The following is a 133,481-nucleotide window of genomic DNA, read 5'->3' on the forward strand; positions in this document are numbered from 1 at the left end:
GCGCCTAAACTAATAAAGTGGCCTGGAGCGTACGTTGGGCCGTCCTTTCAGCATGACACTGCGCTGTGGCGATTGCTTCGAGTTGCCTCTTATTTCAGTTTTACAGCTGTCCAGCGCCCTTGCTTGCTCCTCATGAAATGCTTTCCTTGGTTGCTTGCCGGACTTTCCTCTTCATCTGGGCTCATACATTCTATCTCCAGCTTGTCAAGCACATTGGTTTAGCCAGGTGGTGCGAAAACAGCGTTTGAATGTTACTGCTAATCCAAGCTTCTATTTCAGTTTACTAGCCAATTCGCATTTGCAACGACCCAAAATTTGTCTTTCTTTCAGTTTTTATTTTTGGTTGTGTGCTGTACTTTTGACAGCAGGCCCTTTCTTGCTAGAGAGCGCGAAAAACAAAATACACTCCGCGCTCAGTTCCTTACCCGCTATGCGGCTGCGTCTTCAAATCAGCGTTCGTATAGCGCTGCGTTGTTGTTGTGGCTGTAGGAAGAAGGGAAAAAGGAAATGCACGGGCCTGCTACTGGCTCTGTAGCTGAGCCACCTCTGCTACCTAGTGCAGACAGAAGAGAAAATAGAGAAGGAAAAAGAAGAGGGAGAGAAAGACGCGCGCCGCAACAACAGCCGTCGTCCACCACCGAAGCAGTGGCGGGTGCAATGGTTTGCACAACGTTGGTTTGCACCCCATCGCGAAAAAAAAAAAAAAAAATTTTTTCAACTGCGTAGGTGGCCACTAAACTTGGCGAGAAGTTTCTTCTTGTCAGCTCCATCAGCGGAGGAATGGGACAAGCTGTTGGCCAGCCCAAAGAAAAACTACTCAACTGGCCCTCGTCACGCGAGCTCAAGAGGTCGCCCCCGACTGGAGGTCACCCTAGACTCGCCCCAGCCCGAAAATATTCCTTTCATTTTGTGGCAATAAAAGTTGTTACTACCCCCTACTACGTGCACAATCCAGAACATCAAAAATTTAAAGACACGTACTTTTTAGTGAAAATTATGATTTTCACCACGAAAATGATAAAAACTACGATCTTAGCCCCGCATCTCTTAAGGCAGACTTAGTAGAATTAAATGAATATTTTGGTTTATTAAGGGTGGATGGCGTTTGGAATTGTTGGATTGCGGAGCAAGGTGGAGTAAGTTGAATTGCGATGGAATGTGCTAGGTCATTTTGGAATTTTTTAGGCTAGGCTGAATAAATTCTTGTCGCGCTGAATTGAATCAGATTAGGGTGGATAAGAGTCTAACAGTGGAACTGTGGGCAGATTAAAATGTAGTTAATAACTTTTCTCTCGCAGCGTGTAAGATAGTTAAGTACCCTCCACAAGATTCGCCCGCCTCTCTATCTTACTCCTAGCTTTGTGTCTTAATTGCAGACCGGAAGCGAAAGTACTTCGCAAGACGGAGTTCAGCCAAAATTTGCTCTGCCGGCAGACGAGGCCACAAAATCGTTAGCCGAAAATCCATCGTACGGGGATGCTGTGTGTCACCCGTTAATAATTAGGGGGCATTATTAACGATGCGCCCTTAACGGTGCGCACACTCCCATACACCATTAGAGTGAGTGGGGGTAGCTGTTCCGGTCGCAAAGGAGATGCCCTCGACCTGCGTGGCAAGCTCAGCCGGAATTCAACTACCTTGTGGTGACAGAAGGGGGTGGTCGTTTGGTGCCCAGCGGTCGCCGGTTCAAACCAGAGAAAGGATCGGAGTCAGAAGTAACAAACAAAACACAATTTATGCACAGCAAGAGACGATACAAAGGAATACACAAGATCACTTGAAATACATAGACGAGAGGTTCACAGAATACAAACGCTAAGCATGCAATTACACAGGTATCCAATAACGTAGAGGCTTTACAACAGATGAAACACGAGAGAGTACATAAACAAACACCAAATTGTTCACCGGGCACTGTTGCAGTCCGACGCCTCAAGAGTCACGATGTGGCCGCCATACGAGACGAGCGCCGCTCCCTTGAAAGTCCGTGGGCTTGCCAGCAGCGGGTGATCCCCGGGAGTCCAGCCGAAGCACAGGCGAACACGTCGAAAAACCACGGCCGCTCAATGGAGGCGCACTTGGGTGCGGCCCGTCGCGTCGCCCAGAAGAGCCGTATTGCGCCTAGTTCTCATCGCCACCGCTGCGGCGCCACCGCTCCGGGACGAGTCTGGGCGGAGAGCTGCGCGCAGCGGCCGTGGCTGTGCTTTCGTTTCGGCGTCCGCGTGGTCGGCGCTTGCTCAATTTAGGATTAAGAGCGGCGTTTCACACAGTATGTTATGCTATGTGCAAGTTTGCTATTGATAAGGTGATAGCGGAGCGGAAAAGTCATCATCACTAGGCTTTTTCAAGTCATTCGTGGTCTTCCGTTTACAACGAGAACGATGCAGTCGTGTGCTTCGCTGAGTGCGCACCCATTTATTTGCATTTCGACCACTGTAATAACGTATAGGGAACCAAAGCTGGAGTTTGCTCCGCGACACCAGCGCTCGGTTTCCAGCGGAGCGGAGAGGAACTACAAAACCTACGCGCATCCGCGCCCGCGCTGCGCGTGGCTGTCTGCGGAGTCTGCGCAGCCCGCTCGCTCGGGAGCGCGTGCTACGTTCAGCCGCGCGTGCACGCGGAGCGAGAGAAGGAGAGTGAGCACGAGGGGGGTTGGTGGCGCGTTCTCGCGCGCAAAGCCGGCGCTCTTTGCCAGTGGGATTTCTTAATTTTGCTTTTTTCTGTGCCCCGGCTGACATAGAGGCTGGCTGGAGGCATGTTTTTTATCGGTGCTTTTGAAAGCAAGAAATTATGATTAATTGATCGCCGGACATTGTTTTCAAAGAGCGCTTGTTGGCAGGCTCAGACATACATAAAAAAAAAATGAACGCGAATTCGCTGCTTGAAGGTGGGAGGCAAACGACAGGTATCTTGAAGGACTTGAGGCGGCACGGCACCTCTTGATGCCTCTGTCCATGTTCACAGAATGAAGGGTCCAGCCTTCGAGTGCTCCTTCCTTTCCCTTTGTGACTGGTCACTTGAAAGGGGCCTATTCAGCTCTTTGGGGACAAACGTTTTAGGCAGTGCTGCCGGCGCCGTGGGGCCTGTTTTCGGCGCGTTTAGGATGCGTTCCCTACAAAGGCACAAAGCATGCCGCCTTACCCTTTGGTTCCTGCCGACACCGGCCAGGGGAAGTTCACTGCTGCGGCGCTGCCATCCGAAATCAATGACCTAGCTACCGTTAATGATGAGGGGTTTCTTAACTACCTGGGTCATTCCCCAGAAGCCGAGGCATGCCATTCTTTCGGCAGTTTCCTCTCTACGAGACGAACAGCGAGGAAATGTCTGACGACTTTCCATGCAGACGGGGACATCTCTCCACGGAAATCTTTGTCTTCTTAATTCCACTGTTACGCGGCACGATTCCTAGTTCAGTTATCTCCTATAGCGAACGCGCTTGTTTTGAGCTCCCGAAGCAGGATCGCGTATGAGGATAGGATGATTGACGTAAAGTGATCGCATTAATGACGAATATCTGTTTCTTGAGGCCGACCCGGTTCCACGATGGCTGCTTCAGCACCGCCAGTTACAGAAGTACGACACACGAACGGTACGAGATATCCCCCCCCCCCAAAAAAAAAAAAAAGAAAAAAAGAAAGGCCCACAACCATCCCGTAGAAAGGCCCACAACCATCCCGTTACCGTTTCCACACAAGCTTCGCGAAAAAAGTGCGCCGTCATTATTTTCCTTCTAGTTCTTTTCTTTCTTATTCCCCCCTCATTGTTAGAGCTCGACGGTGGCCACAATGCGGCCGGAGGAGGAGAGAAACAACCGAGCGCGCGCGCGCAAACACGTGCTAGAAAGCAGCGCGGAGCAGACGACAACATGCTTTTCTATGCGGCGGCTAGCAGACGACGCGGCCGGGCTGCGCGTAGATTTTGACAGGGTCTCCATGGAGGGCGCTGACGCACAGAGCGGCGCAGCACCCCTGGCCCAGGTTTTCTCCCCTATTAGATATTGCAATCTTGAAATCGGGACATGGTTTGGGGCCATTGATTCAGCGTGCACTTTTCTGGAAACTTACAATTCAGGACGTAGCGTTCAACATTATTGTTCAGCCTGTTCCTCCGTTTTCACTGGAAATAATATTCAAGTGGGTACCACCACCAAAACATACTAAAGCTAACACAAACTGTTGCAAAAGAAACAACACAAGACAGCCAGTTCAATGACACGCCCGCAGGCTCAGGCAATTTTTTTCTCGTTTGATTATGAAGCCGCGTGATGCACAGAAGACACGCAAGCTTATTTTACAAGCGAAGAACTTTTCTCGAAAAAGGTTTATGTGCAAGTGTGATTTTTTCCACTGTCTGATTGATGTTGCCTGTCCAGTTGGTCAGCAGTGGTCGCATTAGTTTGGTTAGGTCCTTAGTGCGACTGCGGTCTTCTCTCTCGCAAATCAACTCCGGAAATTGCACAAAATAGGGAAGAAGGGATGAAACCAACATGTTGCATAGCTTGCTGCTTCTTCTGACCTCCGGGCACTTCATCACCTTGCTAACAAAGGTGCACGGTGATTTTCAGATACTTTATGCGTCCATCATCAAGCATTTTGATAAGTCCAGGGTTTTGCAGGAATCACAAGGCACGAAGTTAATGGATGGGGACTAATAAAATAAAATTATTGACACTTTAAAGTAAGCACTAGAAGTTATTTAAACTTTGGTAATATATAAATAATGAAAACACGGGCAGGCACTGAAAACAGAATAAATACAAATGTTTCATGAGATTCTGTAAAACTATTCATACTTTCTCTTCAAATGGACATGCAAAGTAACCAGCCAAGAATGCAATCGGTGCTAACTTTATGTCAGCTGCTGGTTCACACCACACATGAATGAATCCAAGCTGACTCGAAAACTCTCTCGCAGCAGACGTATATGGCAGTTGGCAAGGTACGACTTTCATAATCACGAATGCCAAGTTTTATAGCTGTCTATTGTTGATAGGTGCATTTGCAGACTGATGCTTGCAAGATGCCAACCTACACAAAGCATGGCAAAATGTGTATAATCTCAGTCGATATACTTTTTTTTTCGCTAGTGGTACCTTTAGTATTTTCTCCAAGGTGAAAACTGCAGCCCTTGCGTCAACTTTGTCGTTCCCGCCTTTGAATTGCCTTAGGCTGCTAAAAGTCGATACTATAACCCGCTTTCAGAGCCTGTTTTAGGGCATATCGGAAGCTGAAAATAAGATTCGGTTAAATGCAATGCACTAGTAAGGCACACAGAAGACATTGATGTAAGATACTTGATGTGATCAAGAAGGTACTTAATTTGCGCCTCTGTGGATCTGGTTGTCATGATTGTTGCTTCGTACGTTTGTTTGGTTAGCCTTTGCGTCGACGTGCCTCCTTGGACCTGAATGTCTTCAATATGGCAAAGTCCAACTCTAACCAAGAGAGTCGCTCGTCATCTGACAAATAGAGCGGCTCCTCTTGGTGTCTCCATGGCTTCACTTATGCGATGTTGGGCAAGGCATACCATTTTGATATCATCGTCATAAAAGTGATCGTGGCGCAGCTATCTTGAAACACATGCTTCAGGATGATACGGGGGGTTGTCCAGGAGGAAATGAAGTGTAGCTATAACAAGTGGGGAAAATAAAGCTATTGACTTGCGCACATTAATTTTTTCAAGGTTGTTTGGCTCAACATGAGCCCGCGTGAGTAACTTGTAATGTGGGCAGTTCGGGAACACGGAGAGGACAGCTGAAGGAAGCAGGATCTCCAGTTTTATGTAATTGTTCCTGTAATCGTCATCTGTGAAGTGCAGTGAGTATACCAGTGACTTGTCACTCGGCTCCCACCGGCTTCCTTTTGCATCCTAGCCCTCCCGAGATATGTTCTTCAGTCATGCTGCTCGACGCTGTGAATCGCACGAGAACTCATGCCGATCTTTTCTTGCTTTCGTGGTGCACAGCGACACACAGCAGTTGCCTGGCATGGTGCTGCATACGCTTAGGACGCTGTTGACACAGGCACCGATGACACGCATGCAGAACAATCAGAACCATGCGGTTATGCTGAGTAGTCAAAACGATAACACGCGCCAACCCAGCCAGCGCGCTCCTTCCGCGTCGTCTGCTCGTCCGTGCCGGCTGCGCCTTGTCCTGGAGTGGTGGCGCCCCCGCGGAGAATGACGGCGGAAACTGTAACTTTTCCCAATACGCGCTTCCCCAGCCATTGAGGCGCGACGCGACGGGCCGCACCAAGTGCGCCTCCATTGAGCGGCCGTGGAAAAACACTGACGAACTGACTGACTGACTGACTCATCAGACGGCGCGGTCTCTTTAAATAGGGCGCGCCGCGTCTGTTTGTTAGCACGCGTCAAAGCTAGCGCGCACACACACTTAGCTTCGCTGGTTATAGCGCTCTCTCTTTCTCCCGTCGAGCCGCGCGTCGCCATTGGCCAGGTCCCATAGAACATGCTGGAAATTTCTGGCTGATTCCAGTCCGATGAGCCACCGTCCTCCCCGGGCAATGGGAAAGAGGGTGACGGCAACGCGTACAAAGCTACGCGCTCTCCCGCGCGGGGAAGGGGGCTTTTCTCTCTATGCCTTCCACGCGACGCCGTGCGGGCCTCGCGGCGTACCGGCTTGATGAAAATGGGCGCCGATTTCGTGACACTGTGCAGTGTTACCAATGGTGATGCGGAGGATGCTAGACGCGCTCGTGGGGCTCATTACCAGAGTAGATAATAATAATAAAAATTGGAGGCTTATCAAGGTTAAGCCCAGTGGATGCGAAGCATGTTAAGCAGCTGCCTCAGTGTGGATGGGGCTAAGTAACGGAGATGTGGTTTTAGGTTAAGCGTCGTACTTTATTCTTTGCAGCCCGACAAACACACTCTTATGGTCTGTAAATGCATGACTCTTGGTTTGCACGTCACTTACGCATACACGTCCGGCGCAAAGACGCTGGCGCGGTTGCGGGCACAGAGACTGACGCGACGGCGGGCGCGCGCCGCTTCATCCCTGGCGTGACGTCACATATCACGTGATGCAGCGATGGTGGCGCCGCCGCCGCGTCGCGCGCGACGGCGCGAACCGAAGCGTGGAGGCCTCCGCCGGGCGACGTCCGACGGCGCGATATGAGGCCCCATCTGCAGCCGGTGTGACGTCATCACGTGACGTCACATCATGTGATCTCACTTTAAGGTTAATGGTGGCCACCGCCGGGAGGCGACCGACAGCGCGATATGAGGCCCCATCTGCAGCTGGTGTGACGTCATCACGTGACGTCATGTCACGTGACCCCACTTCAGGGTCAATGGTGGCCACCGCCGGGCGTTGCGCGAAGGCCCGAAACCAACGTTAATATGCTTCGCATAATAATAATTGGTTCACAGGAAGGGAAAGGCGCAGTATCTGTCACACTTGCTCTGTAGACACCTGAACCGCACCGTATGGGAAGGGACTGAGGTGGGAGTGAAAGTGTAAAGAGAGAAAGAGAGAAAGAGAGAAAGGGGAGCCGTAGTGGAGGGCTACGGAGTAATTTCGACCACCTGGGGATCTTTAACGTGCGCTATCGTACAGCACATGGACGCCACTTCGTTTCGTCTCCATCGAAACGCAGCAGCCGTGGTCGGGTTCGAACCCGGGAACTCCGGCACAGTAGTCGGGCGTCTTACCACTGCACCACTCCGGCGGGGCTAAAACGAATTTTTGTTCGCCGCAGACCGAACATGAGGCCGATGAGAGGCGTAGCAAGACGGAGGCGCGGAGTAGGACGAAGGCCTGACAGCAGCGGCACGGCAACATCGCATAAAAAGGGGAACTTCGACGTTTGGAACTCTACGCTTCTGCAATCTCAGACGAAGATCGTTCCAGGAGGGGGTTGTGTTGGAGCGAGAAGTATATAGATAGCAACAGCGTGAAACCGCCGCCGCCGCCCAGGCTTCGACTCGCGCCAATTGTTTAACTAAACAAAATTTCACCCTTAAGTTGCATTTCCGTGTTTATAATCACAGCCTTCTTTAGCTCACACTCTCCAGAAAGAGCGCATTGAAGTACTGATACATTCATTTAACGGATGAGTGCTGTTTCCTGCGCACATGTAGGGCCTTCGGCTGCCGACATAGGGCCAAGGCTGGAGGCCAACCTTGCAGATGCTGTCCTTCCAAGCAAAAAAAAAAAAAGGGCATTTTATAGTTTCAAATGTGTACTATCCAACCAGTGTTTTCCTTTCCTTGAGTGGACAATGTCTGCAAGGTTGGCCAGTGCTCTTGGCCAACCTCGGTAGTCGAAGCTTGCCCGGTTTATATAAGGCCAATAACCAATCTCAACCTCAGCCCAAACTTCTTGGCCTAGCTTGGGTCCAAGTCTGCCAGGTTGTATGCAGGTTGTTGGACCAACATAGAGCCATTGTTGTTTTTAGTGCGTAGCGCGTTCACGGATTTCGCTGGTGGCGGTCCGACGCCTGTTCTCGCTCTCTCTCTCTTTGCGCCGCGTCGCGCGCCTTAGCCAATGAGAAGTTCGAACCCGACCTCTGCGGCTGCGTTTCGATGGAGGCGAAACGAAGAGGTGCCCGCGTGCTCTGCGATATCAGCGCACGTTAAAAATCCCCAGGTGGTCGAAATTACTCCGTAGCCCTCCACTACGGCTCCTTTTTCTCTCTTTCCACTTTCCCACCTTCCTCCCTTCCCTTACTGCGCGGTTGAGGTGTCCATTGAAACTAGTGAGATAGTTATCGCGCCTTTTTCTTTCTATAAATGAATCGGGTTTTAGCCAATGAGAAGGCGGAGCGGCCTAACAGCTGCAGCCAATGAGTGTGTGGCGGGTATCATACAGTTACGGCTGTCGTGGCCGCCATCGGGCAATGCTGTACAAGCGCGTGGAATGAATAGCCGTTTGTCGTTCTCACACCCTTAAATTCGGACTCTCTCCTGTAGCGTCCTCGGCCTTCATGGACAGCAAACATGCATGCGCGGTGCTCCCTCGACTCCGGCTTTCAGCAGCTCACCGGGCCGTTCGGGGGTAAGAACCACCGCAAATGGTGTGAAGAGAGCTCAGGACGCTGCTGCACAGAGCTTTTGATAGGCGTCACTATGGATAGAGCCAAACCGTCTGATACTGCTCCATAAGCAGTGCTGCGCACCTATTTCGCATTTTTATAACGATGTAAATCGGTTGAGTCTTTTTTTTTTTTTTCAGTTGTTACTTGAGAGCCAACCTTATAACAGAATCAGGAAATACACAATTGAAAACACTATTTGAAAGCCAACAAACTTTCTTCAACCTGGACGTTGATTTGGAGCTTCCAACTTGTTTTAAATACCCGGACAATACACAGGCGTCCCATAAAAATTAAGCGATAAAAATAAAACAATAAAGATAAAGCGATTAGTTAGAGCCGTTTTGCGCTCTTCAAAGAAGTTAGGCGGAATGCTAGTTGGGTGCCGCGCTGCACTGCTGCAACATATATGCCATATTTTGAGAACATACTATTCATATTGTGGTAGGCTGCACGTAATACAGCATACTGCGTGGCCTCATATATTTTTCAAAGGAGGCAATTTCCATGTTTCAGCTAATGCAACTATGAGCTTACATTTTGATGTTTATATGCTCTAAAAAACCACAATGGACTATGTTGAGGAAGCGCAACCTAAATTTTAGTTAGCAACTGTTGAGTATCATAACAAAAACGGCGCCAATTATTTCCAGCAGCCGTAACGAACAGTATGCCTTTTGTTTTTGACGTTACTATTGAAATTGTGCGGCTCTCGTTCACTTACGTTTGTGTGACATGGTGCATCCTAGACAACTGTTTTGGAATGCATTTAGCATGATCATATAAAGGGGAAGTAAATGGAAAACCCAACAGAGATCCTACTCTGGAGGTTCGAAGATATTCAAAAAGGGAGCTCGCGGGAATCTCCTGCGGATTACGGTGTTAAGATATAGGAGTAGGGGCTTAGACGGGACGTCCCTGGAAGTTGGCGTGTTTCCTGGGAATTTGATCAAAAGTCGAATATTCGCGTCGTCTGCACGTGCGCAGAGCAAGCCACTTCCCACGGGGAAGCTGGTGACGCCATCTTAGTTTGTTAAATAGCAGAGCTGTCACGCAGGCTTAGTGAAGGAATGTATGTGGGTGGAGTTGTTTTGCGGAAAGTTTGAAGAGCTTTGTCGGCCGGTTTATCAACAAACGGGACTTCCATGGCATTTGTCTGGACATGACCTCGATCATTCAATAGTACGTTTAATCAGGATAAGCATTCTAAGTGCGCTAGCGCATTTATCTTACCACGCTGCTAAACTATCTAACAACATAGTCAACTTTACGTTTTCTACCCATTCCGATTAATGTACCGTGGCCAACCTGCAGCTACTAAAAATGAGTTTCTTCATGTTAGGGACAAAAGAAAGAAAAAGAGACCGCTTCCATGTGGGTACGTGCAACTTTTCAAGGGGCCAACAACAACAACAACATATTCAGCGGTGGCCAGCAGCACACTGGAACACGGCACAGTTCCAAGCGGCCAGCCGCCGCGGCCGCCCCGTCCCTGGCGTCCGCTGCATGGAAACGCAACCGAAACTACCTTCGCTGCCGCCCCGTTTCTGGTCGGTCCTCAGGAAGCGTCTAGCAACGCTGGACGGCAGATGGAGATCAAAAATGGCTGCCGAAGTGTTAATTAAGAAGGGGAAAAGAGGAGCGGCTGCGTATTTCCAATCGGAATGTGCAAGAACAAGCAACCCAAGGCAGCTGAACGAATTATTGGACATTATTCTCGACCCTCGAAAGCCCATCGACATATGGGACACCATAGACTGGTGCAAATGGCTCATGGCCGGAGGCAAGACTCCGGACGAATTCTCCCAGACAGGTGAACAGCCCGTTCTTTTTGACGGACGCGTTTAGAAGTGTCACATCTTAAATCGCGTTGCTTTGCGAGCTGCGATCGCTGACCAGTTCGGGCAAAAGGTTCTCTGACTCGGGTCATCGTCGCCATTGAAGTGCAGTGTTGGTTCTTGTTTCAACTTTCTCAACTCTCGTGGGACGCTGCGCAGTCTCACCTTGACGCGTAGGCGCTTTTGTGCGCGTTGATCGCTGTAGAGCGGTTTATTACGCTCGTCGCTTTTGCAGCACGGTAACAACGTCGTGTTTCCTTTAAAAATTGCTCTTCGACATGTGCTAGTAGCTAGGTAGGAGAGAGCCTCGCGTCTTGAAGGCCACAGTGGAACGCCTAGGAGAGAGGAGCCGATGGTCGAGTTGAAAGCTGCTGCAACGCACGAATTGTTTGCGGTCGCGTCACGAAAAGTGTTCCCCTTGTCGCATCCGTTTGCACGTGTGACATTTCGATGAATTAACTTGGCCCTGAATTTTAGTGCGTGACGCGAAAATGACAAGTGAAACCTTTCCAGCTGCCTCGCTGAACTTGCACGCAGCGTTCATCATCCGTGTTCCTTTCTCGACGTCGTGCTACTTTCCCAAGCGTGGAGCGCTAGCTTCTGTTTGGAAACATACGCTCTTTTGGATTACCCCTTATCTAACCACCTCGACACCGCTGGCGCGCGCGGCCCTTGTTTTGACTGGCGAGGTGTGGTACGCCCAGGGATTTGGCGACACTTCACTCTGGTCGCAGTTGCGCAACCTCCGCTCCGTGGTGCCAGCCATGTAGCAAGCCGAACTTGGCACGCGCTTTCCAAGTTTCTCTTCACCAATGAACGGGGTAGCGCGGCGGATCGGTTGTTGGTCGTACACGGTGAAAGCGGAGCCAACCTTATTAACTTTGTGCGCGAAATTTGCTGTCACTCGCGCGCGACCTTAGACCTGGATTTGCGGCGAAGCTTGGAGGCCGGGGCGGAAAGTAAAGAAGCGCTGGTGCACATTTCGATAATTGGTTTTTAGTGAACTGCACACTGATTAGAAGGGCTCGTCGTCTTGTCCTATATATGGAAAGTGAGGTGTGACCGCTAGCAATCCCTTTGCTTCAAAAATGTGGGTGGGGAAGCAGCACCAAAGGGTTGTGCTTTCATTGTCAGCGTCAGACTCGGCGCACGCATTTTAGGCCCCAGTTATTTCAGGTGACTTATTCCAGCAGTGGTTTTATTTTCGTCTTGTTGTTCTTGTAAAAAAGTTTTGCATAACACTTCGCAGACACATTACAATTATGTCGTGCTCTACTACTTCCTAAGATAGCGTACGATGGAAGTAAAAAGAAAAATTTGATTTAAGCTTTATTTTTATTTATTTATTTTTTTTTTTTTTTTTTTTTTTACTGCCTTATTATCAACAGCAACATCAAGATTAATTTTCATAGTGAACTCTCTGGCCTGTAAAGCTTTAGCATGCTTTTCTCATTGAAGTGGGTTTCTATATGCTGTCTGTGCATTAAAATGGGTAATTATAAGTGAGAAAAGGTGTGCAACATCTATTGAGTGCCTGGAGTGAATAGGCTTCTGAAGAATGTACCCCAGAAGTTGTGTGGAGATCGTGAAGGCAGTTGACTCGTCTGACTTCTTATGACAGTTTCTTTTTACTATCCTAACAGAAAAATAATTCACATCTGCTTATGATATTGTTCAAAGGAGAATAGATTAACAAGCTGGCACGCAGAGGAAGGACAGACTGTTAGAAAGGAAGAACAAATGGGCGATGCATTGTCTATACATAGCTAGCAAATACAACTGACAGGAAAACAGTAGACATATGCACATTGATGATGTGGCTGCATTTGTGGGTGCATCAGCCATGTTTGACTCTGGATGCTGCTGGGTATGAAAGCTAAATCACCTTGGTTTAAATTAAGTTATAATTCATTTAGTCAGGAAAGGTTAGCTGGTGGAAGGTTTTAAGTGACACCTTATTTGCTTAAGCCTCTCGTAGGTGTAGTGGAAGCTGGTCTTGCAGGCCTTCAGTCATTTTTATTCCATGGGTAAGCAAGAGCTGCATACGCAATTTCCTTACCTGAGTGTTGCCTCAGATGTCCTCAACACATGCGATCACCCCCTGCATTTAGCCGTGAAGGAAGAAGCAGCCCGCCAAGGTTTGAGCCTGTAATTTTCTGATCCATACTCAGGCATTTTTCGTTGCAGTGTAGGTCCCAGATGCTCAATCATTCACATGTTGAATGCATTAATGAGGCATTCATTTTGCATTTGTAGTCAGCTGGGCTGATTCAGTAATGAAAATTTCAAAGTAACTTGATGCTGAGTAGTGCTAAAAAGATGCACGCTTGTTTGGGAAAAGTGGGAAACCAACACTCTTATAGTGCTTCTTATGAAAATACTCTGTATCATGTGCTCCTGTTTAGTTTCTTCCTCTCATTTTGCCTTCTACTTTGAGGAACACTGGTTTGCCGTATTATTTTTCTAATCTACTCAAACATGTTTTATTCACTGCATCTGACAAAGTAGGAAAGAGCGGACAGTAATGGTGACAACAGTAATATTAGTAATTTGTGCAAACAGTGTTATACTACAGGTGTTCAAGAAATGAGGGGATTGCAGGGTATTAGCAGACTGCTATATTTCCTTATTCCTGCGTGTACAAACAAAGGCCTTGCATTAAAGAAATGAACAGCGATAACCTGGCTTCAGACGTATTTTTAGCCTAATACAGCAAAAATATTTTTCCACAAGAATCTGCATCTCGCCAACTTTTGTCTATGACTGTATGATACATATAAATACGATGCAATATTTGAGGGTAACTTCTTTCGTGGGAGTCAAGAACCCGTGGAATCAAGTGAGGAAAATTACACTTTCAGTGGATTCTGCAAGATAGTGTAATCGTGCATGTATGTTGCACTTATTGGTAGAAATCCACGAGTTCAAGTGGACCCCGTTGAGCTCCTTTATCCGATTGTGTTGATCCTGATAGTTTCAGTTTTGTCTGTATTGGATTATCAGCCGAAGCTCATTTCTGCATACATTATTGAGTCTCAGTGTACTTTGTTTTGTATAGCTTATATAATTCATTTGGTCATCAGCTGGTGATCAGAAAATGTCCGCTTCCATTCAAATGTCTTCTTTGCTATATAAAGTGTTGAAAAAAAAGAATAATACTGATTTCAGTGATAATTTCCTGTTTGGATGCCATTGGAATGCATACTCATATAGGCACTAAACAACCTGGAACTAATGCAGCCACCACATCATACCAGCAGAAATTCTTCGCACATAATTGCACTGAGCTTGTAATTACGGTGCTTTCACAAGAAGCTGGTATTGTACTTACTCATCAGATAAAATATCTGCTGCCTGATAAATTAAGGGTTACTGCTGTTCAAAAATTTCGGTTAGCATTGTTTCTTGAAGATGACAAGGCAAGAAAGAATAATTCTCTGTTAGTTACAGCTCTGTGTGTGTAATATGACCCATACTGGGAAGTGGTGTGTCAGTGTGTGCGTATCAGTGTGCCCGGAAAGAAGGTCATCCCATGAGGCCTTGGTGATTGCTACGTGGGCCAGCGCTGTCAAGGCTGCACTGGTTATCTTGTCAGCCTGGGTTATTTCTAATTTATTTTCCCCTTCCTCTTTAAGAGATAAGCTTTGACTGCACTGGCATGGTGTCGGCCTAGTGGGGTTTCGATTGCAGTGTTTACATGAAAGCTCCAACTTGCCGCTGTGCAGTTACTGTTTTTTTGTTACTTCCTTATGCTGCATTTCATATTGTATCCTCTAACAACTGATAGGTTGCATCGTCTGTGCCCTTGCAGCAATCGACTGGCCACATTTCAAGCTTGTTTTGTTAGATCTATTGCCCATTGGATGGACAGTGTGTTTGAACAATTTTTGGCTTGTCGACTTTTTTCACTCATGTTGTGCAAGATCCCATTTGCTAGAATCTGTGCCTTTACCATTTGGTTGAAAGTGCTTCAGTCTCTTAATAATCTGCAAGTACTTTGTGAAGCCGTTGTTTTGAGTTATGACGTGGGGTGGTGTTTAGGGTAGACATGTGCTTGGGTTCTGATGAGGTGCATGTGAAATATTTGTGATGAAAGCAACTAAATTGGATTGATCACATGTGAATGTAGCACATACACTTACTTTGGCAAAAGGCCTTTAGAGGTGGCGAGTCGACTTTCTTTTTCCTTTCCTCCCCTTTGTTAAGTATATAAGTGTCCCGTATCCTTTTGAATACCAAACAATGTTTGAAGAACTTCTTTGCAACCTCACTAGGCTTAATGGCAGCGAATTGGAATGGTCTTCAGAAATGGGGAATAACCTATATAGGCACTCACTATGCTTGCCACTGATTATCTCGTGAAGGCTGTTAGGAAGTTGTAGTATTTAAGTTTAGGGTTGTACACTTTATCAATTCTGAGTGGGCTTTACTCTGTGCAGCATCAGAGATGCATGAGCTTATTTAATCCAGTCCAATGCTGCAAGTGACCATCATATGTGCCACAGAACAAAATTGTGAATAGAAGAAATATAGTGTGCACATGGTGTTTAAGTATTCGTGAAAAAAAATTGGTGGTGGCTTAGTTTGGTTAAGCCTGGATATCAGAAGTGAAAAGCTTCGACGATGCCATAGCTTAGCTTGAGGTTCCTTGGCGTACTTGTGGTTTACCTTGTTGTTCACGGTTGCACTTTATAGATATTACATGGCTTATCATCACGGTGAAACATTGATTACAGCCGTACTTCACATAAGATTAAACTTTATTCCGATTCCACATCATCATCATTGTTACACTTCTGTATAGACATATACACAGCCCAGTGAAAGTGCGCGGCTCCAGCTTAAGATCAACTGGTGGAGTCGTGGCGGCGGTTGTGGCGGCAGCGGTGGCTCTGACCACCTGCACCTTTCCTGTGACGTCACGGGGTTTACACATGCGCAGCTGTGGCTTTTATTGCGAAAGCAATACTATGCCAGGTCTAATTGCTCCTCACTGTATGCCGTGTCCGTGCCCATGACCGTGGTTCACTGGCAGGAGCTGCCAACTTGGGTCTCCCGTTTCACATGGGATGGTTATGTCAGACTCAGCCTGCCAGGACCATTGCATTCACATTATCTGTATAGGCCAGTAAGGCATGTTCATACGGCTTGGTTAAAGCGGAGCTCTATATGTGTTTCTAACGACGGAGCACACGCGAGACTCGGAGTTGACTAGCCTATTGAAGCTTTTTGCTTCAAATCAGTTAGTTCTATGTTGGTGCCAAGCATCCTTTCATTGCTTGGACTGATATCCAGAACAGCTTATTTTATTGGCTGGGAGAGAAAGTTTAAAATTCAGGGATCGATTGGAAACTTTAACATTAACAAAATAGAGGACTTGAAAAGCTGGTGCTCAGCATTCCAACTTCAAAACATTGTTGGCTGCTGCTGCCACCTTGATCTAGCCAACGAGTTTGCACTAATCTTCTGGATCTTTGCTGGATAGTGTTACCTCCCACTGCTCAAATGATGCATGTGGTGTTAGTAGGCATTGGGGTTTACCATTATAGCCACCTGAGGTATAGAAGAATGCTGGCTGGCCACCGCACCAGTGTCATGTATTGAGGTTAAGGAAAAACCAACTGTATACGTACAGTTTGGGACATGAGTTTGTCTCAATCTGTTGACAAGATATGGCTTCTTCCTTGGTGAGGTTTTTGTGAGGAGGGGAGTATATTCTGTGTAGCTTGAGAGTTTCTCGGAAGCCTCCATAAGTTGTTCTAGCTTCTCGTTGGAAGTGTGGAGAGGCAGCCCCAGCGCTGTATTGTGAGGGCACCTTCGAATGGTCTCGTGTTCATTTTGCACAATTTTATTGGGTGTGCGGTAAGGTAATCTGTAGGCAGTTCTCCAAGTTAGCATCAGTTGGAACTCTGAGCAAGCGATCGATTTAGTGGTTGAGTTCTCGATTTACCTTGCTTGGCTGTCATATGCCTTTTCTGTTAGCATTGCCCTTGTCACTAAGCTAGTCAGTGTGTGGCTTTTCCTTGAGAGGCCGCTCTTGGGCATTACACACTAACAGTCATGGAGATGTTGCAACAGGCTTCCTTGTTCATTGTTCGAAGGTATCGTAAAGAGAGGGTAGGAAAGAAAAGTTTAGCATTTTGGCTGTCCATGCTTACATAACATTTTTCTTTAGAAAATGCTGTGCATGGTTGTGCATGGACTTGGTTTTGTTACAAACTACACTGCACTATGACTGCATTGCCATCAATGGTCGAAAACCTTCTTGGTGTGGCTATTAATATTATGGGCAAGGAAGAAGAAGCGGGCAATGGCTTGGGCAGGCACGCTCGCGCTAGGTCTGCCATCTTTCATTAAATGTCATCTACCATAGCTATCGGTCATGTTCTGTCTCTTTTGACTTGCCGCCTCGTAACAATATGAAAGAAGCACGGGGGCCTGAACCACACAGGGCTCCACGGGTGTCAGTAATGGATAAAGAGTGCAGCTTCTGGCATATTAGAAAGGATTGTGTGTAGAAAGGCAACTTACAGATCTTTGAAACTACTCTGTGACTAGAAAATTCTGGGCCGGACAAGACTTTGCCAATACAAAACTCATTGGAAAAAATGGGGCAGGTTCATGGGTGGGGTTCTTTATGAAAGCTCGAGAGATTTTCTAGGTTTGTTAAAAGCTATTGCAGTGCCACTAGCTTGGTGCCAAATGAGCAGGTTTTAATTGTGTTCCCACTGATTACATTATTGATCAAAGGACCTAGCAAATTATTTGCTTAAACTGTGCTTTTCATTACTCATTATGAAAACGCATCGCTTTGTTTAGTTCACAGTGCTACAGCCTTGGAGGGCACGGTTATGAAACACTAACATGCTTAATGAAAACCGAACATAGTGTCTTTTCACAATTGTCATAAGCTGCGTGACATTTCTGTTTCATGGTCATATGAAGCAGCCTGTTTGGACATAAATGTCTTTCTGCTGCCAAACACATGCTTATAAATGTTAAACTGTTGTCTACTGGGATGCATTACATAACATTAAACATGGATTCATAGTGTTGTTTATTGAAATTGCTTGAGACGAGTGTCTATTCCTGTGACTGGGCTGGAATTTGTCCCCCCCTGCTTTATTAACTGCTTGTTTTTCTCACTTAGGTGCATCTGTTTCTCAAGAACAAGGAATTTGTTTAAATCAGATTCTGCCCTCTTTGCTTACCATACATGGCACGGTTCATGTGCCCAGTATGTTACATTGTTTTTAGAATTTAATAACGTTTTTGTGCATCTAAGATTACGTTTTTGTTTAATGTTGCCGTTTCACTTACAATGTTGTTTGCTTTGTGAATAGCAGAGGGTCTGTTATTGTGGCTCATGAGGAAAGGGCATTTGCAGTATACCTGGCCTCAGTGTGCTAGTTACGGATGCTGCTTTACACACTTCATTAAAGAGCCTGACAATTTTAGGTGTATTTCATTTTGTAGCTAGTTACTGAGGTAGGTATGCCTCTCAAAGCTGGACTGAATGTTAACGGAATGTTAACAGTTTGGTCTTGACAAAGTTGCCTATAATGGCAGAGTTTTTGCGGCCAGTGCAAGCAAGGTTCGTCTTAACACAGAGAATCACGGTGCTTACGTCTTTGTGTGAGTGTTGTCTTCTCGTCTCTTTTTTTTTTTGTTTGTTTTTTTGTCATTGTCCCTGGTCACATGGCTTGTGCTTCCTGCAGTGCGGCGGTACGACAATGCAACTACGTGTGGCCTGGTGTGGACGGCAAACTTTGTGGCATATCGTTGCCGGACATGCGGCATCTCGCCCTGCATGTCCTTGTGTGCCGAATGCTTCCAGCAAGGCAATCACCAAGGTCATGACTTCAATATGTTCCGCAGCCAGGCGGGCGGCGCTTGTGACTGCGGGGATGCCAGCGTCATGCGCGAGGATGGGTGAGTGCCATCTGCAAGGCGAGTGTGTTGTGTCTGCTCAAAAAAGCGTGTTGAAAAATCTTTGCTGTACTCTGCATGTGTGCCTTGATACAGCAGCTTAGTCGATTGGGGTTTCGAACAGTGTGTAAGCCTGATCTGGCGTAGTTGGTCATTTTGAAAATTGCTTTGAACCCAAAATATCTGCCTCTCGCTTCTTCGAAAATTGCATGATGTTGTTACTGGTAGCGTCGTGACTTTGTACACAGCGCAAGAATCCAAGAACTGTTAGCAAGGGGTGACCACATTCTGAAATAGAGAGAATGGTCTATACTCCGAACTGAGCACATTATTTGTTGTTACGCTCAAGCAAGCTATAACTCTGTAACTCATTACATGTTGCCTGCCTGTCTGCGATGTGGAGCTTTAGCTGGGGACAATATATTTAAAGGTATTTACACTGCAGTGGTCCTTGAAGCTAAGGTTGGTGGTGTCAAAGACTTTTCTTTGTCATAGGAGTAGAGAGATTTATGAGGACATCTTGATGCGATGTGATGCGTGGTGATGAATTCTTGCTGCATGGTGACACTTGTTGCAGTTGATTGTTTTTTTGTTTTGTTTTTTTCCTACTAATTTGGGAAGGCATGGAAAGTGGAGGGCTGAAGTGCCATTATCATTCTCTCTATTTGGACAGCTTATGCAGGTAGTTTAATTAAAAGAAATAGTGGGATGCTATTAGGTTGTTTTACTAGGCAGAATAACAGCGAGCAGTCGACAGCTTTTGCACATGGTGTACATTTGCACTTGCATTTGGTGTACTTATTGAAGCAGTGAAGATGGTGCTCATTTATAGCATGCTAGTAATTACTGTGTTTAGCAGTTATCCTTTTTTTTTTATTCATACCTCTGTGGCTCCAAAAATGCAGTATTGCATCAGGGGAATGAATAGAGTAGATGCTAAACGTTATGCAGTAATACATCATTACATAGTTTTAAAAATTGCGGCATGAATGAAACTTGGAAGAAAAAAATATCTAAAGGATACTACCTGTCGAGAAAGAAATTCGATGCAGAAATTATATTTGGGGGAAAAGATACATGTGAAAGTAGGTAGGACTTAATTCTGCAAAAATTTTGGCTTCTGGCTGCAGATTTATAAATTTAGTCTTATAAATTTTGGTAAATTGATTTCTTTTCTTTTTTTTTTCTTTAACCATTCAGTTTTGCTGTAGCCAGTTTACCTCCTACTTTTCTGTGTCTCGAGCAGATTCTGCCATCGACATGGCCCCAGGGCCCAAGTGGGCAAGCCGCCGGCACCTCCAGACCTGCTCTGTGTGGCCGAGTCCATGATGCCTCGCGTCATCTTGCGCCTCGTTCAACACTTGCGTGAGCATAGTGATGCCTCTGATGGCGGTGAGAGTTTCATCCTTTTTTTTTGCATGTCCTGTGTGCATTGTGTAGACTTTAGCACCTTGTGCAAGAAGGGTCACTTTCCTAATTTAGAAGGCACTCCTAAAAAAGAGAGCAGCTAGAACTATTTATGTGGGCCAGTGGGACCGAAAGCCAAGATATTAAAGTACATCTGTTATGCTAATGCAGGGATCTGAAATATAATTATGAGAATGAGCGAGTTGGCTCGCACTTTTACATTATTTGAGCATACATCACATACTGAAATACAGCTAGCTTTTTCAGTAGAACCTCTCTTTAGTAAAGTCACTGGAGCATCAGAAATGGTTACCATGTTGGTGTCTTGATGTCAAAGCGTCAACGCTATTGCAGTTTGACTATGAAGGCGGCTAGCAGCGGCAGAACCAGCATTTCAATTTTAGATTCTTTGCAGCTTTTAAGTCTTCTGTTCTCAGCGAAAGTTGCTTATCTGTCGCTAGAATACAGTAATCTATTGATACAGGCCAGCTTAATGCTGTTAGTCAAGGCCAATTACAAAGTGCATGTACGCGAACTAGGATCTGCTAGAGTGGTCGCGGATATTAGCCGTAATGTTGTGGTATCATACCCTGAAGCAGAAGTGTCGTCCTTCTTCCGGTGCAGGGGCTGTGGGCCAAAAAGCAGTGCAAGAGGCGGACGGCTTCCTGACGATGCTGCATCAGCTGAGCGAGATGGGGGCCGTCATGCGGCAGGTCATGACCCAGGCACTCACCAACCCTCTAAGCTACCGCACCCTTACCTGTGCTGCTGCCAGTGAGTGTGGGGCCATTTTGTTGACCACTTGTCATGACTGGTCTTTTGTGGCAGAGGGAACCGATATGTTGTTACTAACTTTGCTTGTGGGAAGGATTCCAAGGGAAGGAAAGCGTGGGGGGGCCAGAAAATTAGGTGGGCTGATGAGGTTAAGGAGTCAGCAGGGGTCAAGTGGATGCAGCTAGCATGGGATTGGGCTAATTGGAGGAGTATGGGAGACGCCTTCACCCTTAGTGGGTATAGTCCGGCTGCTGCTGCTGCTGCTGCTGCTGCTGATGATGATGATGAGGAGGAGGAGGAGCTTTGGTTGTGGACAATAGTCGCCTTATGTATACATGTGCAGGAGGAATTTCCTGGTTACTCTTCTTTACTCTTCTTTAGCAAATCGCCTTAAGCAGGCCATGCAGTGGGTATTGGAAATATGAAGGCAACTGCTACAGCACTAGTTTGTGGGCAGTGAAAGCGGGGGTGGTGTACTCCTTTGCTTTGTATTGGTTCTTACAATCTGTTGCTCAGCCACCTGTTCAATGTCCAGAGCCATTGTTCTCTTTCCATGCCAGTGGATGTGGATGACGAGGCAAAGGCAGCCTTTCTGCGACGCAACCTCGAATGCTACGAGGAAGCCAAGCGGCGGCTGCATAACTGGGATTGCCCACCAGAGTACCAGGGTGAGCCTGGCATCAATGACCTAATATTTGCACACTAAGGCAGTGGCCATAGAAGTGTAGATATAGTTGGGAATTATTCGATTCTTCCTTCCGGTGTCGTCATTGTTGGCATTGTCAGTGAAAAGTCAACGGGCATGGCTTTTGCAGGAACTAGTTGGCAGAGGTGGTCAGGTTGTGTGATTTCACGAGGCCACACGACATGTTCAAGTTGGTAGGTGCCGCCAGCTCGGGCTTTACCTTTGAGACGGGAGGGTGAGATCATAATCTTTCATTCCAGGATACTTGGATCCTAAGATAGTCACTCTGCTCCATGCCACGCAAGCACATTTTGTGGGTTGTTTAAAGCGATTACTTATATCTATGTGAATTGGTCTTTCACATAATGTGGTTTCTTATGAATGTCTGCTAATGAGTGTGTGTGGGATAATGGAGGCACAAATAAGAGACTACTGATAAAGCGAGTAGCAAAGTGAATGGATGCAAATGAGGATCTGCGAGGAGAGCCGGCAAAGGTGAGCCGTTAAAGCTGTTGCATCATAACCGTACTGGCGGGGCTTAACTGTTCCCCCAATTTTCGACATGTGGACTCTGCAGACTAGTGCAGTTGAGACTGGGAAGAAATGAATTTAAATACATGCTTATTTCTCTTTGTTCTTTTCCTAGCATCATTCCATGCTTTTTTTTTTTTTTATCCATTATAAGCTCAAATGGATCAATTCACTTATTGGCCTTTATGCTGATGTGGTATCTACATAGACGGAATAGGGGGACTTAGATGCTGAAAGTAAATCTGCTGGTAATGTCAGTGAACACTTGATGCATGGCTGAATGCTGATTAGTATATTGAATATGTACATTTTGGGAAATATGTAATGAAAAAGTTGTCATTTGCTTGTGTGTGCCTTTATTTTTTTTTTGCGAGTGAAAGCTGTGAATCAGAATTTGATGTTTTCTGTTATGCATTTTTTTATTTATTCTAAGAAATTTCCAGGTCTGTTCTAAACACTTAGATGCATGAAACGTGGATTGAACACACATGCTCACACTTTGATGACAGTGTTCAGTTTTCTAGTGCTGTGGCAACTGTGGCCAAGTATCGGCCGTAGACTCATAAATACGAGTTCAGCGATCTACCGAAGGGAACGCGGAGGTGTATTATGTTTTAAGAATTTTCAATGTACCTCTTGCTGCCTTCGTGACAGTGTTATATAAAGTACTGTAGACATCTCTCATAGCCTGAGTCGCTTTGGGACATTAAACCCCACAAACCAAACCAAAGTACTGTAGGTTCTAGTCCTGTGGAGAGTTGCCAGCTGTTACGCTGCATGAGTGTCAAGGTAAAGAGCTCCTCAGCCGTGCCATTATCTGGGACGGTCACTGTTTGTTGCAGGATCTAAAGATATCTTTTGAAAAGGAATCAGTTTTTTTCTCCTCAGTAGCATGGTTCCTTCCTTTTTTTTTTGTTATTGATTTGACATATAAAATCGAGGCTTCTTTATGGGCACTGAAAATTTATCAAGTTCTAATGTCACTTTGTAGTGGGTGCATAAATGTCGCCTTGAAAAACTGCAACATGAAGTGCGCAAATCACTCTCTCTCTCAATGAAGAATGACAAGAAGCCGAGTAATGTTCTGGTGGCTGACACAACTTGAAGTGGGGCCAGCTGACATTTTAAGTGACCGAATCTCATTCAGACCGTGGTGAAACTCCAGCTAGATCATGACAAGATGGAAAGTAGGTGTGGACTTAAGGCTTTGGTGCTTTAACACTTGGGTGGGTAGTGTGGATGAACCTTATTGCATGGCTTTGGGCTTACTGCCGTGCACTGGAAATGTTGGCGGAAATTCCGGCCAACATATGTGCATCCTCACCAAGCAAATAAAGGCGAAAAGACTAGCGCTCTGGCTTTATCATTTTATCATTTTTATCTGTCTCTGGTCATTGAGTCTCATACAAGATGATTGAAAGTGTGTGTGTGGTGTTAGTCCCCTTCACTAAAGAATGAAGAGAAGTGCATTTCCTGCACTGCTGATGGCAGTGACCGATTTGGGCATCTTCCGCTCTTGTTCCAGTGTCTGAGTACAAGATGTTCACAGAAGGTGAGCTGGTGAGACTGGCTGTGGCGTGGCTCTGTTACGCTTTGACTGTAGTCTTGCATGGCAGCTGCTGTCTCCTTGCCTCTCACCAGCTGCTTCCTATTAGCTCCTTTCTCACCCTGTGGTTTCAAGCCTATGTGTTGTGCCTGCTGTCACCTGTTCTGTAGCATAGCTTGTTTTCAAGCTGCATGCTAGGGACCTGGAGAAGAATCATTGCAATGAGCATTCTACAGTTAATCATTAGTTTTAAAGGTGAGGGCACTGATTTAAGCAGTTTTTGTTGAAGCCATCAGTGCCGTCCTTCTCTGATAAAGTGTGTTACACTGTTTTCATTACTGAGTTTTTGATGCATACGCACTCACCCACACACACGCATACATAGCAGGTGTGGCATACTGGGAAGCCTTTGGTTTATGGTTGCCATTTATGGAGTCTGTTTTGTTTTTGTTTTTCACAAGACCTATGCAGGGCCATAATTTAGTGTACACTGTTGAAAGGAGTATAGGTTACAATTTTTCATACTTTGTGTCGTTTCATGTTTCTGCTTTTTCTTCTTGATGTGGGTGTACTTTAGGTGTGGTATGGATAGTGAAGTTTTGATGTGCCTTGTGTGTGTATTCTTTTCTGCACCATTTGATGGCATATGAATGTAACAGTCAAGACCAATCTGTAACTTGAAAAGTGAAATTCTGCTCAGTTAAATCTTCATAATCCAGATTCGAAGGAGACTGCAAAGCTGTCTTGAGTTAGGCAGAGTTCAGCTAAGTGAGCAAGGTTGGAGTGACAGGTTGGTGCACTGTATCATGTAGCCCTTTCCGATTAACTGTTGCATTCGGTTATGTTAAAATTGCTGTGCATCTTGTTTCACTCAGGTGCCATCCCTGACTTTGTTATGTTTAAAATGTCTGTTTGTATGAATGAATTGTAGTTAGAATCAAGTGAGTGCGAATTGAAATTATACCACTATATATGAATATGTTTACATGAATGCTTTCTACATTTTGGTTCTTGAAAGTTGCAAGTCTGGTGTTGTAGCTATATTTGATTTCATTTATTTGTCCGGGCTCAGCCATAGTGGCTAAGTGATCAGTGCAATTGGCTGCTTAGTTTGAGGATGTTAGTTTTGTCCCATCTTTGGCAGCGATTTTAGTGTGGCTAAAAGATCCCCAGGTGGTCAGAATGAGCGTAAAAACCCTGCATATGATACAGACCCACATATAATTCGAAGCATACTTTTGGGATGACGAAATACGATATAAAAAATGTTTTCATTCGTGTATAATTCACCAATAATTCAGAGCCCTTAGCTACAGTATTTCTCATTGCCTAGGCTCCTTTGGGATGTTAAAGCTCACTATACCATGGGCCATTATCTTTCCTCTTGCTCTCAACATTAGTTATTTGCATGATCAGCAGTGTACCAGTATTACAGTTGAGGTTTCAAGTTAGGGTGTGCGCAAGGTGGTCTGGGAAACATAATCATCTCTCATCACACCAATTTAGCAATTTCTGCAGGTTGTAATCTGGTCTGCTGCGTGCAAATTTTCTTTTATCATTACAGCCATCGGACTCATGTTGGGAGCAATCGCTTTAATTTAGCAATTTGGATCTGATTTAGAAAGAGCTCTGCATGTTGAAGTAATAACTGAAAGCACACTTTATAAAAGGTTAAAGAACACGAAAAATGGAGCCTGGTTTATTTATTATGGTCATTGAATCATTGGATTGGAACTGGTCATTGGAGCATGCTTTGGCTGTTGTTGATCTGCCTTTGGGAGGGTTGATATGCTTGAGATGTGAATTTTGATGTGGTGTTCTCAGGGTAGCAGTTCATGTTCACTAGTCTTCTCCCACTGTGCTCTTTGTGCAGAGGTAAGCTCACTGCTGCCTGACCTGACGCACAACAGCTTCCTGGAGGAGCTGGTCTTCTGGATGGTGTACTTCGAGTTTCCCCAAAAGCTGGTCTGCTTCCTGCTCAACATGCTGCCCGACAACAATTACAAGGTACACCTGGCCTGCATCGTGCTGTGCGCTTGGGGAGGAGAGGAAACAGCCTGCAGCTCAGTGTGTTTTGCAGTTACACTTGGGGATGATAAGTAATATTTAATGCCTATAGTAATATAGCACACAGAAGTTCTCGTCCTGTTTTAAAATGCTACGCAGTGACTTCAAACCTCTTGTGTGCACTGACGCCTATTGACTAATTTTTTTTTTTTCACTCATCGTCATCGTCGTATTTGCAAATGATATGCAATGCATTGAATGCTATTCCGTTTGAATGACAATAAATCTCACTGCTGTGACAAAGAAAAGTCCACTTGTTGAATGTCGGCTAGCGGAAATGTTGGCTCCCCCTCAACCTTTGTTTGGTTTTCTTTGACACTGGGGGTGGAGGTATGACTTAGCAAGAGAAACAGAATAAAAGCTTTGTGTCTGTGAGAAATTCTGACACTGGGGGGGAAGGTATGACTTAGCAAGAGAAACAGAGTAAAAGCTTTGTGTCTGTGAGAAATACTAGATATCCAAGTTACGCGCTCATAGTCACCCTGTGAGTTTTCCAGCTTGTAAAAGCTCCATTTTCACTGAAAGTGATTTCTGTGTGATTGGAATTTAGTACACTGTATATGCAGGCCAACTTCAGTTTGTCCTCAATGTCTCTTCAAAAAGGACTCCGGGTGGTCGAAGTTAATCCAGAGGCCTCTGTTGCTGTAACCCCCGTAGGCAGACAGTGTGTTGCTTTGGGACGTTAGGCCCCTCATGCTGTACCAGTTGTCGGGTCCAGTGGTTCATCAGGTTCTCAGCAAGAAATGCTGATAAAGTAGCAGCAGCAAAGTCCAAGGTTGTGCTGCAAAACTCTAGTCACTTTAATTTTGCTCAAGCTGCTTTTATGAGCGGCAACAGTGAGGCACGGGAATGACCGTGCCTGTCCCAAGCCGACTCAGTGGCAAACTGGAATCAAAATGCCATATTACTTGGCTTCAGAGAGTTGTAAACATTGCAGTAGTGATGTTTTTTCACAGCTTATTTGATCTCAAATAGTGGTTGTGAATAGTCAATTGGTTGATGTATTCAATTACTGCATGGCGTGCAAGTGCTCACGGAACTGTCGTTTCCTTCGTTTCATGTTCAAAACTGCCTGTTGATGTGTCCCACCGTCTTTAACTTCGATCTCTTCTTTTGCAGGAAGAATTTACTCAGACCTTTGTGCAACACTACAGTCGCATCAGCCACATGCTGACGGAGTCGAACGACTCGGAGACGCTTTCCAATCGAGTGGTGCACGTGAGCGTGCAGCTGTTCTCAAATGAGGCACTCTCGCTGCGCATGACACGCCGTGCCCACTTGTTGCACATCATGGTGATCAGCCTGCGGGCCATGATGTCCCTCATCGTGCAGCAGAGCACGTTGCACGAGGGCACTAGCCGCAACTTCCACTATGTGGTCAACTGCGGCCACCGCATCGCCAAGGACCACTGCTATTGGCCCCTGGTCAGTGACCTCAACAACATCCTTACCCACCGGCCAGTCGCCATGGAGTTCCTGAATGATGCCCGCCTCCTGGATATGTGGTTCTCCCTCCTCACCATGTTCCAAGGTAAGTTCTGTAAGCACTGTCTGGCAGCCAAGATTGGAATACATGGGTCCAACGTCATGATTGATTGACAATTTCATGCTTTGGTATTAAGTCAAAAGCCTTTCTTGGCTCATGGCTGGCATCAGCAGAGGTGTGTCAAATGCAACAGATCCAAAGTCAATCCAACTTGAGCCACATGACAAGTCAGACAAGAATTTAACATTTAAGAGAAAAATTGTCCTCCACTGGGAATCAAACTCCTACCCTTCTGATCACCAGCCGAGGGTGCTAATCAGCTACGTCACACCGGGCACGTGAGAAGAGTATCTTAATAGATGATATGCAAAATGCGGAGCACCATCTTTTAGCACTCCGAAACCTACGTCCGCCATGTTGGCTCGGTCAGCCAAACGAAACCGCTGCCCTGTGCTCAGTAAACACAGCTATGCTTCATGTGAAAAATGAGGTTCAGATGCATTGTTGCACTGTGCTAAGCACTCTGTGAAGATGCTACGATGCATGTGGGGGCCAGCCAGGTATAAACCGTGCATATATATTTTTTTTACTGAGCGTGAACTTTCACTTTCACCAAATGCATTGCGATCTATCCCATGTTAACACATCCAATACACAGCATTTACTTCATTCACTGATTTTCCAGAAACCTTTGCGGCTGTTTGCATAAATATATGAAACAGATTATCTTATTTGTTATCTGTAAACAAAAGAGGAGCCAACTTGCATATTCTCCCACAGAGCATGTTTGCCCGATTGGGTGTAAACACGCTGAAACATTTTTTTTTTCCAGCAGTCATACTCTGATGCCAGTACTGCTCAAGCCTGCAGTTTGGCCTTAAAGAAAATTTTTCATCATTTATGTCGAAGAAACAACTGTGTTGTGGGCCGCAAGTGTGAAGCTTCTAAACGGGTCATGTTGGAGTGGCGGTGGCAGCGAGACAAAATTTTCAACTGTGATGCTACTTCATTTTTGCGTATATACGTTGGTAGTAGCAAGAAAGAAACAGTTGAAAGTGGGCGCTTGTGTCTGTGTGTGCCCTTTCTTGTCCCGTCTTGATTTCGTGCTGTTTCTAGTAGTTAGGAGCAACCAACTCACCCAGCAAGGAAGAGTTATACGAAATACTCTATTTTGCCTACTTTACTTTACATGGGCGATCAACTGGAGTGACCAATTGCCCGCCGAGGGATGAGCTTAGTGATGACTGCGTGATGATGCGTTGAGGGTGGGGTGTTTATGGTAGGTGGTAGCCTGCCTTGTCTTGTCCTTTACATACTCATTTGTGTTGAAGCATGTGTTTGCTGCCATGTTTGCTTTCCCACTTCGTCTTGACTCTTCAACAGGCATGAATGTGAACCAACGGGAGCTGGGACAGCATGTGGAGTTTGAGCCCAACACATACTATGCAGCCTTCTCGGCTGAGCTGGAAGCATCGGCCACACCCCTCTGGGCTCTTATATCGCATCTCAAAGATGAGGTAGGCACCGTTTCCACTTGTGTCTCTCATGACACTGCGTGTTCACTCTCTGCAGGCATACTTTTCTATTGTTAGGCACAGCTTTCTGGGGTTTTGCAACCAAGGCTACACCGGCAAAGTTGTTTTCTTTACGGTGTTACTACACCAAGTAGTTAAGGCATACACTGAAGGCATAATTGATGGTAAATTAGCGAACAGCCAACAGCCCACATGCAGTTGTCAAGGCATGCTGAAACTGGCAGGGACACTCAGCAAACGCCTGTGTATGTTTTGTCCCGACAGGCGGTGCAGCTATCGGTATGCACATGGCGTGTTATACTCATGTTGTACTGGCGAAAGCTTTAAATCTTTTTTCTGTTTCAAGGTCGCACTTTGAGGTATAGAAAAATGTAGCGCGCAGTACCAGAGGACGTGTGCCAAGAAAGGGAAACAGCAATGCTGGAGAAATTTCTGAGAAAGGGCGATGGAGCGTAGTCGGAGAATGGAGGGAAATGTCAGTCGTGCCGCTAGGGGCACAGCCAAAAAGATGGCAGCAGCGGCACAGGGGAGGAGGAGGGAAATGTCAGCTGTAGTGACAGAGGGCATCACCACTGAAGGAAAATGTCAACGGCGGCGCTCGTAGACGTTTCTGGAAATGGTGGCAGCACAGTCGCAGTGTGTTCGTCCACATTGCATACGTCGCTGTGTGGGCTTGGAGCTTCATTCCACATCGCTATGGGTGACCTGTGCATCACGATGGAAAAGGCTAGAGCAGCTTGAAGTACTACTCATGGTAACTATCATCAGAGGGAGCAGCTGGACGAGAGCAGATCAGTAGAAAGTACACGACAAAGTTCAGAACTAGATCAACAGAATTTCAAGCGTCCAACTGGACGTTCACCTTTATCTTTTTCGGGAGTTTTAAGCATCCCTGTGAAATTTTTGTAGTATACTGTCGCAGTCTAATGTTAAAACTATAATAATTCTGGAATGGTACCGTATTCGAGAGCATTGGTAAACACAAGACTTATTTTTATGATGAGTAAGATAGCTCGCACGAAGACCTGGCATTGGTCTGACAGGTCTGTGCGGAGCAGGAAACAAAAAAAGATTTCAGGAACTGGGCTCTCACATTTTATATTGTTTGTTGGTTGAAGAGCTTTGCCTTTACATATCTTGAAATGCATTACTATTGATATTTGATACATTTGTTCATAAACAAATATTGTCACATACTCTGTCACCAGGGGGAGACACGAAAGCACAAAAACTGCAAGAAAGGGGGTTTAGCCTAGGGTGAAAGTTAGAAGCGGCGCACTTGCGCAAGCGCCACCAGCTCTTCTTCGTCCTTTATCGTTCAGCGTGGTGCCACCTGGCAATACCATATAACCATTAATAATTTCTAAGAATTTTCATCATTGTTTAGGGACTAGTAGCTGGACCACGTTTTAACAGTAAGCACTGCCACTGAATTGGGAATGATTTCCTGCCTGTTTCGCCTGCCAGTGCATTAACAAAAAGTCTGTGTTACTGATGTTACTTCTGCACTCTTTTTTATAGGAAACGCTGCCCTTGTCAAAGAAAGTTCTTGAGCACTGTCTTATGGCACTGGAGGATTTCTTTGACAGCATCGGCTTCACACATTTTGACGCGGTGAGTTTGAGGGGAAGGGGCTCATTTTTAGATTGTCGCATTTTTCTAAGGATTGCCACATAGGTTTTAAGGAACACTGAAAACAGCGAAAATGAATTGCTCTTAGTAAAAATAATTTTATTTCTTTTTCAGGTCACTTTGGCTTTTTTTTTTTTTTTTTTATGGCAGTAAAGTACCACAAAAACTCGCATGTAGTGCGATAATATTGAGGGGTAATTTCGTGATGGGATAGGAACAGAAAAAAGATTTTCAATTTTCATCTGCATATCATGCAAGAGAAGGAAGCTCCCTCAAAGCATTTTTCTCTGCATTTTGTCATCGACATGGGAGGTGTGCGAGAGTAGGAATTGGTTGCACTTTGTCTATGTGGTGAATTCCATATGGTCTGGCTTCATTCTGGTGCTTTCCACAGTGGCCCTGCCTAGCTTGGCCCAACAGTTAGTGTTTTGTATTTGGCATGGTATTTTTATGGTAGCAGGCCCAGGTCAGGAAGTAAAGCTAGTTACCTCATCGCGAAAGTGTCGCTCTGCATATATTTATTTTGATACATATATTAGCTGGTTGGAGATTACGTGATTGACAGCCATGTTAACTTGATATCAACAGGATGGGGGAAGGAAAGGGGGCAAATTACTGTGGCACGTCTCTTGTCAAAGTGGAAGGCAAGCAGTTTTTTTTTTTTCCTCTCTCCAGCCGAATCCACACCAGGTGTCATTCCACCTACCGCTGCACCGCTACTACGCCGTGTTCCTGTGCCAGGCGGTGACAAGGCAAGGAGCCACCCTGGTAGAGCTGTTGCCGGACAAAGACACCCTGAGGGCCCTCATGGCCCACCCACTTCAGGCCATGGTATCGTTGTGGCACTTTTCACTCCCCGTTTTTCTCCTCCGATCATTATTCTCTGCATGTCAGCTGGGGCTGTGTGCCAAGTGTGAAGTACAAAATGGCAGCTGTCATTTTTGCTGTCACTATTGCATTACATTGCCAGGAATCGTAAACGAACATTTGAAATTTATTGTTTGGTGCAGACGTGTTTACCGTATTTGCACGATTCTAGCGCACCCCCGATTGTAACGCACAGTAATATTTACCACCCACAAACCATGAAAATAACATGGCACCCGATTCTGCCGTGCACAAGCAATAATGCAGCGAACAAGCGTCTGAAAATTGCTTAAAACATTTAATGGAACAAACAAAATTGGCACTCACAGACACGGCCATGAGACATGGACGTCATCGGCTACTCGCTGTCAAATTCAGAAGACAATCCGCCTTTTGCGAGAGGATATGGCGCCATCATGCGGAAGCGGGCGAGAAACACATTGGATGGCAGTGTGGCAGACGACTCGAAAGCGCACCATACGAAAAGGCCACGCCAACGCAGGTAGAAAGTGAAAGCCCCCCCCTTTTTTTGGCCTCGGGGCAGAAAGTAGTGACAGTGATTGAAGTATATCATGTTCTTGCAGTATGGAGAAATGTACAGCGTTTTCACAATCCACTCATAACGCACGCATATACTAGTATCTTCGTATTGTAAGCGCGGGCCGTGTTCGACGTGACAGACTGAGACGCTCTCAGCGTGCAGGTTTTCGGCAGACAGGAGAGCGTGGAGGCAGAGAGACAGAGAGAGGGATCTCAAAGAGCAACGCAGCCAGGGGTGTGTTGATGCTGCAGAGCTAGGTGGAATCGTCTCCTATGACTTTGAGCGGCACATATGCGCAGGGTGCCTTGAGTTGCAAAGCACAATGCGGTCACCGCGGCGCCGGCATGGTGCAATAGGCGCCGCTTCCTCCTCGCGTCATCTACAATCGTGCAGCGCAGCTATAGGATTTCACCTACGAAGCTCGGCAGAGAGGCACTTATACACACCCCCTAAAAAGGTCATTGTCCCGGCCGGAATGCACACCTGCAGGAAACTCGCAGCATTTTTCTGACAACGGATGATTCAGCGCTGTAGCCGGTTTCTGCCCTCAGGAGTCAGAACGGATGTGGTTGCAGTGGTGAAAAGGTTCTCAGTGCACAGCGAATGGTCATTCTGTTGTGAAAGGATTCACAACCTTTCTGCCTCCGCCGCAATTTCTGCGGAATCAATGACTTGGTAACACATGTGCATCTCCTACATATCGGATGCGCATCTCAGTCAGGAACCAACCCTGTTCTACGTCCAGAGCGATCCACTCTGCAAGTGAATGAGCATGAACCCTCCATGGGGACTCATTTGTGCCGGACGGTTTCCTTGCCGCTGCAAATGGTTGGACGATGATTATCAATTAAGCTTCCTAACGAAGTGCATCTGATTGCGTACACCAAAGGAACAAAATCCAAATGCTTTGGCATGCACGAAGGCGAGCCTTTAAGGGAAAAAAAAAAAATACTGTGCGTCAGGCAAGATTGTCAAGTGCATCATATGCTCCGAGCGGCAAAAACACAGATACTGCAGGTATGTATGCATCTAAAGGAAATATGCATCATGAAAAGTACCTACTGGAGTTTGCATCCAGCCTGTAACGCACCAGTGATAGCTGCAATGAGGATTTCTTCAGTGCGTGATTGCTTTAGTTGCGCCGGGGCCTGAAGGCAATGTATTGTCGTTTCTTTTCTTTATGTGCGAAAGGGCTAGGTAGCTTAGATATCACAGGCGGCTGTGTGCGCTAGGCTGTAATATTTAGCATGTTTTATTGTGACTGCCCCTTGACTAACAAGAAAAAATATCGGCGTTTTAATGCACTGCCGTTCGCGAGCCTCATGACCAGCTCAACCACTCGGCTCGCGAAAGGCGGTGCATTTTAACAAACGCCCAATTTTTTTTTTTTTTCTTTTTGGTCAGGCGACAGTCATGATAAAACATGGTAAATATTACGGTGTGGCGCACACAGCCACCTGTGATATCTGCGCTACCCAGTCCCTTCGCACATTAAGAAAACAAACGACAAAATACATCGCCATCAGACGCGCCGAACAAATGCTCATTGCGGCTATCACTGGTGGGTTACAGGCTTGGTGCAAACTCTGGTAGATACTTTTCATCATGCACATTTCCTTTAGATGAATACATACCTGTAACGAAGTGTTTTTCGCACAGTCGAGCGTACGCAGTCGGTTGCTAAGGTCGGCCATTCAAAACAAGAAAAAAGTAAGACACCTCCGCGATTGGAAGGCATAATTAGAAGCTGCACATGTCCAAAACGGGGACAGAAGATGGAACCAGGTAAAACCATGAAAGAGTGGGTAAAACATAAATGGCGCCATGACAGGCGCAGCGACCGGCGGCGTTGGAGGGAGGGGACGGTGACCGAGGCAAGATCAGTGCATGGCCGTGGTGGCGGCTGCCTGCTCTCTCCTGCGCAACCTCTGTAGCTCGCAACTTAAATACTCGTTAATTCCAACCCTGTTAATTTGGAAATAGGGATAAGTACTATCGGCGCGGTCCCAGCCACCGCCCACGAAAGGCTATGATCTTGGACGAGCACTATGGGTTAAACTTTTTTTTTTTTTGTGATAGCCATCCATCCTTCCACCAATTAGTTGTCAAAGGCAGCACGCGAGTCAGCCGCGATCATGACGCCGGGTTTTAGCAAGGTTCAAAAAGCCGCTTGCTGCTATCACTGCTATCGCTTGTTCCGATGATTGGAGTGGCAGTAGACGGCGCCCTGCCCCAGTCGCTCATAGCATGATAAAGCGAACGTACTGAAAACGAGGCTTGCACAACCGGATAAGCGCTGGCACTTTGCCAAGTTCGCTTCCTCCCCCCCTGCTGGAGCTAAAGTCAAAAGATAAACACGCCTTATCGCTGGCTGCGCAGCATCTTGGCTCACTGCCAAGAAATGTGTTGTCGACCGTGATGGCGCAAACCAAGGGACCCGCTAACTACTGACGCCTTTATTTATTTTTTTTTCCAGATGCGTAGGCACAAATCGGGGCTGGGTGGGTTCATTATGCAAGCGAGTTTGTTAGGCAACTAAATACGGTACATTTACTGTAATACAAAAGGTTCTTGTCAGTTTTTTCTAGGCCATTCGGTAATTCGAACTTCTTTCCCGGTCCCGTGAAATTCGAATTAACGAGCTTTTACTGTATTATAATCATAATATTCTTTTTTTCTTTTCTTTTTTTATTTGTGAACCCACAAACGGCTTCATCATGTGATATTCGTGATTGTGTTATTTATATGCAACTATGGTAACCTAGCCGTGTAATTTAGCATTATGTGAAGAATAACGCTGCAACAGTCGAATTGATGCAGTGCAGATGAGCTAGCTCCGCGTTGATGCATGTCTATTCATCCATCTAGGTGGCGTTCCATGAGATCCTGTGTGGCCTCTGGGCGCGCAATGGACTGCAGATCAAGGGGCAGGCCATGACATACATCCAGTGCCACTTCTGCAACTCTATGGTGGATGCAGATCTCTTCCTGCTGCAGCTGTGTGCCACCAACCTGGAACCTGACTGGTTCATTCGCACAGTTTTTGAGAGGTGCGTGCGGACACGTATGTGCACGACGTGTGCATACTGTCATTCAGGAACCGAAGCTACACATTTACATCTTCTCTTTTTTTTTTTTTTTTTTTGAGAAGGAAAAATACTTTTGTCAAGAAAACAGGTGCCTTAGCATCCTGGTGAAAGACACTGAAGTTACTACACTTACTACCATGTTATTTGTCACACTATACATGGGACCCTATCATGCATCCACAATTTATTCCATGACCCACAGTGTGGGCCCAGCGAATCTTTTCTTCAGAGGTAATGCAATAAATTTACGGTTATTTCTCACTGAGAGCTGGCAGATGTGTAAGGGCGAACTTTACTAGGCTCCGTTACGCGAGCTGCAGGGTAGAGGCGAGGAAGACAAGTGGGCGTCAAATCAAGTGAGGCCGGCTGCATGGTGGTACCAGTAGATGGCTAACACTTTGACAGTGGAATGCAAAATTATACGTGCTACATATGCGTAGGATCAGAGGGAACCATCCCAATGAAAGAGGCTAACGGTGTACCTTAGTAGCTAGCGGCATGTCACCCTGAGCTGCCTGGAATTGGAATCAAGGCTGAGGCATGCGCAGAATGATGTGGTCCAGCGTGCACCTACTTTCAGTGAGAGTTTTGCTGATGGATAGGACACCGCTGTCATGTGTACACCTGTAATAATGTTTTCATTCTTAAAGCAAATTTATGAGCTCACATGCACCTTGTTGATGCTGAAAATGCCTCCTGGCCAAGGTTTCCCCCCAAATTCTTGAGTGGTGGACATTTGTAGGCGGGGTAGTAGGAAGGAGGAGAAAGGAAGGAAAAAGGCAGGGAAGAGGGAGGATTGCCTTTTGTTTTGAAATCTGGTGCCTTAGAAGATTATGCAAGATGCAGTTTAACGTTAAAGACAATGATAATAGAGTAGAACCCTTTTCCTGCATTTTTCGCAGGGCCTAGAGGAAGGAAAGCTTATGAGTTGGGAAAGCAGTTGTACACTTTAAAAAGTGAAGATATAGCAGTCGACTGAACCTGAAGTCATGTTCAGTTCGGCGCATCAGGAAGTCGTACATTGATGCCTCCCAGTTCGCTCCTTACTTGCTGACAGCGGCACTACGCTTCTCGGAAGTTAACGAGGGGCTTTTGGCTCCCACGAGTATCAGTTGCTATACACCATTTTACGACCCTTGAGGAAATTGGTTTGACTGGGCTGTTAAGTGGGGAAGTTGTCAACACTTTCCTGTGCTACGAGAGCAGCCCAGCTTGCCAATATGGCAGCACCCTTTACCCCTTTGTAAAATCGTGTATAGCTCTGCATGTGTAAGATGTCCTGAACAGCGTGTGATCACTCTTCACGTCAGTAACTGTTCATAAAAAAATTGCAACCAATTTGCGCAGTTAATTAAATGTGAAGTATTTGCGCTGCGACATCTTACACTGGCTGTACTTTCCACGGCATCACCACATCTAGATTAGTGAAAGAATGTCCCCATGGTGAAGAAAGGCAGTCTTAGAACAAAAGAAGTGCACTTGAAGACAAGTGCTCGTTAAGGGGGGAGGCTACCCATGAGCACCAAATTTTTTATTTTTTGAGATATTTGAATAAAATTTTGTGGGTAGGTTCATAGCGCAACCATTTGAAAAGCTGCCAAGTTTCTTGGTGCTGGGCTTTCTGGTTTTCAAGATAGAGGAGTATACTGTCACGTGGTCGTGACAATGTCGTTGGCAAGAAATGAGATGTGACCTTCAAGGGATCAACTCTTTATTGGGCTGACTTGTGACTACAAAAGAACTAAGCAGTTGGCGGCGGCCATAGCAACAATCGTGCTCAGCAGTTGTCGATCTACAAATGCCCGTTTCATGCGCCAGCGCTCGATTTAAAGGTGGCAAAAAAAGATCGAGACAAAACTGCAAACAGTGACTAGCATACCCTTGAACATTGTAGCAACGCACGTACATGGCTGCAGTCTTTAGAGATACATCTCGAATCATTTTCTGCAACAAAGAACATGAACAAACAAAGAGTACATAATCGATCCATGCACTACCACCACGGTGATAAGGCCACATGCCGGCGGCTGTCGAAAAAGAACAAAGATTTGCAGCAATATCAAGATTGTCTGCATAGGTCCCTTAGGACAGGCATGAAGAATTCGCAGAATGTGCTGACAGTGGGAAATTCGTTATGATCATTCCTGGATTGTTATGAATACGTTAGGGCAAGACAATGCCCTTTTTCCAAGTTTTCTTGCTGAAATATTTTAACAGAGTCTCAAAATCAGTGTTATTAATCAGACTAGCATTAATGAAATCCTAATTGTCATTAATGCCAGACAAAATGTCTTGGAAAAATGAAATTATGTTGTCCTCAGAAATTTGTTAAGGTATGGAATAAAAGAACCCCCATGAAAAATTTATTAGCAGTTCTCGAGATATGGTTGTCCTAAGCAGCAACACAAGGCAGAAAAAGTGATTCTGAGAAAACAGCCCTAGAAGGTTGAAAGGACGCTAACTTTTTTGTTTTTCGAGGTAGCTCAATGAAACATTTTGGGTAGGCTCATAGCATGGACATTTGAAGAACTACTAAGCTTCATGGCACTGTCCATGCTGGTTCTCAAGTTGTGGGGGCATATCATATGGGTCACATGGATCCAGACCTGGAGAATTTGCAGGATATGTTGGCATTGTGAAATTCATTGCGATAATTTCCAGGCAGGTATCACGGTAAGACAAGGGCCCTTTACCTAAATTTTCTCGTTTTCTAAGTTCCACTGTAAAAGATGCTGGAACGCCGCAGGCGTTGATGCAGTTTGGTGGCACGTTTCACCATGTGGATAGCCTTCACTGCCATGCACTGAACGCGTCTCGCACTTCAAGACATTGTGAGCAACTACGCAATGCTTGACACGCTCTATGAAACCGTTTAGAGGGCACGACGAAAGATCGTGAAAATGGCGATCACAAAAATGGTGAAAGTGAAGAGAATGCACCAAGTACGAAGACAGCCATCAACGAGAGCAAAGAGCTGGAGCAGACGACATGGGGGGGCAGCTGGTGGAGGCTATCGCGTTAGCGGGCGCAGTAGCTTATAGTAGTCGCCTGATCCCCCATGCTCTCGCAGAGCGGGTGCTTTGCCCAATTGCAACCTTAAATTTGAGCACAGCAAACTCAAAAGCTGTCGCGAGGCTCCCAATCAAAAGCAAGCCACGCCTCGACTGCGCTGCTGTCGTTACTGCCGAGGGTGGCAAAAAAAAAGTGCAAGAATTCACAAACAAAACAAGACCAAGGTGGCGGTGCTTACTCGCAGCTGTGCGGCTGCTGCCTCTTGTTATATAATTAATTTCCAATGTTTCTACGACGAGTTCGGCGTGGATAATTACAGAAAGGGTAGTTTATAAGACTGTTGAATATATAATTTTTCAAAAATTGACTTTTTTGTGATTTTTCTGTTTTCAAAGGTCGCGTCCCCCCTTAATACACACAGGTGATCACAAGCTGCTTCATGATGCGGCAAGCGGTGCAGAGCTGAGGGCTAGGGAGTGCCACATGTACATGACTGCTGTCCGTGAAGGACATCCGCCGTGGTGATGCAGGTGTTAGGGAGCTCGACTTCTGTGCCCAAGGATGAGGGATCGAATCCCAGTTGCGGCAGCCGTGTTTTGATGGAGGCAAAAAGCAAGGCGTCTGTGTTCTGTGTGATGTCATTGCGCGATAAAGAACCCCAGGTGGTCGAAATTTTCGGACTCCTTCACTACGGCGTCTCCGATAGCCTCACTATAGCCCAGGGACATTAAACCCATAAACCAAACCAAAGCTTCCTGTGAATGCTGAGGGGTGACTAATATGAAGGGAGAAAGGTCAAATTTGGGGGCGCACGAGCGACTCGCAACTGCTCAGACTGCAGTAACACGCTTGTACACACTGCCTTGGGACAGCTCTGACCGCCGCAACTTTCAATACTCGCCGCTCTCTCATTGGCTGCAGCTGTGCAGCTGCTTCGCGTCCTCATTCGCTGGGCCACTTGACACGCGTGTCACCACCTTCGCTTTTGCGCTTCAAATTCCTGAAAAGAGAGAACAGCAGCTTTAAACAGACGTTGGTCAAATCCATGATTGCGGCTGGTAATACTACGCACTAAAAGGTAGTGGCAAGCAGGGAGCAAATAGTGCAACACACGTGTGCTCTTGTGCTGTTGTTACAGCAACTGCTTTAATCCAATACAGGTTTTGTTGATTAAAAGTGGGAAGCTTATCCAGCTGCAGGGGTCAAGAAAGAAATTGACTAAAACCTTGGAGTGAAGCCTTGCCACAGTATCTTCTTGCACAGCGGTGGCCGCATTATGTATCAAGGGGCACTAGCATCTTGACTGCTGTCCTTGCCACTTTCTCATGCTCATTAGGGGCAGTTGTGATCTTAGCTAGAAACAAGTACGAAGCAAAACAAAAGGTCTGCTTTTACCCACACCACTGGCAGAAGCACTCTTTTGTGCATGCCCCGCAGCTGGCGTGGTGGTGGTGATTTAGAGGCAACCTCTACCAGCACAATTTCGCTAAGTGAGACAGTTCTGCGTGTTTTTACATTGTCAGATTGGGTGCGCTCTTTTTCCAGTCATTACCAAAAAATTTAGTAGTCGACGGTGATCACAGACATGGATGGCTAGGTGAATTGGTGGAGAGATCCCTGCCTCTGGGAGTGCTGTCTTAGTAGGAATATTTCGAGGGTGAATATGCAGCGGTTTTGAAACACATATGGGAGGCACATAGATGAAAAAAAATGTGCAGCTTTAACAGCTAGAGTAGCAGAAGTGTTTATACTCAGTTTCATACAGGTCCTTCCTGTACAAAAATCCAGTGTGAAGAAGTTGTACAGGAATTTTCATTGGGTATACAATTCTGTGCCTTTATAGTTTAATCTTTTTTTTTTTTGCAAATACTATATGAATTTTGAAACAAACAAGATTAACAATGTTCACTAATTTCTAGGGATGTGCAAATATTGGATATTTCTAATATGAATCGAATATGTTTGTTACTCAATTCGTATTCGAAAAACTGATATTCAGAGTTTGCGAATACTCTATAAAGTTTCCGAAGGCACCGAATATTTTCGAATGCACCACAGCTTCCCCACACTGCGCACTTCACCGCAATGCTTCAAATGCAGGGGCTGTGCAGTGAAGCATCCTCAAAACCTTACGGGGCCGTTTTGTGAACATTAAAGAAGGACCTTCTCTTTTGTGAGAAGGAGCAAAGCACTTCACAGAAATAGGAAAAATGTCATTCTCACTTCCATTTCATCTCAAATGCAGACATTTATTGTACAGGTGTTCATCAGATAAAATTACTGTGATACATATGGTTTTCGGCAGTTTATTCAGTCCCATTCGATAATTCAAGCTTTCAGTTAATTCAGACTTTTTTCTAGTCCCTTGAAGGCCGAATTAGAATTTTCTGTATTCAGCAGTCATTTGAAAGCTCCACCCATTTTCATACGGGTCCTTCCTGTACAAAAAATTAGCCGGTATTTTAACTTCGATTAACCCTGGAGGGAAGCGAATGCTTCATTACATGGCTACTCTCGTTGCCAAGCTTGGATTAAACACATTGTGTTTTTATCCAAGCGTAAAGCCCGTTCTTCATCGGTCTCTCCAGCACGCCGTCTTTTCAAGACCTCATTCCGACGTGACGCCTTCGCGTTCTGACGCGCTACTGTAGAAGTGTGTTCATCCTCCTCGTGCAGTGTTGTAACCTAGGCAGGAGCTCGGGGGCTCCTGTTCATACACGTATCACCCCTCTACTTCCACGTCACACTTATGTCACCTCACATGACCTTGACGGGGGTCATAGGTCACTGGAGGCATGACCTTGACAGGGGTCATAGGTCACTGGAGGCCTACGTGACTGTGCCTCAAAGTCACATGGAGACCACCAAGCCACGTGACCCTGACCTTGCCAATGGTCACGGGCCACTTGGTGGCCTACGTGACTATTCTCCAAGGTGACATGGTGACCACCAGGCTTAACACAGAAGTTTGATCTCTAAATCTCCCTCAAAGTGAAAACCTTGACCTTGACAGTGGTCACGGGCCTCTTGGTAGCCTACATGACTATGCACCAAAGTCACATGGCGACCACCAGGTCACGTGACCTTGGCATTGACAGTGGTCACGGGCCACTTTGTGGCCTACATGACTATGCCCCAAAGTCACATGGCGACCACCAGTCTTAGCACAGAAGTTTGATCTCGAAATCTCCCTCAAATGAAAACCGCGCATACCTGACGGCTCGAACTACCTGGCTTAGTGAAGCTTTTGCTCCAGAAATTGGTATCCGGAATCCTCTGTAAATTTATACTGGGTTCTTCACTAGAGTGTAAAATTTTGTAAAATTTAGTTTAGCTTTATTTAGTTTAGTTGTATTTGCAAATACCATGTCATTTCAGAAATAAACAAGACCAACAGTAGTTGCTATTTTTTATTTTATTTTCTTTTACTGATCATTTTGATATTCGACGCATTTTTTTTTCCTTGTAAGTAGAACCCCGCTATAGTAAACTCGGATATATTAAAAACTCTGATATAGTAAAGTCAAACTGAAGTCACAGTTCATCTTCCATAGACAACTGTACATTTCTCACCCTTTATAGTAAAGACGTTTTTGGTAAAAATCGGTTATAGTAAAGTGCTCCTGGCCGCGGTGACGACGACTCCCACGATATAATATCGCCACCCGCACACTACCTAGAATCGCGAGGCAAAGATTTTTTGTAATTTGAAAACAGAAAAATAGCGCAGAGTCTTTGTTTTGGTGGCTTTACCACTAGGCTTAGCACTAGTCAGAAGAAGCCTACTTTTTTTCCCCGTATTCGTACTATTCGAATTGTTATTTGAAAATTTCAATATTTGCACACCCCTAGTTTATTATGCTAATGCATCTGTTATATGAGATTTGTGATTATGCAGCACACAGATTATATGTCAGTTTGTCTCCTGAGTGTGCTGTGAAGGAAAAGAAATTGTATCTAGCACATTTCCTGGGTATTTGCTCAAATATTCGAAAGTGTTCACTTGAGATCAGTGTTTCGGATTTTCAGTACCAAACAATTAGATTGAACTGAACATTCTTTACTCTACCACTCGACTGAATATTTGAAGTTAACGAAGATATTCACATTGGTCTACCACGATGCATTGTGCCCAGTGCTGACCACCAACTCATAGGGTAAGCACGCATTCCCATAGAGTAAATGGGAGATGTCAATTCCTAAACATGTCTCAGCCAACCCAAACACAAAACTAAAAGCCAGAAAGGGTGCCGAGTTTTTTTAGGGGGGCTCCAAAATTTTGGTACCAAGTGAAGTTTGATCTCGGAGGACATTATTTACATGGCCAACTGCTAAACCTGCATGGTGCTCCAATTTTTTTGTAAAATTTTATGACAATTTTGTAAACTGTAATTAATTTATATTCATTACTTAAGTGCTCCTAAATTTTACTTTTGACTGTAGCATAGGGGAGCACGTTTTGGCAAGTCATCCATGTCTGACATGAGGGATGAAGATGCTCATTCGCTATTGTTCTTTCCCTCTGGTGTCCACCAGGTTCCACGTGTGGGAGTGGCTGTCGCTGTCACCCAAACAAGGAAACTCTTACCTGGAGCCGGACAAGGTGCTGCCCATGCTGGAGGCTGCGCTGACCTTTCTCGCTATGCTCTTCGGCATCCGTACCAACCTTGGTGCGGCTCCTCTACTTTTTTTCTTTCTTTTTCTCCTTTTGGCCTGGCTTTTGCTCTGAGCTCATACGAAACTTTCCAACGGCCTAGAATCAATCATGCTTTCTTGTTCGCAGCAGTTGGTGCTAATCAGTGGGCACTGTTTTCGAGGTCAAAACTTTTCGCAATGTAAAGTAATGTGTTGCGTGCATCTGCATGTGCTTCTTCTTCTGTTGCCATTGCTTGATATTCACTGGCTAGCTTCAACTTCGCCTTTGCAACTGTGTTAGGGCAATATGTACAGCACGTGCTGGACAGTGAAAATGCAGCTGGCGATAAAGTGCTTGTGTCTACTGCTAATGGCCACAGGCAAGGATGGCATATACAATGCCCAACACAGTTGTGCTTGATTGCCAACTTTCCATGGTTTCTAGCTACAGTATCACCTGCTGCTGGGCAGGGGACAAGTCCGTTGCATTGTCATTAGTCCAGGTTGATGGGCCGGTAGCAACCCCACTTAAATTAGCCATGTCATATGCTCAGTATGTTCAAATTACTGGCCGTTTTTTTTTTCATTTACTGCATGTAACCATGACGTAACTGAAACATCAGTTGTAACAAACTGAATGTGCGAATACAGAGTGACAAGATTTCACTTTGTCCGATTGCTTCAAAGGTATGAAATGCTTGGTAGTTGAAGTTGGAGCCCCCATAAAGTAGCAGTCAGTGGGCGTTCAAAAGCTTTGGTATTTTGTATTTTAGCAGACTTTGCAGCACATTCGCGTTCCCTTCCTTGGCGAGAGCTGCTTGACGAAGCGCAACATCTGCTGAGGGTTTGGAGGAGGCCTGGCGTTTCCAACACTCGTTTCTTTCTGTATGATGGGAAATCTTGACAACTTTCTGGCATGGTTTTCTTCCATGGTTAATCGAACACATTCCCATATACAGTGTTCGGCAACTTTATCGGAACCGTTTTGAAAACTTCCGTCTCAACCGGAGGCTTATTTGCACTGAAACCGCGCACAAAGCTTGCGCGTTGTTGACCTCTTTGTTACGAGGTAAGTTTGACTGTGGTGCTTACCTAATTTGGCCGCGCATGATAAAAAAAACAAGAACCGCCTGCGACGAGATTGAAGAGAAAAAGACACCAAAGCCGAGTTTCCAGCAAAATGCAGCTGTGGTGCCATCTGGTGACACTGGAGGAGAGTGTCGCGATTCAAAAGCACCCATGCTTATTTTTGTAATGATGCTAGATAACGCCACTGCTGCCCTTCAGCGGAGAATTGGCATTCGTGTCTTTCGCTCCTTTAGTCTCGTCACTGATGGCTGTGGTCCGCGGGACCAAACGATGTAAGAACCGCTGTAAGACATACTACACAACAAAATGGACAACAGCACGCAAGCTTTGTGCACGGTTTCAGTCCAAATGAGCCACCGGTTGAGGCGGGAAAATTTTTCAAAATGTCTCCGATCAAGCTTTTATACATGCATGCTATTACGTGGTTATTCTCTGCGGTACGTCAGTGTGACATTATTCTGATGAGTTATGCTCAAAACCGCCTGAAGTTCAAGGTCAAAGGTCAAAGTCATATGACATATTCATGCATACACTGTTAGTCTTGGGGGGGGGGGGGGGGGTGCTTGGTTTAACCTTGGTCTTGTTTCAAGGTCATTGAGTTCCAGCCAGGCAAAACCAAAACTGTGCTATTATATAAAAGACATTAGTATACACCATGTGCATGTAGTTGTGCACCTCCACAAAGAACGCCTTTACAGGAAATGGGTCTTACACTGTAACAATTTATTAACAAAAGATTTTATATGTCCCGACCTAATTCCACTCTTTCACATGTGTACTGAATGCCCCTACAGTGAAGACCACTGCAACGAATGTGCCTATGCAATGAAGGAATTGAGGTGTCTGTGTCACTTGATTTGTTGCTTATAACGAATGCACATGGCAATGTCGCCATAGCCTTCCGCAGCCACTACTCAGCTGTGGTGCACATGTGGAGCGCTGGTTGACACCACATCATAGACTGTACGGGAGAACTTGAAACCTGCAGTAGCTGTGGCAGCCATCACACCGATGCCGTGAAAAAAAAAAAAAAAAAGAATGAGCAATGAGCTGTGCAGCTAAACATCTTTATGAAAGATACTAATGTTGCCTCACAATAAAAGAGCAAAAAATGGCACAATGATCTCCTTGCTCTCCTCTTAGTGGCTGTTCTAAGTTGTAGGTTGTAGTGAACGTTCTATCAAATGACATGTCCAGAAGAAAATGAGCAACTTCCTCAAAGAAGGATTTCTCCATTTCACATTAGATTGTCTTTTTTTTCTGAATGGCCTTCTCAGTATTGCATGTGATGCGGTGTGCGACCTTTACAACAAAATCACCCGATAAGGCAGAGTCGCACTGTGACAGCGCAGTGGCGATGTCAACAAACATTTGCCAACCAAACCACCTGCAAGTTTCCTAACTTACTTGCTCCTCAACAACATGTCGCACCGCAGGAAAGGTCAGGGAACAAGACAGGTTGTTGCAGTGTTGCCTAGGTGCGACAGCTTTTGGCAACAAAGGCAAGGGACAGACAGTTATCACTATATCTAGACTTTGGTATATACTCGGCAACAGTTAGCATTATCTTAAATAGCCAAATTTGCTCTCTACAAGTAGGGCTGCTGAGTGTTGCCGGGCATCTGCACCATCACTAGGCAGACCGGGTCACACCGGTGTTTCTTGGTCATTGTACTTGCATCCTGCGTTGTAAGCAATGGTCAATTTCAGCCCGTTATAACAAAAACTGTACTCAGTGGCTGTTTGCATTTACTATTGTATTCACTAAACCTTATCAGTTCACTCTCCACAATCGCCAAATCTGATCTCACGAAAGCTGTGCCTCAGTGCGATGCAAACTAAATCCCACGCACAATTTTACAACCTCATTCATTGTCGAAGCTAATTAGACTTAAGGAAAGCCTCCTGCACTATTTGCTTTTTCAGAGCCCCGTATTATGGCTTCAGAATTTGGTTGATATTGCGACAAAGTGAGCACACCTCCTGACATTGGCACCATAATGAGCACTGCTGGAGATCAAATTGCTTACAGCTGTTAGTGGGCGATAGTGGCGCATTTCTGAATAGTTGTGTTAACAAGATGTGACAGGATTCTCAAAACGGCCCTACCATTGGGTTGTCGGGCAGCATTGACCTTTGTCCGCAGTGTGACGCGGCCTTTAAGAGGAGTGTATGCATTACACAAATACATCCATTGTTCAAGGTTTACAGTTTTTGATGTACCCAGAAAATAGTGAAAGTGTGAAGCAGACAGACTTTTGAAGATGTTTGAGTTGTCCAGCCCAGGTTCAAGGCAGCAAAATATTTACTTCAGTGGAATGTTTGCGGGTCCTATGAATTTCGCTCGGGTGGGGCTTGACTGTAGCTGTAAAAGGAAGTGCTGGTGATTTTCATTTGTTTAAAAGTGCAGTGATTTCTGTTCATTTGAGAAGATTGGGAAATCAGCCATGCAATCTTCTTGGCATTTCATGCAGCGCGTTGAAATCTTGCTACACGAGTTCATTTGTTTATGTGGTACAAGGCTGTCTGCTGTTAAATTGAATACAAGCATGCTCATTTAATGAGTACAGCTTTATTGAGCGGGCTTTAAATAACTACGATTGTGCATCCATTGCTTCCTATTTTTAGCCAGCAAAAGACCAGCCACTCATGAGTGTACGGGAGCACCAGTGTTTGCCATTGCCTCCCTGAGTGGATGGAAATGCGCTCTGTGTAGGCATGAGCGAGGCGGAAGTGACACGGCAGGAGATGGTGAGCCTGCTGTGCATGGGGGACCGGACGCATTCCCAGCTGATGGACCTGCTGCCCGAGAAGTGTGGCACCAGCGCCCACAGCCGGGACTTCGAGGCCTTCCTTGAGGACGTGTGTACTGGTCTTCACACTCCCTTATCTCCTATGCCTTTTAGTGCATGAGCGCTATTATATCCGCATTCTCTTGAGAGCCAGATGTCTGAAGCTGATTCGATCTTTGTGACCTGCTAAAATGAAATGGTTTTGAACCCGGGATGGCGTGATCAGTTTCGCTTGCCACTGCACTGGAGCACTATGCTCTTGCCGCAGCAAGTCACCCTCTATGGTTCACTGCCATTGTCTCGTGCTGCGCATTTGTACTATTTTGTCATCTTCAATTTTCATCTTTGCGCAGTGGATCCAGAACACACTACTATCTCATCACCCTCTTAAAGGGCCACTGTCCTGGAAAGGACCGTTGAAGCGAAGGAGCCCAGTGTTTCGATCAAGTACCGGAGATAGTCCGTGCAAAATGCTACAGTGACACGTGTGCCACAAAGCAACGAAAATACAAATCAAAGCTCTCTCATGCTCTCCTTCGGGAAGCCAGCTTTCCCGTTCCCTGCGCTGGCCCGTCGAGCCGCAGCTATGACATATTTGTCGAGAACGACGTCCATTGGTCCATCTCGCTGTCTGAGGGTGAAGGATGGGTGTCTGCCACTCGCTGCGCGCTTTTCCTTCGCCGCGGCCAGACTGAATCTAGCGGCGCGCGCTCCCTCGCCAGTTTTTTTTTTTTTTTTTTTTTTCGCGCACTCGGAGTGTCACGCCCCACCTCCTGCCAAACGCAGAGGAGGAAGGGGAATTTGTCTTGCGGAGGCTAGACGACCTCGGGCAGGAGAGTGAAAAACTTTTGCGAGGGAACGGAAGGAGAGAAGCACGACAGAATCGGGTGATTGCAGTGGCTGTAACTGCGTTATTAGTTACTCTTTCCAAAAACATTTTGCGGCCTTGCGTTCTGGGGGCAAAGTCTCACAGTCACCGGGGAAGAAAATATTTTCGACCAGAGGGTGGACAGTGGACCTTTGAGGGGGCTTTATGCAGTCCCAAAATTTTGTGCTGTGCTACCACTAAGTTTCCCGCTCTCAAATTCCTCCAATCTTTGCCTGAAGCCTAATGTTGATAATGTTGAAACCCTAGCCTCGAACCGAAAACAAAAAGAACGGTGGTGTGCTGGCTGGCACATATTTTTTTGTATTTGGCCAATTTAGCTGAATAGCTGCAGTTTGTTTCTTCTCAGCAAACCTGCCCAGCTTCCTGTCATCTGCTCCTTGTTCTCCAGGTGTCTTTTTTTTTTTTTTTTTTTTATTTATTTATTGGTGCATGCCTGATGAGATGGCAGGCATATTTTCAAGTTCTTTAAAGGTGTAATATGTGTCTGCCTGTGGCCTCATGTGCAGGACATTATGGAATAAGCCTCCGGTGGTCCTTTGTTATTTGCTTTGTTAAAAAAGTGGCGGTTTGAAGCGCCATGCATGTGCTGACCTTTGTGCCTACTTTGTTGCTTCGTCTCTGTGCTGTGTAAGGTTGGCGCACATGTTGAAAGAACCCTGGGAGGTCGAAAATAAACCAGAGCTCTCAACTGAAGCATACCTTTGTAGATGCCCGTGTGTGTGCAGCTTTAGTGTGGTAAACCTTGCAAACCAAACAAGCGAATTCTTGAATATTACAAACAATGTGACAATGGTTGGTTGCTTTTACTCATTCTCTTTGTAAGAAATAGGTGCTCAGTATTAACAGGGTCATGCTTGTGCTTCTGGCAGGGGAGGTTTCGTAGCAAATCACAAACGACGGCAGAACTGCAAAGCGCAATGTTTGTTGACTGCGTAATGCTCATAAAGGAATCAAGAAAGAGCAAGAAAAAGAAAAAATGGAAGAAAGAGTTTTCTGTTGCATTTAGCTCTGTCAAAGACAAGCACGGCATGTAATGTGTGGATATATCACCTTCTGTGCATTCCCTCCTCTGGACAGAAAAGTGTACAGGTAGGGAATGTAACTACTTACAGATATGGGGCTTGAGCGGGCTATCGACGAGGGTGGAACTCTTCAGTGCTGTGATATATTGCATCATGTGCCTTTGTGTCTGCTTGAGGTAAGCACGATGTAGGCAGTAGACAGGCCTAGACTTCAGTGTCGTGTGCACGAGGCATCGCAAAATGCATTTTATTTGCCTGCGGGGTTGATAATGATGAGAGAGTGCAATAAGCAGCACGATGAGGAAGATAGAAAAAAAATTTTCAGGATGTAACCACTGCATAATACAAGGTTCAGCAATAGCTGTTTTTATTTTTTTATCTTCTATTATCTTGTTTTATCTTGTCTTATGTTTTAACCAGCTTTATGGTGGCTGTTTGCTCTTCTCTACCTGCGTTCAGGTGGCACTGTATAAGCAGCCCAACTTTGAAGCTGGCGGCAACCTGCTGCAGGGCATGTATGTGCCCCGGAGTTCAGTGTGGGAGCGCGAGTATGACCCTGTGCATGTTCTGCTGCGTGCTGTGCACCGGAAGGACTACCAGGCTTCTATGGACCGATACACTCTGTTGTGAGTGTCTTTGTGTACTGTCACGTTGGGGCACTTCTCAACATTTTCACTTTGTGGGCAAGGTTTAAAGTTTGTTTCCAGTGAAAAAGAAGCCTCCATTCTCTCTCCAATTTATCTGGCATATTGTTAGTCTGGCACATTGTTTATGTTCAGCGTTGACGGCCTTGGTATTGTTTTTCAGCATGCGGCAATCTGGCCGTTTGAAGGGGAGTGCGACACCATGGCCCCCCTTCAGAATGCCCCGCAACGTGCACCCTGAGCTGCTGGATCCTCGCCAGCTGCTTCAGTGCAAGACCATGCAGGCTGCCTTGTTTGTCATCCTCTACAAGGTCAGTCGGGAATGGGACTTTCCTCTTCACGTGCCCTCCTTTTCTCCCCATTACCTTGAGCATACTGTTACTGTCGTTGGCAGCCGTTGCTGCTTTTGCAAAATTATATTCTCTTGCCAACTTTTCTGAGCCAGCCTGGTCTATGCAGTGTTAGACTCTTGCCAACTTTTCTGAGCCAGCCTGGTCTATGCAGTGTTAGACACATTGTTTTGTTTTTTTTTTCACTTCGGTTATTTCATGGTGCTTGCCTTCCAAAGAAAAAAGTATTTAGGGCAACATAGCTCTGACATCAATGTCGGTAGTGCACCTTGTGGGGGTTCTCATAGGAGGGACCTCCCGAAACCTGTATAACTCCTTGCGTTGATGTTAGAACACAAGCCACAACAGGTTGCGTTTGAAGCGAACATACTTAACTGTGGCATCATTGTCACGGTTCGGGTTTTGACTGACAGCACTCAGAGCTTTGCTACATGTACAGTTTGGTGGAGCTGCCATTTCTGTTATTGATTCAACTTGCTTGACCAGAAAATGGCTGCATCAAAGTACAGAAATGAGTAAATGCTGATGTCACTGCCTTCAGAACTGGCTGTTGCACTTTTTGGGGATCAGGTCAGTTTCATGCTTGTGTAGTTTACAGGGTTCCCATTGCTTGGGGGGGGTACCATTTCCATCTCTAATGAACATTTGGAAGTGCTGAACTTTTGGTTTTCCTTCATTGTTATTTTTGCCTCACATAGTTGCCAGACTTTTTATTTTCTTTTCATTGACTGTACACTTTGTGAAGTCGTGACAAGTGTCACTGCGAAGCTGCTGGCATGGAATGTGCATTACTGGGTATCCAGTTCAACCTCTCTTATTGTCATTTTAACTCAGCTGGTGGCTTTATACTGCTTTATTATTTGCTGTCTCTAGATATTGCTTGTGTCAAATCAAATCGTATTGCTCACCAAACTCTTAAACTAAAGAAAATATGTCACCTGTAGTACATTTCTGCATACCTGCATAGTATACTTTTTGTTTAAGTGAACTTGGTTATGAAGAATTGCCGGATAAGCAAAAAAAATGTGAGCACAGGGGGTGGTTTTTCATAGACTTAATGTGAAAGCGTTTTTTTTTTTTTTTTTTTTTTTTTTCAGACAAGTTTGTTCGTTCCTTGTTTAAGGCAGAATCCATGAATACTCTTGAGCCAAACAGGAAAGTAAAAACAAAAAAAAAAGAAAATAAATATGCAGCATGCATAACATATTCTTTCATGGCAGAGAGATCTGGTATAGCCAAATATTGGAAATATTGGATGGAAAGACAACGTGGTGCAGTGGTTCTTGAAGCTGGTGAAGGCTGTTCTGCGGGAGAAGCAAGATAAGAGAGAGATTAAAGAGCCCAGTTGTGATTTCTGCTTTTTCATCTTCAGGAGATGAAGAAAAAAAAAAAAGCAAGAACGTTTCGAGATCGTTACAGAAGAGACCTTGATTTTCATAAGATGCCTTTTTAAGTAACGGTTGAGTTCAACCTGCATTTGATAAAGTCTTGCCCCTTGCGCAAACATTGAATATAGTTGGATTCTACCTTGCAACGAAGGGGTTTTAGATTACTCTACTTCAAGTTGCATGCAATGACAGGTGGCGCTGAACTCCCCACTAGAAATGTTTTGCACTTGACCTACTTTCGGCGATGTGCTACGTTTGTGACTTCTTTCTTAACCAGTCACTGAGGGACCCGGAAGTTCCAGAGCAGGTGGTAGCTCTGACTGTCTACCTCCTAGAGATGGCTCTCCAGTTTCACCCACACTCGGTCTCTCCAAAGGTGAGTGCCTCCTCTCCTAGTCCTGCGTGAGAAGGGAAGCCTGCTTTGCGTGTTCTTACACCGCACTCCCAAGGAAGCAGTCTTCTGTTTGTGTCACTGTGGGCTGCTACTTGTGCAGCATTTTTCACTCGCTTAACTCACATAACCATTTTAGGCCCAAATAAGCATTAAGCTATGAAAACGTAGAGAAATACATTTATATGTGCCTGTTATAAAAGCCAGGAAGGAAAAACAAAATTGGTGGTGTAATCCATGCTATGCCTAGATTATTCCACTGCAGGAATAATCTAGGCGTATCGCAATTCATTGTCACAATTAAAACAAAAATGCGGTGTGCATTCCGTATGCAAGAAGGCGTAACTTGTCGATTAAGTTGCCAACCATGTCGTCAGGGCATATGCGCTATCACCTGTCCCAAACTAACAATCTTGTGTCGTCGCGATGTCATTGTTGGATGTATTAAATAATATTGTTCACAGTGAGTGTACCTTCATCTGACGGTATTTTTAAGTCGCTGCAATACCACACGAGCAATTTGTATAACTACAGTGATAGTTGCTAGTGCAGTTCTTGACAATTTGTCTTGGTGGACGGAAATGTGGCGTACAATAGGAGGTAACAATATAGCCATTAAATGCATTCCTGGATTATAAAAAGAAAAGCCTGTTGTGAAACATGGGCCCAGGAAAGAAACCCCCACACTGAATCAAAGTGCTTGTTAGAGCCACCTGTCCTGTTGGAAGTACATGGGGCTGACCAATATGGCGGCATTACTCACTTTCCAATGGATCTAATTACGTACTGTTGCTTCTCGCCAGGATGAGCTCACGTCGGTGCCGGAGGTGACAGACCTGTGTCTCTCGGAATGGTTCCCAGAGACCTGTGTAGTGCAGAATATGCTGCGCACAATCAAGACGGTGTTGCTCCCAGCGGGCACAGCACTGGTTCCATCGGGTGTTGAGGACATGGAAGTGGACCAGGAGCCCAGTGATTTGCTAGAGGAAGGCGAGGATGGCTTCAGTTTTCGTTTCTCATTGAGCAGTGGCAGCTTTCCTGAGCTCACTGCTGGCACAGTGCCTGCGGAAGGCACTGGTAAGTGTCATCCTTGTCATTATCATGCTTATTTCGACATAGATGCTAGTGCTGCGCTTTTTACAACCGTTGCAAAGCAGTAACTTGTGCACAGTTGAATTCCCTGCTGTCAGGCAGTCTGATTGGCTGCTTCGTTGGTATGTACAAAAATATATATATAAGAATTCATAAGCAACTTTTCGTGTGAGAGCAGTGCAATCTGGTCACTAAAGGAGTGGAAACTCTGGATGCTCACTAGAGGTGAGAGAGGCATTTTCAGAATTCCTGGCAACTATATTTTGAAGGCACCTTTGAGGCTTGAGAAGCAAGCCTAAAGCAAGCCTAGTCATGGGACTGGAGCCTACCTACAATGGACCTTGTGCTTGGCACATGACGGCCTGAGTTGCTTACGTACCATAAACCCAACACAACACAGCACAACACTTAAGCACAGTGGTTGCATTTTGATGAAGGTGAAATAATGAGGACCATTCATGCACTGTGAAATGTTGGTTCTCATTAAAAGAACCCTTTGCAGGTTGAAACTATTTGAAAGCTATCAGCTCATGTGCAGGATTGGAATATTAAACCTTGTATACCAGTTATGGTTAATCTGTTTTTCAGTTCATTAATTTGATTGTAAAAAAAAAAAAAGAAAAGTTGCAGGAGCTGCTTGCATTGTGGCAAATATATATTTTTGAAAGAATTGGCAGTGGTTGCCTGCGTTTGAGATGAGGACAGAGCAACAATCACCATTTTTCACATTTATATCAACACCTTATTGCACGCACACTGTTGGGAGCATTTAAGCAGAACTGCTGCAAAATCCTGATGTCCCTGGCATCTCCTTCATGGCGCAATATGGGAATGGCAGAGCCCCCTTCCTCCCTTGGTTGCCTGGATCGGACGTGCAACCATGCTTCACTGTACAAACACTGAGCAGTACAGGCTGAGCATGCGATTTTCATGCCATGAAAGAATTGAGGAATCTTGCAGCCGGAAGTGAGGGAAACATGCAGTGGCACCGATCAGCTTCCAAAGTGGCGAAATGGCTCACAGTTGGGCTTGCTTGGCTGGCTAAGGTGCCCATAAAACCTTTTGTCATCGCAGTAAGCTGGTGCAAAGTTCAGAAAAGCAAACGGACATTTTTTGGAGACGGGCCTGTTCATTTTTTTGTTAAGGCTCGTCATTGCACGCATGTCGAAGGTGCATGGGCAAATCTGCAACATGCAGTTCAGCCTTCACTGAGGGCTGTTACAACGGTCACTTGCTGTGCCTGGTCATTCCTAGACACGGCTTCCCTTCCTGTTTAGGTTCACCGGTGCGTGACTCTTAGGGTGTGAATTAGAGATTGTTTGATGCAGTAATCTCGCGCGGGCTGCATTGACTGCCAGATTTTTGAATTAGTGAGCTTTTGTTGTGAGCCTCAGCGGAGGAGGCTGCAGTTAGTGAATTTACATTGCTGGCGTGCCATTGCCTTCAGTAGTTGCTGCATTTATCCCCGCAGCCTGTGCATCTATTGAGTGTATCTTTGCAGCAGGTGCCAGCACACCCCAGCTGCCGCCGTCGGGCCAGCAGCTAGCTCTTCCTTCCTCTGCACCGGCACCAGATGCAGGGGCACTGGTTCCTGTAAACCCTGAGGCTGGCACCATTGTGCCAGCTTTCTACTCTCCACCACCACCACCACCCTTCTACCTACCCTTGGCCGGCCCATCACACCCGGCAACACCAGCTCTGCCAGCCCCTAGTAGTACTAGCACTGCTCTAGTGCCCAGTGGCGGCACCAGTACAGCCGTGGTACCAGTGGCTGGTGAGGACAAGCGCACACTCCTTACTATCCCTTTAAGGATCAGAATCTTTTTGGTAATTGATAAAGAAAGCTTGTCAGAGTGGTGCAATTGCATTGCTGTTAAGGGGGGGCCTGATGGCAAGGCACTTAATATTAGTAGTAGTTGATTTTAATGCAGATCTTGCCGATGATTGCTGTCTGACCTTTCTCCATACTCACTACAACAATGCATCTGGTCTCGCTGTACACTCATTGGCTCAAAATCTGGCATTAGCGAGTTTGGGTAGTGTAGGTTTTCTTCCCTTGGCCACATAGTACCGTGATGCTGTGTCATTTGGCCAGCCTCACGAAAGCCTTGTGGTTGCACGTTGCTTTCTCGTTGCTGCATCACTGAACAGCGACGTTGCTATCTTGCAGACCAACGTGAGGGCACTGCTGGTGGCGCCCTCGTGCCGTCTATGGCATCTGCAGTCCCGACAGCATCCGGAGCAGCACCTGGCACTGCGCCGAGCAATTCGCTTGTCCGCCGCGGCGTTGGTAGGTCTCAGGGTGGCATAGCTGGCCCCAGTGGGGCCCTTGTTCCAATGAGGATATCAGCGGGACCACGGGCACGTTGGCCTTCCCCGTTCTTTCCTTTTGGAGGGGCAAGTACTGGTGCGGCTGGAAGCAGTTCGGTGGGTGCCCTGGTGCCTCTGGGGCGGGGCCTGGCCCAGTTTAGCCGGCGGCTCCGCTACCATGCCCTTCGAAACAGGGTTGCCGGGAGCAGCAGCGGCAGTGGCCAGCCTCAGCTTCCCTGTAGCAAGCCTTGCCAAGAGCTGGAGAGCAGCACTGTCTTCAAGGTAGGGAAGCCTAGCATTCCCTTTGTCTTTTTCGGCTTGCAAAGTAGAATAGTCATGGTCCAGGGTTCAGATTATTTAGGCAACTGCAACAGTAAAACTTTATGTTGCCTGTTTTTTTTTGCTTGCAGTGATTGATGTGTAAGTAGACATATATTACCATTTGTAATTTGCCTGCATTTTTAAATAATTTGTGGATAATTGTCTCTCCTCACGTCATTTTGTTCTGTTTCAAACTCTCATTGTTGCCTCAATTCTTACACATCAGGATCCATAATAATGTTGCAGAGGTGAGCAGCAGTTATATGTAGTGGTTTTGGTATGCCTTATTTGACTTCTACGCCAGTCGTGTCATCACTGCTACAGTGCAGATATTGAAAATGTAATCTGAACTGTGTGGGAAAAAGAAAAAGGTTTAACGATGGATCACTTGCTGTGTAGGAGCAGATTTCATGTGAGGACTCATGTTGCGGATCTCTTACACATTCAAGAGCACACGACAGAAATTCCATGTTGGTGCTTCTCTAAAGGGCCTCGGAAATGGTGTTATAGGTTGGCTGTAAAATGCTAGCATTACATTGAGTACTCGCATTACACTGGGTGTTCATAGCGCTTACAGGACCTCAAAAGCAAGCTACCAATTTATGTAATTTTTTAAAAACTACCACTTTTGTGCCATATTTTGAAACATCATGCCGTTGTAAGACTGGAAGTCCAGCTCTGCAAACGTCTACAAAAGTTTTTGTTGAAGCTCGGTGTCAGTGAGGAGACTGTAATGGCAAAGGTTATAGACGGAGAAGAGATGCAGCAGTCGTGCAAGTAGGCAAATGCTGGAAAGTGAGGAACCGAGCTAGTATGAGTGCCGTCATGGCAGTTGTAAGTGCACAGTGTTCTGTATTTATGGGTGAAGCATTGGCCTTACTCATGACCTCAATTTTTATGGTCCTTTTTGGTGTTTGATTAGAAAGGCAGAGGGTCATTTTTAGTCGCCATTATCTCTGGTGTTGCACAAGCTGGATAGAAAATTTTTATGGAAAGTGATGGCTGATCCAGCATTTGTCAATATTCTAGCTTTCTTTACCCCCCCCCCTTCATGACTGTTTCTGGGGTGCACTTTAATGAAACTGGCCTAAACGTAATGTAAACTGAAAATCTCCGTCGACTTACTTGAAATTGTTCTGAGATAAGGGGATGATGCCGTGGCTAGTCCAGTGGAAAGTTTGAACAATGCAATTATTCAAGGTGTCGCGTTAGTAATCTTAAGCAGCGGCGTCAAGTAGTAATAAGAATAACCTTTCTTGTATAACACCAGATTGCACTGAGCTCCTGTCTGTGAACAACTACGTATTACAAGAGGCTTGCACGTGCAAAGTGAATACATTTGAATGCAAAGTGAATACAAATAATAAAAATTCGTTGCATATCGAATATTTTTTAGCGACTTGAAAATTTGCACAGATAGTTTGCGATAAAGAGATAGCCTTTCTCCACAAAGCACAACTACGAAAAGAAACAGATATAATACAAAAAAAAGATGTTCACCTGTTATTAGCATAATTGTTACCTTTAAGGGCTAGCAGGCATTAAATAAGCAAGCAGGATTTATGCTGTCATACCTTGTTTGCAATTTTGAGAATGACAGCTGTCAGTAAAAAAGTTAATGGAAGAGAGAGTTTACTGCTTTGCTGGAGGAGAGTGGTGTTAGCAGTCGGCTAGTGGTGAGGCAAGGCACTGGCAAAACTTAACAAGATGGCTTGCAGAACATAAAGAAGAGCAGCAACACTAGCAGGGCCATTCTTTCCATGCTCCCTCACACTGCCTGAGCACAAAGCATTGGCGGTGCAATGCTGCCCAAAACGCAGCATTCACAACATGTAGCCTGCTTTGCTCTCGCATATCAGTTTTACTTTACGGACTGTTTTATCAATTTTACAGACTGCAAGCCTCGTGATGGGCTTCAGACACTGAAGAATTGTCACTAACTGCAAAGGCACACCTTGCTCTCGCATATCAGTTTTACTTTACGCACTATTTTATTAATTTTACAGACTGCAAACCTCAGGATGGGCTTCAGACACCCAAGCATTGTCACTAACTGCAAATCATGAAGAGTCAACCACACCGTTATATTGCCCGAGCACGCGTGTCCTACATTTTATGCAGTGTTCTTGTACAGTAAAAGCTCGTTAATTCAAATTCCACGGGGCCGCCAGGCCAGTTCGAATTAACCAAAATTCGAACTAATGAAAGTGAGCAAAAATGAAGGCGTTTGATGCCCGGAGGGCACGAAAAACATTTATTTAGCAAAAAAGTCTGTTATCATCTTCTGGTTCTTCTCTCTGAGGGCTACCGTACTCACTCGGTCTTCTATCATGCGAATGCGACGCAGGGAGTCTTCTTCCCCCTCTTCAAAGCTGAAGAAAAGGCGTGCGACATTCAGCGCTCCCATAAATTCTGCCGCGTATGGACGCACGGGCTCTTGCTCCTCGTCGTCGTCCTCGTCTTCTGCCTCTTCTGGGACAGACTGCTCCCCAACAATTTCAGCGACAATGTCCTCATCACTTAGGGCACCGCACACTGCTGCATCGCTGTCTACTCCAACGTAATCATCAAAACTGACGTCCTGCAGCACAGCACGCACAGCCGCAGGCAGAGGCTCCGGACTCCCATCGTCGCCACTTTCTTTCATACTTCCGGCAGCAAAGCCACAGTGGTGGAAGCAGTTTGCAATTGTGGACGGCGTGACCTGCTCCCATGCACGCACCAACATGTGCATTGCTGTGAGCAATGTGATGGTGCTGGTCTTCTGGTTTCCAGTGCACAAAGTCATGCGCTCGATCATGTGGCGCCTATAGAAACATTTGATGTTTCTGATCACCCCCTGATCCATCGGCTGCAAGGCCGCAGTCGTGTTGGCGGGCAAAAAGACGAGCCTTGTGGCTTTCAGCTCGGCGTCGACTTTGTGTGCCGAGCAGTTATCCACAATGAGGAGAACTTGACGCTTCCCTGGCTCCATCCTCCGATCGAATTTCAAGAGCCATTTTTTAAACAATTCGCCCGTCATCCACGCCTTGCTGTTGGCTGAGTATTCCGTCGGCAGCGTCCTAATGTTCTTGAAACATCTAGGCTTATGTGCCTTGCCGACAACAAAAAGAGGGACCTTCTCCGTCCCGGTCATATTAGCGGCGACCAGAACAGTAATCCGCTCTTTGCTTCGCTTGCCGCCAGCGCAGCTGTCCCCTTTAAATGTTACTGTTCTGTCGGGCTGGAGCTTATAAAACAAAGCCGTCTCATCAGCATTGAATATATCATGTGCCGAGTAGCTTTCTAAGTACTGCTGCAGAGCACCGCTTCGCCACGTGGCACAAGTTTCTGCATCCACTTCTTTGGCTTCTCCAGACAACACCCGGAAGACAAGATTATGTCTGTCTCTAAAGCGGTGAAACCATCCTTCGGAGGCGACAAAATCTTCCACATTCAAGCGCAGGGCGAAATCGGCCGCCTTCGCCATGATAATTAGGCCGCTCAGTGGAATGTCAGCGCTTCTCATTTCTTTCACCCACGTGATCACAGCGGTCTCAATTTCCGGATACTTGGCTAACCGAAGCCTTTTTCTGTTGCTGGCGAAATCTTCGGCTTCATAGGCATCCTCAATGGCCTTCCTATTTCGGACGTACGTCGACAACGTGCTTGGTGGAATCCCGTGCTTTTTCGCGATTTCCACTTTGCTGGCCTTCCGTTCATCCACCTCGCGTAAAATAGCCACTTTCTCCTTCACCGTCTTGGCACAGTATTTCCCACGCGAACACATCTCGCGGACACAAGCTCACAACAAGCGGCGTGCAAAACGAGGGCTCACGAAATGCAACACGAAACCGTGGTCGATAACACTAAAACGTCGTTCCTCGAAGGAGTCGCGGCAGGAAAGACTGTTTAGTACTTGCTCCAGCACCCTAGCGGCGCCCCGATGGTTGTGCCATCTGTCGTTCTGCCGTGAAAGCTTCCAACGATGGTTTTTAACAGCGCCGCTTGGCGGCGCGCAGTTCGAATTATGGGTGGCGGCGCCAATTTTTGAGTGAATTAACGAGCTGTTACGCGCATAGACTTCTATGCACTGCGGACCAGACCACGATGACTATTTCGAATTAACGAGTTGTGAATTAACGAGCTTTCACTGTATGTGCACACATTCAGCCCAATGTTTTTGTCATTTGTTTTTTTTTTTTTTTTTTTTTGATATATATACTGCTGTGATGCAAGATGCACAGTTTTGAGGGGCTGAAGAAATTTCAAAATGATCTAAGTGATAACAGCAAAACAATTGTAGCAGTGCACGTGGATCACTTACATGCACTGGCCTCCACAGTCTGGGTTGCTTATGTGAGCGTGAGTATGGTCATCTAAAACGAGGTGACCAGTGCCAGTCAGGCTCACATTCAGTTGTTGACTGCATCATGGATCTACTCACTGATACGCTATGCGGCAGCGACGGCTCTTGGTTGGTTTGGTCTGTTTTTTTTTTTTTTTTTTTTTTATGGGACTTAGCGTTCCAAAGCGACTTAGGCTATGAGAGACTTGTAGTGGAAGGACTTTGGAAATATGGACTACCTAGGGTTCTTTCAAGGGGGGACATGGGTCTTAAAATTGGTATTGTTATTTATTACCCAAATTTTATGAAACCTCACAGAATTGTTCAGTTTTTTCTACTGATTTCAAAAATGCAAACATTTCTCTTCTAGGGCAATTAGTTCCAAAGGTATTAGAAAATTATTGTATTGTCTGCTTAAACAATAGGAAAAAAAATGCTCATCAGAAATTAATTTTTAATATACAGATAGGTACTATAAAGTGTAAGGAGTGCAATGTTGGAAGCAGTTTTGTAATTGAGCTAATAATAGAGATTTAGCAGCCCACTGAACTTCGCACTCACAAGCATGGCAACTGTGTAAGGATTTCAAGTTAAGATATAAAAGTTTTACAAGTGAAAATAAAAAAATGTGCTTCCAACATTGCATTCCTTATACTTTATAGTATCTACCTGTATATTAAAAATTAATTTCTAATGAGCATTTTTTCCTCTATTGTTTGAGCAGACAATAGCAATAATTCTCTAATACCTTTAGAACTAATTGCCCCAGAAGAGAAATTTTTGCATATTTGAAATCAGCAGAAAAAACTGAACATTTCTGTGAGGTTTCATCACATTTGGGCAGTAAATAATAAAGTTAGTTTTAAGACCCATGTCCCCCCTTAACGTGCACAGACATCACACAGCACACGAACACCTTGCTTTTCGCCTCCATCGAAAAATGGCCATGGTGGCCAGGATTCGATTTTGTACCCTCGGGCGCAGTAGTTGAGCGCCCTAACACTGCATTACCATGGCGGGTAAAGCTCTCGATTGGCAGCAGTGCATTACCGCACAGTCTCACTGCATACTGGAAGGTTTTTCTTTTGAGGAAGAATCAAGATAAGTCTTTGTGGCAAGTGCAGGATACTGCTGCTTTTGCAGTCTTTTGCTGGCAGTTTAGATCAATTAGAAATTAGGAATTTCTGAATTTTTAGGAGGTTTGCAAATCATACTTTCACTGTTCAGACTGTCCTCAAATCGTTTGAATTGTGAAAATACAGTACAAATTGAATTGAATAGCCATACTATACAGGGACAATTAAATGTTTAGAATGTTTGCGTAACAATGGTTACCCTGTGCAGCAGCACTCGTGAAACGTCTGCATAGCACTGTCAAAGAAAGAAAAGAAAAGTAAAAACTATTTAATACCTTTGGCCAGGAAACGCCCCCACTACATAGCCTCCATACGCCTTTGGCTTAATGGTGCTGACATAGCTTTCTTGCTGGTGTGGAAAAGTCAGGGCACCTTCGCTCATGCACCCAGTGTAAAGAGCTCACCTTGTGTGGGCCTCGCATGCTGTATGTTCTTTCTGGTCATATTTGTGGTGTTTGAAAAATTTTGAATCTTATCATGGTGCAGAGATGGCTAGATGTTGGGAGTTGCATGCGTATCGCCTTTGGCAGGCGGAAGTATACATGGTGCACCTGCTTGTGGAGTTGGTAACAGCTTATGCTGTGGAATGAGATGGGCAGCTGAGCACCATTGGAATGCTCAGAATAGGTGGGAAGGCGAAAATTGTACGTGGACTCTCGTTACTGCACAACCTTTTGCACAAATTCCAACCAGCCATTCTCTGCATATCCTATTCTTGGGAAAGCTGCGCGGCTTCTCCTGCTGCACTATGCTCAATACTGTGCCGGCCTCTGATAACCCACATCATTCTTGCGTTGCGTAGCACCAAGTAGCCAGCACATCCCAAGCACTTAGACTGCCAACCCAGACTTGGGATGCAAACTCTCTGATTACTTTGAACTCTCCTGATTTGGCCTCCTGGTGTATCCATGCAAACTTTTACAAGTGCGTTAGAAGGGCTCTTTTTAATCGAAACTCTGCATCATTCAAACAGACTGTATTGATATTGTTAAAGGTCTGATTATGGAGTTTTGACCAAATTGTTGTCATTAAATTTCAAATTGATAAATCAACAGACTAACCTAGGGATTAGGTGAAGTGTAGTATGTGCAGTGGAAAATTGTGTCATGAGCTGTGGAAAAGTTCAGAGTGCAGATCCTAACAGGTGTAATTTCAGTGTTGAATTAGTGCATAGTTTGATTATACTGCATTTTTGTGTGCCCAATCATTGGCACTAGTATCAAAGGATTTCGTTTGGCACACCTAGTAGTTACAGCAGTTGCTGAGATCAGTCACTGCCATTCCAGACTACACTTAGCAACATCTTTTTCTGGTCACAACAGCAGGAGCTGCAGAGCCGAAGGACACCCTGTTTTCCTACACAGCAGGACATAGTTCCTATTTGCAGTTTATTAGTTTTCTTCTAAAGCATACTGTGTGGTTAATGTCCATTATTTAATTCATACTTCTAACACAACTGACAACTTTTAAGACTCAAAGTCAAGGAACAAAACAGCTTTCTTGATTGCAACAAATTTCTTAGGTTACACCAGGTAGCCAGGGGCTCCATTGTGAACAAACTACATATATCTGATAAATGACAAGATTACAGATGCTCCGGCCCTGTAGGCTTCCCTCAATTGCCAAGAGAAGCTATCACTGAGAATCGAAAGGACCAGAATAGGACTAAAATTTTGAAGAGTAAGTCTGAAATAAATAAAATGGCCGCTCGAATTTTCTAGGAAAGGTGATGCTTGCTACTGCCCTTGTACACTAGTAGGTCCACCTAACACACCTCACAAGTTACATTTGATAGTACTATGCAGCAGGTTGAGTTCTAGTGCTCAGGGCACCAGCCCGAGTGCTAAACCTGTATGTACCGAACCTCCGTGCACCGAATTCCTTGATATTTTGGAGTTTCTCATTCCTCAACAGTGGTCCCATTGAAGTATGTGTATTTTTTGTGAACTCCGTGTGATAAAGGTGTCGTGAAAGTTCGCCTAGTCGCAACAAAGTTTGCAGTGTTGACTGGTATCCATAGCTAGGTCTTTGTTAGTTTAAATTTTGTATTTCGAAGCAAAAGTTTGATAATGATAAAACAGTGATGACAGTGAGCAAAGATGGTTTGCACTGACACAGCATGCTGCGTGCTCTAGTGCCATTAGCACCACTCTGTGGTAAACTGTAGTCCCCACAGCTTTTGCTTCTGCACTAATGCAAGAAATTGGGACAACAGGGTGCAGCAAAGAATATGGGACGAACAGTGCATGTCTATCATCTCCACTCAGTTATTCGTGCGACTCTAGCGCTGACCATTGAGACGTGCTGAGAGCTGGTATGACAAAAAGTTCTGGCAACATGAGTCGAGATGGGACTTTATTTCTTGGGGCTTCGATGCCTGCCAGACCAAGAGAAAGGAAGAGGCAAGCAGTTTTGGCCCCTCCCCCATCTGTCCCCACCTCAGACATAGAGGCATGATGCGAACTGCGGTGAAGATCATGGTTGTTGCTGCTAAAGTCATGTTATCAATCATCTATGTCATCGATGCTGTATTACCTCTGTTCTCAACATGGTGGAATTGCGAGGCCAGTTCACTTCACAGGTTCGCGTCTGCTCGAGAAGAGTGTAGTGCCGATAGCTGAGCTCTGCTGTATGTCACCCTCTGTGCTTTGGCTCTGACATAGGTAACTGTATAGTTAACTGTATAGTAATCCCTGGAATGCGAAGCAGTTTGCCTCTGCGTTGCAGTTCGTTGACGTGTGCTCATCGTGTGCAGGCACTACCTCCACTGGAGCCTCCATCAGTGACTGAAGTGAATGAGAGCTTGGTGTCCCTGCTTCTCAAGCTGCACTCCAAGTTGTCTGGTCAACTGGACTCGTACCGTCTGCCCGACAAGGAGCAAGCTGGGCCTACACCCGATCAGCTGGAGCAGAACCGGGTGGGGGATGGCCCACACTTTGTGGGCCTGCTGCTAGACAAGCTGGTGCGACTGACACGCACAGCTGAGCGGGAGTCGCCAGTCGAGGAGCAGCGCCGCCAGATCTGGCCACCCCAGGCGAGCGATGGCGAGGGCAGCTCGTCAGTCCCAAGCACATCAGCTGCAGCACGAGAAGCCAGCGACCGTGAGGAGAGGTATTGACTCTTCACTGTCACATCATGCTCATCTGTCTTGCTGGTACTGCAAAGTTTGGGAGCTGGTACTATTGCTTTGTCTGCTTTCAGGTTGTTAAGGCCACCCTCTCCCTCTCTGGGCTCTAGCTATTGCTTGAATTGTTTGAAATTATATAGGTTTAAAAATCTTGGCAGTACAAAACAGCTGCAACAAATGTGATGCTTTTTTGTTGATCTTGGATGTCGGGCTGTGTAGTGGAGCCTTCCATTTCTTCAGGTGCTTTGCTGGCCTGCAGTTTGAGCATGCAAATTCTTAACATGTTTCCAACCGCAACTTTGCTGCAGGCGACGCCGAGCCAAGGAGAGGCAGGTGAAGCTCATGGCCGAGTTTGCCAACCGACAAAAGTCTTTCCTCAAGAAGGCAATGGAGATTGGTGAGGCCTCCCCCCCGTCTCCCCCATAAGTGACCTATCAATGACAAAAATTGTTCGTGTACTGCTGCGGATCTGTAAGGCGTGGCAAAGCAACGCAAAAGTACATGGCTGCGTTGCTGTCATCACAGAGCATTGTGTTGAGGCTCACAGGGCTTGCATGCCACCAGCACCCTTTGCACATGCCTGTCCTTTCTTCACTTGCTCCACTTCCCCATGACGTGCCTCTTGGCATTTGCGGCAGCCACTGATGGGGCGCGTCACCATAGCTGCACATGTGCTCAGGCTAGTGCAATGAGCAGTGGAGCTTGTTGGAACTTATGAGATTTTAAAATTAAATCAGCCCTTAAATTATCCAAAAATGAATCAAATTGGAAACAGCAAGTGCCAAGCATAGCTCTGTTGGATGCAAATTGGGATGTGCAAACCTCATACACTGCTTGGTACCGTGCACTAGAGATTTAATTAAGTGGTTGATATTTACTGCGTGGGGAGCTTGGACATGTGTATTCTGAACACCACAGGTTGCTATAATTATGGAGAGTGCCAATTCAGGCTGCAGTCTAACCTCGTTACAACGAAGTAGTAGGGGGCGTGAAAACTTGTTCGTTATATGCGATATTCGATATAAAAGTGTGCGCCCAAATTCCTGTAAATAAGTTTGCCAATAAAACGAAACAAACTGCGCACTAATATGGACAACATAAAGGTGCGAAAACACACAATTTTTTAATTAAAAGCTTGGTATAAGCAAGAAACCTTGCTTTTCATTATTTGTTGGCGAGTAAAAATGAATACTAAGAAGTGATGTTGCCTCCGCGCACAGTTTGCGCAACAGAGCCAACGGACTCGGGGAGCTTAGCACGTCCGCATGGATCGGTCGTAGTGGCAGAGGCACGGCAGGGGCTCACGCCATGACGAGGCAGTGGTGATGACATGCCAGTCATGCCTGTCAGCCGTTGTATGGTCGGACTCGAGCAGTGGCGGCGGCGACGTTCGAGTTCGGCCATGGTCGTTCATGACCTCCAAGATCACTGCGCATGGAGGTGTAATCTCGGAGGCCATGGACCTTTGGTGCTAGTTTTTGTCGCTGCTGCTAGATGACTCAACACGCGGACGCACAGGCGATACACTTGGTGGCGCTGCTAGAGTCTGGCCATGGCCGTTCATGACCTCTGAGATCGCGCGCCGAAGTGTGATCGCTAAAGCCATAAGCCGTTGGCAGTAGTTTTTGTTGCCGCCACTAAATGACGTGGCAGTGAACGCGCAGGCGATTTAAACACACTTCTGCAGTGAGTGATTCGATTGATTGAAAAATTGCATTTCCTGATGTTTTTATGGCTCCTATCACATTTTTTGTCGTTTTAATGCAAAAAACTGTTTCATTATAACCAATCTAACATTAAATTTTGAAATTTTTTTTTTTATACTGAAAGAACTTCCATAAAAATAAGCCATAGACCACACAAATTTCGATTCTAGTTCATTTTATCCGATAATTCACTATATTCGTGTTCGTTATAGCGCGGTACAACTATAGTTGGTCTTAGATAGTTCATTGTGATACTGTAATTAAGTGCGCACAAAACAAAATAAAGCAAAAAATTAGAGGTCATTGCAGAAATTGCATAGGGAGAATGCAAAAGCATTATCGCTGTGCGGCTTTTTTGTAATTCTGACTCTTTTTAGTATGTAGTATGTTTCTTTTTTATGCTATTTTATTTACTTTTGTTTGATATTTTAGGGTTTTTTTGCTTTTTATTTTATAATTTTTATTTACCACTATCATTAATCATCATAATGATTATTTTGTTATCAATAATAATAATAATTACTATAATCACAAATTATCGCTATTTTTTTACATTGGCTACTAAAGCTTTTTCAATATTGATTGGTTCACAGGAAAGGAAATGCACAGTATATATCACACTTCTGTGTGGACACCTGAACTTTGCCATAAGGGAAAGTCAATACTGCGCTGTAGTTGTGGTAATCATAGCATGTTCACAGCAGCCATTGGTGACCAATAGGTTTGGCGGCTGCTTACTGGCAAAGCACGCTTTTGCATGACGATGCTTGAATCATTGCGGAGTTTTATGGAGGACATGCATTATGAAGTGCTAGGTTTTCGACCATAATAACTCTATTGCTTCCTAGCTCACCACCCCTTTGGGTCTGCTTTAAGTGTAGATAGCACTCAGTGATAAAAAAAAAAAAAGGAGAGCTAACATGTAGGAATGCTTCTGCTTGAGCTGATCATTGAGTTTAGGAAAGCTGGTGTTTCAAAACACTGCAATAACCGGTCTCTGTCTTTGGTATATTTTTTTTGCTTATGATCTAGTCTTTTGTGAACTCCTCATAACTGCTCAAATGCTGTAAGTACGCTACCTTGATTTTCTGGTGCTAAAGCTGGTGCATGTTTGCGAGGTTTGAAAAGGACTACGAGAGAAAGCCAGACCTTAAATCAGGCTTGCATTTCATTCATTAATCCTCCCTGTAGGCTCCAGGCTACGTAAATTTTCACAGCTGAGGTTTATTGTTTTGCATGCAATTTCAAAAGGCTCATAGTTCTGAAAAGATTCCTCGTTGCAAGTGAAGACTTGTTGCTGCACATTTGATCTAATGCATGTATGTAATATACTACATACACGGTATATTCTTTTTCACACAATCCCTGCAGAAATAGAGAAGCAGGACATCACTGAACCGTCAGCAGAGCCTGAGCCAGTGGTGTCCGTGGCCAAGGAGTACGAGTGCGTCATCTGCAGCCAGACATCTCCATCCACGGTAGCACGGCCGGTTGGCATGGTGGTGCTCCTGCAATCCACCAGCGGTGAGTGCCGCCTCTGGTGCTGCAGCGATTTTGTAGCCGATTTTGGCACTTGCTTTCATCACGAGCCATGTACTAACTAGCCTGTTAATCCAAGGCTAAACATGGCAGCACGGTTATTATGGCTATAAGACAGTAATATCTTCTCTTGGAGTGTTTTACTGGCGACACTGTGTCACAATGCAGCTTTTACAGTTGATTCCTGTGGCAACAAACTTTTCTGGGACCTGGGAAAAATTATGCTGATGCGCGAAATTTGTTTGCATGAAATAAGATTAAAACTGTTGGCAAGCAGGACTAAATAGATTATGAACAATGTTTACTTTTAGCTAACGTTGTTGTTAGATGCATGGACATACTGCTTGATGCTGCATGGACTTGCTTTCTGGCCTGCATGCGTGCAGCGGTGGCTCTCGATGGAAGCATCGCATTTCTGATACACATTACTTACCTTCCATCATGTTGAGTTTCATAATACTGACCTCGGTGAATTTATGGATAATTACTGAAGGGTTATCGGCTTGATTAGGGAGGGATCAATCATATTTGCATTATATGCATCTTGAACATTTTTTGTCAAAGGAAACAGGGTAGAAAATGAGCCTCCCCCCCCCCCCCCCCCCCTGCGGTATAGTATTGAACATGCTCTGGGTGTGGTGTGCCTTTTTCTAGTGCTGGGGCACATGCGGGAAGAGGAGGAGGCCGACCGCAAGCTGCCTTGTTCAGATGAAGAGCGCCTTCCGCTGCTCCGGGATGCCAGTCGCTCGGCATACATGAAGCAACGTCTTGAGACTTTCACCTTGCACTTTGATGATGTGAGTTTGCGTTGTACTTCTTTATCGCAAGTAGTTCCTGAAAGCAGTACATGGGCTTCAAAAATGTTGGCGCTTTCTGTGCATAATAGTGAAACTAAAGCCGCGCAGCTCGAAGTACGGCGGATTACTTGGCACTGTTGAGAGCACTGTTTAACGACAACCCGAGGAATGTACCTAGGGCCTCAGTTACTGCATGCACTCGAGTAAGGGTCGCACCCCCAACTTTGCAGCTGGTAATTCGAAAAAAAAAAAAAAAAAAGTGATTCAACAGAACTGTTTCATGTGACCATAATTCTGGCTTTACTAGGTGTAACTTGTTATTTACTTCATTGCCACATGTTCCGTAAGTTAAAAGTTAAATTGGTTCACAGGAAGGGAAAGGCGCAGTAACTGTCACACTTGCTCTGTGGACACCCGAACCGCGCCGTAAGGGACGGGAGGAAGGCGGGAATGAAAGTGGAAAGAGAGAAAGAGGAGCCGTAGTGGAGGGCTACGGAGTAATTTCGACCACCTGGGGATCTTTAACGTGCGCTGACATCGCAAAGCACACGGACGCCACTTCGTTTCGCCTCCATCGAAACGCAGCCGCCGCGGTCGGGTTCGAACCCGGGAACTCCGGCACAGTAGTCGGGCGTCGCCATGTGAAATTTTTGCTTTCTGTATTTGAGCATTACAGACAGCTGTGGCGCATATGTAAGCCCACTTTTACCGCTGATTCTAATGTGACTTGGCACCCAGCAGAATGTAATGTTAAGTGTTTTTGCCATTACTGTGTATCGGGTTGTGTCCCCTACTAAAGGTTCCGTTGCATTTTTGGGATATAGTGATGTGAGTACGCTGAGGGAGTCTGTATAAATGATATTGTTTTCACTGTTGTTGGTGACTATTTTTGACTGCTAGGGATATATACCAGTGTAGCATTTGGCGGTAAATACTGAGGCACACTGAGGCAACCTTACTATTTTTTTCCCATTTGTCTTCTATCACAGCACTGCAACATGAAGTGTTTGGAAACCATCTGCATAAAATGATGTGTGAAAACTGATTTTCTCATTAGCGCCAAGGACACTTGTGTAATGTTTTCATGCGGTGTTGTACTTGGCGAAAGTATGTTAATGTGAGGTCACATACAGCAGGGAGGTTTTACCAAGGTGGCAGTGGGTCAGGTCTGTGCGCAATATCAGGCAGTGTATCCAGTATATTGAGTACAGAAACTACTGCATACTAATGCAATAAATAATTATGTGATGCGATGCACACACTACTACATCTGCATTTGCACTTTATGATAACTTTTGAGAAGAAAAAAAGGTACTTCAGACTAGGTCACATGACACTGATCAGCCCTCAGTTGGTTTCAACGGGGTAGGACGTTCCCTCCTTTTTAAAACCTTGGTTGCCTTTCAGTAGGACGCCTGATGCAAACAGATCGGACTAAGTTGTTTTCATTCATTTTTGCACTGTGCGCTCTTTTGACAGAAAGCGACACGAAAAAGAGGCAAGACACAGACAAAGTGTTCTGTTTGTCTTTTCTCTCTTTTTGTCATCATTTGTCACACATTAAGAAATGTTGGTACTAGTTTGTAAAAGTGTGGATGCTATTTGAAACTGCTTGTTCACTCAGAAGTATCTTTCTTTCACCTAATTATGACAGGAAAAAGTTTAGTGGACACTTTAAGCTCCACCTTTAAGGGTGTGAAGCGAGTGGGGTCTTTAACGCGGTTAAATTAAAATTACTGTGAACTAAGCATTCTAAAGATACATCATTTTGTGTGTGGTTGCCGAGCATCTAAGCCAGTGCAGTGACAGAACTTCTGAAGATGCTTCATAGTGCTGCTGTTCGACATATGAAAGACTTCGGAAATGCAATATCTGGTACTCAGTGCTAGTGAACTCTACAGTTGTTTCCAGGTTGGCGTTATTTTTGCTGAGTGGTAAAAAAGTGTGTCGAACATGCATGGTGGATTTTCATTTGAAGTATGCCCCCCGTTGGTTTAGCTCTGACGGATGCTGACAAAAAGCTTTGTTGGCAGTGTACTTGGTTTTGTCTTACCCACTTGTTAAGACCCTCACGAGTACGCTAAATGCATATGCGTGATGGGGCTCTTCGTGCTTTCCAGTCTCCCCTGTCGCAGGCGATGAATACTGGCTGGGAGGGCGGGGTGCACGTGCAGACCTGTGGCCACTACCTCCACCTGGACTGCCACAAGTCATACATGCTCTCTCAGAGGGTGAGTTGGGCCATCCCCACCTGGACGGGGCTGTGTCATTTGCCTCAATTTCTGGCTCAGGTATCTCGGAAAAGACTTTTAATGGGGGTTATAGGACCTGCTAGTATTTATGAGGTATGCTGGTCTTGTGTCACCTACTTAGGGAGAGAGGGGGTAGTGCTGACATTGCGAGAATCGTACATCTTAGGTGCCCTGCCACAGTTTCTCAGTGGTTAAGGCACCCGACCATTGAGCTGGGGAACCTGGGCATGATCACTGCCGTGCTGGACGTGTTGTGGTGGAGCATGTTTTCGAAGTGAAATAGTACAGTGCACCAAATGTCTAGGTTAACTAAAAGTGTTTGAAATGGCAAGTTTAGTTTTAAACCACCCGAGAATGCTGCCTAAAAGGTAAGGAACACCCGATAGGAAATTGTAGATTAATTGCTAGGTGGCAATTGCTAGAATGAAAGGTAAAGAAATGAAATAAAATGATTTTTTTTTTTGGTAAGCTTAAAAAAACAATTTTTTGCTTAAAAATATCTTCAGATGCAACCTGAAAACCCGACCACCGGTGGCTGCATTTCGATGCAGGCGAAAAGGAGAGGCGTCCATGTGCTGTGCGATGTCGGTGAACTTTGAAGATCTCCATGTGGTCGAAATTACTCTATAGCTCTCCACTACGTCTCCTCTTTATTTTCACTTTCACTCCCACCTTCCTCCCTTCCCTTATGGCACAGTTCAAGTGTCCACAGAACAAATGTGACAGATACTATGAACTACTGATTATTATGCAACCTAAGAAGCAAAACACCTTAAGATATGGACGACCAGTTATTTAAAAGAAAACAAGTTAAAAAGTAGAGACAAAAGTAGGATTCAAGCTTCTGTTACAAGAATGGTCTTGCCTGCTATCACAAATATGCTATTTTCCACTAGGTAGCACAGTTGAGATCCTTCACTGTACGGTCTACAGTACGAAATGTGCCCGGAAATAGCCGAAGTTGCTTTGGGGTGCGAACTTAAACATGGAACCAAACCAAACCAAGTCTTATACTCCTGTCACATGAGCGGATTCAGTGTCACTTTCAACTAGTGATATTCTTCTTTGGTGTAACTTGCATAGTGTCGCACAACGATATTAAGTGACATTCGCACCAGAACGTACTCGCTCCTTAGTGAGTTTGGCGAACTCACTGCACTTCGTCCGGCGGGCGAGTCTGTAGTCTTGACAGCAGGGCATGCACATATTGTTTATACATTTTTGAGAATTAGTATTTTGAAATTTTTATCCTAATTTAATGAGTGTTTCAATAGGCACCAGATTTAAGCTGTCACCAACTAAAGACAGTGTGCACATTTGAACAGCCACTGTCACTTTCAGTGCTCACACTAAGGCGAAGGCATTCATTTGCTGCTACTCTTTGATGGCTTGCGCATCACATATCTAAGGCTCAGTCTCAAGCGGCATCAAGTGTCTAGACCTAAATTCCAAAGACATGGCAACAGTTTCGCAAGCACCAGCCTCGGGCAGCACCGCTTTGCTTCCTGCAAGCCGTCCGCGCCAAGCCAGAGCCTTTACGGCACATTGCTGCACTCACTGGCATTAAAAAAAGCTTGCTAGAATTTTTGTCATACATAATATGCCTTGGGATAAAGCAATATCAAGAATGAATCCTTGGCAATTGCTGACCCGTACCGAGTTTCTAGTAGGAGGAAGAGCTGCCGGTGTGATGCGGCTCACCTGGTCGTCTTGTACGCATACGCTAATCCGCTGCTAAGTCATTGTTGAATTGAATCGCACCTTTCTCTTATCAGACAGTGAAGTTGACAATAAGGCAATGGCATGAGTAAAGCCAATAATGAAAGCACCGCCCGCTGATACTTCGATGCGAAGCAAACTAGGCCTAACGATGACCACGGAGTAGTGCATGGCCAGTCGCTACTGGCCGTGGGCGCTCAAGGGCAGCATCACTGTGGTAAGCTAGTGGCACCCGTTGCTGTCAACGTTGCAAACTTCTTGCCTACTTTTGTGATACGGCAGGGATCGGTTTTCAACATTGTGTTCAATGACGCACCAAGCAAACGTTGTGAAGACGTGATGATGCTGAATGTATGTGGTTGCTATGCTACTGGACAGTTGAGGCTGCATAGAAGCGCCGTCGGACAGGCACTGAAGCGCTGCCTATTATTATGTGTTGCTCTTAAAATGTGATTTCGTGTGAAAAATGCATGCTGCTTTGAATCGTGAAATGAATGGCAGCATGTGGGGTCCCTTTCTTGTTAGTGTCCTTGTTGCGCTGCAGTTCATTTCATCATGCACCAACTCGCCCCTGAGGCTGTTATTCTGCTTTGAATCAGACCAACTCATGCACTTTTCACACTTGAACATCACTGACCATCTGTAGACGCTGCTATTTTCTTGGTTAGCGATACAAACCAAAATCACAAAGCTAGGTTCACGATAATCACGGTTAGAAGTGTAACTATATATACATAAACTTGGTCGGTTTTGTATGTGTACAGCATTCACCACGTTAGCAAAAAGTGAGGTCAAGCACGCCCATGTGACATCACAATGCTTTTTGTAGTCAGAAGCATCTAGTGCAGTAGAACCTCGGTGATGTGGATCTCACGGGGTCACGAAAAAATTTGTATCTTCAAAATCTTCAAAGCGAAAGAAAATAAGTATGCAGGAGCATGGGAAAGGCAGTTGCGCAGGTCTCTTTATAGCCAAGAAGGTTTTGTTACGATCGCGTGGTCACAGCTCGTCACTTGCAGCGCACACAGAGTGACAGGCGATCGCAACATTGGCGACGTGCGAGCTGCTTGTCTTCATGGACTTCTCGCGGCTCGTACAGCACGACAAGAAATGGCGACGTGCTGGCCGCGTGGTGCCACAGACTGCTCGCGATGTGTCCAGCATGCCTAGGGGTCACGAAGTCTACGATGAGCGACCCGTGCGCGTCCGCCGCGTGTGCCGCTGCTAACTTTTTTACGCCGTGAGAAACGATCGCGATGCTGGCGACGTACAGCCGCTCACCTCCACATATACTTCTAGCGGCACGTACAGCACGACAGGAGAGGGCAACATGCAGACTGCGCGGCGCCGCAACCTGTTCATTGATCAGGACCACAGAGCCAACGATGTGCGTGCCGGCCGCGTATGCTGTCACCAACTGCTGCTGTTGCGACGTCTGCGGTTCGTGGGCCACGGGCTGAAAACTTTTTACGGCGTGAGCCGACAGACAATCACAACGTCTGCGAGTTGCGGGTCACGCGTCACCGCAAGCTGCTTGTGATGCATGTATACAGCGTGGCTGGCAATCACAGAGTCAATGATATGTGGGTAGTGTGTAGTGCTCAAAGTTGCAATCGCAGTTCGCTAGTTCGTGTCATCCTTAGTGGCGCAGGACAGCGTTCAGAACACCCGAAATTTTGCCCATTGTACACAATGCACTCTGGCCGGGGAAGTTCGCCAATTTGTATCATTCCAAAATTCGTATCAGCTGGATTTATATCATCGAGATTTTACTGTATTCAGATGCATAAACAAACATTGAATATTAGCTTAGGGTGACTGTGCTTGTGATAAAATTACTTTTTAAGGTATTTACGCGAAAACAAATTCATTTCCACGGAGTGCTGCAACATCCATATTGGCACTGCCATCATTTCAGAATGACATTTGTTTTTGCCGTGTGACAGCACGCACTAAAAGTGTCGTGTCATTCTTCCAATGGAAGTGCATTTCGTAAAAGTATCGCTAAACTTGCCCTTGTGACCAGGGTATTAGATTGTCAAAAAAGGTTCATGTTGCAAATAAGAATATCTTATTTCGAACCATAAAAGGGATATTTTTTTCTTTTTACAAAAATGACCATACAGAATTGGGGGTTGAGAGTTTTGATCTAAAATAGAGCTCAATTATTTGGAGGGCATAGGGTTTTTTCGATCAAGCTGCATGCATTGCACTCCCTGCACTAGTGGCCAATTCCTGGCAGACTGCATGGGGGTTCATTTCTCAAGAAAAAAAAAAAAAAAAAAGAAGTCATCCAGGTGGTTTCCATGAATGAAATTGCCAGTTGTAGGCTGTTTATTAGTAACTCTCGTATTCTCGCTTGTTTCCAATGATGTGTTGAACGCCCTAATTGATAGTAATATGTTTAATATAATGTTTGGCACACAATTCATTGGTTGTGGGTTTGAAATCTCAAAATTTTTCTCTTAAGAGTCAATTACTTTGTAAATTTAAGTCATTTAGGACATGCAGCAGTCTTTATTTTGCATCTTATTGTTTTAATCACCTTCATTCCACGCGTGTCGTCACATGGGCTAAGAGGCGCTTTCGAATTTGGTATTAGTTGCCGACTGGTCTCTTGGGTGATGACGTCTCAGTCCTGCTTGACCAATTTGAGGTTTTTGGGAGCACTTTTCTGGACAGCGAACTGCAGGTTTCCTTGCTGATAAGTCTATAAAAGTTTTGCCTTAAAAAGAAAAGTACTTTGGAAGGGCTCTGAACTGGCATCTTGGAGTTTGTGTACCACTGTGCTTGGTCGTTTCCGTCTTCAGCACATGCAATGGGGATGTAGTTTTCAGGCCTTGGAGAAGCAAGATAAAGCACGTTGCTTCCTTTTTTTTTCCCCTCTGTTCTGTGCAGAGCCAACAAAGCCAGCGGCTGCAGACGGTGGCAGTAGAGCGGGGCGAATACTGGTGCCCGCTATGCCGACAGCTGGGCAACTCTGTGCTGCCACTACACCCGGATGAGGGCAAGGGTGCCCTGGTGCGTCGGGGTGCAACGCCTGATGTTCAGCTCGTGGAGGACCTGACCGCTATGTTGGCGCACAAGCACAGCTCCGAGGTCAGTGGAGGAACGTTTGGCCTCTAAAGCATTCTTGTACACAACATTGTCTACATTGCACAATTGCAGATTGAAAGGGGCCCGTGCATTCTTCTGTGATGTCGATGCACGGTTAAGAACCTCAGTGGTCGAAACTATTTAGACTCTGTGTGGCGTTCCTCATTGCCTCAGTTACTTTGGTGCATTAAACTCCTCAAAACGAAATGCTCATTTCAGGTACATTTAGCGTAGGCACATTGCAGATAGGTCTTTCTTTTTTATGCGAACTGTATTATGCAGCAAAATTAATTTTACAAGGCAGCGAAATTTGGTAGCATGTCTTCTGCCACTTTCTTGCTGAAAGATTTTGCCATCGGTACTAATGTCTACCTCGATATTAGGAATTACTGATTCTATCAAACTCTTCCTAAATATGCTTCATAAGCACATGAGTTTTCAGTTTGTGTTGTGCAAGTTGACTAATTAAAATTTCTGGACGATTTGAACTGTATTGCTGGATGCACTCAAACACCATAGCAATCCGTCTACAGAAAACCTCATTAATTCAAATGCAAGTTGGTGCTGCCACGAATAAGTCAGTCTATATATACTGCCGTGTCTGTTCGGCATAGTGTCTGATACATGGCCATATCTACATTGAGGTGGCTTAATCACGAGGCTTTGTGTGTGGTGGTTTCATGTTGGAACTTCCTTGAGTAACGAGCAGAATTCCGAAGTGTGAAATGCTGGGTTCGTGTTGAAGTGCCCATTTTCTCACAGTTTATCTCTGTGGCTTTGGATGCATGAACAATGGTGCAGGAGCCGTCAGTGAGAGAGGTTGGAACCTTCATGGATGACCTGATGAATGCCACATTAAGCCAGTACCGTACCATATCGCACATGTCCTATTCGCACAACATGGTGCTATTCGTCTGCTCTATTGCCAGGTAAGGCAAGCATGCTTCACTTAACACCATGTTGCTTATTAACTATGAGGTATGCCTGAAGAGGCTTACATACTTTGTGAGGGAAAAGAGACACATTTCTAAAGCGGATACTATATCCATGTTAGGGAATATTAGGGAACTAGTATTTATCACTGTAATGGCAGCAGCGCTGGCACATGCATTGGCAAAGATTTCTTTTTTTTTTTTTTTCTTTGGAAGGCTTGATCGTAGTGATAAGAAAATGCACCACAGGATAAAAATTTAAAACATATTTGCATGTCCCATCTTTGTAAGGACCCTCACACAAGGGTTGACAGTATTGTTAAATAAATAGGCTTGATTGAAGGCCTAGCTATCATAGCTATCAGAGCCATCACTATAAGAGAAGCACAATGAGAGTCAGTCGCCTTCTTCATCGCAAATGTTCGTGCAATGCATGACTTGAATCTGAGCTGCTCGATGCACCTATGACACACCTTTGTGCCATGCCGGGGAATGCAGTTTTCATGCTTGCATATGCTTGAATCATGCTAACGATTCTAAAGATTCTACTCTGTCTTGTCCGTACTCTATTTGTGCATGTAGTGTGGGTTGTAGATGTATTCGTATTGATCGTCTCTCAGTCGATGCCTTGTCCAATGTTGGCGCAGGACAAATCTGGAAGCAGAGATAGTGCTGAGGAAAGGAAACCTCTGTCTACCCCAGCCGCAGGTTGTCAAGAAGCAGTCATGTTTCTGTGAGTTTCGCCTGGTGTGCAGCTTTCTGTATGCGTTTGGAAGTGCAGTCAAACCTCGTTATAACGAAGTATTATGGGGCATGAAAATTTGTTCGTTATATCTGATATTCGTTATAAAAGTGTGCATCCAAATTCCTGTAAGTTTACTAATAAAACGAAGCAAAATGCGCACTAATATGGACAACACATAGGTGCGATAACATACAATTTTTTTTAATTAGAAGCTTAGTATGAACATGAAATCTCACTTTTCGTTTCGTGTTGGAAAGCAAAAATGAATACTAAGAAGGGATGTTGCCTCTGCTCATAGTTTGCGCGATGGAGCCAACGGAATCTGGGAGCGTAGCGCGTCCGCATGGATCGGTCGCAGTGGCAGAGGCACGGCAGGAGCTCATGCCATGACGAGGCAATGGTGATGACATGCCAGTCACATGCCTGTCAGCCGTTGCATGGTCGGACTCGAGCAGCGATGGCAGTGGCGACGATCGAGTCCGGCCATGGCCATTCATGACCTCCGAGATCACCTTGTGCAGAGGTGTGATCTCTGAGGCCATAAGGTGTTGGTGTTAGTTTTTGTTGCCGCCGCTAAATGACTCGACACAGGAATGCACGGGCAATTTAAACACACTTGGCTTATTCGATTGACTAAAAAATTTCGTTTCTGGATGTTTTTTTTCAGCTCCTTTACCAATTTTTTGCCGTTTTAAGGGAAAAGAACTGCTTCGTTATAACCGATCTAGCGTCAAGTTTTGAAATTTTTGTTTTGTTATACAGCAAGAACTCTCATAGAAATAAACTGTAGACCAGCCAAACCCTGATTTTAGTTCATTTTATTCGATAATTCGCTATATCCATGTTCGTTATAGTGAGCTCCGACTGCAGTTCTGATTGATTTGTGAGAAAGCCAGGCTTTTGCAATTTTAACAGTCTGCACCAAACGTCACGGCCTTGTCAGAGCGCAGTTCACCTTGAGCAAGTTATTTGCAGTCATATAGTTATCAGGCCTGTTTTCATCAAAAGTGACTGGTAATGCAAATTTTCATTAGCATGTCACAAAGGGACATGTTGGGTACATTTGCTTGGCTCAGCTTAAGGTCCTGATTGTACCTGGGCATCGGGTGCATGCCATCGCTATAAAGCATGAGTCCCAAGTGCTTCATTAACTTTTCTCAAGAATGTTGATTAAGATTGTTTGGAGAAGAGATCGGATGTGGGCTCATCTTTAATATGTGATGCTGTCTCACTCTTTTTCCACACATGCATGCAGTGCCGCTGTTCCGGGTGCTGACCATGCAGGCGGATCGATTGATGCAGAACCGGAAGGATCTCTTCTGGTTGCAGCTCACAGGTGCAGCGTTCGGCGAAAGCCTCGCTAAGTAGGTTGTCCATGCCTTGCTCTCCAGTTACTTCCCTCTGCTCCCTCCAAGTGAAGACTGAGCCACATTTGTATAGATGCCAGGGCTGTCAATATGTCTTGGGCATTACAGAGGTGACCAAACATGGGCAAGCTGATGACCTTAATTTGCCTGTGGCTCGGAGTTTTTTTGTTACTCGTGTGGTGTGATACAGTAAAAACTTGTCTTAGTGAACAAGTAAAATATCATGAAATACTAATTGAGTATGTCCGAAATTATTAATGCTGTAATTCATGAAAAATTCTGGCAAGAGCAGTGCATACTCAGCAGAGAGAGAGCAACTTGGGCGATGCCTATTGAAGAACCAGGGAGACCATTTTCAGAGCTTCAGCACTGTTTTGAAGGCATTTGTGACGATTCCAGATGCCGATAAAAAGCGGAGCCCCAGTTCGATTGGCCTCTCCACGCAGCACAGACATCACAGAGTGGTTTGCGGGTTAAGCGCTAGTGAAGGTCGCTTCCCCACATTAAAGCTGTGTGGCGTGACAGCCGACATGAGAGCATGATGGTTGCTGCAAGCCTACAACCTCCGTACCACCGATTCCGAGCTGCTGTTGATGAGTGCAAGAGGTGTAATGCGTGCTGGCTGCCTTGACTTCAACCCAGCGTGCTGTTCTGTCTTCTGGGGCACTTGCGACAAATGTGTGAGATAAAAGCCTAAACCTTGGCACGAACTCTTGCCGTACCACTGCCAGTCACTTTAGCAATGCAGCGGAGCCTGCTGCCTGCTTCTGAGGGGGCGCCGAATAATTGAATTTTGGGCCCGAGGATATACTATGGCGTCATCAATCGGCAGCATCTGCTTGGTGCAGTAAGTGGGACAACGCTCTGAACTGATATTGTATGGTGCTTTCCTGGCCAATTAGTTGCTCGTTAATTTTACATTTATATATTTATTTAGTATACTCTTTGGTATGCACCTCCTTAAGCCTCTAATGTAAGCACACTCATTTAACAAGAAAGCATTTTATCGAGTCAGCGAGCTGCTGAAGCGTCCCCCAGTAAATTTTTACTGTGACAACGTGCAGCGGCCAGCATTTTTGTCGCTGTTATAGAGAGAATTAAAGCTTCCGTACAACCACCGAGAGGAAGACGGCCATTAAATCTCTGTAACATAAAGTTCCTTTGGAAGAGGAGTGAATCTGTGAGATGCCTGAAAGTTTTTGCCCACTGACTGTGATTATTGCCACTAAAGCTTCAGGTGGATGTGTTTTTTCTTTCCCGTCGTAGAGTAGTGTTGTTGGCCCTTGCCTGAGCAGATTATTACCTGTAATGTTCTGTAATGCTCTTGTTTATTTGCTCTCTCTCTCTGTCATTTGAAATTACTACTCTAGTGCTGCTGAAGCTGTCTAAGATGGCTCCTCATTCATACTGCTGCGCGTGGCGGCAGAATCTTTTAGTAGTTTCAGTGAAACTCATTGCCGGACATCAGTGCCTCCGCTGAGAAGAAATTTGAGACCCCTGGCTTTCAGACGAACCTTCCTTGCTCTGAGAGGGCACACTCTAGTGCGATTTGGAGGTTATCACTTCAGAACTAACCTGCTAACCTGCACGTCTTCACATAAAAAGCAGGCATATGATCTGGATTTTTCTTTTTGAGCCCTTATGTCCTGTGCCTAGCTACTTTTGTGATCTTGAGAAGTTTTTTTTTTGTTTTGTTTTGTTTTTAAACATTAAACATTCTACAGGAGAGCCCCATTGCATTCTATGTGCTCTCTTTGGCTGCTTTATTTTAGAAATGCGGTCCTGTCAAAACACCAACTGTCTGCTCTGTATTTATTGCTACTCTCTGTTATCAGGGACGTCATCTTGCAACCTTCCTGTTCGGAAACCAAGTTCTTGACTTTGTATTGAAAAATTGGTTATAGTATAATCCTAAAAAAGAAAGGCTTGCTCCATTTACACTTTAAATGTGCTGTGTTGGTTTTTATTTTTGGTGTGTGTAAAACTATGCACGAAACAGGTGGTGTTGTTGTTTTCATTAGCTATCCCCTTTGTAGTCAATTTTTAAAAATCTACTCATGCCAAACTTATTTTACCACTCTCACAGGCCTAAGAAATGAAAAGAAAAAAAAGCTTTCCTTTAATGATATTTATGCTTTAGGATTTCTGCCTCAGAATGAGAGGTTTCCCAACAGACGTATGTGCAGTTTTAGACAAGGGCATCATGTTTTTGGAAGCGCAAAAAAAAGTTAATGATTCATAACAGGTGTCGGTGGTAAGTCTGGTCACATTGAGTCATGCTTTTTCATTTAAGTTCTAGTAAACAATTTTTAAGTGCGCTGAGCATTGTTTTGCGCTTGTGTTGCAGCCTTCTTCCATATGAAAGGAAGGTACCACTGCTGGTGTGTGAACCTGCAGCAATGCTCCTAGAGCTGGTGCTGTCCCTGCCTCTGGACCTGGAGAAAGGTAGCTGCGCCATCCTCATGCCTTTGATGCGCTACACATTCTGAATTTCTGCGAGCAGAATTTGCTCCGTATCTACGCTGATCCCGCACACAGAACATACAAAATATAGAAGAGAAAGAGACCTGGTTCTTCGGTGAATGATTTTGGCAAGGCTTTGCTCGTGGGAACTGTTGTCAGTCTTGAAATGCACAGTGAGAGTATGCTTGTTGGCAGACCAAGGGATGAGATTTTTCATTGCCACGTTTAGTATGTGAATGCAGTGAAAAATATAAATGGACAATCGACAATGTTGAGGCTGCAATAGCATGGTTTGATCTGACTCTGTTACCATACAACCCTAAAATTTATGTATAAACAAGCCTTTCATAGGTTTTACTTGAGAGGAATATGGTTTTATAAAAGGAGCATGACCCAGGCTTATCAGCAGTGGCAGGGAGCTCACACCAGCAAGACATGTTGAGCAAGCGCCGGTCTCGTGAGTTTCCATGTGGATGGTTAACATTTGGAAGGCTTTCTCGGGCTCAATTCTTTTGTGCATGTTTCTTTAGTGTTGCCTGTAAAACATTTCTGGCACACAAGATAACTTGCATTTCGGGTCTGTTATAAGAAGTTGAGTAACGTAACTATGCAGAATAGACTACTATAGGCACGTGTAGTTCTTCCATAAATTTGTCTGTGGTCACCATTTCTTTGACTGGACTGATGCCCCAACTTGTATGAGATTTAGTTGTGAATTTTAATTACTTTTTTCTAAATGTCTAAACTACCACTTTGCATTTTCTGTGGACGCCCTGACTTGTACAAGCTTGAGTTACAAATTTTATTAAGCATTTTTTTCTCAATGCCTAACTACCCCCTTCATTTTCTATGGATATGTTAAATTAATTCAAACATTGCATTATACTTTGCATCAACTTTGCATCTGCTTGAGTTGCAGTTTTAAGGTGAAAGCTTTTAATGACTCATCTTTGTCCGTTTGTCAGCGAAACCTGTCGCACTATAGCTGTCAATGACCCACACTTAGCCAGGCCAGCCTCTCCCATCCCTTATGGCGCAGGTTAGGTGTCCATTGGAAAAGTGTGACAGATAGTGCCCTTACCTTTCCTGTGAACCACTTGAAAAGACCTAGAAAGGTTGTGTGCACCAAATCTACTTCAGACGCTTCCAGTTCAGTTCAGTCGTTCAGTCGTGTCCGACTCTTCGTGACCCTATGGACCATGTCACGCCATGCTTTCCGGTCTCTCACTATCTTCCTAACATAACATAACTTCATCTGCAGTGCCTCGAGGATGCCATCTAACCATCGCGTTCGCTGCCTACCCCTTCTCCGGCGACCCTCAACCTTTCCCAACATCAAATCTTTCTCCAGCAACTCCTCTCTTCTCATCAGATGACCAAAGTAGCTGAGTTTTAACTTTAGAATTTGACCCTCCAATGAGCAGTCAGGGTTTATGGTCGACAATATCGACTGATTTGATCTTCTGGCAGTCTTCGCCAGCACCACAATTCAAACGCGTCAATTCTTCGGCGGTCAGCCTTTTTCACAGTCCAACTCTCTCAGGCGTTTCCACCGTGCTATAAAGGCTTTCGTCTCACCGCACTTTAGGTATCCAAAGCACCCCTTCCAGTTTTTCTACTTTTGTGTTCACCTTGTACTGTAGAGCGCATCAAGAATTTTGGGACTTTTCAAATTAGTTCTTCATTCAGTGGGGTTGAGGAGAAATGATGACATGAATTCTTTTTCAGCATACTACTCGTTCGTGGTCCGGGCGCTGTACGCACTTGCCTACGTCCAGGCCCTGATGCAGATCAGCTACAACATGGGGCACATGGCACGCTCCCAGTTTAAGCAGAGAAGCCTTGGCTCACCGGTGTGTTCCTCATTTTTACTAGCAACAAGTACTAAAGGTGTTCTGTCAGCTTTGGGGAGCAAATTCAGCAATACCAAACCAAAGTTTGCTGAAATCGTGGCGATCATAGTCTTGACGCTGAAGAAAAAAAAATAAGTCACTTTGCATTTATTTTCTTGTGAAGGTGATGAAACCTTGCGGTCTAATCCTTTGGTTCAGCAGTCTAGTGCCCTAACCACTGAGCTACTGTGAACGGACTTAGTGGTTAAGTTGTGAAGAATATTGTCATGTCGCAGTTAGAAGGCAGCCTTGAAGGCCAACTGAAAGGGGTGGTCACCAAGGCTAAGAAAACTTGAAATAGTGATAGATATTGAGTGATCCACCACACTCACGTTAAAATTTTGGCCACTTGCGTGCGCTAAAATTTGTGAATTTTAATTCAGATTCACACGAAATTTCGGACTTCGTTTGGGAATCATCACACACTTATATAGGAAGGCATACATGTTCATGACCAATATTTTCGACACCTTCGAGTCCAAAAAGTTCAATTTTTCGGACCAATATAGGCATCAGCAATACCATGAAGACCGTTTTTCAGTATGCTATCGACGCGAGCAGGTATCGCTGTAGGAGCCAACCGGTTCTTCACGACCGTGAAGGCATCATCTTGAATTTAAATGGAGTCATTCGGACGAACTAGCTTGGCTATTCTTATTATATACTGTATTTATATTATAGTTGCCATTGAAAGTAGCAGCGATAACAATATGCTCTTTGTTGTCATCGAGGTGGCATGCAAACAGTGCGAACTGAAGCACTGTCTTTGCTTCACGCTGTGCATGAATTTGTTTCCGCATGACTTGCTGCTGTGTCGTGCTATCTCGGACAAAGCAGTGCTGACATGACAAAAACATAAGTCAGACTGAGATAGTCGAATTAGAGAGAATAGTATGCCTCACTTGCGGGGTGCGCCACTGTTAATGTACAGGTCACCTTGAGGGCGTTACATGCTGCCCAGTGGAATGCACACCTGCAGTGTTGGGACCAGTTAGCGCATGTGTGCTGGTTACGTATTGTATCGGATCATGCCGGCATGTGCGCACGGGCAGCGCACAAAAGCAGATTATGGCAGCAGATCACGCTATGCTATAACTTTCAATATCGACATACAAACTGAACGGTCAGAGTGGTTAATTTTGTGAATTTTAAAGCCAGTTTTTCGCAGAAAAGTATGTTTCGTTTTTCTTTTTAATTTCATGGATTTTTCGGACTGCTCAATTATTGACACCATTTCCCAGGCCCTGCTGAGTCCGAAAAATTGGTCGGCAAATTAAGCAAAAACTTTTTTTGTTGCTAAGTTTCGAGATCATGTATTCTTGTCCAACCTTCAGCAACACAGTGTTAGGGGCAGACCTGCATAATATCCATGTGAATGTGGTCTGTGTCGAGTAGATGCATGAAGTTCACTCTGTCAGACGTAGGCAGAATCATGTAACATCATCTCTGTGCCATGCCTATTTCTTGTTGCAGAACTCCCTAGAGTCTGCGGACTGTGTGCTCGGTGTTCTGGTGGAGTTCCTGGAGCAGGGTGTGCTCTACATGGATGATGAGGACATGGACGCCCATGCGGTAGGCTTATCTTTGCAAGCGCATTCTCCAGAGGGATGTTGTCGGGTCGGAGGTAACTTTGGGCATAACAATACCTTAAAGGCAGAGAGGTGGAGATGTCGAAACCGGTTAGTAACCCTAGGCATCACAAAGAGTTACGTGAGGAGTAAATAAAGAATGTGTATTGCAGGAGTAAATAAAAAATATTGCAGCTTTCAGAACGCTCCCTTTTTTTGGAGTAAGTATGCGCTGTACAGTCTTGTGAAAGGTGCTGCTGCAAACTGCTCTCGGTGTACACAGAACAACTACTAGTGATCGTAGAGTCAATGGTCTGGGGTCTGTGCACGCCTACACAGACTGCTTTCTGTGCGTGCAGCATGACTAGTGATCGTGAAATCAACGGCACTGCATAGTGATCGATGCTGTGGTTGCAGCTCTCGCGTTCATATCTTTCCTGGTGCAGGAGAGTGTTCAGAACGTTTAAAATTCTGCACATTGCACACAATGCTCTCTGGCTGGGAAGATTTGCAAATTTCTGGCATCTGGGTATTCATATCAACTGGGTTTGTATCAAGATTCCACAGCAGTTCACTCACTTCATAGCATAGAGCAGAAGGAAAGCCTAGCTCACAGATAATTTTTTTTTTTTTTTTAATAAGTAAAGCAAGGTGGTTTTCATAATTCAGTTCTGTGTTCATGTCCTGGAGGCACCTATCAGCAAATTGCCACTTTTCACAATCTCATGAAGCTGTCAGAGGCATGTGGTGGTTTTGATTGACCTGACTTATGGCATTTTTTACGTGTCAAATTATCAGTACTTCAAACTATTATTTTTCACGCACTTTTAAGCTCAAGGCATCTGGGATCAAATGTAAGTGAAAAATGTTGACGTTGCCTGAAAACAACATTGATGACTAAAGAAAATGGACCAAATCGATTGCATCTGATATGAGGCTGGTAGGAGAGGCTGCACAGTGCTTCAGAGCAAGTGCAGAAATTACGGGGAGAGAGAGAAGGGTCTTCAAGAGCAGTGTTACAAGCTGCACAGTGAAGGTTTCTTTCCATAGACCCAGAGTTCCTGTGCATGTTCCTAAAGAACCATTGGCTAAGGGTGTGTGCTTGAAAATGTTAGTGATAATTCCATTCCCTGCAGAGATGTGCGTTGATGGTGGGGTTCTCTCGCTCTGGGTGCAGAGGAGCCAAGAGTGGACGGGCCCCCAGCTGGAGCAGCGAGTGGCGGCCATGTGTGGCCCCTTTCTGCGCCTGGCTTCCCTGCTGCAGTCGCACCTCTTCCAAGAGAAGCTGCCTACAGTCACGGTGGGTGGTCACCGTAGGGGAGTGGGAAGAACAGGCGGGCCTGAATGTTAATTATGTTGGGTTATTTACAGAAGCTTGGTCTGTCATTTCTAGGCATGCATCTTTTTTAATGGTGCAGCACCCGGTGTCGCAGGGTGTCTCGGCAGTGGCAAAGGCCTGGCTTCTACCGCATTTGTTTTAGAGCTCTTAGGTGCTCATTTTTGACTTCCGCGTTGTTGCCAGTGGTGTAGCAGTGAGTATCACCAGCCACCTGCCAGCAATGGCAAGTACTAGCAGAGCGAAACGCCTCCTGCCATGGCTTGCAAGTGGCAACATGAAAAAACGTAAACCTCTCCTCCACATTTAGTTGGAAGGCAGCAGGTGGCTTAGTGGCGTGGCTGTGTGGTGAGGGTGTAAGAATGCACTGCCAGCCAGAATGGGGCTGGCAAGGGAAGAACCTGTTGGGTGGTGGGAGGAGTAGATTATGAGGAGGACTGAAGAATGCGCAACATGAGAGGATGGAGTTACGAGAAGCCAAAGAATCGTTTTTTTTTTCTCTCTTCTCTGACCCATGGCATTCTTTTCGTGCACTAGTTGCTGAGAGGGGCCACATAGCATGTTCTATAAAGGCTAAAACCTATTTACTAGGGATGAGTGATTTTTTTATTAAGATTTGCTATTCAGTTTGATTCGCACTGTAGTTCTACTATTCGACCTATTTGCGAACTCATATAATGAAAGTCCAGTTTGTAGATTTCCTTCTTCAAATCTCCTAACATTCAGAAAGGGCTCAAACCAAGCCCATGTGCTGTTTAATTTTCGCGACTTCATGGTTCATGACAGCATTTGGGCAGTCAAAACCCACGGGGCATGCAGTCCAGCAAAATCTATACTATATGAGGGCTGAGTAGGCTACATGTCGTAGTGAACACTGCATTTCGAGTGGCATTCCTTTGTCAATGATTTGCCAAAAGGGAGCACGGAAAGAATGGTCCCACTAGTGCTTCTGCTTTCTTGTCTGTTCTGCGAGCCACCTTGTTGGTTTTGCCAGTGCCTTGTCTTGCTGTTTATTGACTGCTGACTTCACCCGTCCAGTAAGGAGCTATCAATCTTGGAGTGCTTCACGCCAGCATTCAATAAGCATTTTTTTCCATGTGGGCAATAAGTTTAACTGTTATATTGAACTTTTTTTTTTTTCACTGTTATCAATTGAATCAAATAATTGTAACAAAAATATTACTACATAATTCCTGCTTTCTTGTTTAAGTAGGTCTTACAGGTGTAAATTATGCTGGTGCTGGGTGAATTTTTTTTTTGCAGTATCTATATTTCTTTTCATAGCTGTGCTTTGTGCACATGTCTGATAAGTTTGCAAATCTGCTTTTTTTTGCGGCTATCTATGGTTTCTCAGAAGACTTATCTGTAATTTAACGGCAGTATTTGAGAAATACTCAATTCAGTTATCACTAATTTTTAATAGTAACATTAAAATTCACTTCGCTTCCAAGATACTATTGCTTTTCGCACAGCTTTGCTTATTAACTCTTCAGCACTAAGTTAAGGTCAGAGGCTGTACACAGGCTTGCTTCTATCGATAAATATTCATCCTACAACGTGTGACTTGAGGGTGTTCTAATTTGAAGATCCTGTGTGACGGCTTTTTTTTTCCCCCTTTTTCTTTGGGGTAGTGCTGACTTGCATGACAATGCCTTGTTTCTTTTTCTTTTTTCATTGTTACACCACTGTTTATGACAGGACTCTGCAGATGAGATCAGCACTCTCAGTCAGTTCCTGGGACTTGGCCGCGAAGGCCAGCTTCGGCAGTCAGCTGCACCGTGCGTCTCGTGGGTCACTGAGAAGCCCCGCCTTCTTCTCCAAAACTGGTGCCACGAGTTCAACCTTTTTGTCTGCCTGGCTCCAGTCGCTGCAAGGGTAAGGTGGAAAAGCTTCGCTTGTTATGCTTTGGTTGGCCTTAATAGGAAGCAGTGTGGAAACTGTAGGAGATCGGAGGAAGGACGGATGAAGCAAGTGCTATGAACAAGGGCTTTTAGCTGTGTGCCTCGTCTTTCCAGCTTTTCCCCTCGCTGTATGTTGTTAATGGGCTTTGCTTTTTCAAGATGTGTTACCAACTGAGTCGCAGGTAATTTCTCTTTTCAACTTTATTTTACAAAAGCCATTCTGAGGCTTCACGCTGTGCTGTTGGCACATGTTGGAAAATGCCAGCTGATCTAAATTAACCCGGGGCCCTCTACTACAGCTTCCCTCAGTGCCCATGTGTTGCTTCAGGGCTTTCAAGCTCATTGCCTAGCTTTTTCTCCCTTTCTTTTAGCATCTGCATTTATTTATTTAATTTCTTTATGAGAAGGTTATCAATTACCATGCGCACCCAACCGACTGTTCGAGACTGCAATTTTTCCCAGCTAAAAGCAGATGCTCAGAAAGCTTTCTTTCTATCCTGTGCTTGGATCTGTTTGATCACATTGGAAACTTCATTCACCTGCGGCCTTGAAAACTATACTAGACACCGTGTAGCTGTCCGGTACGTAAGAGGAGAGTTGATAAACCACTGAAAGCACTTAAATGATATTAAATGAAGGCTAAGGCTGTGGACATTCATATGACATGAGAAGAGCTTGTTGCTGAGTTGTTCGGTTTTTTTTTCCTCTTTCATTTTTTTTTTTGTCTTCATAACACATGTGGTGCAGTATCACTGAGCGGGAGTGCACTAGGCTTGAGAGCGCAAATGTCGACATGTTGTGGGAGCAGGAACTGTGGAATGTTCTTTCTACCCTGTGACAATATTTAAGCTCCGATTCTTCTTCCAATGTGTGTGCAAAAGGGACGTGCGCTTCGTCCTCTCCCATGCAGAGCCTAGTGTCAGTACGATGGAACTGGGCCCAGCCGAGGCTCCTCTCCCTGCCTGGGCGGTACGATGAGCTGTTCCAGTACTACCACAGCCGGGCATGCAGTGGTTGCCACAGTGTGCCCAAGGACCCTTCAGTGTGCCTCATCTGTGGCACGCTGGTCTGCCTGCGCGAGAGCTGCTGCCGCCAGCAAGCACACTTTGAGGCTGTGCATGTGAGTTTGTCCCGTGCTTCTTTTCCTGCATTTGCCAGTGAGGGCAGTACAGACTGCGCCATGTTTCGTTTGACAACTTATGTGTGCGCTCGTCCGTTTCAGTCACTTGTGTGTATCTACAGTCGTCAGCAAAAGTTGAGTAATGACACGCAGCCGGTGGTGGAGCTCGGGAAATCTGCATCGGAACGCCATCTAGCAACAGCTATCTGGGGCCACGACAATTAGGGTAGTGCCCCATTTTATCAAATTGCATATGTCGCTGTCCTCATCGCTGTCACTAGATGGCGTTTCGATGCAGTTTTCCCGAGCTTTGTCACCGGCTGTGTGTTATAGCAGTTTTGCTCATGACTGTACATACATGCTTCTGTGTGTTTTCGAGGCATGGTTCGATGTTGAAGCAAATTAGCTTCACCATAAAATTTTTGATGTTTTTGTCTGAGCTGTAAAAATTGCAGCAATGAAGGTTTTGTGTGCGGCATCATAGAACTGCTGATGTGCAGAATGGAAACACGGCATGTCGCATACAGCTGAACCTTTCATTTTATAATGAGCACGTGAAAAATCGTAAATAGTTTTAATAGTGCATAGCCAAGCTTCCATAACATACTATAAAAAAAAAAAACCTAACCTGCACACAATACGGAGCCACATATTTTGTTTATTTATTTATTTTATTTATTACATACTGCAGACCCTTGGGTCCAAGCAGAGGGGCATAGTTGAGTACAAAAAAGAGCAAAGAACAACAAAAAGTAATAAGAAATTATACAATATTAATCGCAATGCATAGCCATCTGTAAATTAGTGTTCCAATCTGATATTGTGCGAGGGAAAAAGGAGGTGAGGTCTTGTGCTGTGTAAATTATGTGAATACTGTAGGACCACACCACTGGCACAATTGTCTACAGTTTTATGGACTGGTCAGCAGGACTCACTTTTTATGTCTGAAAGAGAAAGAAGCCATTTTTGTATTGCCCCGAAAGAAGATAGCCTGTGTGGCCTGCATCATGCTCTTACCTTCCTGTTCAGCACTCCATCAACTGTGGTGCGGGCACAGCCATCTACCTGGCAGTAAACTCATCGACGGTGATTGTGATAAGGGGCAAGCGAGCTTGTCTTTGGGGCTCTGTCTACCTTGACAGTTTTGGAGAAGAGGACAGAGACCTCAAGTGAGTGCCTAAGTGTTTCCTCTAAAAAGGTGGTCACAGTGGAGTTGAAGTAAAATCTCGGTGATACGAATCCGGTTGATACGAATTTCGGGATAGGAATTCGCAAAACTATCCGGCCAGAGTGCATTGTGTACAATTTGCAAAATTTCAGATGGTCCGAACACACTCCTGCGCCACTACGGATGATACGAACGCACGAATTGCGACTACAACCTTGAGCACTACGCACTGCCGAACATCATTGACTTCGTTATCACCAGCCGCGCTGTATGTACGCATCACGATCAGTTTGCGATGACGCGTGGTCTGCACCTCACTCACACTACGAAAAGCTTTTAACGGCAAATGGCCCACAAACCGCAGCTGTCTCAACTGCAGCAGCTGGCAGCGGCGTACGCGGTGGGCGCGCACGGACTGCACATCGCTGGCTTCGCGATCGCGATCCGCGAGCAGTTTGCGGCGCCGCACGGCCCGCGTGTCACCATCTTCTGTTGTGCTCAATGCGTCACGAGAAGTATGCAGGGGCGGGCAAACTGCACATCGTCGACATCACGATCGTTTTCCACACCGTGCAAAGTTTTCAGCGGCACGCGGCCATGAGTAGTAGTCGGGGGCGCACGTGGCGGTTGCACACAGACTGCAGCACGTCGTAGACTTCACGACCACTAGTCACGCTGTATGCATCGCGAGCAGTCTGCAGCAACATGCGGCAGGCATGTCACCATCTGTTCTCGTGCTGTATGCGGAGGCATGAGGCCCGCACGTCACCAAGTCGCGATCGGCTGTCGCGCTGTATGCGCCGCGAGTGGCGAGCTGTGACTAAGCGACAGTGATAAACATCCTCGGACGTAAATAGATCTGCACAACTGCCTTTCCCATGCTTCTGCGTACTTATTTTCTTTCGTTTCGAGGATATAAAGTTTTTCATGAGCCCGTGAGATTCGTGTCACCGAGATTCTACTGTATACCAAAAACATCGTTGTGGGTGGAAGTGTTGTACTTTACTCATTTGTGACAGCTTTCAAACTTAATTGGAAACTGCTGTGCCACGTATTGGAGATCTGTGCGTGTGTGCGTGAATGCGCAAGTGAGAGAGGGAGAGAGTGTGCAAGACACCACCAGAGTTAATGGAAGCATGAGTGCAGCCTGGATAACATCTAATTCTGTACTATTTTTTGATTGATGTTTGCACATGTTGGAACGTTTTGAGCATCGTCCAAAAGCACGAAAAAGGCTTCTTACATGGGCAGTAATTGTATAGCAGTGCCTATACAGCAGGGAGCTTTGTTCAAGAGCTCTAGAACTCTGTAAAACCTCGTTAATTCAATCCTCATTAACTCTGTAATTCGGATAATTGGCAGTGTTGTCTCAGGCAAAGCTCATGTGGGTTAGATGCCCATTTATTCGGACGCTGCATAGCTTGCATTAGCGTATTTGAGGGAGATCTAAACCTAGGACTGTGTCAGAGACGTGACTGAAACAGTAAGCAGTAGACGAAGTAGTCCTCCTCAAGCCTTAATTGCACAACGCTGTTTTTCCCACAAAATTTCTGGTGTTCTAGCAGTACCAGGTATGTTGATGATCCTGTCAGTTTACGTTTTTGGGCCTATCAATGAGCATTTTCGAACCCAGTAGGCTGACATGGAGGTTGGCCAGGAATATGCTGGAAGTTCGCGTGTGCTGTCCGAAATACACAAAACCTCTGCAAATTGCAGTTTAATGAACAAGTTCACATTTTTGATCATCATTGATAGGTGTTTATGAGTAGAGAGATTCCTTAAGGGGGGATGCGGGCCTAAAGGGTCAACTTTTGAGCCGTTAGACCAATTTTGATAAAATTTTCATAGTTGGCTTATCTTCGTCTCATTAGAATATATTCTAAGCTTCTTAGCACGAATAGAAAAAAAGTTGTAGCTGTCATAATGAGTAAATTAAGTGTGTCAGGTTTGAAAAACTATCATTTAAAAATCATGAAGGTGGACTAAACGTTCGGGCACAGATAACTTCGAGGTAGACCTTTGTGCAGGATAAGGCAAATTGAGGGTTCTTTATGACATTCTTGTAAAAATCTGAGCACTTCAAAAACAAACTTCATTTTTTCTGTTGTCATTGCATATCACATATTTGATGATTTTTTTTTCTTATGAAATAATTATAAATCCTAAAGTACCTTACCTTGTTCCCAAGAAAATTTTAGTTCAGAACCCACCCTGAAAACAGGCTTTGGTGGAAGAGTTTGGAAATGGTCGTCTTCCTAATGGCTGAAAGGGGGGGGGGGGGGGGACATATTTTTTTCTATCAACAGGTGGGAGTAAATATCCAACAAGAACACTCAGAGAAAATGTGGAGGGTGCATGTGGGAGGAGGGTGGACTGTTGCAAAAAGTTTGAAACTGAGAAAAACGAGTTCAAAGATATCGGAACACGCTTATTCAAGTTTAGGTTTTCAAGTTTAGGCTCTAAATTAATATATCAGAGTGGCCTGGTGCATACATTGCACTCTCCTTTTCAACATGACACTGCTCTGTGGCAATTTTGAATTGCCTGTTTTTTTCTTCTCAGCTTTACTGCTGCGCAGCAGCCTCTTCTGTGCTCGTGAGATTCCTTGCTTGATTGGTTACTTAGTGGACATCCTCATCTATGCTCCCTGTTCTATCTCCAGCTTGTTGAGCACTTTGGTTAACCAGGCTGCCTGTGGTGTGAGAACAGTTTTCGAGGATTACATGCTCAATTCTAGTGGGGGGGGGGGGGGGAAAAGAAGCTTCTATTTCAGTTTACCAGCCAATTCAGCTTACTGCCACAGCCAAAAAGCTGCCTTTTCTTTCTGTTTTTCCTTTTAGCTGTCTGCTGCACTCTCGATAGCAGGTATTTTTTGGCTAGAGAGCACAAAAAACAAGCTTTCTAACTTGGGGATACACTCAGAGTACAGCTCCTTGCCTGCTATGCAGCTGCCTCTTGAAATCAGCGTTCATAGGCAGGTTCAGTGTAGAATGCACCCCACCTCGCAAAAGAAAATCAATTTTAATTTTTTTCACTGCGTAGATAACAGCCAAACTTGGTGAGAAGTTTCTTTATACATGCATAATCCAAAACATCAACATTTAATAACACGTTTTTTTGATGAAAATTATTTTAGCCTCTCATCCCTCCTTAATAAGTTCCGATGAAAACGTCTTCATGTCCTAAAAAGACTGTTGTGTTGCTTTACTGCAGGGATGAGCCTGCTAATATTTTGGTGTAGGCTATTTTGATACCTTGCTTGTGCTGCTTGCACATCCAGGCGAGGCAAGCCCCTCTACCTGAGTGTGGAGCGATACCAGCTGCTTCAGCAGCAGTGGACAACGCATGCGTTCGACCACACCTCGAGACGCTGGGTTTGGCACAAGGACAACCTCTGATCTGCAGCAACGCAGCCCTCCTTTTCCCTCTGCCCCTATCATGCCAGCCACACTTGCAAGATGCTGCTGGCTGCACCCTGTGCTGTTGTTCCCTTAGGCTTGTTTCACAAATGCCTGGCACTGCAGTTGCAGTTGTCAACACTTCTGTCTGCCTTTTCTTCTCTCTCTCTCGCTGCACTATACATATGTACAGGCGAAGTTCTGCTGCTACTGCAGAGAATGGCGCATAGGATTTTCTTCTTTCTTACTTTTTTTTTTTTGCGAGATGCAGCTGTGAGGTAGCACTGCAGCCAGGCCGCAAGATGCGATAATAATAATATAGTAGGAAATTGCAAAGCAAAAATTGCTGCTTGTTTGCATTAAAAAGAAGAGAGTTCAAATGGCTCGTGTCTTTTATTGTAGAATTTGTCATGTCATTATAGAGTAAAGAATGCTGGCACTAACAGCATTCAACTATAGAATATTGGTGACCTTAGTTTAGTTTGTCAAAACAGAAAACAAGAAAATATATTTTTGCATTGTGGTATGCCACTACACGAGGGACATAACAGGGTGCTTATTCAACCAAAATTTGATACACTTGCTTCTGGATTGCTGTTTGCTACAAAGCAATGGCTTGTATTGATGGAAGCTAAGGTGATTCTGTCACTATCTGGGAATCCTAGGGCGATCCTATGGTGGTGAATACAGTGGATGCCACTGCTTCCAAGAAGCAAACACGGCATGCAGGCAGCCACTCGCACTGCTGTGCGGCCAAATAGTTTGACGCAATCACATTACCACTGACTCTTCACCTCTGTAGCCTTTTTTTTTTTTGCGAACAATTGATTACCGGTAACAGAAAAAATAATTGCATTACACAAAACGTTAACGTCATGAAAAATCAAAGCCGAGAAACGGGCAAATTAAACAAAAATAAGCCGCGCTCTTCATAGCCTTTTTCAGTGAACTGCCTCAACAGTCGGACCGACGCATTGCAGTGCTCTTTCTGTAAACCTGGTGCCATGCCCGTAATTTAGTCTGTCTGCGAAGTCGGGCCGAAGACCGCTGCGAACTACTTGCCGACTTGGCTGGCCCTAAGAGAAGGGAGGAAGGTGGGAGTAAAGAGAGAATACACCCGCTGCTGATAGGCATCGAAATGCAACAGCATAACCTGTAATCCATCGCAATCTCATTCCACATAGATCTGCTGCAACTAATCGTTTTATACCACCCACATGTGCTTACGACCAGTGTGGTTCGCCAAATATGCAACTGCCTGCAAACGCAAATTTTGACCATTTTGGACTCCCAAAGGTCGATGGTGCGACTCCCCCTTCAATATGAGAGCAGATTTAGAATTGCAGTTTTACACTTACAAACCCAACTAATCGTTAGACACTACTTCAGTCTATCACCATCCTTAGTGTCACAATTTTCGCGCAGTGACATATTTATATATTGATATATAAATTTGAGCGCACCACTGATTGGCGTTCCATTGAGCAGCATTAGCTGTCCAAAGCGGTTCCCCACTGAGTGGTAGGCACGTTTGAATTTCACTCCTAATTTGAAGTTCCAAATTTGGGTATCAACACGTGGCACACGGATTCCTTTTGTACCACGCGCGTCTTCGTGCTGCTACTGGTTCGCCGGCCATACCCGCCACAGTGGCTCAGTCGTTAAGGCGCCCGGCTACTGAACCGGGGTACCCGGTTCAGGGGTTTGCGTTTTTTTGGAGGCGAAATGCAAATGCATCCATGTGCTGTGCGATGGCAGTGCAAGATGTGCAGACAGTCGAAATTATTTTTTAGCCCTCCACACGTTTTTCTCTTTTTCATCTTTTACTTCCACCTCCTTCTGTTCAGGTGTCCACCAAGAAGTGTGACAGATACATGCACCTTTCCTTTCCTCTAATGTATCATGAACTAGAATGTAGTTCTAGTTCACTGTGCGCCATGCGCAGCGCCTATAAGGGCGCCACTGAAAGCCGCGTAGTGGCGGGCGTCGGAACCCGAGGGGGGCCTCATTCGGCAAGCGTGGCCGTGGTGCGCGCGTGCGATCTGCCGTTTGTGCACGTGTCGCGGGCACTTTCGCGGTGACAGTGTGCGCAAGGGGATCGCCCTTTATAATAGTGGACATGTGTTCAATATCACGGCCGTCTGAAACTGCATCGCCTCCATATGCATCAAGTGTCTCCTGCAGACTGGCGTCAACAAGGTTGCGTACGAAGTGCAGCTAATTTTGAGTGCCCTGCTTTCATCACAACGCCGCCCTAATTCGTTCATTCCTTGACCTATGAACCAATGTTCTTTCTTTGCTTCATGGTACATGCTTGCTTCGTTAACATGCAATAAATTGCTACAGCAAACTAGGTAGTGTCTTCGAAACTGCGAGCGGTTTCGTATAGCGGTGCGACCGCAGGAAACGCCAGTGAGGTAGCAAACCAGCGTTCTGAGCATCAGATGAATAGCGCACATTGGGCTCCTGTAGCGCAAGAGTTCAGATTTTTCATGCTTGCGCTTTACCACTGCCTGTACTGCATGGATTTCACTTATTCCGTCATCAAAAAGGCAGATCGGGTAGATAATTTCATGGGGGGAGTAAGATATCAGCAGAGGCAATACCTGAAAAGCCTCATCACAGGTTAGCCAAGAGCATATTAGATTTAAATTTTATATCCTATTTTATTATTGTAATATCATTTCATTTGCATCACCCTCGCGCCCAACTGCAGAATTACTGCGCGCTTTATAACAAGCTATAGAACATTTAGATTGAATATCAAGTACAGCGACATGTAATGTTTTCGTAATCTTGCCAGCCAGCAGGAACACTGGCTCTGGTCTTCAAAGTAATTGCATGGCAAGTTTCAAAACGCATATTGGAAATTGTCAGTTCAATAACCTGCCGCAGCGGCTCAGGCAACTGAGGAAGATCGAGTTATCAGGTCCGAAGTCGACCGCGCCGCCCGCGTTTAAGTGGAGGCGAAACGCAAAATGCAACCGTGTGCTGTGCGATGTCAATGCACGCTAAAGATTGTCTGGCTAAGCATTTAATAAATCTAATGCGTATTGTATATTCCCGGTAGCGGAGGCAACCAAGTTTAAACAAGAAGTGTTCACGGAAAGTGCAGTGACAAGTAGAAAACACTAAAAACATGGTTATCAATAGCTATCACTCAGCCCTGCCACACGGTAAATTTAATATCTTTTCCATCGAATGACGTTTGTTCAAAATGACATTTGTTTGCTGCTACACGCGAAAATATAATGACATTCGATGAAAACGACATTAGGTATCGAATGAGCTTGAGGTACTCATCCGCGAATGCGATCAACGAGGAAATGTGTTATCTCGACACCAGAGACTCGATGAAAAGGTACACCCAAAATAAACTACAAACGTTCCACCTGCAATAAATGCTACTGTGCTCCTATAGGAGGTATTCACTGAGGTCGTACTACCAGATGGCGCGAGCATCGTCCCGCCTCGTCCGCCATGTCGGAGGTCGCCGGTGTCTTTAATCTTCTAGAGCACTATACCGGTGGCATCGGCGCGCGTCGGCTCGCGCTGTTTCAGGTTCGCTGTCAGGTGCCCGCCGTATATTGGAAGTGATCCGCAAAGTTTTATCAAGCTGGTAAATACGTCCACATACACTTTTCTTTGTTGAGCCCTTTATGGGCACGGAGTTTGCAGCGATATTTTGATGCTCCGGGACATAACACGCTGTTCAGTGTTGCACCAGGCATCACCCGTGCAACAGCTCGACAGCAAAAGTGGCCGGTTACCCATTTAGCGAAAAACGACTTGCAGCTCGTTAAACCCGTTGTTGGCTGCCATTGAGGCAGAACACATCGTGAAAAGACAGCAAGCGCATTAAATTCTCCAATTCCAAAGCTGGCATGGCAGCAAAACATACACTTTTAGTGGCGGTAGTCGGCAAACTGACGAAGCTTCCACAGGCGCTGTTCCAGCAGTAAAGCGAATCAATGCAGTTGCTTAATTTGGGTGACAGAAGGTCGAGAAAAAAAAGTACTGTCATGTCCTCGCAGGATAAACGGCCCACCCAGAGAGCATGTTTTACAAATTTAGTATCGGCTACGTAGCTCTGCTCGAAATGCACATAACCCATGGAACCTAGGTTCGCAACAACGCGATGTACAGCGATAACGCTTGATAAAGTTGTAACTTGTTACTTGCAAGTCGGAGGAGGTGACAGCGTTAGCTGAGCGAACAGACACGTCGCAATGTGCTCACCCCTAAAAACGACACGCCGGTCATCGACACCCTCACGCACGTGTGGCTCTTGGCCTCGCTTTCTTGCCAAAAATTAAAACACATTCGTGGCTTAGTACGTTTTAATTTCTTCACCTGTCGCAAAACTTTAGGCCGCACTTCACGTGGCAGGTACCGATGTCAGGGAATCCAACGCGAAGCAGTGGTCTTGTAGTACACGACACACCTCGACGAAGTTACCGCGGTCGTACGAGCCGGTGTTTTCACAAAGTCAAGCATTTTGTCCGGACAGTCGTTTTTCTTGTTCCACGAAGTCCACGGGTGTATCCACTCGCTCGCATGGTTTTCGCTGGCGCACGCAGAAATTTTGTAAAGGCGCGAAAGGCTTACCCCACGGATCAGAACGAGTTGAATACTGCGGCTGGGTGCGGCGCCCACACACACGACCCATGCACGACCACGCGTATGGCGAATTCTGCGCTGGCCGCTAGCGCCCCTAGCGGATGACGTCACGTGCAGCTTGTCATGTTTGTGAAATATGCCAAATACCATGGCACCCATTGCTGCCAGCCAATTCGTAGCCACCGCACCCAGCGCGGGCTGAACGCTGAACAGGTCGCTCCTGCTGCCGCGGTCCGTCGGCGCCGAGTCGCCGACACGGCGAATTTCTTTCGACACCTTCAGAAAAGCATGCTCTGTTGATTATGGATAATAAGTGCTTAATTTGACGAAGGAATAAAAAAAAAATACTATTTCCAAAGCGCTTCCAGCAACGGCTTTGATGCGAAACCGTTTAGGCATAGCGACGACTAGGGCCTAGCACTCGGCCAGAGCGCCGTCGTCGGCCGCTTTCGCGGGCAGCGTCGTTGTGGTGAGCTCGCGGTATCCGATGTGGCAAGCGTTACGAATTTGCCATATGCTTTCTTTATGAGGCCAAGCTCGGGCATTTTTCGACGGGCCTTAATACGCCGAGCGAATGATCTGGCGAAAACGTACGGGAGTCAACGGGGCGATAGTATGCAGCGTCGTATGGCGATATTCGAATGTTCTATAAAAGCGCCGTCGGACAGTACACTAGATACTGCCTATTTTACACGTTTCTCTTGACACTTGCTTTAGTGCGCAAAGTGTACGCGTTGTTGAAACTCGCACGCGTTTCGCAGTCGGGCGCAGACGTGCGCACCTTCCGTGCCCTTTAGTAAACAAACGCCGCCGACATTGCCGCTCATTGCCGCTGACTTCGTAATTGATAGTCCTGATTAACAGGTTGGTTACAAGGCATGCAAGACAGGAATGTCAATTTAAAGGCTGCTTTCGTTTACAGCGCAGTGATATTCGCAACATATTGAAGGCGCACCAACATTTGCATGCCCATCGCAGTTACCATACTTTGGAAATGTCATTAGCTTTGGTCGTGTAGCAGCGCGTCGAAAAAATGACATTAACCTGAACAAATGTCATTAGGTGCGATTGCTTGCTTTCTGCGTCGAAAAACCGCGATTCGCGGCCGCCATCGTTCTCGTGAAGCATCACTGGAAACTTATACAACATGTTCCTGGCAAAGTTTTATGTCTGTTCGAAAACCCAACTACGCAGCAATTCTTCCCGGACATTGCTAAAGATTGACAGCGGCGTTATATCAGTTAAACCACGACCAAAGACGAAAACGCAACGCGCGCGCATAGAGGCTGATATGAACAGCGCCCGACCGAGCCCGCCTACGCTTTGCGGCTTTGGCGACAGGCGGCGTTGTCGGCGTTCTGCGCATCGCCTATACTCTAAACCAATTTTACAATTTATTGCCACGGCCGCCGGAAGTTACACCCCCGTTTGTCGCAATGACCAGAGGTCTTCACTATAACTATGTCGCGCATTTTAAAGCTAGACTCGACTAGCAGTTTTGTGTGCTTTACCCAACGAACATATAGCACTGGTGCGAATCTTGGACCTCAGGGTGGACGCTATCTTGGATTGCTAAGGTGGCACATCACCATGATGAACATTGCTTCGGACAGAGAAATTTGGAGCCCCGGACAAACCGACAGAAATCGCCAAACGTGAAAAGTAAGAGCTTACGCTCAACACTGCAACATCGTATCAGAGGCCGCGTGATGATGGTCGACTATTGTAATTACGTCAAAAAAGAAAGCGAAACGCAAACCTGAAGACGAAGATAGCAACAGAAGAGCAGAAAATGAACGGCAATGTGCCATAAGTTATTTGGACAACAACAACAACGAACGGCCATTATCTCATTATGTGCCATTATCCAAGGGAACAACAACAAACGGACAAGAACTTCGGAGTGGGCAAGATGGCAACAGGCAAACATCAACTAAGCTTAAGGTTCGCGCCTCCTACACAGTTCGACTTATAGCGTCCAGAAGAATGGACAGCCTGGGTGCAATGCTTGAAGAGATATAGGCGAATCTCGGGGCTGATCAAAGAAGGCACTTTAATCTACTGCTTGAGAGGGGACACTGAGGACATTCTCAGCGTCTGTGTTGCCGGTCCAGAGGAGGAGGAGGCAGACTTCGACAAGGGGATTGAGGTGATGCAGAACCACAATTAATGCCTATGCATTGTATGATTGTAGACGAGTTTCGCGTGGGCATGACTTTGTTGCTGCTGTAAAAGAGCAACTAGTTGGTATATCGAAAAAAGAATGGTACCATAGGATACAGCGTCAAGAAAAAGTGCTGGGGACAAAATGGTTGATGTAGGTAATTAGAGCCAATCACAATAATTAGTTCACAGAAAATGGAAGGTGCAATGTCTGTCACTTGTTCTGTGGACACCTTAACCGCGCCGTAAGTAAAAGCCGAAACGGAAAGGTGTGCCACAGTGGAAGGCTCCGGAGTAGTTCGGCTACCTGGGGATCTAACGTGCACTGACATCATACGGCACACTGACCATTGATGCCTCTTTGTTTTGCCTCCATGGGAACTTTAATTAGAGCCAGTTAAGTGGTTTACAGAAAAGGCCCGGAATCTGTCACTCTCGGGAAAGAAACTAGTTGGTATATCGAAAAAAGACTGGTACCATCGAATGGAGCATCAAGGAAAGATATGCAAGTGACAAAATGGTTGATGTGGGTTAATTAGGTAATTATAGAGAAGTGCTTTACAGGAAAGAAACAGTATCACCCGCGGAATCCCGCTGACGCATTTCGCGGACAACACAGCAAAGCTTAGGCTTATGCATTTCTCCGGTGCAGACTCCGCAGTGATCTCAGAAAATTTTAATGCGTAAGCATTGCATGGCTGTGTAGGCGGGTTTCACGTGGGCATGAACTTGTCGGTGCTGTAACAGAGGAACTACTTTGTATATCGAAAAAAGAATGGTACCATCGGGTACAGCGTCAAGCAAATGTGTGCAAGTGACAAAATGGTTGATGTTAATTAGTTAAATAATTAGAGCCAATTAAGTTAAAAAGACGTAGAAATAGACGGGGTAGGTAATGTCAACGTCCAAAGGTGGTCACGTGGTACTCAATTTCCGGTAAAGTAGGCCTAACATTCGGTGGCGGAAATTTGACATGTTTGAACGTGAACGAGGGGGTCTTCCTGAGGGAGCGGAGGGCCCTCTACTGCCTCTACATCGACGGCAATAAAGTTATCTTGAACTTTTGAAAGGGCATGATCTGCGTACACAAATGGGCGGGAAGGGTTAGGAAGTGTATAAAGATGTAATCAACCAACTTTAGCCAACAATTCTGCAGTGAAAGTGCAGAATTGCAAAGCGTTTGCTGCGCACGTTACATCGTGCGCCCCAAGTCGAACACAACCAGCGTTCCGACGCACCTAAGTTCACCGGCGTTCTATAATTGGTTTACAGAAAAGGTAAGGCGCCGCATTTATCACTAGCGAAAATCCCGCTGACGCATCTCGCGGACAACACAGCAACGCTCAGGCTCACGCATTTCTCTAGTGCAGATTCTGCAGCGATCTCGGAATTTTTGTTGCACAAACGAACGTCATTTACGAGCGTGAGAAGTTTCAACTCAAGCAAGCTGGTGAGACCATGGAGCCGTTCGTAACAGATCTCCACCGACAGTTAGCGAACAGTGGATACGGATTTCAGAAGGGGGAACTGGTGCGCAATCGTGTTGGCCAGTTGTACGCAAAATTGTCCTTGGCTTTACAGAGCGACCGACATATCACCTTGGAAACAGCTGCACTGAAATCAAGGCAGCGGGAAGCTCTACTGAGAAAATTCTGTTGTATGTCCTGAAAACCGAGAGGTGAATCTGTCCGTCAACGCACTGCGGGATTCCACACAAGGAAACTACAACGTCGAAAGCGCATCAGAATAAGAAGGAAAAGGCAGGGCCACGGTGGTAACTTGATGCTCAACAGGGACAATGGGTATACGCTCGCTGCCGATGAGGAGGCAACCGGCGTCAACGATTAGACATGGAAGCCATGCTCTTCACTGTCACTTGAAAAGACTGGGCGCCCATATATGCTGGACGCAGTAAACTTCAGGTAAACCCACTTTTGAGGCCGCCGCGTCGACGACGATCTCGGGACTGATCCCCGCAGGGACGACTTGTTGGAAAAGTGACAAATGGAAGTCTTGATCATCTAGTATCAAAGAAAAACAAAACGGTTGAGAAGCAGCCTCAGTTCGGAAGGAATCATTTCAACAAAAGAGGTGAGACAAAAGTCGACAGCGACATGTGGGAAGTGCAGCAGGCCAGGGCTCCTCGAAAAAGGCAGTTGTCCAGCACCTACGTACAAGTGCCATTTATGCGGCAATGATAGGACAATGGCAGAATTGGGATACCATAGAAAATCGTCACGAGAAATCGCAGACTGAGGAGGCAGTGTGCGAGCAGCGGACATTATATGCGCTCAAGGTGGGAAAAAAGGTATCTGCATGGAGGACAGCTGCATGTCACCGGATACCCGATACGCTTCAAGATAGAGGAACAGATCTCAATGCTGCGCCACCTAATTTAGTTGCAGGAGCCTTATTAATTGCCGTTACGCCTTCCAAGGTGGAGAGAGAGAGAGAAAAAATTTTATATAATGAAAAAAAGAAAAATAATCTAGAGCTCCCGTGGTTTGGTCCTCAGTCCAGGACTCCCGCAGCCTTTGCTGTCCTGCTGGCCTGTTCAATCAGCCAAAGCTGGTCTTTCGACTCCGAACTGGACAGCACAGCCTCCCATTGCGCCGGCGTGGCGTTGTGAATTATCGGCACTGCATCTATTTTCTGGCAGGCCCATGTGATATGATAAATTGTCGGTTTCTGTCCACACCAAGGACACGTGTCCCTCTATATACGGTCGGATGTATCTTACTGTATAAAGACAGGCATGGATAAGAATTTGGTTGTAGCTGCCGCCAAGACACTGACTGCCCCCTGTTTAACAACTTGTGGGGCGGAAGATACCGTCTTCTGGTTCCCCTGTAGTGCACCAAAATGTCTGCTTAGGTACGAGTCACTGCCCCGGTCTCTTCGGCCTCTGACCTCCCTCGGTTTGCATAACCTCGAGCTATGAGATCGGCCTGGATGTTCGCCGTGCCCCGGAGCCCAAAGTACGAATTGTTTTGTGTCGCTTATCCCGCCGGCCTTCAAGATGGCGGCCGCCTTTTTGCCAATCCTGCCGTTGGTGAATCCTCGGCAAGCTGCTTGCGAATCGGTCATTTCTACCAGCGAACGCCCGGACCTATTGCCCTCAGCGACCGCTAAAGCAATAGCGGCCTCCTCGGCGTCAGACACGGTGCAGTTCCGTAGCGAGGCGCTCATTTTCTCCTTTAGCTGGAAATCTACAACCGTCACCACCGCATCTCTTTCGTTAGAATACATCGCCGCGTTTACATAGACGCGGTGGAAGGTGGAACTACACGAGGCCGGTGGACAGCTACTGAATGTGTTGGGAAAGCTGAAAGCTAGGCTTGGGCTTGGAAGGAAGGTAATCGAAGTCAAGGTTATATAGTCAAGGGTCTGGAAAAGCTCCTGCTAGGTCGGTGGGCAAGTGTGAAACTTAAGCTTGTGCGGTTTTTAGTGTCAGTTACAGAAGATCCCGGAGCACGGTACAAGTTCTCAGAATTTCATGGCAGACACCAGACAATGAATGGAATGTACACAGTTAAGTTCAAGTGAAAGCCACGTGTCACCCCAAAGTGTGTCCTTGGCCCTCCTGGACAAGGTTGAAAAACAGCTGAAAGAAATGCAGGACGGTGTCATAAGAAGAACGAGCTCTGGTGTTCGGCCATGGTGTGATGCTTAACCGATGTGGAAAGTCAGAATTTGTGTTGACCTGACAAATCTGGACAAGTATGTTGAGAGGGGAAAGCTCGTTCTTCCATCTGTGGAAAAACTAAGTAGCTTTCCTGATGCAGTTTTTCTTGAAGCTGTAGGGAAGACCGGGCTTCGGCAGATTAAGCTGGCTCGAAATTCTTAGCTGGTCACACCATTCATAACTCCTGTCGGTAGGATTTGCTTCCTAAGGCTACCTTTTGGCATCTCTTCAGCGCCTGAACATTTTAAGACGGAAGCCTTTACAGCTCATGAGTGGCGCTGAAGAAAGGGTGCACAGAAATCTATGGGGTATACGGGCATACCCAATGCGGAACTGGACGAGCCCTTCGAAGAGGCAGAGATAAGAGCGGTCTTGGCCGAGCTAAAGAAGCGTTCAGCCACGGGACCAGATGGAATAACTAATACTGCACTAAAGAATCTAGAAAGCAATTCGATCAGGTATTTGGCTGAAATAATGAAAACGATTTAGGGAACGGGGGAAATACCAAAGCAATGGAAGCAGTCTAACCTAGTCCTTATTCCCAAATCAGACAAACCTCCGGACTTGAATAATATGAGACCCATCTCCCTCACTTCCTCTTGAGGAAGCTGATGGAGAAGTTAGTGCAGAAAAGACTCTCTAAATACATGAGAAGAGAAAGGCTCTGGTTAGACGAAATGGTTGGGTACAGGCGAGGTCTCTGCACACAGGATGTCATGCTTTGATGGAGGCGTCCGTGTGCTGTGCGATGTCAGCGCAGGTTAAAGATCCCCAGGTGGTCGAAATTTCCGGAGTCCTCCACTACGGCGTCTCTCATAGCCTCAGTCGGTTTGGGACGTTAAACCCCACAAACCAACCAACCATCAGTTGAAACACAGTGTCCTAGATAAGGGAGAACAGACCGACACAAAAGCGATCCTCGGGCTGGACCTCATGAAGGCTTTCGATAATGCAGAGCACAGGGCAGTACTCGAAGGTCTGAACGATTCCAACATAGGAGTGAAATGCTTCAGGTACGTTAAGAACTTTCTTTCGGACAGACAGACTACCATCAAATTCTTAGATCTCAAGTCCGAATCTTTGGCGATGGGGGATAGAGGAATGCCACAAGGATCCGTTCTCTCTCCCATGTTGTTCAACTTCACTCTGAGGAAACTCCCCTCTCCTAAGACTAATAGAGGGGATCCAAACCCCACAAAACCAAAACCAAACCTAAGTGAAATCCTGAAATGTTTTAAGTTTTCTGTAAGATACTGCAGATAAATTAATAAGAAAAAGTGTTGTCTGTTGTTTCTTTTTTTATGGCATATAAAGCAACCTATCGACCATAAGAAAAAAAGCCCCTTTTCCTCAATCATGGTATAGCTTTAGCAGGAAGTGTACCGCTATGTAAAATTAGCAAGAAATTTTTCTGATGATCTTACTTGCATACCATAAGCTTCCCCTCAACAGTAGAAATAATGATAACAGGAAGTGACAACATGACATCAAGCAATTTTATGAAGAGGTGCTCTTGGGTCATAATACTCAGCTATTCCAGTGAGAATCTCAATCAAAGAGCCTCAATCTCTATCAAATTGCCCAAGCATTACTAAAATGCTTGGACATTTAGTAATGCCCATGCATTGCCGCCGTTGAATCCAAGTGACCACCCCATGTATAACGTTGTAACGTTATTACATGAGGTATGCATATCACACGACTAAGGTAGCTATGTTGTGGCGTCATCACGTGACAAGGGTAGCCCCCATGTCTAGGCACGTTGGGACATCATAAGCAAATGACTGGGGTAGCCATGTTGTGATGTCACCAAGTAGCAGGTAATCGTCGTGGGCAGCTATGTTGTGACATCCCTTACGTGACGATGTCACAACATAGCTGCCCACGACGATTACCTGCTACTTGGTGACATCGTCACGTAAGGGTAGCCATGTTGCGACGTCACCAAATAGCAGGTAATCGTCGTGGGCAGCTATGTTGTGACATCGCCACGTAAGTAGGATATGTATACCATATGACTAGGTGTTCAGGTTGTGACGTCATCACATGTTTTCCCCCTCGCGCGCGTGCGGCCACCGGGCCAGCAGTTGTCCCTAATGCCAGCCGAATGGGTGCCAATAATGGGCCACTTTGAATTTCCATTGCTGTCAAAACTTTGGCCCACTCGTTGGCGCCGATTCGCTGCGATATGGAGCACAGAATTACTAGTCGAGTTAAGGCCCAGCTTGTGTGAGGCATTTGCACCGATGATCTTTCGTCCTCGAAACCGTTATGAGTCCTTCCATAAAATTTCGGTTGGGCCTAGAGTTGGTTCATGATTTTTCTAAGGTAACTGCCATCAGTAGACAATCTACGGAGAAGAGACAAGGACAAATGCCTGTCCTCGTCTCTTCTGCGTGGATTGTCTACTGATTGCGCTCATCCCCTACCTTACGTAATAAGGTCGGCCTTCGGCGGGCCAAAGTGGCCAAACCAGTGGTCGCCATTTTCGCCACTTCGTCGCCATCTTATTGCCGTGGCGGCCGGACAAGCGGTCGCAGAGGGACTCTACTTCGTCGCGTTGAAGAAAGTGAAGCAGCACTTGCAAAGCGTGCGTCATAACATGCACGACGATGGAGGGAGAGGCGGGACCTTCCTGTGCTGGTGCGAATAGGATGATGTTGTGCCACAGAACTTTTTGATCGTACCAGTTGGGAAACTCCGCTTAGAAAACTGGTTATGAAGTGTTGCGCCATCTAGGAGTGGTCAATAAAAGTTGTCTACTGTTGAAGTCATTGCCTTTTGAAAATTGCTTTATTTATTTTTAAGGCGAAAGCCTTCATTGCCTCATCATTGTCATCAGCAAAAGTGTCATGCTTTTGTGGCGGCTCTTATTGGTCGAGATGGGATGACGTCATGGAGGTCTCGATAAATCACAGAGCACCACCAGTCGCGAATGCTTTATATGGCCTTATGCCAATCAATGATCAATTACTAATTAATGTATTATTAAATATTTAATTATTACTAACGACCAATTATTAAACCCTGATTAGTGCCGAATAATTATTTAATTAATAATTATGTGCTGATTAAGAGTTCATTGATTGATAATTACAAATTAGTGACAGTTTCGTAATTAATTACTAATTAATGCCGCGCACCCGGTAAAATCAACCATACAACAGTAAACGTAGAACAACTGCGAAGATACAAGGAGCGCGATCTCGTGGCTGTAAGCAGAATTCACTGAATAAATGCACTCGCAGAATGTGAGAGTAGTCGCTCGCTTTACTCGTAGCAGCATTCTTCGCTGCATGCGCAACTGTCGCGTAGCAGAATGTAGCACTCAGGTTTTCGCCTTTCATCACTTTAGTCGTCAAAGTGTCCTCAATTTTTTCCGCCCTCTTTTTACCTCTACTACTCTTACGCCTAAGAATTTCTACTAATGCGCCTCTTCAGCTGTTTTTTTTTATCATATGGTTGTGCGTTTATTAACGATGTGAGAATTTACAAATTAGAGAGTTTTCTTTAATGACCGCGGACAATTTTGGGCAATTAAACCGCCGTTTTTTGATACACGGCCTCTATTGGAAGTTTCGAAACTGGTAAGATAAAGAGCTCTGGTTTTTTCAGCGCTGAAATAGTTCGGCGTAGCATTGCAAGCAGCAAAGGTGAAATGAGTACCGTAAGAAGTTTAATATCACCGTTTAAAAAGGTGTGTCTAATGTGCAAGATGATTGAAAAGACTATATATAGTCTTTTCAATCATCTTGCGTAAGAGCGTAGCGTATACGCTACGCTCTTCAATCTAACGCCGAAACGGATGTGCGCTCTTATTTCTTTACTCAGCAAAACAAATATGTACGATTTGTTTTCTCACAAATCGAACCTCAGACGAAACCCGCGAACACTCTCTGCATTTACCGTACACAATCTCCTGACAAGAGTAGAGCTTGAAGTAGTGACCAGACTTTTTCAATAATAAACAAATTTCGTAGTTGAACGTGATAACATTGATAAGCCAATGACACCGCTGTTCGTATTCGACTACCCACGCTCACATTCATGACTCCTGTAATATTTTGTGTCCTTGTACTGGTCAACGCGGAATTCCGTGGTACCTCTCCTCTCAGATGTAACAAACCATGAAATATCAAAAACAGGAATATGAGTTGCGACAGGCCCTGTACTATAGCCCCAAAGCTTTTTCCCAGCTGACTCCACTAGTCGTCTGTTGACAAAACCAAGTACCATCTTTTGTGACCTCTGAAAGGCTTTCTTTTCATGACAGAAGACGGTTAAGTCTTTGGCATAGGACAATATATTTACTTCACTTCCCATAAGTCTTCGAATACCTTCTTACTTAACCAGGTTTACCCAAAATGACTCTATTTTCATGGAAAATAATAGAGGGGGATGTCGACATCTTTTTCTCAAAGACGATCTTATCTCAAAGCGCTCTGTGATTATGATTGCTAACGAAGATGTTTGTGAAACAAATAGCATGAGCAATTCGTATACACCGAGTATGACTGAAGCTACATTGGCATCAAAGTATTAATACAAATATTTCATGGCTGACCCGGTCAAAAACCTTTTTGAGGTCTAGCTGTAGCAACGCAGTGAAGTGTTCAAACGCGTCGCATCATCCCCAAATATTCCTAGGTACACGAATAACTGTACATGTAGTTCGTCCTTTAGTTGCACATAGATGCGGCCCTACAGTTCTGCATATTACATTAAAATTATTACCAACTTTGCTAGGACCATAATTAAATTTTTATCCCACGTTAGCGAACTTTAGAGGCTGGTATAATTTCACTGAAAGCAATTTACGATTATCAATACTGATAGCATGCCCGGCAGCGACCCAAATATAGGTATATAGAATCACAAGTAAAACGCATAATTTTTGTTTATGTAAAGTCAATTACTTTGAAACGTTCAGCCATTTGAGACACGCACCAAACTTTAGTTCAGATTACAAGTCAACTTTTTCACTTGTTTCATTCCAGACCACGATGTTCCGCGTGGTATTATAGGATTGATTTATATGAAGGGAAAGGCGCGGTAACTGCCTCGCTTGTTTTCTGTGGACACCGCAACCGCGCCGTAAGGGAAGGGAGAAAAGTGGGAGTGAAAGTGGAAAGAGAGAAAGAGGAGCCGTAGTGGAGGGCTGCGGGGTAATTTCGACCACCTGGGGATCTTTAACGTGCGCTGACATCGCACAGCACACGGACGCCTCTTCGTTTCGCCACCATCGAGCGTGGTATTATTTCACGACACGCAGGGCCGGGCGGACAAAGACGCGTCTTAGCTGAAAAGGGACATTAAAACGCGGAAAAGCAATGGCAGAAAAGGTGGATAAGCCGGTCATGGGGAATGCCACCTTGCCTGCTTAAATGATTTATTTATTTATAGGAAGGGAAGGCACGGTAACTGTCTCACTTGATTTCTGTGGACACCGCAACCGCGCCGTAAGGGAAGGGAGGAAGATGGGAGTTAAAGTGGAAAGAGAGAAAGATGAGCCGTAGTGGAGGGCTACGGAGTAATTTCGACCACCTGGGGATCGTTAACGTGCGCTGACATCGCACAGCACGCGACGCCTCTTAGTTTCGCCTCCATTGAAACGCAGCCGCCGAGGTCGGGTTCGAACCCGGGTACCCCGGCACAGTACCTTGCCTGCTTTCCATCACGTGCAAGGGGGGAATAGATGGAAGGAGACAAGGGGCGCGGGATGACGTCATATCCCTTACAAAAATGAGTTTTGAAACTCTATTGTTGGACTATTGACCGCCTTTTGAATTTATTGAATTTCGATAGACATTCAACCCCAGCTGAATGCAATCTTTACAAGGCGAACAGAATTTTCATTGTGTTCTACCCAATAGACTTTTTGTGCAATTTTTTCTATGTGCTTTTTGTTGTCAGTTTTCAACGTTCACGAACAATTAGCGTGTACTGTTCATGCTGACCCATGTTTTTAAGTAGTTTTAGGCACAAATGATAAGAGCATAATGTGACAATTTCGTTATGAATTTTTGGTCTCACTTGTAATCAACTATTGGCCACATTCTGCAAAGGGAAATATAAGAGCGGCATGCAGTTGCGTGCTCGTTCATGTTATATAAAAGTACATATTAGCGGTGCACACTTAGCTCAAGCTTCGCAACACAGTGAAAATATGCCCTAAAAACTTCATGATGGCAAAGCCTCCACTAATAATGCAAATACATCGTTGAATGTCAATCAGAATCCGTAATGGATCAGCTTCTGTATGTCGCAGAAGGTAACTTTAGTGGTAGGACATATTTTATATTTATCATAAAACAAGTTCAGTGAGTCATCATACTAACAAACAGGATCCTAGATTGAACCTACCATGTAGGGCAGGACAGAGCTTTTTTAAACCAGTTTCAAAGTTCACTATATATATGCTTCAGGGTCTGACATTCTGCCCAAGCATAGGTATTTTTGCCCGTAGCTTATTGCCGCAAAATGAGGTGCAGTCTGTATTGGAATCCTCCACCGCTCTATGTCTTTGGAGAGTTTTACTGTAATTTTTTCTTTTCTTTCCTTTCTTAAAGTGGACACCATGCTAAAATGAAGTCACTTTAAACATTGAGGGGTTCTAATAATCACCGATTGATCCCACGGATACTATAGAGTTAACACGCATAGCAAAAACATTCGCGTATGAAAAAAAAAAGAAGAAAAAAACAAGATTGCATGCGTCTTCTAACGGCGACTCTTCTTTTCAAGGACGCATTCGGCCGCCGCCTTGCTTCTGTCCGCATCCCACTTCCCCCGTGCCCCGCGAACGGCGCCAGCATGTCCGGAGAGGTCGAGGGTCGCTTCCTGTCGGCTGGGGGGAAAAAGGGAGGAGGGAGGAGGGGTTGCTCCCGCTTGGTCTCCGCTCTGTGCCTTCTCCGTGGTTTGTTTTCACGGAGATGACCTTGGCTTCAGCAGTCGCGCAGTGGGGGTGGCGGCTTTTCACCGAAGCTGTTCTTCTGCGCCCCGTTTTCTTTGCACGCAGACGCGGGTACGCTGAGTGCGGCGATGTGCCAGTTCAGTTGGCGTTCTCCCGCCACCGTGGTCGCATCTTGCACTGTGAACGAAGCACCGTATGTAAGTTTTTCGCTGGTGATTATCACGAAGATCGTTTTGTTCAAATTGGAGCGCGAACGTACGAATTTAAGTCTTCGGAGGACTCCGCTCTTGGGCGGCAGCTTCTGCGCAAGGAGGACGTGTTTAAGAAGTTCAACAGTCGCAGGCATTTTGGATTCTAAGCGAAAAGCCGGCGCGGGCGGAGGGAGCGTCTGCACTTTGGTGAGTGTTTTACTTTTTCCTGTTCGTGTTTGCGCCAGTCTTGTACAGTGTGTGTTACAAGGTGAAGCCCGCATGTAAATATTTCTAGCAGACAAACCAGCCTCGTCGGAAAAAAAAGGAGGGGGAGAGAGAGAGAACGAGGCTTGTCTCTACGCGGACGCTGGGGCCGATGGAACGCCAGCTGGAATGGCGACATTTTCTTTCTTTTTTTAACCGGTGGCCGTTTTTGACGGATTGTTCGGCACAGTGCTGTACTCTTTCGATACGCTACTCGCGCTGAGACGGACACATTATCGAGATCATAATATGCCTCTGTCACACATTGTGGATTATTGAATCTGTGCAGCTCCGCCATTTTTGCAGTGTTTGTTTTTGTTTCAACTCATTTTAGTGCCTATAGTTGGTAATTTTGCTTCAAGTTTTCTGGGTAGTAATGCTTGTGACCTGCGCTTTGCTATTTATATTCACAATGGGATCTTTGACGGCAGCATATATTGTTTATCAGGGAGAAATGAACGATGTGGTAGTGCTGCCGAGCTGTGGAGGCGGCGGTCGATGCCGTCTAAGCAGTGAAAGACAGTGACAACTCATTTTAGACAAGAAATTTCTTGAGCTATGACGTGGAGCAGCGCACAAATGCCTTTGCTCTATTTTTAGGTTAGTATATACCGCAGCTTAATTATGATTTATATTGTTTATTTCAGCATCACATGCGAGGAGTTCCCGGACGTATCAGCGTTTTACGCAAAGAACAGCCTGGCGTCATACCTTGCACATGAATTGAAATAAAGCAAATAAACAACCCAGCTCATGTTATGGGTTCACCAAAGATGCATATTTTTTCTTTCTCATTAACGCGCATTTTTTATTTTGTGTTCCCTTTCCGCTGCGGATTAACAGAAAATGCTGCGTGATCAACGGTTAGCCAGGAGCAGGCACGAGGTGGTTTACATTAATGCAAAAGTAGCACAGCACATATCCTTGCTGCGGTCAGTCAACACATTCTATGTTCTGCTCGACCAATCAACAATTTAGTCAGTTTAGTGTAGGTTAATGAGTGAGTAAGTATAATGGGGCTTAAAAGATCAAGATCTGTTTTGTTCTTTTATGCCTCACTATGCTTATCATTAACCAGCACTGATCAGACAGGATTGTTGATTGGTCGGACAGAATGTGGTGACTTATCGCAGCTAGGAGATGTACTGTACTACTTTTGCATTAATGAAAATCACCTCGTGTCTGCTCCTGGCAAACCGATGGTCGTGTACTATTTTCTGTTGTTCAGGAGTGGAAAGGTAGCAGAAAATCAAAAAGCGTCACTTGCAGAGTTTCTGAAGCATTTGAGCCTGAAATCAACAGAATTTCAGTTGCGCGAATTTCAAAAGCGCTCTTAAGAAACACATGGGCCACTATTTCATAAGCGCTCAACAAGAGGTCAACACTGCATCATCCAAGATGTTGCCGATTATCGACAGACTTTCAACAGCGTGTATTGACACAACGCTTTCGAATTTCTATAGAAACCCTACATGCATTTTTGTAAGAGATAGCATAGCTAGTGTCATGCAAAGCTCCAGAAGGTGACATGCAGTGAACAAAAAAACGTCCAAACATAATCGGCAAGACCAGGCCCCGTATTCCGAGTTGCGTCGTTATCGAAGTGTCGCTATCTCACGTGACCTCGAGTCATCTGATTGGTCGAAACGCCGGAACTGGGTGGTGCCGCTGCGGAACCGGAAGAGGTGGCAACATCATTTTTCAGCGTTTCCACCAATCAAGTTACTCGATGTCGGGGAGATAGCGACACTGCACGATAACGACGCAAACTCGGAATACGGGCCCAGATTAACAAGTCTGCGTGTTTCTGCTGTATCCTCCAGATGTAAAGAGCGGAGACAATGGCGACGTCAATGTCAAGCCTCTCTGAAAGCGTTGAAGAAACTGATGCCTTTCTTACGAGATAGCTAGGCGCCGAGGTAGCGCGCGCTCTGGCGATATACTCCGACTCGCAGCATTTCGGCATTGGATAGAAGGCTCTGAGCTGTGATGAGGCATTGGATGCCGTGCAAGAAAACTAGTGGTGAGACGACGATATCTAGTTCTCCAGGCTCATGTTATGCATTTGCAAACGCGATAGACAGGATAAGGAAATGCGTAGCACTTCATTTAGTCGGATGATCTATTTGTTGCCTGTTGATGAAGTTTCGAAGGGGCCGAAGCGATCCAGCTCAACTTGTTGAAAGGGCTTGATCGGAGGCGGCGTGAGGTTGAGTAGCCTAGCTGGTTTGCTTGAGCCTGCAAATGCATTAAGCAATTCAGTGGCAGCGATAGCAGCAATCGTGCTTTACCGTCACCACGGAGATAACAGCAAGGCCGGTATTTTCCCCTTCTTTCCAATAATGAAACGTCACGGCTGCCCGCCGCTTCATTTGCTGGACCTTTATCCTTCATCCGCATTCGTGACACAGGCTGCAGGGGTGCGCTGACCTTGTCAAGATCTCGGTGCGGACGGGTGGCCGGTCGTCGAACTACGGCTCGGCGAAGAAACTTCTAGATAGATTGACCAAAATACGCTAGAAAAGCCTAAAAAAATCATGTGGGAGCTGTCGGGCATCATTGCAATCGTCTAAGTAGATCTCGTAGCATCTAGCGCTAAAAATAGCATAAATAATGAATAAAGCAGCGTTTCGGTGACACTCACCGTAAACAAAGAGCACAAGATAGTTCTGCGTGGCACTTGCAGATGGATAAAGTCCTGTGCCAGCGGCTGTCAGCAACAACAAATAAAGATTACAAGGACAACATTAAAGATGGCAAGGGTCAATTTTACTGACTGCTTACTGCGAGTGGCAAAGTGCATGCAGGACGTACAGGGTCGTCTACTCTTAGTGCGAACACCCAAGCACACGGTCGCTCTCTTCAAAGCGCCAGTAGTATGACTCAGCCGCGCACTGGAGCCAAGTGCCAGGTCATGCGACCCACCGCCTTCAGGTCCCTTTCTGCCAGCAACAATTTACTTCGATATGCGGCCGCTACGGGCGCAGTGATGCAATACGTATTTTTTCTTTGCGTTTTTATAATTGCGCATCAATTCCTTATTGTTGATTCTACTCTCCCAGACATATCGTGCACGAAATTCCACCCTGCGGACGCCTTCAGCCCCCTGCTGAAGATCGATGCAACGCTCGCACCTTGGATCCTTTTGGGTCATGCAGGTGTTTTGAAGGTGAGCGACACATTCTTCGTTGGTCAAGTTATTACCTCTCGCCGTAGACATTTTGGCTGCCATAACTAGGGCGACGCATGAAAAGGAACGCCCCTCAATAACTTCCTACTTTGCTTAACTGACTATATTAGTGCGTTTAGACTCGGAAATATATATATATATATATATATATATATATATATATATATATATATATATATATATATATATATATATATATATATATATATAAGGGCGAGATGGGTACAGGGAACCTCAGATGGACCTCCACCAAGTGAAATGTGGATTTAATAGTTCGTTTGAACGTCTAGCGCTGCCAGTAATTCGGGCACAGCAGGGTCGAATTGTCAGCCGCAGGGCACAGCTTCAAGCACGAGAGATGGGCGCCGGAGCCAAGCGATGGTGATGGCGATGCCGCAGCGTTTTCCGTTCCTTGTCTTCTTTACATTATATATATATATATATATATATATATATATATATATATATATATATATATATATATATATATATATATATATATATATATATATATATATATATATATATATATGTATATAATAGTGAAAAATGAAGACCAACGTGTGAAACAATTTATTGACGTTTCGGCTGTGGAACAGCCTTCGTCAGAATGTGTATTTGGACATTCTGACGAAGGCTTGTGCTCTTTGTTTACGGTGAGTATCACCGAAACGCTGCTTTATTTATTATTTATGGTATTTTTAGCGCTAGATGCTACGAGATCTACTTAGATGATTGCAATGAAGCCCGACGGCTCCCACATGGTATTTTAGGCTATTCTAGCGTCTTTTGGTCAATTTATCTAGAAGTTTCTTTACACTGAGAAAATCTTCTTTGGGCACGGTTACAAATATGCGCAACAAAAAATATAAGACGTTTGTAGCTTGGAACAATTTAATTGACGTTTCGGCCGCGGGGATAGGCCTTCGTCAGAAAAAAGCGCGAATGCTTAGCAGCGTCATGTATATAGGTTGGCGATATCAGCGTGGCATTAAAATAACATAATCAAAAATATTTAGCCCCAAAAAGGCACGTGGCGAAGCAGTAACATGAAAGTGCAATGGCGTAAACAGGATGCGATTACGTATCGCGATTCCAGGTCAGCGGCGCTCAAAAAGTAATCAGTGAAGGCGAACTGCATGCGGCGAAATGCAAGCATAGCACGATGCGATAAGGAGCACGCGTTGGTTATATAAAAGAAAAAAAAAAGATGAATGTACGAGAATGATGCACAAGGGTGATAAAAATTGTTCAGAGATTACTGGGACAGTAAGCAATACAAATGAAAACGCGCGTAGCAAAATCACATGTTTGAAGGTATACGTGGTTGAATATACGTTGGTTGAATATAAGGGCGTATCTCTTTCAGGTATCATTTGTCTATAAAGTTAAGAATATAAGAGCGATGAATTATTGCGCCTTAATTTATTCACGCGCATCACGTATACTACTTTACTTATAGCACTATCTCACCAAGGAAGAGCCCCGCAAGATGAACGCGGCTCTGCACAATACCTCTGTCTCGCATCTATTGTCAGACTGTATTCTGAAACTGTGTTTTTTATGCCTCTCTAATGTGTCTTGATGATTTCAATCCAGGCAAAGTTGCTTACTGGCGCTTAAAATGTGGACATGATATTGTATAGTATGTATTTTCAGGTGTCACCAAATCCAGCTTACCAACAAAAATACAATTATTGGATCATACCGGCTAAATCATAACACTATCCAAACTGTTGATGAGGTAAAATATTTTGGCATCATATTTACACCATCCCTAGACTCTATATGAAAAGACCAATAATATGACAAAGCTTCTGATTTTATTTTTTTTAAAGAATTTCAAAACTGCTTCCAAGGTAATAAAGGAAACGTGCATGTATAACATGGCATCCTTCTACACGTACTCTCACAAACGATATGGAAGGGGTGTAGAAATGTTCTGGAATCGATTGCCGTGAAGCACAACGTCCCCCCAATTTCCGCTGCAAAAAATGAGCAAGGCATAAAATCCTTTCACAGTATATGTAATGATTGTACAGGTAACAATAAAAACAATATCGAAAGCAACCGCGCTACATATCGGAGCGACAGCACAAAAACATAGTTATAAATGCCGCGTTCTTGGCTGGAATTTTTTTTTTACTTCATCTTCCGAATGACATGGTTTAGTATATCCGGTTTTGAAATAGTTGTTGAAATGTTAAAAGGGTGCATTCTACCAGGTCGGTAAATTTTTAAATTTTTATTAGTTTTGTGCCACGCTTTTCTTACCATTCTACTAGCAAGTGGTTAATACTCATGTATGTTTTGTTGTTTTGCTCATATATGTTCCCAAAATCGTATTTGCTTGTGATATGGTATTTTAATTATCCCCCTACAATATTGCACCATGGGCGCTCTAAGTGCCGGCAACAAATAAATAAATAAACGAGGAACGCTCTAAGACGGCCTGTATATGTATGCACACACATGACTATACTTCTGTCTCTCTGGACGCGCATAATGTTCGATTAAATTCTAGGCACGCAAAAAGCAAGCCAGATACATTTTATGCAACGTACGTATAACCTTACATTGCTGCGATTTCATTTCGCACCTCGGCTACGCGACGCCCGAGTCTCCAGTTGACCACCAGTAGAATTCCCCTACACCGCACAGTATTCATCCTGAAATAAATCAAGTCAGGTTACAATTGCGTACACGCTGGGCTTAAATATACCACGGCCAAGGAGACGAGCTATGCAGAGGCTCATTCCAGCTGCTAAGGCACGAGCTGGAACGACTGCGGTAGCCGAGACCGACGACTGTTCTGTATTCGTCCCGACCTACGTAATGCTAGCCCCGCCAACAGAATCAGGAGGTCGACAAAGCAAGAGCTGTATAGCATGCAGCTCACTAAACACTGCTAAATAATACTAACGGCTCGAAAGTAATCCTAACCGAGTTTGAGGAAGCGCGGAAACCCTTAAAACCAGGCGAGCTAATCTATATTGCAGCACGAGTTATGGGTCGTGCACATGCTACTGTTGCGTGCTGCTGCCATATTTTCTGGGTGCCGGGACACTCCGTCAGCCCTTGGGTACACACTCACCTTAGTACAATAGAAACAGATTTCCTCGGGGGTCGGTACAGGTTCCACCTGAATTTCGCTGCATGCACGCACTTCCCATACGCGGCCGCCGTCGGGACCACCGTACCCCGCTTCAAATCAGACTGCCGAGAGAGAAGGGGTCATATATTGGCAGTTACAGACAGGCGCCTTTCTCTCTTGAAACCCAACATGACTGTGACTGTCACCCCACCAACAGTCCTCCAACAAGCAGCTTTTTGTGCAGGCCCGCCGACACACTACAGAATGGTGTGGGAATCTGTGAGCAGCCCCCATCCGACCATCCGTAATATATCTCAAGGACCTCGAGGGAAGGCTCGCTGCGCCTTCCCTTGTCCAGCCATAAGCGTTTAATGGTTTGCTGCATGGAAAAAATTGTTGCCGGAGCTCGACTTTTGGATTAACAGAGCCCTCCTACATTCGCATTATTTCTTTGCGGACTGGGATGTCGCATAAAAGTGACGACCGCCGCAGTACTCAAGAAGGGCGAGCGAGCGCCGCATAACTGCTGCCGGTCTGTCCCATTAAGCTAGCATTCTGAAAGTTTCTTCTCTCAATCTCAGAAAAAAAAACTTCCTTACAAAACCATCCGATTGGTCGCGCTGAAACTATGCACAGATGGAATTGTGTCCTCAAAGTTATTTAGTAACGTTCTTTCATGCAGTGCTTCGAGATTTTCATAAGCCCACTTTCGCTTGTTGGTGTGGCGAAGCCGAACAAAAACGTGCCACTATTTAGTAATAGAACATTAACATCATTCGTCGGAGTTGCAGTGAGTAGATATTCACCATGGCGGTGCATCAACATTTTGTACAGCTCATATTCTTCTGTTATGAATGGACGACCATGAATACTGGCAGCTGTGACACGATGCGAATGTACAGGTAACCTTCATAGTATTCCGACGTAAAATTATTCGAGCACACGAGGTACTTGTCCTCGGAGGTCAGTTAACACAGAGCACAACCTGTACGCGCCTCTCGCGAAGTTCCTTGCGCTTGAAAATTTACGGTAGTTCACGCCTTTTGTCACCGCTGTGGAATTTGTACAGCAAGCAGCACATCACCAGTTCCGGTGATTCACTACTATGAAAAATACGCAGAATGTCAAACAGGTTACCCAGTCGAAAAAAAACTACAGAACTGTGTCAAAAATACGACAAAATATCCTGTAGTTCTGTCGTAACCATCAAACTTTTCTGTAGTTCTGTAGTGCTTTTCTGTAGTTCTGTAGTTTTTCTGTAGTATATTTCTGTTGTCTGTAGTTCTGTAGTGCTTTTCTGTTGTAACTACAGAAATTTCTGATGTTACTACAGCATGTTCTGTTGTCACAACAGGTTTCCCGTCAAAAACCGCACAGAAATTCTGTCGTAACATCAGAAAATTTTCTGTAGTTTTTTCCGACTGGGTAGAACCCGCAAATAGATGCCACGAAACCGCTTGCGAATCCCACGCATCGCACGACCAGCCTGTGACGTCACTAGCACAGGGTGATCAGTAGAAATCGCTCGATTTGCAGTTTCGTTCCCGTCAAGGGACTTTCACCTTGAAATTTTCGTTACGTAAAGATTGCGTCACGTTAAGGGGCTAAATTTACAACGTAGATCGCAATACCATGAACAAATAATAGCCTTAAGATTGCTGTTTGACCGGTGTCGTGACGCTAGGGTTATGTCGACCCGGCCTTCACTTGGTAGCGTGCAGAGACTCGGGGTTGATGAGGGATTGAATCTTTGAAGTTGGTGAAATATGCACAAGCAGGTTTAATGGCACTTTGAGAAAACTTATTTACAAGATTATTTACAAGAAAAAGAAGGGTACATCAGCAAAATGGCAAGCGTTAAGAGTTCATAGCGAGAAGCGACTGGATGAGCCGTTTACCCAGGGCTCAGAGCGACATTTCGTGCTCTGCAGCGTCCTTAAAACCCCCTATGTCCAGCCCCTCTCTGAAGATGCTGACCAACCAAATCCAGGGCACGCCCCTCAGATATCGGCATCCAATCGAACACATCACTGCACTGATGGTCTGAAGCACTGACTGGCCCGGCATTGTTTCGTTGGGCCTGGTCACTTGTTGGCGGGAAAAGCTTGGGAACGGCGAGGAGGTACATTTCTATTCTTCAGCCAAGAATCGATAGGCTGGTTCCGGCAAGTGGATTTACTTCTCAGAAACCCAAGTGCACGTGCGCGCCGCATACGGCTCCCAGCATTGTCCCTTTCCAACAATTGCAAATCTTTCCTGCATTCCCAGGAAATCCTCTAATGGCCGTAATCACCTTGCTCCTTTCTTGTCCTGTACGTCAGCGGACGTGTCACTCTGTCGTCTCCTTTGGACAGTAGGCATTCCTCACTGGACGATAGCACTTCTCGACGGGAAGGGTGAACAATTGAACGAAAGCACTTCCGGCTATTTCCCGCAGGGGGACATTTCTTTGTGTTTTTCTAGACGTTCTCTTGACAGGGTCAATTTGGCATTTGCAGGGTGTCCACAAAGCAAAACAGGCTTACACAAAAGGATTCCTGGAAACAGGCTCGCTTAGCGCCCTTGTACCAACAGCACATATCCACAGCACTTATCCATGCCCACAGGCGGACAATAGAGCGCGCAAGTGCGGATGATGCACGGTCGTAACAGCCTCCTCCCCCGCCAGAAGAGTCTCGGAGGGCAGCAGTCGCAGCTGCTGCATGAAGAGACGACTTAATGGCCTGCACATGAACGCTTGAAGCTCGCTGTTGCTTGTCGCGTTGTCTCGATTGTCGTAGGCCAAATTGCTTGAGCTATCTGAAACTCAACCACATGTCCAAGCAAGCACTCGGCTCCCGTCTGAAGAGACCAGGTTAAAAGAAAACTGCCATCGTTGTGCGAGAAAAGCCCCCACTCAAGACGTTAGGACCCACGTATGCCTAGAAAACCAAACGTGCTGCTTTACATAGTCACACATATACAAGCGCACGAAAAAAAAAAACCTGATTATCAATTTGGATACATGGTGAGGAACACCTCGGACTGCTTAGAAACAGCGGCTAAGCGCGTCCGCATTCCCATTTAACTTCCCCTTTTTGTATCTTATTTCAAAATTGTACTGCTGTAAAATCAAGCTCCACCTAAGAAGGCGACTGTTCTTCGATGTCGCAGTTTGCAGCCAAGCCAGGGGACAATGGTCCGTCTCTACGGTGAATTTGGCCCCTCCAAGATAGCACTGCAATTTTTGAATGGCCCATACAATGCAAGCGCACTCTTTCTCTGACGCGCAATAAGCCCTCTCTCTAGAACTGAGTTTTCTGCTCAGGTAGAGCAGTGCTCATTACCGTCGTCATCTCTCTGGCAGAGAACAGCACCTAGCCCTCGATCACTGGCATCACACTGGACCGTGAATTCTCGGTCATAGTCTGGAGCTCGCAATACCGGACGGCTAATCAGCACAGCCTTCAGGTTTACGAAGGAGGCTTCCTTTTGTTCGTCCCAGACTACATTTGTCGGTTCTGTCTTGCGGAGAGCGTCGGTCAGAGGGCTAGCCAAAGCTGAATAGTTAGGGATGTAGTGATTGTAGTACCAAGTCAGACCCAGGAATGCTCGAATTTCCGTCTTCGTGCTCGGCCGCGGGTAGTCTGCTACCGCAGAAATCTTAATCTCGCTGGGTTTCCTGAAACCTTGACCTACATTGTGACCCAAGTAGTCCACGGTCGCCCTTGCCAGGCAACATTTCTCGGCCTTTACGGTTAGTCCAGCTTGACGCAAAAGGCTCAGTACAGCTCTTAGATGTACCATATGGTCCGCCCATGAGTCGGAAAAAACCGCAATGTCGTCTAAATAAGGCACCGCGAATGTTTCACACCCCTTTAAAACCCTATCCATGAGTCGGGAAAAACAAAATGGAGCATTTTTGAGCCCGAAACTCATCATTGTTGGCTGGTAGCTGCCCGTCGGAGTGACGAAAGCCGCGTATCTGCTGGCGCGTTCAGTGAGCGGTACTTGCCAGTATCCTCGAGTAAGGTCCAGCGTAGTCACATATGCCGCTCTACTGACCTGTTCTACTCTCTCCTCAATATTCGGAATAGGATACACTTGATCCCTGGTGAGAGAATTTAGCTTTCGGTAGTCTACCACAGGCTTAGGGTCTTTACCTGGAGCCTCTACTAAGATCATAGGCGAAGCATAATCGCTTTCCGAGGGTTTTATTACTCCCAATTCCAGCATGCGAGTTACTTCCCTATCCAGAATTTCTCTTTGCCTTGGAGAGAATCGGTAGCACCTTGATCGCACTGGCACGTCTGAAGTCAGCTCAATATCGTGCTCAGTCAAATCAGTCCTGCCTGGCCTGTCCACGAAGCAGGCCTCAAACTCTGTTATTAATTCGCCCAGATCGGACAGCTGGGATTTCTTTAATTCTCCTCTCTGCTCCGTCTTTTTGAGAAGCTCCTGAGCGTTGCTTCCTTTTCCGCTGAGGCAAATCAAGTTGTCCCCCATCTCCTCGGGAAGGTTTAACGTTAGATTTACCACGGCTTCCTCCATAGCTAAGTCCTCTCGGGTTCCACTTAAAAGTCTCGTGAGATTATTAGACACTGGCGGCAAGAGGTTACTCTCAAGAACGTCCTCATTCCGCGTCTCATCAAGCTCACTTTCAAGTTGACTTATCTGAGATGCCTCGCTCTCAAAGTTTTCTGACCTGCTATTTTCCTCATCTACCACTGTTTTAACTGCCCTTTCCTCCGCTGTGGATTTTTCTGGAATGAGCAGTGTAGCTAGTTCTCGCGCCTTTGAACGTGTTAAGGCCTGCACATCTCTGTCTCCGAAAATCAGAAGGCAAGCCTTGACCTTCTCGTAGTTGTCCGCGTCCTCCTTGCTTAGCCGCGCGACAACCTCTGCTGCCTCGCAGGCCAGAACCGTCAATAATCTCTGAGACCACGTGTCTCGCTGGAAGGACAGTTTTTCGCAAGTTCGCTCAAAGTTAGCCAGATACAGACCGATATCCCCTGATATCACATATGGCTGCATGTACTTTGACATCTTGAAATCTGCCTCCTTGTTGAGAAGAGGTACCGCTAGCTGGGGACAATTGCCCGACCTCTTGCTCAACTCTAGTTCTAATTTCCGGAGCTCAATTTTTAACTCCAGCCTTTTTGCTTCTCTCTCAATTTCACGCTTCTTTTCCTCTTTTTCCCACTCTTTCTGCTGTCTGAGCTGTTCCTTTTTTTGACCGATGAGGTTCCATGCTTCACTGAGCTCCTCATCATCGGTTCCCAGATCAGCTATTGCCTTTATAATCAAGGGTTTTCGTGCCAAACCACTTGTATCAATTCCCAATTCCTCACACAATAGCAACAGGTCCGGTTTCTGCAGCTTTTGTAGGTCCATGATCGCTCCGAGTGTCGGCTACTTCCAAAACAACTGTGCAAACTACCAAACCTAAAGGCGTTTCCACACTCTCTTTAACAGTTCTAAAATCTAACCCTGTTCTAGAACCTGGTCCACATCAGAAGAAAAGCCAAGCACTCACCCACACATGCGATCGATGTTCCGAGCTGCTCTCTTGTTGGCCGATTGTTGCTCCTGCTTGTTGCTTGGGATGCCACCTCCGATCACAAGATGTTGTGGCTTGTAGCTTCAGATCCACCTCCAATCACCAGATGTTGTGGCTTGTAGATTCAGATCCCACCTCCAATCACCAGATGTTGTGGCTTGTAGATTCAGATCCCAACGCTGGTCACCAGTTGTCGTGACGCTAGGGTTATGTCGACCCGGCCTTCACTTGGTAGCGTGCAGAGACTCGGGGTTGATGAGGGATTGAATCTTTGAAGTTGGTGAAATATGTACAAGCAGGTTTAATGGCACTTTGAGAAAACTTATTTACAAGATTATTTACAAGAAAAAGAAGGGTACATCAGCAAAATGGCAAGCGTTAAGAGTTCACAGCGAGAAACGACTGGATGAGCCGTTTACCCAGGGCTCAGAGCGACATTTCGTGCTCTGCAGCGTCCTTAAAACCCCCTATGTCCAGCCCCTCTCTGAAGATGCTGACCAACCAAATCCAGGGCACGCCCCTCAGATATCGGCATCCAATCGAACACATCACTGCACTGATGGTCTGAAGCACTGACTGGCCCGGCATTGTTTCGTTGGGCCTGGTCACTTGTTGGCGGGAAAAGCTTGGGAACGGCGAGGAGGTACATTTCTATTCTTCAGCCAAGAATCGATAGGCTGGTTCCGGCAAGTGGATTTACTTCTCAGAAACCCAAGTGCACGTGCGCGCCGCATACGGCTCCCAGCAATGTCCCTTTCCAACAATTGCAAATCTTTCCTGCATTCCCAGGAAATCCTCTAATGGCCGTAATCACCTTGCTCCTTTCTTGTCCTGTACGTCAGCGGACGTGTCACTCTGTCGTCTCCTTTGGACAGTAGGCATTCCTCACTGGACGATAGCACTTCTCGACGGGAAGGGTGAACAATTGAACGAAAGCACTTCCGGCTATTTCCCGCAGGGGGACATTTCTTTGTGTTTTTCTAGACGTTCTCTTGACAGGGTCAATTTGGCATTTGCAGGGTGTCCACAAAGCAAAACAGGCTTACACAAAAGGATTCCTGGAAACAGGCTCGCTTAGCGCCCTTGTACCAACAGCACATATCCACAGCACTTATCCATGCCCACAGGCGGACAATAGAGCGCGCAAGTGCGGATGATGCACGGTCGTAACACCGGTGAACGTCACATAATCGCCGAAGGTGCCCTTAGGAGACTTTAGTCGGTTTTCTTTCACAAAGACTGTTAGGGCTATTTAATATTTTTAGTTCTTGCTTTTTCCGATTTCTTATTCCCATTTCTTTCCTAGCCTATAGCTGTGGCGTTTGTGCGCTGCTCTTTTATATCTGTTTTCTTTACAACACTTAAGCAGCCAAGTTCTCCGCAGACACTTCTTGACAATTAAAACTACTCAGCTTTTCCCAGAACGTCCACGTTAATGCCTGACGTTCTGAAAACTCTAGAGCAAAAGTCCCTCAAGCGAATTCAAGGATAAATATATACCTTAAGACTTTCTTCAAAACGTTGCATTTTATATATCCATCAATATCAAAATCGATTTGCGTTAGGCTCAACGCAGTACATTGCTCATCTTCTTCCACACGTAGATGGGTGCCCGCCTAAGGATCCTTTGGAGATGTTCACAACAAACAAAAGCGACGTTTTACTCAAAGCACCGGACTGACAAGAGAACTTGAGACACTACGCTTGCGATATGACTGAATTCGGTAAGCCTGAAATGTGACAGGGGCACTGTACCGCGCTTACGTACAGTTTGGACACCACATGTTTGTTGACTTACGCACACAGAAATTGAGGTCGCAAATAATACCTTCCAAATTCTTTTCCTGCTGAAGCTTATTGCACGCTGGAAAAATGGTGCGCCATTCTTTCAGCATCGAGTGGCATGGTGCTAGCGCACAAGGAAGACACACACTGAAGTTAGGGGGAGAGGACACACGTCAGCTTGCGTCCATGTCCCCCTACCTTCTGTGTATGCTTTTCTTGTGCGCTAGCACCATGTCTGAATTCGCTCACCAACTATTCCAATTAAGAGCATTGACAGCCACAAGGTAAACGTGGCTGCCTGCTCTGGGTTCAAGATGATTTCTTAGATATGAGGCACGCTTCCAGAAATTCTTATTTCCACGTACTTCTGACACTCTCTCAGCATTCTGAAGTATTGCCAAAGGTTGACAGGGGTCGCAACGCGAATATAATGTTAGTATTTAAATATCATTGTTGAAATCTGCCACGCACCATTTTTTATTATTTACCTTTTGCCGTTCTTTGTGCTTCATTGTAGCTATATGCCCGGCTATACTATTTATTTATTCAATATGACTTATAGGGCCCAAAAGGGCAATGAGTAAGGGGGGCAGAATAACGAAGTAAGTACACATACAACGCGCAGTACAAGGCAAAGAGTAAATACAACAATCTTAATAGAAATGACAGCCACTCAACAGTTTCCGAGCTATTTACGAGACAAGAGAGAGGGAGAAATAATACCCAGTTGTTCACTGCAGTGTGGGTGGTCACGGCCCATCGGAAAACCTGCACAGATGGCTTCATTATTGTTGCAGCCATCATTAACGAAGTCCTTAAACCCGGTAAGCAAAAGCCGCTGATAACGTGTATGGTTGCGTTTGGTGAGACATTTACTTGCAGCCAATTGTTTGCTAACAAGTGGTCCACTGTTTAGTACAGTCGGTACTCAATACATGACCTCTTTGATTAGAGCTGATTTATCTGTTACTCCAGCTGTAGTATTCGTCCGAAACTGACGATAAATTTCCAACGTGTATGCCATCTATGCCATAGATTTAAGGTAGCTATATGTCGCATCTACAAGTTGAATGCTACGAATATAGAGTACACAGTATGCCATTTTTTTCACGGTAATTTGGGATTTTCATTGAACTTCGCCTCCCCAGCTGCCAAACAAAAGTACGTTTTTCATGTTTATGTTCTTCGTTAGAGCCTCAATTGTCTTGACGCAGTGGGCACGTGGTCTTGTCAACGTTCTCGTCACACAGAGTGCGTGTTATTAGAGCCCGTGGCGCAATTACAGGCGCGCTGTAGAATGCTTCTTTCAGCTAAACTGCGAAATCCTCGATGCTCAAATTTCGCACAGAAATGGCATTTTGTCGTCTGTATTTTTTAGTACCAAATGTGCTTGGGGTACTTGTCTGAGTGAATCATAAGAAGCCATATGCTGTTATTCTATTCAGCAGCGGTGAAGCAAGAGCAGCCGCTGCCCCAGCGCTGGCCGTGCTGGTATCGGTGGCACCACCTTGTGCTGTTTGCAACAGCCTTCCTTCGCCTCTCCTTCTGCTGTGACAGAGTTGGGGGAAACAGCACAAGAAGCCGCCTCCGGTGCCAGCATTGGGGTAGCGGCTTGTCTTGCTTCGCTACCGCCGAGTACGATACGAACATCTGGCTTCTGTTGATTGAGTCAAACAAGTGCCCCAATAAAGTTTGTATTCAAAAATACTGACAACAAAATAACATTTCTTCGCAAGCGCTTAAGCCGTGCTCAAAGGTGTAATTCTCGAGTGCGACACTCAAGCTCATGCGCAGTTCAAGCAGGTGCCCTTCAAACCGCATATCACCTCAGATTGCGCGAATAACGGCGAATAAACCATTTTATTTTATGGACGGTACGACAGGCGAAGTCACAATATGAAGTGTGATAAAGGAGCGCAAAAAAGGGACGCAAAACAATCTGATTCACTCGCCCAGCCTCATGAAACTTATTTGCCTCCTCTCATTTGTGGGCGTCCACGACGAAATTGAACAAACGAACCTTTTTCTCTTAGCCGAAGACTTGTAAACGCAGCAGCACGCCTTCGGTCTCCTGATAATTTAGCCGTCCTTCGGCCCAGAGTCCCTGAATTCAATAGCGAGGAAGTAGCAGGCTTAGTACGTTTCTGGTCACAACTGAACTCCGTTATATGCGAAGATATATGTTGTGTCACTACGCTCATTTGACTTTCAGCGGGTGCCTACGATGATTTATTGTCACTATTGCTAATTAACGCACGACTTGGCATCAGCAAGCGACAGATGCTGCTAGGTTTTAAACGTTGCTTTCTCTCACATTGCGGTCGCGCTTCGGTGAAGGTAGATGAAAACACCAATGGTTGGCTAATGGCCAACGGGTCTACATACTAACAAACACGCCTCTCGGCGTATTTGCTTCGCTAGGCTGCATAATCAGTGCCACGAGGGCTATTATCAAGTGATTTAAACATGTCCTTAAGCAATTATCTCTTATGAGTCGGGACGTGCGTCAGGGATAACAGCAACCGTACCGTAAGCTTCGTTTGCTGCCGACTCTGGAATTCCCAACGCTGGGATATTCTTGCCATGCTACTAGTGCAGCCGCCTCAGCCTTCAAATGCATCGCACGCTATGTGGGGTTCCGGTCGCTTCAGGCTTAGTAATACACAAGAATATGCTTGCAGTGGTCAGAAACTGGGTTCAAAGTAAAGCTGTTGCAAACGAAGCGACGGCTGACAACAGATGCCTGAAACTCGCCGCCTGTGTTAGCTTTGATTTCTAGTGGTGCGAGATCATACTACTCGCTGCCAGCAGCCATGAAGTGTGCATTCAATCAATTGCTTGGTAATGACTTCACCACAATGTCCAGAATTTGAATCGCAGTGGCATGAAAAATCTTTTAACTTCGAATCCAAATCGACGCTCAAAGAGTCTTGCGTGTACAGTTAAACGCTAACAAAGCCAAGAAATTCCCAAATATTGGTTTCTGATAACAAAATGTTCATAGCGCTCTCATCAGTGTTACTTTAATTCTTATCCTTAGTTTACAGCATCGCCACCACCGTCCGCAAGCATGGTGCGCTCCGCCTTAGAACTTGGCGGCGTTCTGATGTTCACACGCGTCAAGAGCTACGTAACATGTTTACGTTTTGCCGAGCACGCCGGTTGCGATGGCTAGCCCCGCCCACATGGCATCACGCCAAGATTCCGTAAAAGCAATGAGAAGGCCGCCATTGCCGCGCTTAATAACAAGCCTCCAAAAATGTTTCTGAAAACGTTTCTTTGATTTCTCAACACACGTAATGGTCAGACATTCGCGCCATTCACTGGTAAAGGCCCAGATAGTTTTGTCTTATAATTTTTCTGCCTTAGATCACCATGGTCATCTGGCCATAAGTTTGCGGGCTTGCGCACTTAACCAAGCTTTTATTGTCCTTTTTGCAGGTACGTGTACGTAACAGACAGTGATTCCGTCATATTTCGAATCCCATCCACTCACAACAACGTGAAGGCGCCCAGGCCAAGAGGACACGAACTGTGCGACTCCATTAAGGTCGTCAGCCGGTTCATCAATGAGTCATCCGGCGAAAATACAATTTGCTGCACGTGAGCGCACATACTGGTCTCTATGTTGTTCAGGCTTCTTGGACAAGAAAATAAATTAAAGGAAAATCAAAGCTGTCTAGCATTAAATTGACGACTTGACTGAACTTCGAGAAACCCTTATTTTCTTACATACAACAGCGGACAATTTCAGGAGGGAAGAATTGCTGTATTTGGTTCCCGATATCTTCAAACGTATCTATAAAAAAAAAAGAGGAGAATACCTCAAAAGCAATATGAAAGCGAAAGCGGGAGCGCGATTCGATGCGGGTTAATCGAGTGCCTGTGGCTGTTCTAAAACCTGGAGGCACGCTTCGACGCAAACATAGAGAAGCGTGTAATCCTTATATAGGGCAGTAATAATTTTAAGAACAGGGAACGTGATTTTAGTCGTTCAATAGACACAAAACGAGCTCATTGGGCGTGTACAGCTGTCATACACCCTATCACCGCGTTCTGAAGCGCTCGGCACAGAAGTACGACAGGGCGTGCTTCCGAAAGTTAGAAGAACCATAGGAACACGATCAGCTCACATCGCCACAGGCTATGTTTCCCTTCATATCGCTTCTACATTCATGCACACATCTGGTATACTTGCGCTGCGCTAGCTCATGCCTCGTTGTGTGTTTACCATGTCTGCTCTCTATTCGGCGGACTGTAAGCCCAAAGCAACAGTCCCTAATGCCGCTTCACAAATTCCTAAACGTGCTGCCACATTTTATTCCAAACAGGTCCTTATGGAAAAGAGCGGACGGCTCTGCATGAATTTTGTGAATATATGTTTGCCACACTTTATTAACTCATTGTGTTTTCTTTTTCCTTTCCTTTGGTCACAAAATATTTTCTTAATTTACCAATTTCATTACTGTTTTACTCACCAAGGTTTTAACTTCAGTCACGATGTAGAGCCTCGTATTCAGGCACCAGCGGCTTACAAACTGATCATGTTAAACTTCGCCCGGCGCAGGTGAATCAAGTCGGCAGTATGTTTAATTTCGCTGTTTGTGCGTTGATTTAAAATATCTCGACTAACAAGATGAGGACAGGCACAGAATGAGAAGACAGACCTATACCTAGCGTCTGGTCTTTCTGCCCTTACCATCGCCCTGATATGCACCCGTCAAGATATATGAAGTCGGCAGGGTGGCGGTCGCGTTGGAGAAAGATGTATCTCAAAACGTCCCGCGCCGGATGACAGGGATAACAGAGTGCACAGCTCTCCCCATCACATACCGCCCTCGTCGCGTAGGTTCTTTTCTCTCCACGTTGCGTTCAAATGCGCTTATCGAAAAATACATGTCAGCCAGCGCCATCGCACAGACTGAGGCTGTTGACGCAGTTTTGATTACGGGTGCATCATGCTGCTTGTCAGCGCAAGATTAAGTCCCGAAGCCGCAACGACACGCAGCATATTCGCTGAAGAGCGCACTTTCATGAGTGGCGAGCTGTTTCTCACACGTGAGCAACCCAGCCTTCACCAAAGCGTCAATCGTGGCGCCTCAAAGGCAGAGCTTGAAAACATCACACGTCGTTGCCAGCCAGGCATGTTTAGAGGATGTCAATGGGGCAGTACGTGGGCAACGAGTCTGCCGATACGCCCCCCCCCCCCCCCCCCCTCACGTACATACGAGCTTTTTATAAGGAGCAAGAAACAACTAAACACCTCCTCTTGAAATAAACTCCTTGCAAAAAAAAAAATAAATAAATAAATAAACTTTCGTCCCACCACATGAGTACATCTCCATCACGTAGCACCAAACTTCTTGGCGGGTTTGACCACTGGGAAAGGGTTCAGCTTGAAAGGTTCCACCTCTGTTTCACCCTCACCCATGCGCTAACAAGGCGTTGTCCATCATATTTCCTTGCAACGTCGACTCCTTCCCCACTTTTTGCGATATTCTTAAATTCTTCGTTCTAAAGAAAACCTATCATCGGCGTTGTTGGTGTCAGCGCTGTGAGCGAAAAATCCTGAGCATGCCACGGTAGGTGGTAGTTGGCAAGTCGGGCACTGATTGGTTGGCGGGTGGCTTCATTTCAGATCACATGACGTTGTTGAGTCGATTGGCGCTGTACTCACTACCCAGAGAACTGTTCCGTCTGCCAACAACACCGACCCACAGCACATTATTCTGTTTGGGCTTGCCAAAAGCCACCCAGTGGGGTTCGACCCATAACTCTGCCCACCCCCTCCTCTTGGAAAGCTGCCTTGTTCTGCCCAGAGATGACTGACCAACCCCGGCTGATTAAGCGGACAGAGCGAATAGCTGTGGCTGACGGGGCTATGGACTGAGACCACTCCGACCAGCAACCACCCGAAAGATCAGCGACAACTGCTTTGACAGGCCTGCAGGATCGCAGTGGGAGGCGGAGCCCTGGGCAGAGGGTTACTACGAATCTGGCTTCACTCCGGACTTTCTCCATACACGCTTCCTCTCAGTAGTACGCAGCATGTAGGTGAATGGATCTTGGCAACCCACGTCGGACCTTGCTGTTCCTTCCTGAGAAACCCAGCGCGTAATACCTGTAAGCAATATCTCTGAGATATTACTTTACGCCAAAATACATGCTGTCATCAAAAAAAAAAATAATATTGCCAATTCCTGTTATATCACTGCAGCATCCTACTTCAGGCATTTAAAGAATGCGAAAGATTGCATTTTCGAAGAGTCAGAGTGTCCCCATTCATTTATTGTGAGATCCTTGTTTCACGAGGTCCATCCGGCTAACCATTCCCTGTATCGTCGGAATGGCAGGCGCAGCCAACCCGAGCTTTAAGTCGAGGTTGTAAGACAAAGTTCAGCCTCCCAAGAATTCCGAATGAGAAAAGCTGCAAAAGGTGACACAGAGGCGTTCGTAACGGGTGGTTAAAGCGGGACTTTATATTTCTGCCGATCATGGCAACTTGAGCGAAATACATCGCGGTACTCCTCCGAACATGCCTCTGGCTGGTGGTGGAGAGGAGAGAGTGACAACGTCAATTACATCTAACATCTCCCATGGTAAACTACGCCGATCTATTGTTTTCGCATGTTATACTAGACTTAAGCACTTCGAAACTGCATTCGCTTCCCTGAACATTTTTCAAGAATGCATACGGAATATTGGAACACACTTCTTATCAGCGCCGCATGCTTCCGGCCCTGCTTCCCGTCGAAGCAATCACCCAAAGAAAAAAAAAAGAAAAAAGAAAGAAAACGTGGTTGGTTCCTAAATGATCCAAACAATTAGCATTGGATCATCTAAGTTAAGCTGAAAGTCAAGCGATAGCTATTTGGGGTTAAGCTATATGTTTTCTGTTCATTGGTGACATCAGATGCTTGGGCGCTGGCTAGAGCGATGGTTTCTGGAACGCGCTTCGCGCCCTTTCGTTCACAGGTTCGTTCCCTGTTTGCGCAAGTCGTGCTTTCTATTGTTCTGGAGTTTCACTGTTTCTACAGGCTTGTTTCTGCTGCTGTTGCTTCACCAATTCGTTCTCTCGGCTACCTACATATGCTGGGGGATCTGATTCCGCCATTAGTTGGCAACACTGACGTTTAGCAAATTTGCGACACTTCACGATCAAACGTGCTCGGCTCTTGATCCACGCATGACTTGTTCGGCAGAGGCTCGACAGCCACTTTATACCAAGTGACCCCATAATCTTGTGGCATTAGCATACAGTCCTCAGTTACCGCTACCATCTATTCGTTTGTAAGCTATCATGCGCCATAGATGTAAACACCTATTTATGCAAGCCGTATGAACGTTCCCGCATGACCTAGGAGTATAGATGCCTGCTACAACATCCAAGAGCCCCGGAAGTTTGATTACCATCACACTCTACCATCACACCCTACCACACGTGTTGGCTGCTCCTCTCAGCTTTGTGACAGCATGTGGTCTACTAATCAATGCTAGGCTATATCATCTGCCAGCTAGAGCAGGGAGTAGGCTCAACACTACACGTTAACGGTCAATTTGGAAATTAAAACCGCAGCAGTCAGAGGAAAGAGGGAGGCGATGACAAAGGGCGGTACCAATACATTGAAAGCGTAAAATTCGAAACCAGACATCGAAAAATCCCACTTACCTTCATCCCTCAGCTTTAAGAATTTTTGAGACTCATCTTCAATGGCCGACAGATGGTTCAAGCGCCCCAAACACAGAGAAGCATCGTGGGGACAGGTGTTATTTCCCAGGTAAAAGGCATAAGCCCTAGCTCTGCACATAGAAGAAGCGATGATTGAAGAGCACAGCGCACACTGATCTTCAGGGGTCAAAGAACACGTAAAAAAGAACTACGTCCGGAGACACATAACGTAGGAGGGTTGACATATAAGCCAGTTGGTGGCACATATTTGAAAATTAAAACTGCAGAAGACACAAGACAAAGGGAGGCGATAACACAGGGCGGTACCAAATCTTAGAAAGCATACAATTCGAAGCCAGGCACCGAAGTATCCCACTTGCCTCGAGCACTCAGCTTTAAGGAATTTCGAGACCCTTCTCCGATGGCTGACAGATGATCCAAGCGCCCCAAACATGGAAGAAACATCCTGGGGCCAGGTGTTATTTCGCAGTGCGCATGCGCCAAGACCGTTTTTTTTTTTTTTTTTTTTTTTTTTTTTTTTTTTTTGTACGCAAGCTTGCCATAAGGCATAATTTAGAAACTCATGTAAATGGTTTTCCGCGAGGAACTGGAGCAGGCTCCCGCTCTTAGCGAATTGTCGGTGAGCCATTTAGAAAAGTCCTCTTCCCTTGTTGTGGTTAGTCCCACTTTGCGCAGAATCTGTGTCCTTTATGCCCTTGTCCCTGCACAAGTCCATAGCAGGTGGCGAACATCCACTTCTGCAGCTGGTGCGGAACACTTCGGGCATGTGGTTGGTCCGATGTCTGCTTGAGATTCCCATCGGCATGTTACCGATGGGGTAAGGGCCGCCCCAGCTCTTATCCTTCTACGGGAAACCTCCTCCAATCTCGTTAAGTTATGAGGGAGGGGGAATGTACACGGGGGAATGAGGGCAGTGTACTTTTCCTTAAAGATGATGCTAAGATGAGAACAGTAGAGCGGGCATCAAAAGGGAGCCTGATGGGGGGGCGCATTAGTGTTTGGAACTTCGCGTGTGAGGTGATCAACTTTTCTCTGCTCAGCGTTCTCAGCATCGTCTTGTGTCTAATGTATCTGGATGCGTATCTATGTTTTTTTTATTGAGTGCGTGGATTTCCTGAGTAACACATAGCGTCTTCGTCACTTTCTTCAGTTGTTTTATGGCGGCTAAGGAGTCTGTATAGATGTGGGTTTCTGTTATGGAATCTATTTTATTTATGGCCTCCATAGCATCGCGGATTGCATAGAGTTCCATCACAAGCGGGTCCGGGTATTCTGAAACATATTCTTTATGTACCTTTAGTTCGCTGTGTGTTGGACTAGTAGCTGCTGTTCTACCGCCATTTTTTATAACTGATGCGTCCGTATATGCAGTGCAGGTACCTGGAAGTGCATCAACCATAGGTCGAGATGCCAGCTTTTCTTTGCGACGAAGCCGAGTGGTCTTGTTTGTCGTAATAGTCGTGAATTCCTACGGAGGGGGGTCAGCCATTGGTGGTGTTTGAACAGCAACTTCGTTGTACAAGTGGTACAAGGATGCTATGGGCGTAACGTACTTTCGCCATGCTTTCGCTTCATATCCCTTGTTGCCTCTCGTTGTTCAATTAATTCTGTCAACGTATTTATCTGTGCAAACTCTTGGAGAATAGGGATAGGGGTAAGTTTTGGTAAGGCCGTGATAGTGCGCAATGCGTTTCTATTGCGAAAACCGGAAGACCGGATTTCGCACAAGTGTGCCTCGCGTTCCGCCACTTGCTGCGCTCGCTACAGAAGAGTACGGTAGCGACATCCCAGCAGATGCGCGCGCCGCCGCGGAGAGCTGACCGAGTGGAGCAAGAAGGCG

The 133,481-nt window shown here is 45.6% G+C and overlaps 1 protein-coding gene across 5 annotated transcripts; it reads left to right on the forward strand.

The window, feature by feature from the left end:
* Positions 1–10,547: 10,547 nt before the first annotated feature.
* Ubr3 (Ubr3 ubiquitin ligase) lies at positions 10,548–92,905 on the forward strand. 5 transcript variants are annotated; one of them, XM_084594065.1, is made up of 38 exons: positions 10,548–10,869; positions 18,613–18,826; positions 20,070–20,215; positions 20,855–21,004; positions 21,565–21,672; positions 23,746–23,772; positions 25,640–25,773; positions 26,953–27,364; positions 28,703–28,836; positions 30,376–30,468; positions 31,162–31,317; positions 34,763–34,944; positions 42,532–42,665; positions 46,436–46,581; positions 48,882–49,048; positions 49,230–49,377; positions 51,082–51,180; positions 51,999–52,272; positions 53,789–54,061; positions 54,458–54,577; positions 54,683–54,879; positions 63,137–63,492; positions 63,817–63,905; positions 66,586–66,738; positions 67,408–67,550; positions 69,671–69,781; positions 74,420–74,620; positions 75,419–75,546; positions 76,197–76,282; positions 77,550–77,658; positions 80,009–80,106; positions 81,853–81,977; positions 83,490–83,588; positions 84,762–84,884; positions 86,619–86,795; positions 87,732–87,941; positions 88,971–89,110; positions 92,390–92,905. In XM_084594065.1, exons 1-38 carry the CDS (start codon positions 10,563–10,565, stop codon positions 92,505–92,507), a joined length of 6,087 nt encoding a protein of 2,028 aa, XP_084450191.1. In that variant the 5' UTR covers positions 10,548–10,562; the 3' UTR covers positions 92,508–92,905. The 5 variants fall into 5 exon arrangements, with proteins under 5 accessions (XP_084450191.1, XP_084450187.1, XP_084450188.1 ...); XM_084594061.1 differs by having other exon boundaries at positions 54,458–54,879; XM_084594062.1 differs by having other exon boundaries at positions 53,792–54,061; positions 54,458–54,879.
* The last annotated feature ends 40,576 nt before the right edge of the window (positions 92,906–133,481 follow it).

The sequence above is a fragment of the Amblyomma maculatum genome, chromosome 2 (genome assembly GCF_055883805.1).
Source record: "Amblyomma maculatum isolate TAMU_Amacu chromosome 2, ASM5588380v1, whole genome shotgun sequence".
In the NCBI taxonomy this organism is placed as follows: domain Eukaryota; kingdom Metazoa; phylum Arthropoda; class Arachnida; order Ixodida; family Ixodidae; genus Amblyomma; species Amblyomma maculatum.

What these genes read in the sequence shown, in the direction of transcription:
- Ubr3 (XM_084594061.1), top strand. Translation starts at nt 10,563, where the DNA reads ATGGAAACGCAACCGAAACTACCTTCGCTGCCGCCCCGTTTCTGGTCG. An exon ending in CCTTACCTGTGCTGCTGCCA is followed by an intron (nt 21,005 to 21,564) that starts GTGAGTGTGGGG and finishes TTTCCATGCCAG; the next exon opens with TGGATGTGGATGACGAGGCA. An exon ending in GCTTCACACATTTTGACGCG is followed by an intron (nt 30,469 to 31,161) that starts GTGAGTTTGAGG and finishes TCCTCTCTCCAG; the next exon opens with CCGAATCCACACCAGGTGTC.